This window comes from Magallana gigas, chromosome 7 (genome assembly GCF_963853765.1).
Source record: "Magallana gigas chromosome 7, xbMagGiga1.1, whole genome shotgun sequence".
Lineage (NCBI taxonomy): Eukaryota > Metazoa > Mollusca > Bivalvia > Ostreida > Ostreidae > Magallana > Magallana gigas.
This window is the reverse complement of record NC_088859.1, coordinates 5,076,129-5,180,302: the sequence shown is the minus strand read 5'-3', so window position 1 is coordinate 5,180,302 and position 104,174 is coordinate 5,076,129. Positions and strand designations below refer to the sequence as shown.

Below are 104,174 nucleotides of genomic sequence, written 5' to 3'. Positions count from 1 at the left end.
TAACATACATAAAAGTAAGATATGATATGAAAAACTATCAGTACTTAAATATTATCCGAACACTTATTCTTCCGTTCAGAATTTTATATGAAAGTACAATTTATTTAAATAATACAATTAATTAAATGCTAGTATCACAAACAACAGTAATTTTCAATTCTTCTCTTCATTCACTTTTAGTACATGGACTTCAACATAAAACTCTAAATTATCGACGCCTACTACAAAAAAAAAAAAGAAATTCATTTTTCAATATTTACTTGTAATTTTTCAGCTCTATTGTGTGATTTCTATTTTTGTTGTATACATTTTATTTGTATTGTAAAATTTTAAATTATGTATTAGATATCTTCCATTTGTATAATAAATTTTTTAATTTGTATTGAATATTTTTTTGACTGTATTGCATCGCAAATATTCGAATGATCGGTGTAATCTTATTCTTCCTGGTATTCGAACTGTAATAATCTTAGAATTCATAAAACACCAATGTTATTATTAAAGCGGCATGGTCACAATATAAGCCAAGTTCGACATTTTTGTTTTTATTATTTACAATTCTCTGGGAATGAACTTCAGTCTAATGATCAATGAAATTTGAGAGTCAGTCGTAAAGTTATAAGTAATATAAGATACAGGGCTTACAATTCTTTCTCATTTAAACAAAGATCTTGTCCTGTTTTTGATTATATAGGTTCAATATACCAGTATGTATGAGTTTGCTTTAACGGACAACACTTTAGATCGAATCCTTTGGTGACGTCAGCAAACGTGAGCTACATTAAGATACAAAAAACAAATGAATTTACAGAAGAGTATAACAGCAAAGTTGTGAATTTTTCTTCAAAATTTAAACTTTAAAGTTGGTTTTTACAACATTAATTTTGGAATTTCCAATTTTTATTTTTAGATTTTCTAACTCAAAAGTTGCTTTTCTCAGCTCTAAAGTTGGAACTCAAAATCTTAATCTTGGGATTTCCCACAAAACAATTTATATTTACAAGTTTAAAGTTGATATTTTTTAAAATTAAAAACTGGAATATCCAACTTTAATCTTGGAATTTCTTGCTATAAAGTTGGATTTTCCGACTTGAAACTTGGAAATACCAATTTTTGTCTTGGAAGTTGTGATATCTAAGTTTTGATTAATTCGTGAGAATATCACAATATTTACATTATATCACAGAAAGGGTGTACCATAAAGTTATAGTTATATCTGTCTGAGCTAGGAGATTTCATATAAGGAAGATAAAGCCGTAAATATGTATTCAGTATCAAATCAAATTTTGAAAAAATAAAAAAAAAATAAGGGGGGTGTCGTTAATTAAATATTATAAGGAAGCAGACAAACAGACATTCATAATCAAAATAAATGCCTTGCAATCTGTAACCTGTGTATTTTGATTGTGCCAAAGCTGAAAATATCTCTTTCAAAGTTATTAAAAAAAAACTTGGAATTTTCAAGATTAAAGCTGGGAATTCCATCTGGGAGGCTTAAAATTCCATGATTAAAGCAGGGAAGATTTTAGTTGAAATTTTCTTAATTAAAGTTGGCATAATCAAAACTGACGATCAAAGTTGAAACTTCCTATTATAGGATATTAAAACTGGAAAATCTAATTTTTAGTTCGAAATTTCAACTTTAAAGTGGCACTGATACACCTTCGTATAAATTAGTTTTTAATAGGAATGAAATACTTCACAAAAGTACAAACTAAAATGGATTTAAACAATACAAATGGAATTTATTTAATACAAATGGATTTATAAACACATATCGTACAATTTATCTATACTACTATGTTAAAATAATAGACTCGAATTTTTGGGCTTTAATACCGAGAAATTGGAAGAGTACTGTCTTTTGTTTTATATATTTTAAACATCATTGGTACTTGGAGATTACCAATTTATTGTTATTTTTTCCTCAATCAAGCTTTGCCAATTAATAATCAGCGAAAATTCATTTTAAAAATCCGGAAATTATCTGGATTTTTTTTAGATTTTACAATCTTGCAAAATTTTAATGCGCATTACATTCACGCTAAATCACGGGAGGCTCTTTAGTTTATGTTTCCACAATATCACATTTGCATGGATAAACTCAGAAACGATATTACAAGTACGTGTAAATTTTCATTGTTTGTCTTATATTCTGTTCATCAAAGGAATACGGGAGATAACTCTAACTCAGTGCATTTAATATGAAATATCCCGAGAGTTCCGAATGTCAACATGGTGTGTAAAGTAAAAAAAACCTTGGTGAAAAAGTGTTGAATTTTTCATTAAAATGAATTAAATTTTTAGATGAAAATTTGTCTGTTATTTTCAATGCAGCCTCATTAATTTTCTCCAAAATCATTTTGGAGCGATTCAGCAATTTTTGTTTTGCTACATTACGGGTATGTGCACAGGGGCATCGTATCCGCTCTACACTATATGACATATATATAATAATACACAAGGGAAGAATCGAAAGTAGGACACGATTTGTAAACAATGTCAAAAAACAACTCACTTCACAAAAGTTACGCAAATCCTCGCACACAATGTTGCAAATGTTGTCAAAAAACACGTTCACACTCAAATATTCCTAATAAACTCGGTAAAAAGCGTTTTTATCCCATTAAAACCGCTGTCTGCTGCAGAAACCCAATCTCTTCGCCCAAGAAAAGACAACTCTGTACTTTCTCTCTCTATATGTTCAGTAATGATAGTGAAATTTCGGCCGCGGCGGTAACCTGTAAAATGTCTGGGGAAATTTTCGTCGTATGTTACTACCGTAAAAAAATTTCTACAAAAGATTAAATGATAGGAAATATATTAATTTGTTTTTAAACAATTGCATATTAAATTACGCTAATTAAAGTACATGCCAAATATATCGGAACGAATGTTAACAGAAATGTAAATTTAATATACTAGGCTAGTAATTTGATATTGACAATTAAAACAATGCTGAAATTCTTAGGCAACGACAATAGTAATTTTGAAGGTTTAATGGGTTGCAAAGACAAAAAATTAATTATGAATATTTTAATTATTGAAAAAAAAAATCATATAATTTTTTTTATGTGAACACCAATGTAGTTTTTCATTAACATTTTAGAGAAGAAAAAAAATATTTAAAATTTCCCCAGACATTTTACAGTTTACCGCCGAAATCTCTACTATCATTACTGAACATATAGAGAGAGAAAGTACAGAGTTGTCTTTTCTTGGGCGAAGAGATTGGGTTTCTGCAGCAGACAGCGGTTTTAATGGGATAAAAACGCTTTTTACCGAGTTTATTAGGAATATTTGAGTGTGAACGTGTTTTTTGACAACATTTGCAACATTAAGTGCGAGGATTTGTGTAACTTTTGTGAAGTAAGTTGTTTTTTGACATTGTTTACAAATCGTGTCCTACTTTCGATTCTTCCCTTGTGTATTATTATATATATGTCATATAGTGTAGAGCGGATACGATGTCCCTGTGGTATGTGGGAGGCCTCTGTACTATGGTGATGCCCTGTTCCGAGACACAGTTAGATTATTATAACTAAGCAAGTGTAGCGAAATAAATAGCATTTTTGTAGTCTGAAAGCTTGGTTATGTAAATGTCAACAATACGGTGTGTTGATGTATCTATTTCGTAAATGTCTGATATCATATGCAATGTCAACCGGTGCACGCACGGGTCAAAATCTAGTTTTAAATAATAAAAATACAAACAAATTTGACCCAAATCGTGACAATGCCCCTTTAAACAATACATATGAAAATGTTTACAATACAACTGAAAAAGATCGTAAATAGCAAGTTTGATATGCCATATGTAAAATATCTATAATAGGACATATCACAAACTTAATTCATATAGATTTATGCGATATAATCAAATAAAAAACAAACTTTAAAATTCTGGAGTTATTCTATGCCAATTTAAATATGTGTCAAAATTTAATATTATTAATATGAAGAATTTTAAGATTACGTACCCTTTTGTTTAAATGTCTAAGTATACAACAGATGATACCAATAACTATTCCAATGAACAGCACTGCTGAAATGACGCCAGCTGCTATGTAAGTAGGGTTCACTAAAAGAACAAGACACGTTATGATAGGTGCAATGATCAGTACTTGCATGGATTTACAAGTTTTTTTTCTTTTTACAATTTTGTTATGAAAGTTGTCAGTCATCAAGACATCTGTGTTTATATATGTTTCGTTAAATATGTATTTGAATGGCATGTATGCGACAATAATATTATTATTATAAGAAATTTTCATAATAAAAGGTAGCGGCACTACTTGATGATGAGTCCGCTTTGGTTGGCTTATAACGAAAACATTTTACCTACTAGTATTTACCTTACACTTGTATTTAATACACAATACTGAAGATTCCTTATTTTACACGAATGCTTAATTCCGCGATTCTACTGTCCATTAAGTCGCCAAAAATTAAGGTGTAAAATTCCTTTGCCATTAATTTTACCATATATTTTTTATTAAAAATTTCATATTGATTTTCATGAAAGTCAATATCAATAGATTCAAATGAAACAAAGTTGAAGTAATGAAGCGCTGCTAGATTTTTCAAAAATTGATAATGTGTCTAATCATGATATGAAGAAAACTAGACATAGTTAATAGAAAACGCAAAATTTTATCATCGCAGCACAAAATTGAAAATAATAACTGTATATGAAAATAATATGTAGTTATATACATTGCTTATTCATATTACAAAACATAATGAAGCGCTGCTTTTTAGTTCAGAATAGCACTTTGTTGTATAGGTTTGTATCAAAAATTGCTTGAATTAGCAAAAGTTATCTTTAGACTATTGAAGGTTTTACAAACATTTTTTTACATACAGTACATGATAAATTGCCACAGTTTCTAATTAATCAGAAAGGTTTCTGTTTTTAAATTTGGCTAAGATAATAGTACATGTAAATTGATCCATGTCGTTTAGAAATGCTATAAATGTAAACCAGTCGTGAGAGCATTTTGTTATAACACAAAAAGGGGCTCAAAGGAATGACCTTCAAGTAATTTGTTTCATCTCCATATAGGGATATATTGTCTTGAATAAGATGATATATTGTTATTTTTTGATTTTGTTGTCCCATATCTGTTCTCTCAGATAAGAAAACCCTGATTCAATTAATTCTAAGCATTTGAAAGGTTATAAGTTTCAAACGACGATAACGAAGTCTAGAGTTTGCAATTGTCTTGGTCACGTTTTTCACAATTATAATCCATTGCATTTGTGAACGAGCTAAAAATAGAGAGAGAGGGCAAAATTTCATTCAGAATTCTCTGGTCTAAAACATCGAACATGTACTGTTCATGTACTGAACTAGTACATAAAATTTAGTAATATTTTTTAAAATAATAATCTATTAGGGAGAGGGGAATATTATACAAATATTGACTGAGATTGAGGGCAACATTGATTATATTAGTCCCCGAGGGACGAAATATTGCCCGACGCGAAGCGGAGGGCAATATTTTCGTCCCAAGGGGGCTAATATAATCAATGTTGGCCGAAAACACAGTCAACATTTGTTTTGTTATATGAATAAACAAACCAAAATTTAAGAAAGTAATTAAAAACAGATCGTCGTTATATTTTCAGCTTTAGAATTGTTTTGATTACTAATACATAATTTGAAATCTATCTTTAAATATTACACAACATGATTCATATGGTGTTTCTCGGAATTCTTGTCGGAAAAGTCTAAAAATTCGGCATCGGGCGACATAACACTCCAGGGCTTTCCTGTCACCTCGGGGCAAATATTCTGGTATTGTCGCCCGAGAAGACATGTAATATATGTTATATAACATTTTTAAACAAATCAAACTCAGGTTTTCATCATATTTATTTAATTCACAAGAGTATTTAATGGCACATGCTCATATTTAGTCAATGTACAATGTACAACGTCAAGTAATACGCTGATGATTTGGTGATTCTTAATCAATAATAATGATAGTGTACATTGACACTGCTGTTGTTGATATGCATAATGGGGGCTGGCTGAATCTTTGCAGGGCGGTTTTCTTTTTCCTGATACAGGTTGAGGTTTGTTGTTCTTGTTTCATGTGTGACGAATGTTTCCAGAAGCCTTCGTTCCTGTGAATCTGTGATTTCAAGAAAATCCATATCTGTTTGAAGATAACATTATCCCAATTTACATATACCACAGAAAAATAAAATATCGAAGATAAACGATTTGTGGTTCAGCTCTTTACCTTGAAAGTGGGATTCAGCTATATCGTCATCTTGCAGAAGTGACATGGTAGAAGAAGAGTTGCTACCTGTGCGTAAAGTGGCGGCGCTGTTTTCAGCTGTTAAATTGAAAATAGTTGCTTTATAAGAGAATTGTTGTGTCATTAATGCATTTTATAAAAAAAAATTCCTTAATAAATAAACTCAATACAAGTATTAAAACTACATACCATGAATAGAATCTCCAGTTATTGCCTTTGAAATTGACATTGCCATGTCTAGCTTTTTCTTATCATCAACATGAGCTGAATAACTTCGGATACTACTTTCAGACTGATGGCCAGATATGGACATGATATGTCGAGCTTCGAATCCCGATCTGTCTAATTCTGTGATAGACGTTGCGCGCAGACAGTGGTTCGTATATATCTTTGAAAGTCCGGCTTTTTTGGAAAGATTCTTCATTTTGTCCCCAAGCGTATTTTTTCCGACAGCTATTTTATCATACTTCAGTTCATTTCCTTTACTTGGTCTCTGCCAAAGCACATCAAGATCTTGATTCAGCTTATTGATATAGGACAGAAACGATCCATAAGGACAAAGAATACTGTCTTTAAGTTCGTACATTCTCCCACCTTGACTCTGGTTTTCGTCATTTCTGTGGTTTTTCGTCGCATGATCCCTTGCCATATACACAAATCGTCTACCTTCAGCATCCGTACCAGTGGAAAAGTCGCTAATCCGTAGTTCTCTAAGATTCTCCCTTCCCCTATTGCAGAAATACAGCATATAATCAACAAACACTTTGTTTTGAAGTCCTTCGGCTTCCTTTAAGTCGAATGAAGAATACAGTTTTTGAAGATCTGGTCTACTTATGGGATCCTTGTGCACGACAGCGCCTTTGCCTTCCTTTTTTATTTTCGTACACATGGCAAGAAATACGTTGTTTGCCTCTTTGAAATCGGGATCGTTTACTATGTCAAGCTTTCTTTTTTTTAGGAAATGCTTCTGAAGTCCATACCTTATTGATATCATGCTTCTCTTTGCGTACGTTTCCCCGTCTGAATTTCTCAATCCAGCGTAAAATGACTTCAAGAATTCTTGCAACTCTGGCTTGGGTGTTGTATACAATTCCATTACATTCGTTCCGGATTCATTACAAAATGTTTTCAAAACACTCACGCTTGAGTTTATCACTTTTGTCGTATTTGCCGAATTTTTTTCATCAATTAAGCTATCGAGTTCCTCTGAATTTAGATGAACAAACCGCAGACGTTGGCCTGACATGTTTGAAATTCGCGGATCTGTTTACGTTTGCTTGGCAACTGGCTTGTTGAATTTCGAACCCGACGTAATTAATATGCAGAATTCTTGCACGCGATGGTGGTATTACAGTTTCGGGAGGGCAATATAACTACTTCCTGTGAAATATAACTGTTTCCGGGAGGGCAATATAACTGTTTCCGGTGTGATTCAGCAATTTTCAGGGCATAGTAATAAAATTATCTCATTTGTGACATAACGAGAAAACTTATTCAAAAATGTTATATTATACAAATATTGACTGAGATTGAGGGCAACATTGATTATATTAGTCCCCGAGGGACGAAATATTGCCCGACGCGAAGCGGAGGGCAATATTTTCGTCCCAAGGGGGCTAATATAATCAATGTTGGCCGAAAACACAGTCAACATTTGTTTTGTTATATGAATAAACAAACCAAAATTTAAGAAAGTAATTAAAAACAGATCGTCGTTATATTTTCAGCTTTAGAATTGTTTTGATTACTAATACATAATTTGAAATCTATCTTTAAATATTACACAACATGATTCATATGGTGTTTCTCGGAATTCTTGTCGGAAAAGTCTAAAAATTCATATGATATAAACAAGCGTAATTCAAATACAGACTAGAAACTAATTGCCATGCAAGATAAGTTGATTTTAGAATAAATGATAATCGATAAACTCAACTCCCGTCAGTACTTCAGTACTTTGATTGTAAATACGAACACTCTTTTTCAAATTTTAATTCATATTTGAACAAATATAACATTTGTGAACCTACGTGAATCACGATCGCTTCAAGTCGCAGAACGGTTTTAAAAGAAGTTTAAAAATGTTATAAGAATGTACAGACAGATGGACAGAAAGATTGACAGACGGTTATACAACAAAATAAAATCAGAAAAGCTCAATTGAACTGTCAGATCTAGATTTTCCGGTTGGAAAATAAACAATATTTTATATTCCAGTGAATTTGTTTAATTAAGTGTAGAAGCTTATATACCTGAATCTGAACCGCTGGAACTGATATCTACAAAATTCAATTTTACAATTTCACACACCCTATTAAAATATATACTTGTGAATAGCTAAACTATTTATAATGTTCTCAAACAAAATTTCCTCGTCGGATTACGCCTCTAAATTTAAATAACATTTAATTGTTGTGTTTAAAATACTTCGTATCATGATTCTTGATATTTAGGAAAAATTTCAGAGAAAATAGCAATAATAAATTTATTCTTTAAATGTCCAACTATCCTAAGTTCAGTTTTCTATATATTTTAAAATATTTACAAGCAAAAATAAGTACTATCATGTTTATTTAAATTCAAATTGAAAAATGTAATTATGAATACTTTGTGACAAATTCGATTAAACAAATTGTTGGCAAAAATAGAAAACTTGCGAGTTTTTTTTGTCGTGTTGGAATCTTTACAACAAGGTTCCGCAGCAGTGACGGTGGGTAAATCTGTGCTAGTCTGAGGTGGTGTGGTATGGTCTGATTGAGCATCAGAAGTATCTGCAATAAGAAATCAAATGAAACTTTTCCAAACACTAAATAAATTTCAAACATTATTTCATAACTTTAAGATTGTAAACATTTATGTGTAACTCTAAAGACAATTAAATGTTTTTCAGTCTTCTGTTCATGAGTAATTGATTTTTGTAGAATTCTGGTTGATCGTTCACAACATTAACTTGAACGACATCATGATTTTTTCAAAACACTACCAATCACTCTCTTAACGTAGCTCGCGGGTTTGCTGACGTCACAATAGGAATCGACGTAAAGAATTGACCGTCATAGTAAACTCATGCATGCTTTTTTAAAAATGACAAATGAGATATTTAGAAGCATAAAAGGGATTATTTCATAAAGCTTAAATGCAGTTTATTACTTTTTATACAAACATTTAATAATGTCAGGTGCTGAAAATTTAAAGATGTCACATACATTGTCACATTTTGTTCTATAAAGTAAGTGTGTGCGTTGGAACTCTTCCTTTTAAAATCATGTTTTAAAATAGACAAGTAAATTAATTAAAATCTTATCTGCATTAAAATCGGGTTCTTTTTTTTTACAATTATGACTTCCGTAATTTTAACTGCCTATCAATTTTTAAAAAAAATGCTTTTGGCTTATACGATTACAAACTTAATATGTCAGTAGTTGCCTGGCATTTTTGTTTTGGCATTGATTGACTCAGAATTTCATAAAAATAATAGCAATTTTCTGTATCTTTACAGCCTTACATTAATTGCATTTGTGCATTTGATAACATTCACAATAATGTCTAATTAGTATTTACAAGTTCTAAAATGTGTTAATCAGCTAGTCTTGTCAATAAATGCACTTCAATTTTTGGGTTCTCAGACGTAAGGAAATGATGACGTCGGGCTAACGTCGTAATGAAAATAATAAGGTTTTGAGAAATCTTTTAAATCTTTAAAGTTGTTTTGCAAAAAATTGGCCGAGAACACATACTGATTATTTTTTATGAATCGATTCATAATTATCTCCTCTGTTATTGTGTTCAGTATAATTAATTTCGTCTGAATCGTTTAAAAGTTTGGAGTATGGTTTTGTAATGCGTTTTTCGAGTAAGATGTGCATTTCACTATATATTTCATTGAAATGGCGTTGCTTGATTTTATCAATGACACTGTATTTGAAACACGATAACATTATTACCGCGCAGACGAATCTCAAATAAATTTTAGAAATAAAACTCTGAAACCTATGGATCACGTGGACAAATTTTCAAGGTAGGTTTTCTCACAAGCAGGTAAACCTGCGAGCTACCTTAAGTGCCGATCTTCGGACTACTCTCTGAACGTCAATTTTTAGCAAACATGTTTTGTAATTAGTGCCACTGAGCTTTATAACTTTAGAGTATATAAGATAATAAAGTTGTAACAAAAATGACGAGTCATGTTGCCGCATTTTTCATTTTAAAAAAATTGTATTTCTAGTTCGCATTTTAAAGATGAACTTGTAAATCAGGACGAGTACTGAAATTAAATTTCAACATTCAAAGATCGCTTTAATATGCAGTTTGTTGGTTCATAATGCTTGCATCCTCAGCTAGTGTAGATTCTAATGTGTTCAAACTGTTACCACTGGAGCAAAAAGGGATTCAACATAGAAATATAAACACTTGAAACTTTGGCTCAGGTGAGCTAAAACGGGTGTTTACTTTAAAGTAAACGTTTCGCGTAGGTAATCTAGCGATAAAAGACGGGAAATCTTACAATAGAGCCAACTTCGCATGGAAGATATCTTCCTGGGGAAAAACTGCCATGTAACCATTTTTAATAGGAAATTGCTAAGTGGAGAGGCACTATTTATTACCGGTCACAGCACTCAGTCCTGGTGACTTGAATGACAAATTTGACACCTGATTCAAATGCATTTTCTTACCGTAAAACATACTGGGGAAAAGAGTTACATGATGTCAAGATAACAAGAACTTATCTGAATATGAGTATCTACAAAACCTACATGTATATTTTGTTATGTGTGGACTGTAACTGGTTTTAAAAAGGAGTCTTTTAGTTTGTTTAGTTTTTGATTTGTTTGTTTCACTTTCTCTTTTGTAGAGGATAGACTGTTTTATCGGTGGATGAAAAAAGTGACATAAAAATTTTCTTACTTTCAATTGAAACATTTAGTACTACTGTCATGTTTAAAGAGGATTCAGATGTAATATCTTGTGTGGAGTCCTCAGTTTGTACATTAGGGAAACTGGTCGTCGAAAATGTGGAGTCTTCAGTTGTCTGAGCAGTAGTTGTTGTGAGGTCCTCAGTTGTTCGAGCATTGTTTAATGTTGTGGAGTCCTCGGTGATAGGTGCTGTGGCGTCCTCAGTTTTCTTAGCAGTTGTTACTGTGGAGTCCTCAGTTTTTTGAGCAGTTGTTACTGTGGAGTCCTTAGTTTTTTGAGCAGTTGTTACTGTGGAGTCCTCAGTTGTCAGAGCGGTAGATGCTATATAGTTTTGAGTTGTTTGAGTGGCATGTTTTGTGGAGTCTCCAGTTGTCAAAACGTTAAGTGTTGCGGAGTGTTCATTTGTTTGAAGAGTATGCTTTTTGGAGTCTTCTGTTGTCAGAACAGTATGTTTAATGAATTTTCTAGTTGTTTGAGTAGTAGATGTTGTGGAGTCTTCAGTTGTTCGAGCGGTAGATGCGATGGAGTCCTCATTTGTCCTGGCGGTAGAAGTTGTGGAGTCCTCATTTTTTTTAGTGGTAGGTTTTGTGGAGTCCTCAGTTGCCAAAGTGGTAGGTTTTGTGGAGTTCTCATTTGTTTTATCGGAAGGTTTTGTGGAGTTCTCATTTTTTTTAGTGGTAGGTTTTGTGGAGTCCTCAGTTGCCAAAGTGGTAGGTTTTGTGGAGTTCTCATTTGTTTGATCGGTAGGTTTTGTGGAGTCCTCAGTTGTTTGAGCGGTAGATGCTATGGAATCTTCAGTTGCTTGAGCAGTAGGTTTTGTGGAGTTCTCATTTGTTTTATTGGAAGGTTTTGTGGAGTCCTCAGTTGTTTGATCGGTAGATGCTATGGAATCTTCAGTTGCTTGAGCAGTTGGTTTTGTGGTGTCCTCAGTTATCAAAGCGGTAGAGGTGGTGGAGTCCTTAGTTGTATAAGGGGTAGATGCTGTGGAATCTGAAGTTGTCTGAGCGGAAGATGTTGTTGAGTCCTTAGTTGTCCAGACGGTAGATGTACTGGAGTCCTCAGTTGTCCGGGCAGTAAATGTGGAGTACATAGTCGAGATGGTTGGTGAAACAGAGGATGAATCAGATGACACAGCTTTAAGCGTTGTGGAGTCCTCTGTTTGTGTGCTTGGCCCAGCGGTCGGTATATTTGTAGTTTTGCCCCCCTTTACTGGACATGTCGGCAGACTATTGGGATTTTGTGACGACATTGTTAGTGTGGATGCCCCGCAAGAAAGAGTAACCTCTCCTGTAGGATTCGTTCCTTTGAAATAAAAACAACTTTGTTGAAATCAAATCACATATCGCTTTGCTTCATAAATCATTATTTGAGCAATCTTGTATAACTGTGTGAGCTAATGTGTGCAATAAAAAAAAAGTAATATAATTGTTTTAATTCACAGTAATTTCTTGAATTTTTTCTGCAGTTAGAATGGTTGTTCAGGCACGTAGCTTCAAGGGGGGGGGGGGGGGGGGGGGGGGGAGGGGGCCAGTTGAGGGGGCCTGCCCCCCCCCCCCCTTACTTTTTTGCACAACAAAGATTTTTCTTAAAATTTACATACAAAAAAGCATACTTTTCTGTGACCATGTAAGAAATGAATTGAAATAAGGAAATAAAGAGTGAAATAGAAGTGAAAAGTATATCTAACCCCCCCCCCCCCCCCTGATTAGGATTTCCAGGATTTTGAAAGTAACATTTTCCCTTTTTTTTTGTTGTTGCTTGTCCAGGTTTTTTGGATAAGTCTGTCCCCCCCCCCCCCCCCCCACACACACACTTTAAAAACGATGCTACATATCTGTTGTTTTATTCATAATTTACCTTTGACTTGAGTTAAAAATTTCCCGCCAGTTTTTCCAAGATTGTTTTCAAATAGTATTGTCATGAAATGACCAGAACTGGTGTAGATCACTTGCGGTAAAAAGTCATTATTTTTGGAACAATCAAACGTGGACAAAGAACTGCTGTCTGTAACCGTGAATGACTGGTTGCAATTTCCTGCATGCTCCAAATCTGTGTGAAAATATAAAAAAAATTTGACAGGAAATATTTTTGAGGTTTTTTTTAAAAGTAAATATCATCATTTACATCATTCTGCTTCTAATTGAATCTTATGTGAATAAAGTTTGATAGCTGGGAATTTAGCAAATGACATATGAAGAAATCAAAGTGTGTTACTGTAGGTCGATGGCGGTGAGTTCCACTGTTGTGTCACATGACATCTCGATAGAGCAGGTACATGATGTTTTTGTTGCTGTCATTTCTGCCGGATACCCAGTGTTCCAGAAAAAGGCGGGAGAATCAGATGTCCTCAGGTCGGTACACGGGTCTACAGCCTGGTCTACACAGAATTATGCTTTTGAGAATAAATTTTATTCTTTAATCTTTGAAGTGCAATTACATAATCATGAATTGATAATTTCTTCACAGAATTTAAAGCCCTATCACATGCCCATCATAACAATATCAGAAATAATACAAGTGGAAACGCCAAACGTTCAGAAGTCAAATTATACAACAATGTCCCTAAACCAACAGTAAATTTAATTCTATACGTACTACGGCATTTCACTAAATAATTTGATATTCTATAATATCCAAAGAGCTTATATTTCGTCTTTTTATTCATTATAATTTGATACATGGTCAAATCAATAAATTGTACACACTACTTTTTTTTTAAATCAAAATGTCCTTTTCATTTTTCAAAATTCGGTTACCTTTGTAAGTTAACAGGTATTTTTAACTAATCAATCAAGAAATAAATTTAAAAGAACCTGAGATACAATAGTAGTCCATTTTCATGTAATGCGTCCTCTCAATGTAAACAGAACTGTTGCAGTGTGAGGGTATGCCGATCCATGAAACAGGTATCTGACAGGAAGATTTGCCGTTACATGTTTGGTAATAGTTCCGATATGGTCCAGAATTATACAAGACAGAACAGTCTTTGACATCATACTGACAACAAGAAGGGTCAATGGGTCCAATTTGCTGCTGGGGGCATCCGGTAGATTTATTTTTAGCTAGAGCATAGACCGCCATTACGACTATTTTCTCATCTCCTGGACATGATGGTTGTAGATAATTTACCAATCCAAGGATTCCATAGCAAGCTGTATGGGATTTTGACTCCAATGTTGATTCTTCAGGAGAAAAAGAGCAAGATTAAGGATGACGTTTTCTCAGGACAAAAAAAACGTTGCAACATTTTTTTTCTTCAAATTACAAATAAAATAATTTAATTAGTCAGTTAGCTTAGATTTTCTTAGATCACGTAAATTCAACAAGTTCACCGAGGCTTACAACTGTCAATGTAACATGCAGTTATCATCAGATTTTCCTACGGTTTACTTTGGCTATGTGATTATAGAAATACAACGAAGAATCAGCAAACGAAATCAACCTCTAACCAACTATCAATTCATTAAAACACAGTCAGTCGAAAGTTTCTATGACATTATCAAGTCACCAATACACAAGGAACAGAAACATGTTTCAGAACTGAGTGGTCCTGGTAACGATGACGTTGCTTCCCAGTTCTAAGTGGTTAAACTAGGCATTTTTTCTGCTCATCATGAAATGTATGCAGAATTTGCATGCAAAACAAAATTTAGAACGTCATATTTATTTCTTTTTATCGTTTGACAACAGCTTTAGTCAGTTTTGGGCAGAAAGCCAGTTCAAGAAAACGTTTACATTTTAATTCTCAAATGTACAAGATGGCCGCACATCCCCCGAGTAGAAACAAATAAAGCACCGACACAACTTCATCCGAATTTGCTCTTTTTTGCTACAATTCTTTTTTTTGTTGGAGTCTAATGCCATAAAATGATAAAGATCATATGTAATATCAAAAATAATTCTTTTTGTAAATGAATTTTACATACACTCAAGCTTAATAGAAAGGAATAATTCTACTTTCTTTTTAGATTAAGAATCACCAATAGTCCAAAAAATAATTATAAAGTACAATAATAAGAAATAAAGTTTGTAAGATGAGGTACTGTCATAAAAAAGCCTAAAAAATATGGTGAATATATTACTGTTCTATGAAACCGATAATCTTTGAATAAGAATTTACAAATGAATGTTTAGAACTACATGTATGATTATTTTCAATGGTGCCTAGTTACATAACTCTATATAGATAAAACGGAACATACCTGTATCATTTGGCATAGAAAATGCCAGAATTACGAAGAATATATAATTCTTGTTGTCCATCACCTTTTAATTACCTGCTTGTACATAATCTCAAATTTATAAAATGACCTGACAGTGAAAACCAAACATAACATACAATAAAAGGGAGATTTAACAGGTACATGTAGAATCAATATCCATACACAGTAGATCGGTGTAAATTTTCCAATTATGATTAAAACTTTTAATATTTTTAGACATGACGGGATCAAAACAGGTCCCAAAATGTTTTGTAGTTATTTTTGGACGATTCTTCGTATAGTCCTCCAGCGGCCGTTAAGGAGGCTCGGTAGTCAACAAATTAACCATCAGATTTTCGCTAAACTGTTAAAGTATATGTATTTATCATCATTCAATGAAGAAAACTCCATGTATTCAAGCTTGGTTTTAATATTTTGCTGCATTTTTATTCAGAGCTTTTCTTTTTAAGGAGATGAATATGGTGTAAAAATTGTCACGATCCCGCCTTCTTAATTGTTTTTATTTATTTATTTTTTTACTTATTTATTTTATTTTTGGACAGCTAGTCATATGCGCTCCACAATTTAATATTGTAAATGAAGAACAATATCTATTTCAGAAATATACAGCAATTTAAAGAGTCCCCTGGAGTATGAACTTTGTTGGTCACGTGTTGAAATACCGTAAAGCCCGAAGGAATTCGCCGAATATTTGATTACGTACCAACAATTAAAGACAAAAATAGTGCGGTAAATATGACATCTATATCTTAATGCATTTCTTTAAAGAAATTCTACAAATAGAATAAGGTAAGACCGATTGATCAAAGAAGATGTGTGAATAAGGCGTGTTAACCGCCTATTTGAGGATAGATAAGATACTATAAAATTAAAATATGAACAAATTTCATTCTAAATTATTGAAAACAATGTATATTTACCATAACAACGATTTATAACCTTTAAATATGTTAAATATTTGGAATAGGTTGATTTAAACTGGCGTATGTGTGTTAAATCCTCCAATTACTGTCATTTTTAGATCTTCAATGCCTTTTCTTTTATAGAGTGGGTCTTGGCTCCATATTTTTCTAATAGTCTATATAAGGTTAAAAGGAAATCAAACCGATTTCTATGAACAAAAACGTGGAGAGATGACCCACTATACTTTAAAAATGTCATTTTGTATCCCAACAATTGAACGTTTTAGAGAAATACTACAAGTCCGTAAATTCGTGGTTGAAGTTACATTTAGCATTTAAACAGCATTTAACACGGACGTTAGTTGTGACTGAAAGGCTCAGTGATTATAGCACTAGACATTAGGTAACATTATAGAGCTAGGGTTTTTGGGTTGTATGTTCGATACCACCAAAACTTTAAATTTTATTTTTTTTTTCTTATCGTTTGTTAAAATATTCAAAACTAATTAAAGTTAGAAATTGTGCTTTTGTAAACTTGTAATATTACATCATCTAGTATACTTAGTTGGAAAAAAATTAATTTGAAATTGTTTTTTACGACAAAACCAATTGGGCATTTGCGCTATCTTGTTCCGCCATCTTCTTTATTTAGCCAAGCAAATCTTATCCCCAAGCCCAATTCCCTTTGAATTACGCAAGACAGTGACAGTGACTTTTGGTATAACCTACGGATGGTAAGTAGGAAAAGGAACTAGTTTGTTTATTAAACATGAATAAAAAACAATTTCACATGTATATTATTACACTACCATAAAAGAATAAAGTTTTTGGCTATATAATTGAAGTCGACCATGGCAGGCACTGGCATTGTTCTCATCATTTAATGAAATACAAAGTCTACTTATGACCATTTATTTATTACCAAATTAAGAATTGAAGATTGCAAAAGAGATACTAACATAATCATCAATTTTAATCAGCATGCAAATCTCAGCATTTTGAATACTATTTCAATACTACATGATTATCTAATCAAACTCTATGAAAGAACAAAATTCATAAACATGCATAAGGATAAAACACATGTTGATATTTATGTACAAAACTTAATCAGTCTAGATACATACAAAACGTGCAGCCGTCTGCTGAGAAGCATCTAAAAAAATAGTATGGCTAAGTTAAGGATAGAGAACAATGTAATTAATTTGACAATTGATTACTGCAAGATAGTCACTAGTTACTACTTCATTCACTGGGTAATGCAACCAACTCTTCTCCTTCTGAGGTAACATAAGTCATATCTGACCTTAAAGTAGATCTAATAAATATTACAGAGTGTCTTTTTGGTGTTGAAATCATTTGATGTCATGATAGATTTGATGAATTTTTTTCCCATACTTCACAGCTCTTAAGGAATTATGTAGAAAATAAAACACTTTCTTGACATTCTATATTTAAGGTACATCACTACACCGAGACTTATACTTTTTAAGACACTACGTCACAAGATGGCTATTTAAATGTTTTGTTAAACTGTTTGCATCAATCAATTCAGATGTATATTGTCATAGCTCAGTGGTTAAAGTATCAGGCTTGTGAACCGTAGGTCATGAGTTCGAATCCACCTGGGGCTTTTGTTTATGTTTACTGAATGAAATTTTTGAAAATATCATTTTTTAACTAAAATTGGACATTCTTTCCCCTATTTGACATATATACTGCTTATCCATCATGCTTTCTATCATAATCAAGTAATTTTCTGCTGATTTGAGAAACTTTTTCAATGTGTAGTGAGGCACCTTAACCAGGATAAAGTAATCCCGATATCTACTGGGTATATTCAATTTGACATCATTTTAAAGAGGTCAAGAACTTGTTTAATGCCGCTTTTGAAGAGGCTGTATCCATTTTTGTTATAATTTTTTTGTTAAAAATGGGCAAAATTTCTAGATTTGTTCCTTATTTCCTTCATATTTCATAAAAAATAACAGTTTAAAACTTGTTTTTATCTTAATTACAAAAAATTTAAGCCCCAATACACCATATCAAAGAAATCTATTGTTATGAAACATTATCGAAAAAAATTTGGGTCTTGAATTTCATAAATCTGTAGGCACATTTCATTTACTAGATCTTGACCTTAAATGTGAATAATATAAAAATCAATTGTTTTAGGGATTGGAGGGTGGGGAAAGGAGTAATAAATGCTGTAATGTCCAGAATGAGAGTCATCAGAAACTGTATCAAATTAAATCTTTGAATGCTACATAAGGGGGGGGGGGGGCATTAGAGCTCCTTTTGATCCTCATTGTCTGATGCAACATCAGAGTTGTCTGATGCTGAATCATGTGAGGTTTCAGAATCCGAGTCTGTGTCGGCGGCGGTGTCAGACTGCTTCAGGCTTTGTAATACCTCCAGGCCCTGAGCGCCGTGGGTTTTCAGATGCTGTTTTCTGTTTTGGTTCTGAACGAAGGCCTTGCCGCAGATCTGGCAGCTGAATGGTTTCTGGCCGGTATGGATCATCATGTGGGTGTTAAGGTACTGAAGCTGGTTGAATGCCTTCCCACACTCGTCGCAACCAAAAGGTTTATCTCCAGAGTGGATCATCATATGCCGTTTCAAGTTATGGTGGGTGCTGAACTTTTTCCCACACACCTTACAGATTGGGGTGCCACCTTTTTCATGCCGTGTCTCATGCCTCTTCAGCAGATACTCACTTTTAAATGTTTCTGGACAGTACTTACACTGCTCGTGAAACATCTGCTCATGTTTCTTCATGTGTGATTGTAAACTTCTCTCCTCTCCAAAGCCACGAAAACAAATTTTGCAACTGTAAAGCGTCTTATCATGTCTCTTTATGTGGACTCTTAAGTTGGACATCTGAACAAATGACTTTCCACAGATGTCACAGACGTGTGGCCTTTCTCCAGTATGCAAAAGCAAGTGTGTTTTCAAAGAGGAACTCTGAATGAATCGTTTACCACATTGTTCACATTCAAACATCCTTTCACCAGTATGAATACGCATGTGGGTCTTTAGAACTGTATTATCACGGTATGATTTTCCGCAAACTTCACAAACAAAATTTCTAACTTCACTATGATACCTTTTATGGCGCCGAAGATTTCTCAACTTTCCAAACTTCTTATTACAATGAGGACATGTGTATATTTCTGAATTTTCCTCTTTTACCTCTTCATTTCCGTTTAAGTTTTCTTTTTTCACCTTCTCAGTGACTTTACTTTGCCTTTTCTTTATAGCCTTTTCATTTCCATTTGAATTTTGTTCTTTATTATTTGCTTTAACTTCATTTTGTTTAATAGGTTTCCTTTTTCCAACTTTCTTGAGCTTTGATGATGTTGTAGCCTTGTCTCTACATGAAGACTGTTTCCTTTTCCCCATTTTTCTCCACTATAATCTTGCCCTTTACAATCTTTCTTGGATATCTTAGACTGTGTTTTCTGGTGTTTGACTTCTTGTTTTATAGCCTCCCCACAATGAAGTTTGTCTCTCAACCTGCAAAAATTTATCATTTTATTTTAAACTAAGAGATATATCATTTAAAAAAGTTAAGAATATACCAATCATCAAAGGAAAATAAAATGAAATGAAAACTTTCTCATTGAAATGATCCAGAATGGTAATAAACAATGTCTGCTGCGTTTTCACTAACTGAAAATAATAAGGTTTGCAGTTCACAGCAGGGCAATACGCAGCGTAAAATCTTGTAGGTATATGTGTTGTGATTATTCTATGGGGTAAACTTCACTGTATCAAAACGTGCCTTTTTTGCCCCTGCTACATAATAATCAGATTATATCCAAATCCATAACAATCACTGGATTTAGCTACGTAGCTTGAATAAACCTTCCTAGTGTTATTTAATATACCTCTGTGAATATTTTCTGTGTAAAATTAAAACAAATAAACATGTTATTTTATCTAAGTGTGAAAGTTTTCATGTTACCTGCTCATGGTGAATAGTCATAGAAACTATTCACCAGGGGCATTCGTTTTCCCTCGCTTTTAAACTTGGAATACCTCTGGTGTAATCCGAGTCACTAGGTTAAACAAAGTCAGATAACTCTAATTTGTTTATCATCAAGAAATTTTGCATCACAAACAATCAAAGTTTTCTTCAGTATAATAAAATATCTATTTACTGACTATTAAGACAAAGTTTATTGTCTCCCTCAACAGCAAATATTTCCCTTGGCTTTGCATCAGGATATAGTTGCTGTCTTGGGAGACAATAAACTTGCTATCGTCCTCATAGACGATGTGTATGAACGGAGGAAATTCGAGTTGAAATCTGCACATTGTTCAAAGAAAATTTTGTGGACCCGCGTGAAAAAGTTCTACATATCCCAATAATCCTTAGCGTTGCATAGCAACATGGTGGAACAGGAAGCGTTTCTAAGGAAAATTCTTACCTCAAAATCGCATACATCTGTTCCATTTAACAACTTAAAAAATCCTTTAAAAACAACAGATATGATCACGTAAAAAAATTGTACCTATCTTAACTTTTGCTGACATATGACGTTATTTCCTTCCCTGAATTTATCCGACAATTTACGTGAATTGTCGAGTACAAAATAAAGTTAAGTATGACGTTACAATTATCTCCCGCTATAATTTCCCGCGATACATTTGGAGGTGGATCAAGCATTTGTACTGGGTGTAACTTGTAATAAGTACTCAGTGTTAACGGCGACACTTCAGCTGATTAGTTTTGTTTTGATTTTTTTTTTTTGCTTGGTAAAACACATGCAAGTTGCAATCTTAATTTACTGTCGTATTGATCCAATCATATATGCATATGTTAGATACGTTAGATAGGTGACAAAAAATTATTTCTAAAACAGTCTAATTATTATTAGAACTGCATGCAGCCACGGACGTCATTTTGTAATAAATAAATAAAGCCAAAAAAAAAGAGAAAAAAATAAACTCTTAAGATATCTGCATGTATTTGTTAGTTGCATATGTGGTCAAACCTTTAGATAATATTGGATATCACATACTAAACAAGGGGTGGGGGGGGGCACATGTCTACAATGCATACATAAGTAAAAAATAAAATAAAAACAAAATTGGATGTTACAGAGGAAAATAATTTAAACACACTGTCAGATAACAATTAGGAACACAAAAAAAAAAGAAATATGAAAACATGCACGCAACCTATTGTTTACTGATTTTAATTACCATTAGGCCTATTAAAAAGTAATATGATTGTATTTACATAAAAAAAAAAACTAAAACAGCTTTGTATTTATCAAAATATTTAATAAGTATGTTAAACATTTAATCTATGCTTAGTGGTAGTTTGTTTAGTGTATTAGCATATGCTGGGACAATTGGAATAAATGTTTGATAACTTCGGGTTCCTTGCGGTGGTAAAAGATTTCGAGACAGAGCCAAAGGTTTTATAGGCAATGCAAGTCCACCGTGGCACGGGTTGAATTAGATATGTGTGGTTCCTTCTGCGCTCGCCCCAACCATCACACCGTAAAACATATTAACAAATCTTATAAACTATGAATAATGAAAAATTACTGAAGCAATAGGTGTGTTTTATTGTATATCCGACTTGGGCGAGTGGTCCCAACCTGATAAAAACTGCTGTTTACATGTTAGGCCTACATGTTAACATGTTTGTAATTAATTTCAAATTGCCTATTTACTTGATGGTGATAAAAAGTGCTATCAAGTTTCCAAGATTCATTACTTACCGCAAATGCAACCTTGTATAGATCTTTTATATCTAAACGCTTCTACCGACGCCGATGTCGCGAGTGCGACGCCAAATCAAAGCGGAAGTCGTCGGGTCTTCATATTAAAAAGAAAAAACAATTCGAAAAAGCAATCTTTTTCCGAAAAAGTGGTGATAGTTTTACAAAAGAACTTACGACTTACGACCAAATTAATGAATGCTATTAGAATCATTCATGATCTAATTAATTTTTATTCTATTGGCTGTAAAATATATAATTATGATTATCAACATAGTTGTAAATAAAATGGTTTTAAATAAATGTTGTTCATTAAAGACTATATTCAATGAGACTAAAATATTTACGACTCTGTCGTAAGTTCTTTTGTAAAACACAGTCCAGTTCTCTATATGTATGAGAAGAGAGAAGTTTATTACCTATCTACAGAGTATATAAATACACTTATATACTTTTATTTATATAAAGAAAGGTACATTGTATAAATATCTAAAAGTTATCCTTTAGTAAATTTACTGCAGTAACTGTATTTTCCCCACCACAGTTATAAAAAAATACTTCGTTTAGTGATTTATTCTACTGAAAAATTGAGATCAAAATACAACAATTTTATTCCTAATTATATTACAAAAGACGTAATTGATACAACATGACCATCACAATCCATCAGTTCTGCAATGATTGTATAATTGTGAAAGAACTAGGTTCAAGTACATTTTAAGTCATATGTTGACCTATTTTAAGTGATTTTTAAAAATACCACAAATAATGGAAATTAAGCATTTACTCACACAATGATACAAAAAAAAATCTCAGGCTATTAATAGTTACCTGATTAGACTTTTACAATGTTATTGTGTTATCATTAAAATTGCATTATACATGTACCGTATTTTTCTTATAACTTAGCAGTAGACTGAATTTTACAATCGTTTATTGAATAGCAGTTGATACAGAATAAATGTGTATAACTTGGTACTTTATACAAACACGTTTTAAAGATTGTATATTTGTATTTCTATAAGATTTGAACAAGTTTGAATTTTAGGGCATATAATGAAAGAAGCTGTACATTTTTCTTTACAATCATATTTAACACAAGCAAGAAGTATATCACATATATTGGTGACGGCGGAGCCTGGGTACATAGACAGACTCTAGAAGCCCTCAGTTGCCTTTGATTGTATTCAAGATATTCATGCAACGAGACTTTTACATATTCTTACAACAAATCATTATTTAACAAGTTTCTACATATTTCTTATAGCCCGCCATATTAAATTAGCATAATGACATCACCTACCAAACTTGCCTAAACTCTAGGCTGCTGGTAGAATTGGTGACCTCATTTGAAATTGAAAGTAATCGCTACCATTTGGAATATTTGTAAACATTGGTGACCGAATTTGCCGTTAGTAACAATCTGGTGAACTCTGAACGCACCTATTATATGTTACTATATTTAATTCAACTGGTTGGCTATTCAGGCCATGCACACAGGCACGTAGCATCGGGGTGGGGGTTGGGGGGTTGGGGGGGGGGGGGCAGCCACTTTTTTATGCAGCAAAGATTTTTCTTAAATTTACATACAAAAAATTGAATTAACATTGTGCCATGTTGTAAATTTTGTATTTACTGCCACCCGGTAAATTCAAAATTTACAACATGACAATGGAGTTGCGCCCCCCCCCCCCCCCCACTTTTCTGTAACCATGAAAATATTGAATTAAAAAAAAACACAGAATGAAATTGAAGTGTTGAAGTGAAAAGTGTACCTCCCCCCCCCCCCCATATGAGAAAGAGAGACAGACAGACAGATAGACAGACAGGGAGTTTTGTACGCAGTTATAAATGTTAATTACTGAATAGCTTTAAGGTAGAAAATTGGACAACAGCACTCACTCATTATTTTTTTTAACAAACAGGATCTAGCCCATTGCAAAATTCTAAAACGTTTGTCAGGTGTAATACACAATTACGTGTTATGCAGATGAACCGGATAAGTACTAATTACAACCATATTTCATGTCTAATTTTGATGAATTTGTTGATTAAGCTGACCATGTGTTCACAATTCTGCCGAGAGTTGTTCCCTGGTGACAGAATAACTACGCAACATCATCCAGTCTCCGTGTGACAGTGGGAGGGGGTATATAAACACAGCCCAGGAGCCGCGCGGATTAATCGTTGATCCGACAGTCTAGGGGAAGCTGTAAAGAGAAAACATGGAACTTCTAGTCAAATGTGTCGTTCTTTGTAGTCTGTTCATAGCAGGTAAGACATCTGCCAAAAATTTTAAAACCTTTTAATAAATTGCATTCATAATTTATTGCCGTCGCATAGGCTCATGTGTTCTTATCTTTTGGACAATATGCTCCTCATATAAAGGTCTTGAAGAAAAAGAAACACTCATTAGTAAGTTTGTGTCTCCTTTTGGTCGGGTCTTGCAATATTTAAGATTGATCGGAATTATTTCCTTTAACAGTCAGTAACAATTCCGCACCCCCTCATCTCTTGGAAAGCTGACTTCTTATGGAGATTTTAATTATCTTTTTTTTTTCATTTGGAAGTTTCTTGGAACACCTCACTCAATTTTCAAATGCAATCATCCAGATCTTATATTATTTGCTTTACAAATATCCATAGATTTTTATTTTAACAGCCGCTTTTTTTTAGCCGAACAAGTCAGAGAGAGAGAGAGAGAGAGAGAGAGAGAGAGAGGGGGGGGGGATTCAAATATAAAAACCTGTAAACAAATTTTCATTCTGGTATGTAAATAAATATTGTTTAAACCCTGAAATATTTCATCTTTGTAAGCCAAGGGTTTCTGATTCGCGCTGCTCCTGCAGATCACACACCCTTGGCTAGCGAAGGTATTTATGAATAACTAATAATGAAGCAAAAAATCTTGGGACAGATTTTAGCTGCATTTTTGTTGTTGTTATTTTGATTCTATCAATATACATGTGTATTATTTTGATGTCTTATTGTCTAGTCTGAAGTAATTTATACATATATTGGATAATACCTGGCTTCAGCTACATGTTGTATCTACATCGCAGATCTCTGCATAATTTCTCAGCATGAAGTATTTTAACTTTTTACTCCCTTATTTCAAATGTATGCATAAAACATGAATTAAAGAGTAATGACGTATATTTTTTTAAAATAAAAAAATCAATTTATCTTGAGAATATTTCACATGTATGGACAGATATTAAGATTATTTTTGGTCCCTAAATTCACTAAAATTTGTCATCCAAACACTGAATTATTAAACATTCAGTGATTGATGTGTGCATTAAAACTAGAGAATTGAGATAGTACCCTAGCTAATTCACATCATATTAGGTGCAAATGATGTCTTTCATGTATATTGTACATACCGGGGTGGATAATTTGATCTGAGTTTGTCTGACAAATATCTTACATTTAGTGTTCAATGCATATTTGTGATTGTGAATGCAGATCAGTACTTAATTAGTTGTTGATTGTTTTAAAGCTTGGGATGAGTTTGAGTTTTGTTTCCTTTTGTAGCGATGAGCATAACTTGTAATCGGGATATTGAATGTAAAACAAATACATCCCTTCGGTGCCCCAGTGGTCAAGAAGCAGCGTGCTCCCAGGGACAGTGTCTTTGTAAAGAGGGATCATGTAAGTACTTAAACAACACGTGCATGAGTACAACTGCATAGCTGTGTTCTTCTGGTGGAATCTCTTGGAAAATTCAGATTTTAAAATTCACGGGCTTTGAAACCTCTACTTGTATAAATTATGTACTAGCTAGTTATTTTTTATAATTAAAATTCATTCCAGAGCAAAGACGTTCATTTCTGCAAGAATTTTATAACAGACCAAGAGATCATATTGAATTTCTGACGATATAATCATTATCGCCCGAGCTGATTTTTCTGCGTAGAATAATGACCGGGGGGGGGGGGGGGTCATAAATGACCCCCGGTCATTATTTTACGGGGGTCATTATTCTTCATGACACAGGCGCAAAACATAAGCACGTCGTAGTTATCTGCAAAGCTGACTGCTCATTTCTCAATGGTGGGGTCTGTAGCCATGTTTTGCTGTACCGTGTAGGCGTGTACCCTGGGTGATCTTCCGAGTCTGTACATACATGTTTACCGGTATGATTTACCGTGACTTGTCATTGCAGGGTCTGTACATACGTGTTTACCGGTATGATTTACCGTGACTTGTCATTGTAGGGTCTGTACATACATGTTTACCGGTATGATTTACCGTGACTTGTCATTGTAGGGTCTGTACATACATGTTTACCGGTATGATTTACCGTGACTTGTCATTGCAGGGTCTGTACATACATGTTTACCGGTATGATTTACCGTGACTTGTCATTGTAGGGTCTGTACATACATGTTTACCGGTATGATTTACCGTGACTTGTCATTGTAGGGTCTGTACATACATGTTTACCGGTTTGATTTACCGTGACTTGTCATTGTAGGGTCTGTACATACATGTTTACCGGTATGATTTACCGTGACTTGTCATTGTAGGGTGTGTTTTTGACCGTAACTGCAAGGACGACTGTAACCCTGACCAGACCTACTACTGCCGGTTCGTGCGCTGTTATTGTCTGTAACAGGTGACACACAGGTGTATCAGATGACGGGTACCTGCTATTGTCCGCAACCAACGGACTTTTTCCTCAATAAAGGTTTAAAATTCCTATTTTTTATTCTTTTCTTTTAAGAAAAGGGGGAGGGGGTCTTTACTGCTCAATCTCGTATCATTGAATAACAGAACGTGGCGTCGCAGAAACAGTCGCCCACCGTATTATATCCGTGGAAATCTGGCGCGCAGAATTCATTTTCAAGGAAAAGGGGCAAATGTAGAAGTGGAGGATCAAACTGCAGGAACATTTATTTTTCTAAAGGTATTAATAAGAATTGATTAATATTAAAATTGATATAAAAAAGGTACATTAATTAAACAAATGGAGAGGCGACCCCGCCCCCTCTTTTACAATAGAGAAATTGTGTGTGTATCTTTCAGCAATATACTGAATAACTGGTAGTTATGTTTGTTTAATATAACATGCACACTTCTACTTAAAGAAATATAGGTACATTTTTAAAATAGGTAAAGAGTAAAGTGATAAAATGATTAAATCAGTTGTTCAGTCAGGTGTGATGTTCGATTTCGCAGCAGAAACAGCAAACAAAGTGTATGCAGATTTATAACAGATAAAAAAATCCAAGGTCTTGAAATTACAGTCTTCGAACATATTGCTTATATACATATATTATATGCTTTATTTTTTTTAATTTTAGATTATCTCTAAACGAAATGTGATATCTATTGTAATTATAAAATCTATATGTGGCACGCCATAGTATTATAGTCCCTGGGATCTACTCCTAAACATCGTAAGCAACAAACATAACATTAAATAATAAAATTTATTTTTTTTATTACTTTACCTGACTGTTTGTGCTCTGAGTTTGGGGGGGGGGGGTAAATGTAAAAATGACAGTCGAAGACCTGTTAGCTTCGCCGCTTCTAGATCAGTGTGTGTTTGTACTGTTTGAACTCTTATGAAAATGAATATAAAAGAAGAAAATAATTTAGTTAACATGTATCCAACTGAACGCGTTAAGAAATAAAACTAAAAAAAAATACCATATTAACAATTTACCTGAACAAATTTGAAACGGGGCTAAACCCCTAACAGGTATAAAACATTGATAAAATGATGGCTCTTCTGTTTGTATATAGTTACAGTTCAACTATGACACAAACTTTATGGATTTAAAATAGCTGGTAAGTGCTTTTAGAATAATGTGACCTGTAATCAAAATACAGCGGAAGCATAAAAACATGCAGTGCATGCGTATACAATCAAAGTTTAATATTTTAAAGGAAAAATAAAACCGAATCCCATCACTAGTGAACCATGATGTAGATAAATATACTGTGTGAAAAGTAGCTCTATCTAGATGGTAGACAAAGGAGGGACTTGTTACCGACTCAGATATAAATCTACGCCGCACTTAAAAGGGAAATTGTCATGTATCAAAATTTTAATCTATCAAAATCAACCAGTTTTGTTTGAATCCGTTCGTTCAAGTACAATTTGCGTGTCAATGCTCATTTTCTGATCAACTTTCAGGACAATGCGTAACTATGGTGGCATAGATCTGCCACCACTTGTCAGATAATTATCTCGACTTGTCAGATAATTATGTCGACTTGTCAGATGATTATGTCGACTTGTCAGATATTTATGTCAACTTGTCAGATCTTTATGTTGACATGTCAGAAAATGACCATATTGACTCAATATGTTGTTGATAAAGCGTGTTAGTGCCACTAACTGCCATTTACTTGGCATCATAATATCATATAAGTCGACATAAATATCTGACAAGTTTACATAATCATCTGAAAGTTCGAAATAAAGATCAGACAAGTTAACATAATTATTTGACAAGTCGACATTACGATCTGACAAGGTAACGTAATTATCTGACAGAAAAAATAATATGGCCACTAGTTTAAAGAAAATTATCATTCATATTATAAGTCGACTTGTCAGATAATGATGTTGACTTGTCAGATGTTATTTCGTCTTGTCAAGTAATTGTGTCGACTTGTCAGATAATTATGTCGACTTAAAAGATGATTATGTCGACTTGTCAGATCCTTATGTCGACTTGTCAGAAAATATTATTTCAACTGGATGGCACAAATATGGCGTGAAAAGGTTATAGTGTTAAATTATTAAACACGCGAATAAGTGACAAGTCGACATAAAGAACTGACAAGTCAACATAATTATCTGACAAGTCGACATAAGTATCTGACAAGTGGTGGCAGATCTATGCCACCATACGTAACAAATAAATTATACCGACATTGTCCCATTGAAACCATTTGTGTTTGTGCGGGAAGAAAATCTTACTTTTGTAGAGTTATAACAGTCTTGGTGTATTCATAATCACTTTTTATACAATATATATGATTGTTTATATAAAGAACCTGATATCAACAATAACAACACATGAACAAATTGAATACACAAAAGAAATCTCAATAAAACTACGCAAAAACATCGTGATCCTGCAAAATGTTTGTAGAAATATCATTTAAATGGTGGCTCATTTACATGTAATTCTGAAGTGTATATTTTATTTTATTTTAACCAACAATCTGCTCAGGTGTAATTGATGTTAACGTATTTTAAAGTCGTTCGCTTTGTTTGAGAGATTCAGCATCACAGCGCATCCGTAGACTACTGCCTCCAATTATTATTCTTTGTATCAAGGTGTTTATCATGACACACACTCACACTCTTTCCTGGTCGTAGACAAAACTGAACAAAGAACAAACTTGAGACAAACCCTTCAAATTGTTAAAAATAGTTAATTAGGAAACCTAGCATTGTTAATTATACGCACCAACTCGTGCGTGTCCGTTTCCCTCAAAATCTACAAATCTAGAAACGGCGACCGCAAATGACCCAAGAGGCGCACTCCCTCAACAAGGCGGCCCCATACGAGATGATCGGGCTTGCGTTACATTGTGTACAGTAAATAGGTCTGGTCTCGCTGTAACTTGTAAACACGTGTAACTCTATGTAACAACATGCTCATTTTACACTAATAAACCACATGACACTAAACTGAACACAAGCCATAACGTACCATACCCCATATATTGTAAAATTTTGTAAAATTCAGTTCATAATTTTACCTTTCATTACATGTACCTTAAAAAGACTTCGGGGTCCTGAGACATATTAATTTCAATCTATTTCACCAGACATGTCTACCACCCCCCCCCCCCCCCCCCCCTCCGCAACCCGATCCCCGCACATCTACATAAAAGGACCTTTGTGTATGCCATCTCAATACCAGCCCCGGGTTACCATGGTCATCCACTGTATATTGATGCTGTATTATGTCGTAAATCACAAAGAAACAAAACACCCCTTCTTATATTTCTTGCTTTCATTCGCTAGAGAGAAAAAAAAAATCAATGATTATCGAAGTTAATCCGCAACACGGCGATGAAAGCTCGGTGCGATGAACTGAGGCTTGGGATTTACCGGTCGTTAAAAGAGCTGAGAGAAGGAAGGGGGGTTTCATATTACTGTATTGACCAGGAAGATTATTAACGGGGATCTCCCAACGGCGTGTCCTTGGCTCTTCATGTCTCGGTCACTGATTAACTGTGTCACGCACATGGACAACCTTTTAAGCATTCACACAATTTTATTTTGTGTTTTTATTTTTAATAAGGAGATTCTCATATCAATTAACATGTTAAAATATCACTGAAAATTCAAACAAATATAGAAATGCTTAAATAATCCTGCGACTCCTGTCAAGTTGTAAGTAACACAAGAAAATTTTGGCACCTTTGAAAATATCACTATCCCTTTATAAGTAGAACGTATGCACAGTGTTTTTCTTGCCTGACGAATGGGAGGATGTCTTGCTACTGGACTGCTTTGTGTCTTTCTTGCTCGCTCCTCCACGACTCGACCCACTGGAAGACTCGGCTTTCTGGGGACTAGATTTCTGAACTTGGTTCAACTGAATTGAGGGTGCAGAGTCTGCTCGTGTATACCTCCGCGGTGGAAGTGTCGGCGGAACTTCCGGTGGTGTTTCCGGTTTATGCAGCTCGTGGTCGCCGACAGAGCGGAGGTTCTCGGCGCCTTTGTGTAGACCGAGTTTGGCGAGATCGGCAGGGCGGTACCGGCTGCTCTGGTTCCCCGGTTCACCCCTCTCCAGACGCTGTAATCTAGACCGGAAGTCATCTAACTTCTCATAGGCGGGCTCTTCAAAAAAGCTTTCTTCGTCTGAATCGTAGTGAAATTTCTCCTTTGGCGGCATTTTGCCGTCGCGTAGATACTGATACAGCTCGTCCACGTCGTTCATTAGGATGTCCTCGCGGCTTTTCGACCGCTTCACTTGACTGTGCCCGTTAACATTTTCCTTAGGTGAAAACATGTTGACCATTTTATGAGATTTGTTCTTGGCCATGGCAGCTTCGGGCACCGTGAGGATGAGGTGAATGGTGTTGTTGTAGTTGGCCACCATTCTGTTCACTTTTGTAATGATATCTCTAATAGTCTGGTTCTCTAAAATCTCCGAGGAATTCGCGGCTGGCAAGACTTTCATCAGAATCTCAGTAGGTACAGGGGTTATACGGAACATTCCGCGGTCCAGGGGGCACAGAAAGGCCACCTCGTCCGTGTAAACCCAGTCCAGGCGGATAGTCCCCGTAAACCGATTACTGTCCACTTTGGGCCACACCCCCTGCACTAACTTGACGGTGAGGGGGAGGCGGAAGCGCCCGATGATGTCTTTAATGGTCATCACACCCGCCACATCCTGACTCCCCGCGATCAGAGTGAATAATCCTCTCTGTTCGTGATCAAAAAACAAAATCACATTTTTTGAATCACGACATTTTAACACTTTCCGACGTTCCCCCGTCGGTGCTTTCACTGTGATGTCCCCCATGAGGGTCAGGGACTCCCCCGCGGGAACTATCTTTGACTTATCGTACGTCATTTGACCGTCCTCCCCTGCCATGAACGCCTTGATGTTCTGTCTCACCAGGCAGCGGTTCGGTTTCACTTTGGCCAGAGTCAGGACACTGTCGATAGGCCGAGCTGACCGCCCGTCCTCCGACAACAGTTCGAACCATCCTTGATATGTGATCGGGATCGACAGTCTCTGTTCCAGCGGCTGAAGCCGTACCCGACCGTCCCGACCGTCAATCCGTTGGACACTATGTGACAACACTTTAATGTTTGTTTTGATAGAATGAATCAATACCTCTTGTTGTAGGCTCCTGAACGGAATCTTAGACACTCCCAGGTTCATAAATTGTCCCTTCACTATTTTCCCCAGGGTGGGGACATCCACCTGCATGAGTACGTCTCTCAGGGTGAGGGCCTGGCTGTCCCAGACGGCCACAGGGAGCGAGCCCATGTCTTTCGCCATTCTGTGTACCGTGTTTACGTTCCCGCAATTAGCATACCGGTAGAGCAAGTCCGGATAGGACTGAAATAGCGTGGCACTCATGTGGAAAGAGAGGCGGTCTAGCTTACTCTGACTGTAATCCTGTTAACGTTCACTGCGCAGAATAAACAGTCCCGTTATGGAGAAAATTGATCGTGGCTGTACGCGCTCAACCGGCTGGAAAGCTGAAGAACCGGAGACGGGCCAGGCTTAATTATTACTCCAGTAAAAACGTGTATTGACAGAGCCAGGGGCCGTAACACACCGTCACACAGCGAGGATGAGTTACTTACTGTATAGGGGCTGGCATAGGTCTGTCTGAGATACCCAACGGCGGACGGTTTTCTTCAAATCTTATTTTGGATTTGGACGTCCGCCATTCTCACGGGGTTATACAGCCTCCTACTCAGTCTATTGTCTGTACAATTTACCCACACCAGTTTTATTCGTGGGGGTGACTAAGTCCCCCATAGTGGTAAATATTTGGTTTGTGAATGAACAAAACTGTGTCAAATTGCCAATACCTTTGTTTAGGGATGACATCATCTTATTGTTCTACAGACCCGATTCCATTCCTGTCTTTGTTGTTTATGACAAAGAACTTGGTCTTAATACACCTACGTTTCTTGTTGACCAAAAAAACCCCAAGGCCGGTCATTTAAAACATTCATATTCATACCTATTGTGTCCATTTTTAAGTTTGAATCTGTCTGAACGATTTAACTTTTCTCATTCAGTAGCAAGACAAGATTCTTTGCTTTGTTGTGGAGGGTAATTTTTGTTGGAGTCAACGATTTTTTGACAAAGATAGCCCTCAATACCCCATTCTACTGAACTGTCATTAAATAAGATTGGATTACGGGTTCTATTTGTATCATTAGAGGAGCCAGTGACCTGTTTTTATAATATAATCCCAAAGTTCTGTCCCGTTGTCAAACCATTTAATTAATTCATATCGCTCGTGCATTTGTGCTTCAGAAATTAAGAGATGAATTAATTAATTTAAAAAAAATTAGTATGCAATTCCAGAAGAAATGTAATCAGTATACTTCACTGTGTTCATGGCATAATATCTGTGTTATGCTGGGAGAAGTGAAGTTGGGCCTCTTTTGCAGATTTAGCAACTTTTTTTTTTTTAGTTCTAAAACCTTGTCACATAGTTTAGTGTATTAAATCGTGAAACGGATGATTTATTCACTGAACTGTCAACATATATGAATATTTTTATTTGGAAAGAACATGATCTTTTTCTGAAACATGTTTATAATCCTTTAGACATTCTTGTGGAAAATATTCGAACAACAAAACATACTGTGTAGAAGTCATAGAAATTGACTTTTCACTTTTAAAACCCCTTTGAACAAAGTAATACTGATGACTCAATCTATTTAACGTGACCCAGTTAAACCTGGAATTATGACAGCTTATGTGTCGCCGATAGCTAACCAAAATCTACCTGATTTTGGGCTCTTTGGCCAATGAGAGACGATGACTAAAACAATAGAACCTGGAACGAATTGGGATGAAGTTTTGAAACACCTCATACAATTTTTTGGATGTTATTGAGGGATGGCGAGGGTGTAATTTTGATGTTTTAGATTCGCTCTTTTTTGTTTATCGGGAGCGGATTCCGAACTTCTATCTGGTCAATGAGGAGGAGGGATTCCGAACTTCTTCCTGCATGGTCAGTGAGGAGGAGGGAATCGGAACATTGTCGTCGATTGAGAGATTCAATAAAAGCTAAATAGACAGATGGACGGAGAGACAAAACGACGAAGAGGCTTAAGAAGGCTGGATACCCCCCCCCCTCCCCCCACCACCACCACCACCACCAATTTTTAAAAAATTTTAATTAGACTTTATTGATCTCTTAAAAAGAAAAGCTCAGTATAAAGATAAAGGAAAATATTCAAAATTGAAAGCTAAAAATATCAATTTTTTTTTTTTTTACTAAATTATAGTTTAGAACATAAGACGTCATATCTAAAAATTAAGGTAAATTTGATGGCTATTTTCTTAATCCAGAAAATAGATTCGAGCGTAATTCAATGCCTTTATTCGTAACATTGTTACACTGTCAAAAATAGATTACTTTTTTGTTTGCTATGTTTAGAAAATTGGGTTATTTGATTGGTCATAAAAACTTTTTGTATATTGAAATGTATGGAATGTTTTTATATCTAAATTAAGACCGAATAGGCATTGGAGCTCATCACGAGTAAATCAGATAACATTATGGTGAATTCAATAATGAAGATGTAAACAGAAAAGAGATGTTATCATTGTTATCATTACGATCATGTTCTTTGGAGCTTTACAAAGAGAATTTATAATTTGAAAATAAAAAAAAAAATGCCGAGAGAGAGAGAGAGAGAGAGAGAGAGAGAGAGAGAGAGAGAGAGAGAGACGATTACTCCTCAATCTCTATCAATTTAGTTTTCGTTTCCTATAATCTTAAAGCTACGATATATACTGTCGAATTGGCGAGATTTAACGGTTACCCCCTGTTACTTTGAATTCTTAAAGAATACATTAACACTTTAAGTTGAAAGATACATACTTGTATACCGAAACGAAAAAAATACCACAAGTACGCGTTTATAGTGTATTCTCTTTAACACCCTCCCCCTGTTCAAAACAGATCTGATGCGGTTAATCAGACTTGGTTCATTTTACAACATAATTGCGTCTTGCGTTATTGACCACACGAGTATATCGGCACAGCGAGGGGCTTAGATCAATTAAAGTACTGAAAGTCCTGAGGGCGAGCAGACATGATAATTTCCCATTACCCTGCCCTTCGTGATTTTATAAATACGTAATTGTCTAATAATATAAATAATGGTAATTCATCTACCCGGCATTCCTCGCGACTTCATTTGACTGAGGTTAAGTCAACAAAACAAGCCTTGTACCTGACCCCTCGCCCACCTGTATACCTGTGTACCATACACCTGACCCGCGGACCGGTGAAAGTTTGGCTGAACTTTTACAATAACGCAAACCTGCGTCTTAAATGAGCTGTATTACACGAACATACACCGCTTACATGCACAGTTAAATTCTAAAACAAACAGATAATTGTCTCTTTATTTACACAACCTTGATCAACTTCGGTACATTATGTCAGCTTATGGCAAAGACTTTTCAATTAAACAAACTTCCGAAGAACGCGGTGTTGATTTGAAGATTGTTTAGAACTATTCATTTCGTGAAACAATATTGAATTTAGAGAGATATAAGCTACATATTGTTGCCTGCGTGTACCTGCACAAAACGGGAACAAAAATAGCGATGACGTCATGTATACATTTCCTGGTATTGCTGAGACACTCTTATCATAAACAACAAAATAACAGCATTTTTTTTAAAAATCTATTTTATTAAAATAACCAGAAATTGAATTTACTAAATTAATATTGTAAATTCAGATTTATTTTATTATAAGACTAGAGTTGTTTCATTGAAAAAAATAAATGCTTTTTATGAGAAAATAAATATTATACATATAAACTACATGAATGCACACAATGTATACTACATTTTGTTTGGCGTAGTTAGCAATCATATCAGAAATAGCTGAACTTTTATGCAAGATCAGTCTGGGCTATCCTTGCTTTACTCTACTTTTACTCCACCCCCTAAACACAAGCAGGATCTTTACATTCATTACTTTGATCTCAGCACAGCCCAGACTTAACCTGCCATAACCTAGCTGTTTTTTAAGAGTATAAATACACCGAATGGCACCAAACTACTACATCTAAAAACTGCACTAATTAACACAAATCAATCCACAGTGTGTAACAAAAGTTGAGTCACTGCAGTTAAACTTCAAAACACGGCAGATTGATTAACCTTTTAACGTAACTTTCAAATGTAATAGACATGACCCACATAATATCAGGTTTATTAGGGACCGAAACAGCTAGAACGTCAAGAATTACAATATCAGTAGATGAAAAAAGACAATTTTGAGTCAGATTAAAATAAATTATCATCAGTGTTCATAGCACAGTTTCTGAAGTACACCATTTTTTTAAAAGAGAAAAACTGATCAAAAATATAAGTACATGTAAATCTTTAAATAAAAAAGCCAAAGACATATACAACAGTGAAAGTATATTTACTTGTAAATCAACTTCATTAAAAAAATAATAGCCATAAAAAAATTGCATAGAAATATTAAATCACAACCTGTCTCAATAGCAGTTCAAATGAAGCACAAACAAACAGGTGTAAAAGACGTAAAAGCAGTGCGCATGCCGAGCAATGATGAGTGTACTGAAATTGATATGCCCAGAACTCTAACAAAAGAGGATAGTTAATTAAAATTCATGTAAAGCATCTTACTTAATTAACAAAATTAGAGAAATTTTAATTATCAGCATTTTCTTTAATCACCTATATTTAACTTTCATTACCTTTTTGAAATACTTTAGACGGGTTATTTTTGCCCTTTTTGCAAACTACTTCAATACTAATCAGTCCTCAATATACACTTAGTTGCAATAATATTTTTTGGCATAAAAAATTGAAACCTATATGTTTGTGCAATGTTAACTTGGTAAACTTAATAAACCATATCAATATTTCAACAAATGTTTCAACAGTTTTGTTCAAATCTTATCTTATTGATTGTATGGAACAACAGTTTACAACACAAGAAACATAATGAGAATACAATAGACATAGTTCTGGAGAGATGTTAATGTTGTAAAAGGATAAGTGACCTTCACACATTGACCTTAGATTGACCCTAGCAGACATATTTTGTTGATGTGAAAGTCGTCTACTAAAAACATATCACAAACGCTTAAAACAACATCAAGGAATGTTTAAATGTCCGTCAGCGAATATAAATCATCTGAAAAGAATATGGCATATCTTAAGATCATTTAAATGTCCTTTGTTTTTTGGAATTTGGCATTTGATATATAAATGTACATTCATATACATTACAATAATCTCTCATAAGAAATCATTGATATGATGTTCATTGAACACATAACGGTTTTTTGTTCATTCAGTACTAGAATAATGCAGTTTTAAGTAAACAATTTATAATAATGTGATGCATTTTTTGAGTGTACATGTATTACTAGAATATCAGCTGAAAGCTTAAAGGCCTGTTTTTATCACTAGATATCACCAATCAAACTTTGAGCAGGGTAAACATACCACACAATGAAAAAGCAGGTTACTGTAAATGCTAGGTTCGTTAGGAGATGTTAAGATAACAAGTATCCCTACAACTGGTAGGCGGTGAACATTGACTCTAATCGGAACAAGATATATTTATGGTTGGTCATTAGGAAAAACATTGGCATTAAAAATATTCTTCATTGATTAGATGAAAAAAAAACCAAACAGAATAAAGAGAAAACTTTGCACCATCAAACGCTATGTGCAGCTTCTAAATCTATTACTTGGACCTTATTCCTGGAATTAGTTTTTCATTGCAGTTGTACAGGAAAATATACATTCTGTACAACTTTTGTCTTTTACATGTAAATCACCCAGGGATATAGGACAATCAGAAGGAGACTATTTCTGCTACGGTACAGCTTCGTTGTACATGTATCAAAAATAATAATAACATGTACTTATCAAAAACTCAAGAGTAATCCATATCTTGAAGCTAACAATACACACCAGTGTACTTAAAACAGACATTGGTTTATCATAACAAAAAAGATGTGTTAAATCCAACAAGATGATAATATTGCACACAACAGTTCCTTACAGAATTCCCTCCTGTTACCCTGTTTATTGTAAATTGTGTCTAGACCCTGGTCCAAGAGGAGGAAAAGCTGAGTCAAATTCCTAAGTTTACAAGTAGTCAGAGCCAGATCTACCCTGGGGATGTATTGCAGGCAGGGGACAGCCCTTTACTGGGGTCAGGGGTCATCCCACTACTGGGCCTTGGCTTTCTTTGATCGTTCCTTCTGTACAAATGGCTTCACACTGTCTGGTTTATGCGAGCTGTGTAAATAAATAAACAAATGTATGTCAAAGACTAGATAAAAATTGACCTTTGCCTTTGCTTAATAATTGATGGAAAGAAAATATTTTCATTTATTTAAGGAAACAACGAAATAAATCTGCAGAGTTAGATAAAAAGACATGACTGAATAACAAGAACCATATTTAAACTGCTTAAAACCTTATAAGATCAAGGGTGATGAGAGAGAGAGACTTACTGGTAGGGGGAAGTAGGTACCCCCACTAGTAGTACAGGTGTTCCATTCAGGTAGAGTCTCCACACACTCTGAAATCAGCAAACACAAAACTTATATTCTCATTTTTATATGGATTGATTGTTGCTTCAAAAGTCATAAAAGTAATATATAATACAATAAATAACTTCATCTGCATCTACTTATAGTAAGAAGTCATACCTTGTGAAATCCTCGCACATCTAGATCCCACAAATGGTAGCACTAAAACACAGAAACAGGAAATTCCTGTAGTTTAAATGAGTGATCACACAGGATAACACTGTTAGAGAATTCTTCACAATTTGTATTTATTGATCTTACATATATATATATATATATATATATATATATATATATATATATATATATATATATATATATATATATATATATATATATATATGTATGTACGTAACACAATAAAGTTATAGTACTCATTCTTTATTCAATCTACCGGTATATCTAAATCTATAATATTTTGAATTAATGCTTAAAAATAAATTAAACAAATTTGTGGATTTCCATTTTTTAATAATGGATACAATGATCAGGTCTTATAATTTGTTAATGATTAAAATTCACAGGCAGGTGCCCTATAAATTCATGAATATCAGGCAACCATGTATAATAAAAATTCCACATCTCTCTCTCTCTCTCTCTCTCTCTCTCTCTCTCACCTTGGCGAGTTCTTTCCAGGTGGTTAAATCTGTGGGATGTGGCATCTGTATGTACATGACATGTACAGTATCCTAGACAAAATATAAATCTGTTTTAAAATGAGTAACAAGTCTTTAGAAAACTAAAACAGAAGAACTGTCCACCGGCATTTATTTTGGTGGTATATAGAGGTTGTTGATGAGCATCACAGACTACTGTCTCTTTTATGACTGTTATCTAAGCATCACAGCCTCAGTGCCTGCTGATTTATACTATAAGAACTTTTAATTTTAGAAAGTAAATAGTTCAGAATTAACATTCAACTATAAAAAGTCCTTAAAATAAACAATAGACAAAATACAACGTACTGCACTCATGGACAGGTACTAGAGTAATGTATATGTTTACTTCATGTATATACCTTGTTGTCAGGAACAAGCCCGCTATCACACGGATCCTTGCTGTGATCATGTATATGTACTATAGTTATATATATATAATGTACTATATGTACTATAGTTATATATATAATGTACTATATGTACTATGGTTATATATATAATGAACTATATGTACTATAGTTATATATATAATGTACTATATGTACTAGAATCATATATATAATGTACTATATGTACTATAGTTATATATATAATGTACTATATGTACTGTATATATATATAATGTACTATTATATTATAGTTATATATATAATGTACTATATGTACTATAGTTATACATATAATGTACTATATGTACTGTATATATAGATATATAATGTACCATATGTACCTTGTTGTCGGGGACCAGCCCGCTATCACACGGGTCCTTGCTGTGGTCCACTACTACCCCTGACTTCAGGATCTCATTTATCATCACCTCGTATTTGTCAGCTGTCATCCTGGAAAATATTCAGATTACATTTTTATATTCAAATTTGCATCAAGATTATTATACAAATGAGTTATTTATGCATTTGTTCATCTGTCATTTGTAATACGGAATATAACATATACATGTACATTAAAACACATAAATGTTTTTAGTTTTAAAATTGAAAATTTATGAATCTATAAAGACAGATGTAAATTTATGACCAAAAATAAAATTAAACACAGGTGACTTATATATCAAAACTTACAAAGGTATTGGTTTTACTAAAGGAATACTGTAAATTCCTTATAATACGCGAGTACTTAAGTCTGCGATCCTGCTGGTTTGTATCAAAATGCGAGAATATGAAATCGCGAACGTTGTATTTTTCTCCTTATTTCTTATAGTTTTCAACTCTCAGAAAATAATGGCGAGATTTTTAAATCTGCGAAGGATGCTTCTTGCGATTTTACGTGGATATGCCTATTATTTCCTCGCGTTTAATTTAGAATCTACAGTAAGGAATCATTCTTTAAGTATTATGAGGAGATAATTATCACCTCATAATATTCAAAGAATGATTCCTTATTATATGTACTTATATTGGTATATAAGACAAACACACTGAAAAATGTAAATATTAAGTCTATATCAATTCATGGAGGAGTTTACATTACAAAGGAAGAAGTTCAGTTTCACTTGTCTAGGTCCTTCAGAGCGACGTTAGATTCGTTAACAATGGAGTGTTTTTTTTAAGTAGACTTCCTGGAAGTACGGATTCATGTTGAGTCCTTTAGATCCAAAGTGATAGGTGCGGGAGATGTCCGGAATGATACACTCCCGGTTCTTCCTGACCGTGGGGAGACGCATCCACATGTCCCAGTCCCACTGCTGTCAATCACAGAAACACACAGGTGTTAATTAAAGGTAAGTCATCACATGACTAATTACAAGGTAAACGGAAGTAAAACTACGTCAAGACTGACATCATATCATTGTGAAATATCAAACAGTATTTTAGATTTAATAAAGGAAAATGAAATTTAAGTAAAAATAAGTTTTTAGCATAGTTTTGATAAGGGTTAGGGCTTAAACTTATGAAAGATAATTTGTCTGTTAAAAATCAGTTTGTCCTTACTTTGTCAGAAGAAGGCCACTGTTTCTCCAGTTCGTCCTTAAAGAGTTTCTTCTTCAGCAGCCAGCCCAGCCCCGGCATGGTCTCCACCCGGTACAGCTTACGTGGGTCCTTACATGAGTGGGAGTAACCCTAAAACAAGGAACCATGCCAAATCTTAACAAAAATTTGACCTTAAGGATACAAAAATTTGACCTTGAGCATATAAAAAGGTTCATGTCTTTAAAGAAGTAAATTGGGGTTGAAGCACAGAATGAGGCTGATACTTTTTTGAGGTGAAAAATGTTATGTTGACAGTCTTTACTTAAGTGGGAATCTCTTGTTAACCAAAACAAATAGGTCAACATTACCAACAATGATGTGACCTTTATAAATATACATAATAGGATAGTTATTTTTTATCAACTATTATCAATTAAATTTTTAATAAGAAAATTTGATTCTAATAACAACCGTGAAATTATCATTTCATCCAGTTTACTCAACTGTTCATTCCAAGCAAAGATACACCATAAACTGATGTTGGAATGCGTTCAGTGTACTTACCTGGTCACACAGCATAGACTGATGTTGGGATGCATTCAGTTTATTTACCTGCTCAACCACCATAGACTGATGTTGGAATGTTTTCGGTCTTACTCACCTGCTCAACCACCATAAACTGATGTTGGAATGTGTTCAGTTTTACTTACCTGCTCAACCACCATAAACTGATGTTGGAATGTGTTCAGTTTTACTTACCTGCTCAACCACCATAAACTGATGTTGGAATGTGTTCAGTTTTACTTACCTGCTCAACCACCATAAACTGATGTTGGAATGTGTTCAGTTTTACTTACCTGCTCAACCACCATAAACTGATGTTGGAATGTGTTCGGTTTACTTACCTGCTCAACCACCATAAACTGATGTTGGAATGTGTTCGGTTTACTTACCTGCTCAAACACCATCAACTGATGTTGGAATGTGTTCGGTTTACTTACCTGCTCAAACACCATCAACTGATGTTGGGATGTGTTCAGTTTACTCACTTGGTCACACAGCATAAACTGATGTTGGAATGTGTTCAGTTTTATTTACCTGGTCGTTCCAAGCAGAGATACAGTACAAACTGCTGTCCTTCTCCATCAGGTGCAGGGTCTGACTGAAGTAACTGAAACAAGCAGAACACTGGTAGTTTACGGAGGAATGAATTACATTTGTACATATTTGATGACATTTACATGAATATAGCATCAACATTAAAAGACAGAGTTTTACTTTTCTTTGTTCCTCTGAAATAAATATAACTGGCTTTACAGTTCATAGCAGACATAATTGACCTACTTGAAAAAGTCTGGTGACACATCTAGATCTTCCTCAATGACAACGGTATACAAAGCCTCCTGGAGAGAAATTTGAAATGACATGTATTTCCATTTAAACTAAACTTATTTTTGCAACATTGATAAACAAACTTAAACAATTTATATAACTATCCTTTGTAAGCATGAATGTTGACACAAAGGAGTCAACAATAAGGGAGGAAGCCGGGGTATCCAAAGAGTACCTATGTATTGTGGCTGTGACCCCTAAACCATTTTACACACAATCACTGATGATCATATAGGATTGTTTGAAAAAAGAGTTTCTCCTTGATACAAAAGTTGTATCTACAGCATAAATGTACATATTTCTAAAAACCATGGTATAAAGTAGAAAATAGAAAGTCAAGGACTTACTGGGTGAAGGTCAAAGGTGGCAGTAAGGCTGGCCTTGTAGTGCTGGCTGACTCTGGCGTTCTTCTTCCCCTGGGATGTGTGCTGTATTCCCCTCAATCCGAGCAGTCTGGTCACCTCCAGGGGCTCCTGACACAGGAAAATTACACACACAATTATATTCCCATAAGCTTGTCAGTAAACATAGTGTTAACTGTGTGTGTTATGCAGTCTATTGTAACAACAATTTTTAGGGATGTACAGACCTGGAAGAATCCATCGATGAACACCGTGATCATGTCGGCTCGGACTCCTGACGTACCTAACAGTCTGACCAGCATCCTGGGGATGTAAAATAACAGCAGGGTATCACACAGCAAACAAATAGATATGATATAAAAAGAAGATAATATCAATGCTCATTATATCACTTCAATGGTCAATGAAAAGAAACATAATGATAGGTGGACAGCCATGACTACAGAAGCAGATCCTGTGGAGTAGGTAAAGGTATCAGGGTTAGGAACACTCCCTTAAAGTACAAGTATTCAATGTACTAGGGTGAGAGAGTTAAAGGTGGTTTAAATTTAGGACTTATAATTCACCAATAGAGATACTGGGGACTTAAGGTAAGGTTTGCGGCTTGCATTTTTTAGAGGTTGTACCAAAGTTACATACCATTTTGTTCACTATACTAAAGTCTTTTTTCTCATGAAATTCAAATGAATTTTTCTCGTCCCGTTTTATAACTACAAAAGGTCAAATTTCATGATTTCCAATTTTCATTTTGATGAAATGTAAACAATTTCGTGAAAATATGTACATTTTATGTGTGACTATTATGGGGGTTATTTATGCTTAAAATGTTCGAAAATAATATCACTATTAATATTATGATTCACTTTTATTAATTTCTGATGAACTATCTAAAAATAGAATAAAATGCAACAAAAATGAAATCAATTATGACGTCATATAAGTTTTGACGTCATAACTAAAATAAAGGGTAGTTGGTGTTACGTCACAATGAAAATGTGTGAGTTATCTCCCTGTAACCGCAAACCTTACCTTAATGAGATACTGTAGACTTTTATCTCATCCATAGAGATACTATAGACTTTTAACTCACCTGAAGAAATATTGTTCATGGACTTATAACTCACCTATAGAGATACTGGGGATATATCTTACCTATTGAGATACTGCAGATGGTTGTTGGTTATCACATAAGACAGACAGATGGATGGATGGATGGATGGACAGACAGACAGACAGACAGACAGACAGACAGACAGACAAAATACTGCATCATTTACAGTAACTCACCTAAATAGGTACTGCGAACGGTTGCTGGCTATCACAGTTATTGCCACATTCTTCAGATTGTCCACCTCTAACTGTTCTCAAATTAAAAGATTTGAGAAAATTTAGAATGTTTGCTGGCTTGATACTTGATACACATTAAAAATATCTATCATATAACAGATAGAATGTATCTTGGACCCCACCAATTCGTAATATAGTTCGTTGGACTCTGCAATTTATTTCAAACACAATTTGATATATTTACATTATCCGGTGTCTTTGTCTGTGATAACACTACGTATCGATTTTGTACTATATAACCCATAATACAAATGACGCCAAATTGAGGCGCCGGCGGGGTTTGCATATTTATATTTAAAGATTTAATCGTACAATGGCCTAAAATTATATAAATATAAGAAATAAGGAATCATTCTTTGAATATTATGAGGTGATAATTTCGGTCGGGGCGTGATCAAATCTATAATAAAGCCCTTTGGGCTTTATTGGATTTGATCACGCCCCGACCAAAATTATCACATCATAATACTCAAAACATGATTCCTTATTCCTTATATATTACCAAAAAATGTGTTCTTTGCATATAAGTTTTTTCAACTTTTTATACCAAACTTACTTAAGACCTGACAACACACAAGGTAGGAAATGACAGAAGCGCTGGCTTGAAAAAGTGTGTAACAGTGTGTATAGTTATTCTTTATAATGCCTGAATTGTGAAAAATGGGTTACCAACATCAATCTGATTAAAATCAGATCCTCAATCTGTTCCTTGTTTTTCTACTGTCACAAAACAAGGATCTGAAGAAATACTGCTTGAGGTTCCCTCCTGGTGAACTTTAATTTAAGAATATTCATGAGTTATCTTAGCTAATCAGAGCAAGTGAAAGAAATAGTAATATCGGTTACCAAAAAAAGTGGAGTCATAGGAAGAAGTGACGGCACATGTTCTCGAATTGCTCGTGTCAGAGAGATAGAGGTAGAGCATAAGTTGATATTACACACCCTAAGGAAATCCGAAGATTGTATTAGCATGATTTCCAAAACATGTGTCCTAGTAATATCATTTAAAAAAACAAGTGGCCTACTCCAAAAAACTTAAACTCCTTCAGCATCTAAAACCTATGGCTCAGATTCAGCATTTAAACTTATGGAGTGTCTCACTATCACAAGATGCATCATCTATTCAAAGGCGCCAGCTCCAAAAACTTTTACCAGCTCCAAAAACCTTAACCTCATCCAGCATCTGAAACTATATTTTTACTTGCAGAAGTGCTAATTTATACAATAAAATGCTTTCTTTTGTGATCCATGCGGGATATGAAGGTGGCAACATTGCAGAAAAAATACATAATCCACATTATGAAAAAAAATTTATGCAATGATTGCTATCTTCATATATATATTCTTTCAACAAATTTCTAAATTTATTGTAAAAGGTAAGTAAAATTAACTTAATTACTGTTAATGTACATCAGTACATTACCGGTAGCTTAAAGAAACAGCCAAATCATCTCCTACAGGAATTTAAGTCTGACATCATCACGATTATTTCATACAGTCCCTGATTTATCTTAAGTCACTGTATCTTTCCATCAATCAATAAACAGGTGTGTAGATTTCAGTCGTGTCAGTTTCTACAGAGCTATGAATTACAATAAGTTTCCGTAAGAAATAAAGAGAATCATACTCGGTGGATGAAAATATAAATCTTATATACAGTATATATATATTCATATTCCTGACAAAAAAATACATGTATATAATGGCTTTAAAGCAACAATATAAAGATATATAATACAAATAAACATTGAATTATATATAAAATAATATATTTTCATTGAACGCTTAAATCTAAAGTATTGTGAATAATATAGGATGACTGACTTGAAAATGTCTATGTACAAAGTTTGTTTTGTTAATGGCTAAAATTTTATTACTGGTATGGTGTTGACTGAATCATATCCTGAATTCTCCTCTGTGTAGCAGTTTGTATGTTGTTCCATTGATATTGTGTGAGTGACTGTTGGTATGAGTATAGAGCAGCCTGGAGGTTCCCTGTGATCTGTTGACAGATCCCCAGGATCTCCCAGGAGATATCTCTGTATAGATCAAATACATACAGTCCCTGATCATGGTGGACTAGGACCTGTAGCTCATCTAGAGCTGCTTGTGATAATGTTGTATCAATGTGTCTGTAACACAAGAACTCCAGGAAGTGTAACATTACAAACACTGGGATATATAATATAGGCCACTTGTTCTGTAGAGCAAACTGTTGTTCTGGTATTAGTTCACTGATATAACAGATTCTGTTGTTAAGTTTAATATCCCGTGCTCCAGCCTGTCTCGTCTTTGTAGACCAGGACTGTCCCCCTACAGCCTCAGTATACCTCTCTCTGTCTACACGTCTCCTATACATCAGATATGGCTGTGCTAACTTGACCTTTGTCATCTCTATAACATATAAAGCTTCCCTGTATCTGAGTGTCATGTAATCATACATGGCAATGTACAACATATCAGAAACATACCCAAACTTGGCTGCTAATTTTAGCATGTGACAGGATATTTTGTCTGCAATATACACCCGTTTGTTGACACCTGTGTTTATGTGCATGTTGTGTAATAAAAAAGCAGTTTTCAGAAGGATAGAGGCTCTAAGCGTCTGTAACATGACAATTTGGTACTGTGTCAGGGGTGAATCTACCAACTGTTCTATTGTGTGTATGGTTTATAGCAGTTTACCTGATCCTTCATCAGTAAAACTACCAATTGTGTTGAGAAGTTCTATATCATAGTCAACTTCAGACATAATTAAACTCTCATCTGTACAAACAAAAGCTCTAGGGTTGTTTAGGACATCAATGATGTATGACCTGATAGAGGAACTCTGTAACAGACAGGCCAGACCTTTCTTGTACAATTCATGTAACTGTAGGAACAATCTGTTTTGTGCTGAGCCATGGACCTTTGTCAGAAACAGGTTGTTTTGTGGGATGAAAAAGTTTGGACAGATCCCCTCATATACGCATTTAAGGAGGAGTTTAAAACAGACCCAGAAACCGGCCAAGAGATTTTGTGGACACCAGTGAGGTAGTGTGTTTTGTTGAATTGCCCAGAAAACTGTTGTCTTCATGTGATAGGAACACAGCAGTTTAATGGTTTCTTCTGATTGTTGATTTATAACTTCTTTTAAGAACAGCTTTAACAATCCATAAGTCAAAAACTGACTGTGGTTCATTGCTGATACACATTTATACTCTGCTTGTGAAAAAGAAATTCTCCATTCTTCATTTTCATGGGGTCCAAATGGGTGTCCTATTGCTACAAAGTGACATCCATTTCTGACAATGTCATTGACAACTTCAGGATCAGGCCATGCATGACATCTGTCTTTCCATGAGGAGGCAGATGGAGGCAAAAAGTCACAAGCAAAACAGTGAGCAGTGTCATATTCTAGTCTCCCTGCTATATTACCACTACCACAGGGTCCATGTACAGTAGAATTAGGATATGCTTTTGAACAAGTTAACTGTCTGTATATAGAACTAGATATATAGACTCTGTCATTCATTCTGACACAAGCTGATTGGACTTCTCTGTATCTTGATGTTGTCAGTAACTGAAGTAGAGTGAATCCTGGTGGACTCTCAGAACTGTCAGAGAGAATCAAGGTTGTATTGGCTGTGTTGTAATACTCAGACTGAGACATGTCCATGATCACTCGGTGGTTGTTTGGCCAGTACATCCAGTCCACATCTGATCCCTCTAGTCTGAATCCTTCCCTCATACTTCCACTCATCATCTCAATGGTCCCATCATAAGGTGTCACTCGTCTCTCCACCATCTCCATGATGTCCCGTGTCTCCCTCCTAATGGCCACCTCTTGTGGGGTCCCCAGTATCTCACACAGAACCACGAACACTGACTCTGACATGTGCTGGAGTCCCTCACACCTGTCAGAATTAGATGTGTGTATTGTGTTGAGAAATTGTCAATTTGTAAATCATATTTTTCATACCTTCAGACAGAAAATGTTCCAATAATGTAGTGCTTACATTTTAAAATGAAAATTATAAGAATATTTGAGTGAACTTACATTTCTACTGGGAAAGACTCCATTTTAGAGGTGAAATTTTATGCTATTTTTAGCTGCAGGAATTTTATGTTATTGTACTTTCACTTTGTTTCAGCTGTGTGTTTTATTGTCTTTGATAAGTTAACATATTTGATTGCTGGTTTTAAATTAATTTCTAATTAAGAAGTTTGCTTAAAAGAGAGAGACAGAGATGAATGAAGAGGGAGCTACAGAAATTCAAAATAAAGAAATCCGTTTAGAATGTGTATAGCTAAAATCATATTAAATGCCAAGGTACATAAATGTGTTTATTGTCAAAGTGATACCGTATATAAAATCAATAAATAGTGAAATAAGAAATCTGTCCTGACAGAACAAGACCTACAGATAACAACAAATGCTGCGTTGATTGGTTGGATGGTTGTAGGAAGAAATTAGGTAACCATCTAGATGTTATATACTGGTATATATCATCCAATTTTAAATGACATGGTCCATTTTTTTTAATCCTACATGCAGACTTAAACAAATCAAAGTACTGAAGTACTGAAAGATGGGCTCTTTTGGTGTGTCTTTACGCATATTGTGTAGTAAAAACTGAAAATCTCAATCTTTCTCTCTCTCTTTCTCTCTCTCATGCTTTTAATGTCGGCAAAGCGTCAAAGAGTGACCAAATTTTGTAAGTGGCTATAAACAAAAATATGTCTGTCTAGTAGAAAAAAAGTTCAACAATTGCTGCCTTGAATTGTGCAACAAGCGTTTTATATTCAATCCCCATTTCTTCAACGCGCAGCAAAGTAGTTCATAACAATTCATGCGCATTATATGTGTCCAAATGCATAGTCTTGTTTTTAAAACACGTTATTAATGAAAAAAAAAACTAAAAAAGATAGACAATTCTCTTGAAATTAAAAAAAAAGAAACAAAATGCCAACACTTTTGACAAAACATGGCTTTTTGTGTAACTATTTGGTATAGCGGAAGCTTTTACTTTGACGCTGTTTGGTTTTTTGTTTACTTTTGAAGTTGTGCTATTTATTGTAACATTGGCAATTTGCCTGCCTATAGCCAGGACTGTGTTTTCAGCAGAGCCCGGCTAAAAATGAGTCATTCAGTCATTTAAAGTCAGCCCCAATTATTATTTCTGTCACTTTTCCTAATTTTTAACAAATATGCACATTACTGTCAGAGAATAGCTCAATGAGAATTAAATTCAGGATGCATGATGGTCTATCAACCCAAATTTCTTATGAAGATACAGTTCTGCAGCTAGTCAAAGAAATACAAATGAAATCGATGTCAGGGAAAAAAATCAAGATTTCTTCATCATCATCTATATTCAAAGAAATTCACATGAACAAAAACAAAAATCCGATGGGGATAATTTTGGGAATGTTGACAACCTTAATCATTTGGATTAGTCAATAGGAACACCTTGTATAATTTTTTTAACATTTTCATCCAGGTATCTTCAATCATGTTACTTGCCATGCAAAATCCAAGTAAAATTTTTATCTTTAACTATGTATGAAATTTGACAAGCCCAATTTCAATGAAGAAACCGATAGATTTTTTCACAGTGAATCGAATGAACACAGCTTGAATTCTAAGGTATTTTTGAATTTGAAATATATTGTGAAAATGTGTTACATAAATATCTTGGACCAAGTATAGTACTCTTATTCCAAGAAAAACTCAATATAAAGTTAACTAAAATAATTTTTTCATGTGCAAGTTTTTTAACTTCAAAACACATATCAAGGTTTCTTGAAACACCAACATTTTATGTGATGAATAGATAAAGAATCTTTTTTGTAATATGATTACACAAAAAGAGTCCAATATCAGCATTCAATTATTTTGAATAAATTTTATTTTCTTTTTTCAGAGAAACAGGAAATATTGTTTAGGTTGCGAACATATTATTTCAGAGCTTTAAATTTGGTCTCAGTAAAACACGGTTATAACGAAGCGCCAGGGATGGACGATTTTGCTTTGTTATAAGCGTAATTCGTTATATTCGTCAAGTTTACAACATGTACTATAATCACTAGAAATGAAAATAACTTCGCTGTAAGCGCCAATTCATTATAAGCGTTTTCATTATAATCGCGTTTAACTGTATTATTAAATGCATGCCAAATGTATTAAAAAAGGGTTCTTTATCGATCCATCAAATAAATAAATATATTGGTGTGTCAACGACTCCTTTTTTAAGCAATTGTACAAAAAAATTCTTTGAATGCAAAGACTTTATTAATTGCCATTGTTCAGCAAACAATATGAAAAATAGGATCTAGAAGTAGTTTGTATATATTTTATTCTAATATAAGAAATGATGTTTACCAATGATTATGATAAATCATGCAGTACTTACGGTTGCAAAAAATAGTACAAGTGAATGCAATTCTAGTTTACTTTTATGGTGAAGTCAAGATTTGGTATTTAGTCATTATCTAATAATAGCAAAGTTTTCTTTTCCCTGATGAGAATATCAACATACTGTTGTGGCTTCTTACATCATTTAATGTAAAGCATGTGCTTGAAATCTTATCAATCATCAGTCTTTAAAAAAGCTGTTTCTTCAAGTCAATCAATGATTTTAAAGGGACTTGGACACGATTTGAGCTTTTGGTTTTCCAATTTTAATGTTTAGAATGGTTAATAAAGGTATTTTTAATCCTTTGTCAAAATGTGAAAGTCAAATATTGAGTAATAAGCAAGATATAGAGTTTGAAATTCTTTGTTATGTAAACAAAACTCGAGTCTTGCTATTGTTTACATAATAGTTTTATTGGTATAAGTTTCTATTACTGGTAAATCTTGTTTTCTTTTGTTGATAATATTAATTTGGAACATATTGAATCAGTTAACCTTGTTTTGCCAATGAGTCAATTTGTCAAAGAAATGGTAATTCCTTACTTTTCATTTTTTGTAAACAAATATAAGACTCGAGCTTTGTTTACTTAACAACAGCTGAAGCCTGAGGCCCGGTCTACCTCTGCATCTCTCTTATAACTTGAATATGAACATTCAAATTTTGGTCATCCATTGAAAATTAGCATGTAAATCATTTAATACAAAAAAATGGAAAATAAAACTTTGATCTAAAATCATGTCTAGATCCCTTTAAAATAGACACGATTTTTGGACCACAATGGCTTCTAAAAAAGCCATTTACCAAAAGATTTTGTTAAAAAAAATCAATAGGTTTTCAAATTAACGAAGTAGGTGTAAGACAGAGTTAAAACAGGTATACATCTAAGAAAAGCAGTAAAATTATAATTAGATATGCAAATTTCTAATACTTGGTAAATATACTTATTATACAACTCAAACACTAGTGTAACCTGCATAAAAACTAACTAAAAAGCAAACTAAGCATACATGATAAGTGTAGCTTAGTGAACTTTGTTTTATAAATCAAGACAAACGCAATTTCCATGTTTAAGCCTTCAATGGTACATAGGTTGACCTTGTATGTCGGAGAGGATTTAAATAGACAATGCCATCCATTTATTTGATATATTGCACCATAAAATACTGTTTAAATAAAGAGGTAAATATAATACTAGATTCCCACTTTCATGCCATATGATACAAACACCCTGGTTGACAAATCTATCTCTTCTTAAAAGTTTTCTATAACTTTAGACTTTGATCTGGGGTGATGGAAGTCGATAAGCCCTTTTGCGATTTATTGAGCTTTAATACTTTTTGAAATCACACTTAATTTAAATATTAATTTAAATATTACTAGTTTTTGCTTGCCTTATTATTTTCTATCCCAATGATTTATATTGAAAATCTGAAGAATTATTTTAAAAATTGGTGTTGCCTTGATATATTTTCCTAAACTTTTCCATAACTGCTGAGGACTAGGTGACATTTCCTACCTTAGGTGGATGGAATGTGAGCGGGGTGGGGTTGTCGCAGTCACACACTTAACCGCACCCCTCGACCTTATCACAGAACTCCTGTCGCTTACTGTCAGTGGTAGACCAAGGACACTTAGATTCTGTATCATATAAATCAAAAATCAAAAGGCATTCATTGTATGTCATATATCATAGAAAACACCAGTCCATTTAGTTTTAAAAATGTTAAGCTCTGATTGGTTAAAATGTCTACATTAATTTTTAATATCAGCAGGTTGTACCTTATATCGTAAAATGCTTTAGAAACCAAAACAGTTATATTATTCTAACTTAGGGTGTGCCTGGCTACTGGATTGATTATCCATATTTACTTCATAAGCATTCAATAACAATCCTAACTGAGTGACCAGGGCTGGTGGAGCATTACCACCGATGCTGCATAACATCATAACATTAAGAGGGCCAGGTGGTCATGTACATTTTTAGACTATCATAATCTCCTAATAAGAAGGGCTCTGTATAAAAATAGATGACATTATCAATTAAATCTAAAATATTTGGAATTTTTCTTTACTATGTTGAAAGTTTATAACTAAACAACTCACTTCTGAAAATTGATGGAAAAATTGATGGTTAGTTTGTTGACCACCCAGCCTCCTTACAATAACAAAATCATTCTGTTGTAAAGAGGTTTGTGATTGGTCCTTACCTTGCAGGGGCACCAGTTTAAGAACCTCCTCCACCGAGATTCTCTCGCCCCAATCCCCCATCTTGTCGGCTTTACTGTGTCGCTCACTGACAACTTGACCTACAAACATCAAAACACACTATAAAAATATTGTCAATCATTCTTTCAACATCAAATTAATATCCTACTAAAATTTTGCCGTTCTTGAATTATAAACTTTTCTTGGCAGTATCAGCAGAACCAGTTTGTTTCAAACCGACATTAATGTCCGTAGCATACATTACCTTTCTATTCAAATTCATTAACCACATCATACAGTGGTATCAATTGAAGGTTTTTTTTAAAGGTAAAACCTCTGTTAACGATATACAACGGCTGTCCAGAAAGTTTGTGGGCAATAACGTTTTTCTCCTTTTAAAGAGGTTTGTTCCTCTGTTTTGGGGTAGCCATTTTGGGTCACCTCTATTCTAGAAATTATGCTTTAGTTAATATATTGATTCTACTCAAAAATTCAAATTTTATAATGCCAATTAAGGTATCCAATGTACCATTGACCAAAAAATGATGCCTGGTAAGGTACATATTCTATGAACTAGATTGATAGGTAAGGGTATGTAGATTCTAAAAATAGATTTTTTCCCCCGGCAAATCACTATGAGGAAGTATCTCTTGCGCTGCAAATCAAGCACGGTATAATACTACTTTTCTTTGACGAAAACATTTGTTGTGTAATCATTAATAATATTTATCAAATGAAAATTGCCAACATATTTTAATAAAAATAAATTGATTACCTTTATTAAAGTGAGCTATTCTGATCACATTTTGTCCGTCTGTCCGTCCGTCTGTCCGTCTGTAAACTTTTTACATTTTGAACTTCTTCTCTAAAACCGCTTGACCAATTTCAACCAAATTTTACACACAGCATTATTATGGGAAGGCAAATATAAATGGCAGAAATGAAAGACCGATCTTTATTCAAAGCGGAGAAAACCTCGAAACTGTAGAAAAAGGGGGTGCGTTTTTAAAAATCTTCTTATCAAGAACTACTGAGTGAAATTCAACGTAATTTAGCATACATCATCCTTATGGGAAGGAAAATAAAAATTGCAAAAATTAAGGGCTAATTCTGTTTCAAATTTGAGTAATTTACGAAAATAATGATAAGACAGAGAGAATGGGGGTCAATCAGTTTAACTTCGGGCTCGATATTTCATACATCGAAAACAAGTTTAGAGGACCAGTCTATGTTAGAATAGCAGCCATCTTAAAGTTTAACGAAGATGAATTTAATTTGGTTGTTGTGCAACAGTTAACGTGCGAAGGGAATATTTGAAACATCCAAAATATATGTGTGTGGTTTATGTGAAGTAAATTAAGGTTAAATATTTCAATGCGTTGACATTTTCATTCGTGACGATGGTTTTAGTTTGTTTTGATTTCTGTTTAGCATGTTTAGTTTCTTTTTATTTTAACTTGAGAGAAAACATCGTCTTTATTTTAGAATTTCAAATTTTTACGTGTAGACCGGTAAACCAGACAGCTGATCGTATGCGTGTACCTGCAAAAAACCTGATGCACTAACAACATATTATAGAATGCTATTCATTATGTTGGTATAGGTAATTCGGTACGATCTCTACGTAATGGTTGATTAATGCACCATGTTTTATTAAGATGCTCAGCAATTTCAATCTCAACGGAGATTATTCTCGCTGGTAGAAATATTTTATTGTATATATGATGAAAAATAAATTGAGTTTTTTCTTTGTTATTGTTTTAGTGCATTTTTCTCTTCTTTTAATTGTTTACAAACTTCTATTTTCTAACCTGAGAGTCAAACTTCGAGTTATAAGCAAGATGCAGAGCTTTGCATACAATGCTGCTATATGTTTATGCAGAAAGCTGAGGTCATGCTTTAGTTCGTTTATATTTTAAATGCAGCTATGCTGAATAGGAAATACCAAGTTTAAAAATCTGAAGTTGAATGTAACATTGTCGTCGATTGAAAGATTCAATAAAAGCTAAATAGACAGATGGAGGGAGAGATAAATCGACAAAGAGCCTTAACTTAAGTAGGCTGAATGCCCCCCCCCCCCCAAACCACTTTTTTTTTAAAAATTTTAATTAGACTTTATTAATCTCGTAAAAAGAAAAGCTCAGAATATAGAAGGAAAATATTCAAAATTCTAAAGCTAAAATATATCAAAGTTTTCTTAACTAAAATTATACTTTAAAACACAAGACTTCATATCTAAAAATTAAAGTAAATTTGATGGCTATTTTCTTTATTCCCTAGCCTCCTTAGAAAATAGATTCGAGCCTAACTCAATGCCTAATCGTTACATTGTTACACTGTCAAAAATAGATTACTTTTTTGTTTGCTATGTTTAGAAAATATGAGTTATTTGATGGGTTATAAAAACTTTTGAATATTGGAATTTATGGAATGTTTGTATATCTAAATTAAGACCGAAAGCAATTGGAGCTCATCACGAGTAAATCAGATAACATTATGATGAATTCAATATAAAAGATGTAAAAACAAATGATATGTTATCATTACGATCATGTTCTTAGAAGCTTTACACAGAGAATTTATAATTTGAAAATTAACAAAACTGCAACGTTAGAGAGAGAGAGAGAGAGAGAGAGAGAGAGAGAGAGAGAGAGACGATTTCTCCTCAATCTCTCTCAATTTAGTTTTCGTTTCCTCTGATCTAAAAGCTAGAATATATACTGTCGAATTGGCGAGATTTAACAGTTCCCTTGTTACTTTGAATTTTTAAAGAATACAATAACACTTCAAGTTGAAAGATACATACTTGTATATAGAAACGAAAAAAAACCACCACAAGTACGCGTTTATAGTGTATTCTCTTTAACCCCCCCCCCCCCGTTCAAAACAGATCTGATGCGGTTAATCAGACTTGGTTCATTTTACAACATAATTGCGTCTTGCGTTATTGACCACGCCAGTATATCGGCACAGCGAGGTGCTTAGATCAATTAAAGTACTGAAAGTCCTGAGGGCGAGCAGACATGATACTTCCCCATTACCCTGCCCTTCGTGATTTTATAAATACGTAATTGTCTAATAATATAAATAATGGTAATTCATCTACCCGGCATTCCTCGCGACTTCATTTGACTGAGGTTAATTCAACAAAACAAGCCTTGTACCTGACCCCTCGCCCACCTGTATACCTGTGTACCATACACCTGATCCGAGGATCGGTGAAAGTTTGGCTGAACTTTTACAATAACGCAAACCTGCGTCTTAAATGAGCTGTATTACACGAACATACAGCGCTTACATGCACAGTTAAATTCTAAAACAAACAGATAATTGTCTCTTTATTTACACAACCCTGATCAACTTCGGTACATTATGTCAGCTTATGGCAAAGACTTTTCAATTAAACAAACTTCCGAAGAACGCGGTGTTGATTTGAAGATTGTTTAGAACTATTAATTTCGTGAAACAATATTGAATTTAAAGAGATATAAGATACTTATTGTTGCATGCATGTACCTGCACAAAACGGGAACAAAAATAGCGATGACGTCGTGTACACATTTCCTGGTATTCCTGAGACACTCTTATCATAAACAACAAAATAAAACAGCAAATGTTTTTATATATATTTTATTAAAATAACCAGATGGAATTTACTAAATTAATATTGTAAATTCAGATCTATTTTATTATAAGAATAGAGTTGTTTCATTGAAAAAAATAAATGCTTTTTATGAGAAAATAAATATTATACAGATAAAATTACATGAATGCACACAATGTACACTGCATTTTGTTTGGCGTAGTTAGCAATCATCTCAGAAATAGCTGAGTGTTGATGCAAGATCAGTCTGGGCTATCCTACTTTACTACAATTTTACCCCAGCCCCTACACACAAGCAGAATCTTTACATTCATTACTTAGATCTCAGCAAAGCCCAGACTAATCTGTCATAACCTAGCTGTTTTTTAAGAGTATAAATACACCAAATGTCACCAAACCATTACATCTAAAAATTGCACTAATTACATCTAACACAAATCAATCCACAGTGTGTAGCAAAGGTTGAGTCACTGCAGTTAAACTTCAAAACATGGCAGATGATTAACCTTTTAACGTAACTTTCAAATTTAATAGACATGATCCACATAATATCAGGTTTTTTAAGGGTCCAAGATATCAAGAATTACACTATCAGTAGATGAAAAACGACAATATTGAGTCAGATTAAAATAAATTATCATCAGTGTTCACAGTTCACAGTTTCTGAAGTACACCAGTTTTTTAAAAGAGAAAAAACTGAATATAAGTACATGTAAATCTTTAAATAAAAAAGCCAAAGAAATATACAACAGTGAAAGTATATTTACTTGTATATCAACTTCGTTAAAAAAAAATAATAGCCATAAAAAACAATTGCATAGAAATATTGAATCACAACCTGTTTCAATAGCAGTTCAAATGACGCACAAACAAGCAGGTGTAAAAGACGTAAAAGCAGTGCACATGCCGAGCATTGACGAGTGTACTGAAATTGATATGCCCAGAACTCTAACAAAAGAGGATAGTTAATTAAAATTCATGTAAAGCATCTTACTTAATTAACAAAATTAGAGAAACTTTAATTATCAGCATTTTCTTTCATCACCTATATTTAACTTTCATTACCTTTTTGAAATACTGTAGACAGGGTTATTTTGCCCTTTTTTGCAAACTACTTCTTCAATACTAATCAGTCCTCAATATACACTAAGTTGCAATTATAATTTTTGGCATAAAAAATTGAAACCTATATGTTTGTGCAATGTTAACTTGGTAAAATTAATAAAACATATCAATATTTCAACAAATGTTTCAACAGTTTTGTTCAAATCTTATCTTATTGATTGTATGGAAAAACAGTTTACAACACAAGAAACATAATGAGAATACAATAGACATAGTTCTGGAGAGATGTTAATGTTGTAAAAGGATAAGTGACCTTCACACATTGACCTTAGATTGACCCTAGCAGACATATTTTGTTGATGTGAAAGTCGTCTACTAAAAACATATCACAAACGCTTAAAACAACATCAAGGAATGTTTAAATGTCCGTCAGCGAATATAAATCATCTGAAAAGAACATGGCATATCTTAAGATCGTTTAAATGTCCTTTGTTTTTTTGGAATTTGGCATTTGATATATAAATATACATTCATTTACATTACAATAATCTCTCATAAGACGATGTTCCTTGAACACAGAACGGTTTATTGTTCATTCAATATAATGCAGTTTCATAAGTAAACAATATATTACAATTTTGAGTGTACATGTATTACTAGAATATCAGCTGAAAGCTTAAAGGCCTGTTTTTCATCACTAGATATCACCAATCAAACTTTGAGCAGGGTAAACATACCACGCAATGAAAAAGCAGGTTACTGTAAATGCTATGTTTGTTAGGAGATGTTAAGATAACAAGTATCTCTACAGCTGGTAGGCGGTGAACATGGACTCTAATCGGAACAAGATATATTAATGGTTGGTCATTAGGAAAAACATTGCATTAAAAATATTCTTCATTGATTAGATGAAAAAAACACCAAACAGAATAAAGAGAAAACTTTGCACAATCAAACGCTGTGTGCAGCTTATAAATCTTTTACTTGGACCTTATTCATGGAATTAGGTTTTCATTGCAGATGTACAGAAAAATATACATTCAGTACAACTTTTGTCTTTAACATGTAAATCACCCAGGGATATAGGACAATCAGAAGGAGACTATTTCTGCTACGGTACAGCTTCGTTGTACATGTATCAAAAATAATAATAACATGTACTTATCAAAAACTCAAGAGTATTATTATAGATTCTTGACATGTGTGCAGTAAATCCACATCTTAAAGCTAACAATACACACCAGTGTACTTAAAACATACATTGGTTTATCATAACAATAAAGGTGTTGTTAAATCCAACATGATGATAATATTGCACACAACAGTTCCTTACAGAATTCCCTCCTGTTACCCTGTTTATTGTAAATTGTGTCTAGATCTTGGTCCAAGAGGAGGAAAAGCTGAGTCAAATTCCTAAGTTTACAAGTAGTCAGAGCCAGATCTACCCTGGGGATGTATTGCAGGCAGGGGACAGCCCTTTACTGGGGTCAGGGGTCATCCCACTACTGGGCCTTGGCTTTCTTTGATGGTTCCTCCAGTACAAATGGCTTCACACTGTCTGGTTTATGCGAGCTGTGTAAATAAATAAACAAATGTATGTCAAAGACTAGATAAAAATTGATTGGCCTTTGCTAATAATTGATGGAAAGAAAATATTTTCATTTATTTAAGGAAACAACGAAATAAATCTGCAGAGTTAGATACAAAGACATGACTGAATAACAAGAACCATATTTAAACTGCTTAAAACCTTATAACATCAAGGGTGATGAGAGAGAGAGAGAGAGACTTACTGGTAGGGGGAGGCAGGTACCCCCACTAGTATTACAGGTGTTCCATTCAGGTAGAGTCTCCACATACTCTGAAATCAGCAAACACAAAACTTATATTCTCATTTTTATATGGATTGATTGTTGCTTCAAAAGTCATAAAAGTAATATATAATACAATAAACAACTTCATCTGCATCTACTTATAGTAAGAAGTCATACCTTGTGAAATCCTCGCACATCTAGATCCCACAAATGGTAGCACTAAAACACAGAAACAGGAAGTTCATGTAGTTTAAATGAGTTCTCACACAGAATAACACTGTTAGAGAAATCTTAACAATGTGTATTGATCTCTCGATCTCTCTCTCTCTCTCTCTCTCTCTCTCTCTCTCACCTTGGCGAGTTGTTTCCAGGTGGTAAAATCTGTGGGATGTGGCATCTGTATGTACATGACATGTACAGTATCCTAGACAAAATATAAATGTTTTAAAATGAGTAACAGTCTTTAGAAAACTAAAACAGAAGAACTGTCCACCGGCATTTATTTTGGTGGGATATAGAGGTTGTTGATGAGCATCACAGACTGACTGTCTCTTTTATGACTGTTATCTAAGCATCACAGCCTCAGTGCCTGCTGATTTATACTATAAGTACTTTTAACTATAGAAAGTAAATAGTTCAGAATTAACATTCAACTATAAAAAGTCCTTAAAATAAACAATAGACAAAATACAACGTACTGCACTCATGGACAGGTACTAGAGTAATGTATATGTTTACTTCATGTATATACCTTGTTGTCAGGGACAGGCCCGCTATCACACGGATCCTTGCTGTGATCATGTATATGTACTATAATTATATATATAATGTACTATATGTACTATAGTTATATATATAATGTACTATATGTACTATAGTTATATATATAATGTACTATATGTACTATATGTACTATAGTTATATATATAATGTACTATATGTACTATATATATATATATATATTTAATGTACTATATGTACTATAGTTTTATATATATATATATATATATATATATATATATATATATATATATATATATATATATATATATATATATATATATATATATATATATATAATGTACTATATGTACAAGAATTATATATATAATGTACTATATGTACTGTATATATATATATATATATATATATATATATATATATATATATATATATATATATATATATATATATATATATATATATATATATATATATATATATATATATATATATATATATATATATATATATATATATAATGTACCATATGTACCTTGTTGTCGGGGACCAGCCCGCTATCACACGGGTCCTTGCTGTGGTCCACTACTACCCCTGACTTCAGAATCTCATTTATCATCACCTCGTATTTGTCAGCTGTAATCCTGGAAAATATTCAGATTACATTTTTATATTCAAATTTGCATCAAGATAATTATACAAACTAGTAGACTAATTGTTCTCGAACAATTAGAGGTCTTTCCACCTCATTATTTTTTATGTTTGAAATAAGATTGCTTCAATAGAATAAATTATTTTTTCTGCGTTACATCATTATAAAAGGGTCAAACGATTAAGTTTGCAATTTTATATTGCTTAACCTTGACCTTTGACCTTTATGTCATTTTCATCGGACAAGGGAGACGCTTCAATACCAAGTGGTCCGATGTATCTATGATTATTGATTCAAAAGTTTTTTGTGTTTTTTATTGAATGTTCGAAACTTTCAAGGGCAATAACTGCTAGAAAGGGACTTTGGACCCTGTCGGTATGAATAGATTGAAGGAGCGTCTAAGTGTACTGAATACATTAGTAAAAGTTTCAAGTCTCTATCTCCAACGGTTAATTAGGAGTAGCAATAACAAGCATTTTGTACAATAGGGGCAATAACTCTGTAATTGTTACATGGTAAGGGTCAAAGGGTTATATTTTGAAATGTCTTAAGATGTCCTACTACATCCATGAAAAAGTGTTTCTTTACCATCCTAAACAAAATACATCTGAAAACTCATTAATTAAGAGATTTCCAAATGACCTTGACCTTTGACCTTTATATCATTTTGTTCATCCAAGGTAGACGCTTCCATCCCAAGTGGTCCGAAGTCTGTATGATAAGTAATAAAAAAGTTGGAAGTGATTTTATAGAAATGTAAATACTTTCAGGGGCAATAACTACTTGAAGGGGGGCTAAGATCCTTTCGGTATGAATAGATTGAAAAACCCTCTAAGTGTACTAAAGACATTGGTAAAAGTTCCAAGTTTCTATCTCTTATGGTTTCAGAGGAGTAGCGATAACAAGCTTTTCGTACAAAAGGGGCAATAACTCTGTAACTATTTAAAAGAAGGAGCCAAGGGGATATATCTTAAGATGTCTTAAGATGTTCTATTACATCCATAAACATTTTTTTCTTTACTACACTAAACAAAAGAGATCTAAAAACTCATTAATTAAGAGATTTTCAGATGACCTTGACCTTTGACCTTTATGTCATTTTGTTTGGCCAAGGAAGACGCTTCCATCCCAAGTGGTCCGAAGTCTCTATGATAAATAATAAAAAAGTTGGAAGGGATTTTATGGAAATTCAAATACTTTCAGGGGCAATAACTGATAGAAGGGGGCCTCGGATCATTTCGGTGTTAGTAGATTGAAGAACCCTCTAAGTGTACTGAAGACATTGGTAAAAGTTCCAAATCTCTATCTCTAATGGTTTCAGAGGAGTAGCGATAACAAGCTTTTCGTACACAAGGGCAATAACTTGGTAAGTTCTGGGAGTTATCAAGCAAAGGGTCATTTGGTACCATAACTTTTAATGGCCAATAACATAAAGAAAAAATTGTTTCAATATCTCTTGAAATAAAAAAGCTGTCCCTGGAAAAAAAGAGAAGAAAAAAAATAAAAAACATAAGGAATACAAAAGGTCTTTCACCTGAAAGGTGGAAAGACCTAATGAGTTATTTATGCATTTGTTCATCTGACATTTGTAATACGGAATATAACATATACATGTACATCAAAACACATAAATGTTTTTAGTTTTAAAATTGAAAATATATGAATCTATAAAAACAGATGTAAATTTATGACCAAAAATAAAATTAAACACAGGTGACTTATATATAAAAACTTACAAAGGTATTGATTTTACTAAAGAAATACTGTAAATTCCTTATATTACGCGAGTACTTAAGTCTGCGATCCTGCTGCTACTCCAAAAAACTTAAACTCCAAAAAACTTAAACTCCTTCAGCATCTAAAACCTATGGCCCAGATTCAGCATTTAAACCTGTGGAGTCCATCAGTATCACAAGATGCATCATCTATTCAAAGGACGCCAGCTCCAAAAACTTTTACCAGCTCCAAAAACCTTAACCTCATCCAGCATCTGAAACTATATTTTTACCTGCAGAAATGCTAATTTAAACAATAAAATGCTTTCTTTTGTGATTCATGCGGGATATGAAGGTGGCAACATTGCAGAAAAAATACATAATCCACATTATGGGTTATGTAAGTTTTTTATGCAATGATTGCTATCTTTATATATATTTATGTTTATATCTACATTTTCTTTCAACAAATTTATAAATTTATTGTAAAAGGTAAGTAAAGTTAACTTAATTACTGTTAATGTACATCAGTACATAAGCTTAAAGAAACAGCCAAATCATCTCCTACAGGAATTTGAGTCTGACATCATCATGATTATTTCATACAGTCCGTGATTTTTCTTAGGTTGCTGTATGTTTCCATCAATCAATAAACAGGTTTGTAGACTTCAGCCCTGTCAGTTTCTACAGAACTATGAATTACAGTAAGTTTTCGTAAGAAATAGAGGGAATCATACTCGGTGGATGAAATAATAATTTTTATATATATTCATATTCCTGACAAAAAACATACATGTATATAATGGCTTTAAAGCAACGATATAAAGATATATAAAAGAAATAAACATTGAATTATATATAAAATATGTATTCATTGAACGCTTAAATCTAAGTTATTGTGAATATAGGATGAATGACTTGGAATGTCTAAGTACAAAGTTTGTTTTGTTAATGGCTATAATTTCATTACTGGTATGGTGTTGACTGAATCATATCCTGAATTCTCCTCTGTGTAGCACCTTGTATTTTGTTCCATTGATATTGTGTGAGTGACCGTTGGTAAGAGTATAGAGCAGCCTGGAGGTTCCCTGTCATCTGTTGACAGATCCCCAGGATCTCCCAGTAGATGTCTCTGCATAGATAATGTACATACCGTCCCTGATTATGGTGGACTAGGACTTGTAGCTCATCTAGAGCTGCTTGTGATAATGTTGTATCAATGTGTCTGTAACACAAGAACTCTAGGAAGTGTAACATTACAAACACTGGGATATATAATGTAGGCCACCTATTCTTAATAGCAGACTGTTGTTCTGGTATTAGTTCACTGATATAAAAGACTGTGTAGTTGTCAAGTTTGATATCCCATGCTACAGCCTGTCTCATCTTTAAAGACCAGGACTGTCCCCCTAGAGCCTCAATATACCTCTCTCTGTCTACACGTCTCCTATACATCAGATATGGCTGTGCTAACTTTACCTTTGTCATCTCTATAACAGATAAAGCTTCCCTGTATCTGAGTGTCTTGTAATAATACATGGCATTATACATCATGTCAGAAATACACCCAAACTTGGCTGCTAATTTCAGCATGTGACAGGACATTTTATCTGCAATATACATCTGTTTGTTAACACCTGTATTAGTGTACATGTTGTGTAATATAAATGCAGTGGTCTGAAGGACAGAGGCTGTAAGTCTCTGTAACATGACAACTTGACAGTGTGTAAGGCGTGAATCTACCCACTGCTCTATCAAGTGTATGGTTTTTATACACTGGTGTTTATCTGATACAATATTAGTCCCAGTATTCATTTTGTTGAAAAGTTCTACATCAAAATCAAGTTCAGACATAAACACCAAACTTTCATCTGTACAAACAAAAGCTCTAGGATTGTACAGGACATCAATGATGTAGGACCTGATAGAGGAACTCTGTAACAGACAGGCTAGACCTTTCTTGTACAATTCATGTAACTGTAGGAACAGTCTGGTTTGTGCTGAGCCATTGATCTTTGTCAGAAACAGGTTGTTTTGTGGGATGAAAAAGTTAGGACAGATTCCCTCGTACACCCATTTAAGGAGGAGTTTAAAGCAGACCCAGAAACCGGCTAGGAAATTTTGTGGACACCAGTGAGGTAGTGTGTTTTGTTGAATTGCCCAGAAAATTGTTGTCTTCATGTGATAGAAACACAGCAGTTTATTGGTTTCTTCTGATTGTTGATTGATAACTTCTTTTAGGAACAGCTTTAACAATCCATAAGTCAAAAACTGGCTGTGGTTCATTGCTGATACACATTTATACTCTGCTCGTGAAAAAGAAATTCTCCATTCTTCATATTCAAGGGGTCCAAATGGGTGTCCTATTGCTACAAAGTGACACCCATTTTTGACAATGTCATTGACAACTTCAGGATCAGGCCATGTGTGACATCTGTTTATCCATGAGGAGGCAGACAGAGGCCAAAAGTCAGAAACAAAACAGTGAGCAGTGTCATATTCTACTCTCCCTGCTATATTACCACTACCACAGGGGCCATGTACAGTAGAATTAGGTATTGCTATAGAACAAGTTAACTGTCTGTACATAGAACTAGATATATAGACTCTGTCATTCATTCTGACACATGCTGATTGAATGTCTCTGGTTGTTGGTGTCAGTAACTGAAGTAGAGTGAATCCTGGTGGACTCTCAGAACTGTCAGAGAGAATCAAGGTTGTATTGCCTGTGTTGTAATACTCAGACTGAGACATGTCCATGATCACTCGTTGGTTGTTTTGCCAGTACATTACGTCCACATCTGATTCATACAGCCTGAACCCTTCTCTCTGACTTCCACTCAACATCTCAATGTTCTCATCATAAGTAATCAATCGTCTCTTCATCATATCTGTGATATCCTCTGTTTCCCTCCTGAGGGTCACCTGTTGTGAGGTCCCCAGTATCTCACACAGTCCCACAAACACTGACTCTGACATGTGCTGGAGTCCCTCATATCTGTTAGAATTAGATGTGTGTATTGTTTAGAACAATTGTCAATTTGTAATTAATATTGTTCATACATTTAGATAGAAAATGTACCAATAATGTTGTGTTTACATTTTAAAATGAAAATTATAAGAATATTTGAATGAACTTACATTTCAACTGGGAAAGACTCCATTTTAAAGGTGAACTCTACACCTGTAGAACTTTTATGCTATTTTTAGCTGCAGGAATTTTATTTTATCATACTTTCATTTTGTTTTGCTGTGTGTTTTATTGTCTTTGATAAGTCTACATATTTGATTGCTGGTTTCAAAGTGATACCGTATATAAGATCAATGAATAGTGAAATAAGAAAACCTGGCCTGACAGAATATCACTGATAACAACAAATGATTGGTTGGATGGTTGTACCAGGAAGATATTAGATACACAAGTAGATGTTATATATCATCCAATTTTAAATGTCCAATTTTTATAATGCTTTATATACAGTTTACATGTAACAAAAAATGAGTCATTGATCGAGTCATTTAAAGTCAGTCCCAAGTTAATATTTCTGTCACTTTTCCCGATTTTTAACAAAAATGCACATTGCTGTAAAAGAATAACTCAATGGGAAGTATATTCAGGATGATGGTCTATCAACCCAAATTTCCTATGAAGATGCAATTCTACAGCTAGTCAGAGAAATACAAATGAAATTGATGAAAGGGAAAAAAATCAAGATTTCTTCATTGACACCTCATCTATTTTCAAAGAAATTCACCTGAACAAAAACAAAAATCTCATGGGAATAATATTGACAACTTAATCATTTGGAAGTCAATAGGAACACCTTGTATAATTTTTTTTAACATTTTTGTCCATGTATCTTCATGTCACCTGCCATGTAAAATCCCAGTAAAATTTGTATCTTTAGCTATGCATGATATTTGACAAGCCCCATTTCAATAGAGAAACCAATGGATTTTTTCATAGTGAATCGAATGAACACTGCTTGAATTCTAAGGAATTTTTGAATTTGAAATAATTTATGAAAATGTGTTACATAAATATCTTGGACCGAGCATAGTACGGTACTCTTATTCCAAGAAAAACTAACTATAAAGTTAACTAAAATATTTTTTTTATATGCAAGTTTGGGTTTTTTTCTTCAAAACACATATCACGGTTTCTTGAAACACCAAAATTTTATGTGATGGATAGTTAAAGAATCTTTTTTTTAATATGATTTCACAAAAAAAGAGTCCGATATCAGCATTCAATTACTTCTAATGAATTTTATTTTCTTTTTTCAGAGAAACGGGAAATATTGTTTTGGCTGCAAACGTATTATTCTAGAGCTTAAAATATTTGGTCTCAGTTGATGTAGAATATAATTATCATATTAAACGCATGCCAAATGTATTAAAAAGGGGTTTTTTTTTTATAGACGTATCAAATAAATAAATATATTGGTGTGTCAAAGACTCCTTCCTTAAGCAATTGTATAAAAAATTCTTTGAATGCAAATACTTTATCAATTGCCATTGTTCATAAACTTAGGTTTATTTGCTAATTATGAAAAATAAGGATTAGAAGTAGTTTGTATATATTCTTTTTTAATATAAGAAATGATGTTTACCGATACATGATTATGACAAATCATGCAGTACTTACCAGTACTGGTGCAAAAATAGTACAAATTGAATGCAATTCAAGTTTACTTTTATGGCGAAGTCAAAATTTTGTTTTCAGTCATTATTTGATAATAGAAAAAGTTTTCTTTTCCCGATGAGAATATCATCATACCGTAGTGGCTTCTTATATCATTTAATATAAAGCATGTTCTGTATAAAGCGTGTGAAAAATTATCAATCATCAGTCTTTAAAAAAGATGTTTCTTCAAGTCACTCTTGATTTTAAAATGGACAAGAATTTTGGACCACAATGGCTTCTAAAAAAGCTATCTACAAAAAGAAAAACACAGATTTTGAAAAAAAAATAGATTTTCACATTAACGAAGTATGTCTGAGACAGAGTTAAAAACTGGTAAACATCTAAGAAAACCAGTAGAGTTATAATTACATGTATATATGCAAATTTCTAATGCTTAGTAAATATACTTATTATAAAACTCAACCACTAGTGTAACCTGCATAAAAACTCAATAAAAAGCAAACTAAGCACACATGATGATAAGTGTAGCTTTATGAACTTTGTATAATAAATCAAGACAAACGCAATAGCCATGTATAAGCCTTCAGTGGTACAGAGGCTGACCTTGTATGTCAGAGAGAATTTAAATAGGCAATGCCTGCTATCCCATCCCTTAATTTTATATATTGCATAATAAAATATTGTTTAAATAAAGAAGTTGTAAATATAATTTGAATTTCCCACTCTCATGCAATATGATACAAATACCCTGGTTGACAAATCTAGCTCTTCTTGGAACTTTTATATAACTTTAGACTTTAATATGGGGTGATGGAAGTCGATACGCTCTTTATGATTCGTTGAGCTTGAATACTTTTCGAAATCACAAATATTAATTTAAATATTACTAATTTTAGCTCGCCTTATTATTTTCTACCCCAATTACTTATACTGAAAATCTGAAGAATTATTTTACAAATCGGTGTGGCCTTGATTTATTTTCTTAAAATTGTCCATGTTTATCTTTTTTTAACTGATAATGACTAGGTGATATTTTCTACCTTAGGTGGATGGAATGTGAGCGGGGCGGAGTCGTCACAGTCACACACTCGGCCGTACCCCTCGACCTTATAACAGAACTCCTGTCGCTTACTGTCATTGGTAGACCAAGGACACTTAGAATCTGTATCATATAAATCATAAATCAAAGGGTAACCATCATATGTCTATATATCATAGAAAACACCAGTCTATTTAGTTTTTAAAATGTTAAGCTCTGATTAGTTGAAATGTCTGCATTTTAATATCAGCAGGTTGTACCTAATATCTTGGAATGCTACAGACACCAAAACAGTTATATTATTTTAACTTGTGTGTGCCTTGCTACAGGATTGATTAACCATATTTATTTCAAAAGCATTCAATAATAATCCTAACGAAGTGATCATGGCTGGTGGAGCTTTACCACTGATGCTGCATAACATCATAATATTAAGAGGGACAGATATTCATGACAATTTTTAGACTATTATAATCTCCAAATAAGAAGAGCTCTGTATAAAAATATATCACATATTCAATTAAATCTAAAATATTTGGAATATTTAATAGTCAATAACCAAACAATTCATTTCTGAAAATTGAAGGAAATATTGACGGTTAGTTTGTTGACCACCCAGCCTCCTTCAAATAAAGAATAATTCTGTTGTAAAGAGGTTTGTGTTTGGTCCTTACCTTGCAGGGGCACCAGTTTAAGGACCTCCTCCACCGTGATTCTCTTGCCCCAATCCCCCATCTTGTCGGCTTTACTGTGTCGCTCACTGACAACTTGACCTACAAACATCAAAACACACCATACAGAAATTGTCAATTATTCTTTCAACATCAAATTAATATCCTACTAAAATTTTGCCTTTCTTGAATTATAAACTTCTCTTGCCAGTATCAGCAGAACCAGTTTGTTTCAAACCAACATTAATGTGCGTATCATACGTTACCTTTCTATTCAAATTCATTAACTGCACATCATACAGTGGTATAAATTGAAGGTTTTTTTAAAAACCTCTGTTAACCATATACAACGGCTGTCCAGAAAGTTTGTGGACAATAACGTTTTTCTCCTTTTAAGGAGGTTTGTTCCTGTGTTTTGGGGAAGCCATTTTGGGTCACCTCTATTCTAGAAATTATGCATAATATATTGAATCTACTCATAAATTCAAATTTTATTATGCCAATTAAGGTATCCAATGTACAATTGACCAAAAAATGATGCCTGGTAAGGTATTTATTCTATGTACTAGATTGATAGGTAAGAGTTAGTAGTTTCTAAAAATAATTTTTCCCCCGCCAAATCAATATGGGTAGGTACATGTAACTCTAGCGCTGGAAATCACGCACGGTAAAATACTATTTTTCTTTGACGAAAACATGTGTAATCATTAATAATATTTATCAAATGAAAATTGCCAACATATTTTAATAAAAATAAAGTTTTAAAATAAATTGATTACCTTTATTAATATCTTTTTTAGCTCACCTGAGGTTGACTGAGCTCAAAACGGTGACGTCATGTACACATTTCCTGGCATTGCTGAGACACTCTTATCATAAACAACAAAATAAAACACTAATTGTTTTTATATCTATTTTATTAAAATAACCAGAAATTGAATTTACTAAATTATTGTAAATACAGATCTATTTTATTATAAGACTAGAGGTGTTTCATTGAAAAAAAAAAAAATTATGATAAAATAAATATTATACAGATAAGATTACATGCATGCACACAATGTACACCACATTTTGTTTGGCGTAGTTAGCAATCATATCAGAAATAGCTGAATTTCGATGCAAGATCAGTCTGGGCTATCCTAACTTTACTTCAATTTTACCCCAGCCCCTACACACAAGCAGAATCTTTACATTCATTACTTAGATCTCAGCACAGCCCAGACTTATCTGCCATAACCTAGCTGTTTTTAAGAATACAAATACACCAAATGGCACAAAACTACAACATCTAAAAACTGCACAAAAAACCACTGTAACAAAAGCTGAGTCACTGCAGTTAAACTTCAAATCATGGCAGATAATTAACCTCTGAACTTAATTTTGAAATGTAATAGACATGATCCAAATAATATCAGGTTTTTAAGGGTCCGAAACAGGTAGAAAATCAATAATTACAATATCAGTAGATGAAAAAACACAATATAGAGTCAGACTAAAATAAATTATCATCAGTGTTCATAGCATAGTTTCTGAAGCACACCAGTTTTCTTTAGAGAAAAAAAATGATCAAAAATATAAGTACATGTAAATCTTAAAGTAAAAAAGCCAAAGACATATATAACAGTGAAAGTATATTTACTTGTATATCAACTTCATTAAAAAAAATAATAGCCATAAAAAAATTGCATAGAAATATTGAATCACAACCTGTTTCAATAGCAGTTCAAATGAAGCACAAACAAGCAGGTGTAAAAGACGTAAAAGCAGTGCCGATGCCGAGCATTGATGAGTATACTAAAATTAATCGACTAGAGCATTCATCAAAAATACAGTAGAATTTTCCTTTTGAATGCTCAGAACTCTAACAAAAGAGGATAGTGAATTAAAATTCATGTTAGGCATTTAATTTAATTAACAAAATTAGAGAAATTTTAATTACCAGTACATCCTTACTTTAATCATCTATATCTAACTTTCATTACCTTTTTGAAATACTGTAAACAGGGTTATTTTTGCCCTTTTTTGCAAACTACTTCAATACAAATCAGTCCTAAATATACACTAAGTTTTTTGCATAGAAAATTGGAAAGTTGGCCCTTATTACTGGTCGAATGAAAATCGCCATGGTAACACTAACAAAGGTATTAAATAGTGAACATTCTGTTAACAGAGAATATCACAGTGGACAAATATCACATTTCAAAACATATATGTTTGTGCAATGTTAACTTGGTAAACTTAATAAAACATATATTTTCAACAAAAGTTTCAACAGCTTTGTTTCAATCCTATTTTTTTGATTGTATGAAACAACAATTTACAACACAAAAAACATACCGTAATGAGAGTAAAATAGACTTAGTTCTGGAGAGATGTAAATATTGTAGAAGGACATGTGACCTTCATACAATGACCTTAGATTGACCCTAACAGACACAGATTATGTTAATGTGAAAGTCTGAAAACATATCACAAATGCTTAAAACAACATCAAGGAATGTTTAAATGTCTGTCAACAAATGAAAATCATCTGAAAAGAATATGGCATATCTTAAGATTGTTTAAATGTCCTTTGTTTTTTTGGAATTTGGAATTTGATATATAAATATACATTCATATACAATAATCTCTCATAAGAAATCATTGATATGATGTTCCTTGAACACAGAACGGTTTTTTGTTCATTCAGTACTAGAATATTGCAGTTTTAATTAAACAATTTATAATAATGTAATGAATTTTTTTTAGTGTACATGTATTACTAAAATATCAGCTGAAAGCTTAGAGGCCTGTTTTTCATCACTAGATATCACCATTCAAACTTTGAGCAGGGTATTAAACATACCACACAATGAAAAAGCAGGTTACTGTAAATGCTAGGTTCGTTAGGAGATGTTAAGATAACAAGTGTCCCTACAGCTGGTAGGCGGTGAACATTGACTCTAATCGGAACAAGATATATTAACGGTTGGTCATTAGGAAAAACATTGGCATTAAAAATATTCTTCATTGATTAGATGAAAAAAACCAAACAGAAAAAAAAGAAAATTTTGCACCATCAAACGCTGCGTACAGCTTATAAATCTTTTACTTGGACCTTATTCATGGAATTAGTTTTTCATTGCAGTTGTACAGGAAAATATACATTCAGTACAACTTTTGTCTTTTACATGTAAATCACCCAGGGATAAAGGACAATCAGAAGGAGACTATTTCTGCTACGGTACAGCTACGTTGTACATGTATCAAAAATAATAATAACATGTACTTATCAAAAACTCAAGAGTATTATTATAGATTCTTGACACGTGTGCAGTATATCCACATCTTAAAGCTAACAATACACACCAGTGTACTTAAAACAGACATTGGTTTATCATAACAATAAAGATGTTGTTAACTCCAACAAGATGATAATATTGCACACAACAGTTCCTTACAGGCTTCCCTCCTGTTACCCTGTTTATTGTAAATTGTGTCTAGATCCTGGTCCAAGAGGAGGAAAAGCCAAGTCAAATACCTAAGTTTACAAGAAGTCAGAGCCAGATCTACCCTGGGGATGTATTGCGGGCAGGGGGCAGCCCTTTACTGGGGTCAGGGGTCATCCCACTACTGTGCCTTGGCTTTCTTTGATGGTTCCTCCAGTACAAATGGCTTCACACTGTCTGGTTTATGCGAGCTGTGTAAATAAATAAACAAATGTAGGTCAAAGACTAGATAAAAATTGATTGGCCTTTGCTTAATAATTGATGGAAAGAAAATATTTTCAGTTATTTACGGAAGCAACGAAATAAATCTGCAGAGTTAGATAAAAAGACATGACTGAATAACACGAAACCTTATAAACCAGATCAAGGGTAACGAGAGAGAGAGAGAGAGAGAGAGAAGAGAGAGAGAGAGAGAGAGAGAGAGAGAGAGACTTACTGGTAGGGTGAGGCAGGTACCCCCACTAGTATTACAGGTGTTCCATTCAGGTAGAGTCTCCACATACTCTGAAATCAGCAAACACAAAACTTATATTCTCATTCTTATATGGATTGATTGTTGCTTCAAAAGTCATAAAAGTAATATATAATACAATAAATAACTTCATCTGCATCTACTTATAGTAAGAAGTCATACCTTGTGAAATCCTCGCACATCTAGATCCCACAAATGGTAGCACTAAAACACAGAAACAGGAAATTCCTGTAGTTTAAATGAGTGATCACACAGGATAACACTGTTAGAGAATTCTTAACAATTTGTATTTATTGATCTTACATATATATATATATATATGTATGTACGTAACATAATAAAGTTATAGTACTCATTCTTTATTCAATCTACCGGTATATCTAAATCTATAATATTTTGAATTAATGCTTAAAAATAAATTAAACAAATTTGTGGATTTCCATTTTTTAATAATGGATACAATGAACAGGTCTTATAATTTGTGAATGATTAAAATTCACAGGCAGGTGTCCCTATAAATTCATGAATATCAGGCAACCATGTATAATAAAAATTCCGCAAATCTCTCTCTCTCTCTCTCTCTCTCTCTCTCTCTCTCTCTCTCTCTCTCTCTCTCACCTTGGCGAGTTGTTTCCAGGTGGTAAAATCTGTGGGATGTTGCATCTGTATGTACATGACATGTACAGCATCCTAGACAAAATATAAATATGTTTTAAAATGAGTAACAGTCTTTAGAAAACTAAAACAGAAGAACTGTCCACCGGCATTTATTTTGGTGGGATATAGAGGTTGTTGATGAGCATCACATACTGACTGTCTAATTGTATGACTGTTATCTAAGCATCACAGCCTCAGTGCCTGCTGATTTATACTATAAGAACTTTTAATTATAGAAAGTAAATAGTTCAGAATTAACATTCAACTATAAAAAGTCCTTAAAATAGTCAATAGACAAAATTCAACGTACTGCACTCATGGACAGGAACTAGAGTAATGTATATGTTTACTTCATGTATATACCTTGTTGTCAGGGACAGGCCCTCTATCACACGGGTCCTTGCTGTGATCATGTATATGTACTAGAGTTATATATATAATATTCTATATGTACTAGAATTATATATATAATGTACTATATGTACTATAGTTATATATATATAATGTACTATGTGTACTATAGTTATATAATGTACTATATGTACTAGAATTATATATATAATATACTATATGTACTAGAGTAATATACATAATATACTATATGTACTAGAGTTATATATATATAAAATGAACTAATATATGTACTATAGATATATATATAATGCACCATATGTACCTTGTTGTCGGGGACCAGCCCGCTATCACATGGGTCCTTGCTGTGGTCCACTACTACCCCTGACTTCAGGATCTCATTTATCATCACCTCGTATTTGTCAGCTGTCATCCTGGAAAATATTCAGATTACATTTTTATATTCCAATTTGCATCAAGATAATTATAAAAATGAGTTATTTATGCATTTGTTCATCTGACATTTGTAATACGGAATATATCATATATCATATACATGTACATTAAAACACATTTACTTTAACAAGTTTTTAGTTTTAAAACTGAAAATTTATGAATCTATAAAGACAGATGTAAATTTATGACCAAAAATAAAAACAAACACAGGTGACTTATATATAAAAACTTACGAAGGTATTGATTTTACTAAAGGAATACTGTAAATTCCTTATATTACGCGAGTACTTAATTCTGCGGTCCTGCTGGTTTGTATCAAAATGCGAGAATATAAAATCATGAACATGGAAGTTTTCTCCTTATTTCTTATAGTTTTCAACTCTCAGAAAATAATGAAGAGATTTTTAAATCTGCGGAGGATGCCTCTCGCGATTTTACGTGGATAGGCCTTTTACTTCATCGCGTTTAATTTAGAATCTACAGTAAGGAATCATTCTTTAAGTATTATGAGGAGATAATTATCACCTCATAATATTCAAAGAATGATTCCTTATTACATGTACTTATATTGGTATATAATTTTCAGCAACTGTATGATTAAATATTAGAGTATTGGCATATTTATGTGATTTTCATTTCTTTTAATCATAAGAGCCCCACTTGCGCCCTGACAATACGTCATTTGAATTTATTGGACTATACAATACAAAATTGATTTCTAGTGTTATCAAAGACAAACACACTGAAAAATGTAAATATTTAGTCTTACATAAGAAAATTCAAATATATCAATTCATGGAGGAGTTTATCAATTACAAAGAAAGAAGTTCAGTTTCACCTCTCTAGGTCCTTCAGAGCGACGTTAGATTCGTTAACAATGGAGTGTTTTTTAAAGTAGACTTCTTGGAAGTACGGATTCATGTTGAGTCCTTTAGATCCGAAGTGATAGGTGCGGGAGACGTCCGGAATGATACACTCCCGGTTCTTCCTGACCGTGGGGAGACGCATCCACATGTCCCAGTCCCACTGCTGTCAATCACAGAAACACACAGGTGTTAATTAAAGGTAAGTCATCAGGTGACTAATTACAAGGTAAAAGGAAGTAAAAGTAAAACTACGTCAAGACTGACATCATATCATTGTGAAATATCAAACAGTATTTTAGATTTAATAAAGGAAAATGAAATTTAAGTAAAAATGTATTTTTAGCATAGTTTTGATAAGGGTTAGGGCTTAAACTTATGAAAGAAATTTGTCCGTTAAAAATCAGTTTGTCCTTACTTTGTCAGAAGAAGGCCACTGTCTCTCCAGTTCGTCCTTGAAGAGTTTCTTCTTCAGCAGCCAGCCCAGCCCCGGCATGGTCTCCACCCGGTACAGCTTACGTGGGTCCTTACATGAGTGGGAGTAACCCTGAAACAAGGAACCAGGCCAAATCTTAACAAAAATTTGACCTTAAGCATACAAAAATTTGACCTTGAGCATAAAAAAAGGTTCATGTCTTTAAAGAAGTAAAGTGGGGTTTAAGCACAGAATGAGGCTGATACTTTTTTGAGTTGAAAAATGTTATGTTGACAGTCTTTACTTAAGTGGGAATCTCTTGTTAACCAAAACAAATAAGGTCAACATTACCAACAATGATGTGACCTTTATAAATATACATAATAGGGTAGTTATTTTTTATCAACTATTAACAATTTAATTTTTAATAAGAAAATTTGATTATAATAACAACCGTGAAATTATCATTTCATCCAGTTTACTCAACTGGTCATTCCAAGCAAAGATACAACATAAACTGATGTTGGAATGTGTTCGGATTTACTCACCTGGTCGTTCCAAGCAGAGATGCAGTACAAACTACTGTCCTTCTCCATCAGGTGCAGGGTCTGACTGAAGTAACTGAAACAAGCAGAACACTAGTAGTTTATGGAGGGATGAATTCCATTTGTACATATTTGATGACATTTACATGAATATAGCATCAACATTTAAAGACAGAATTTTACTTTTTTTTGTTCCTCTGAAATAAATATAACTGGCTTTGCAGTTCATAGCAGACATAATTGACCTACTTGAAAAAGTCTGGTGACACATCTAGATCTTCCTCAATGACAATGGTATACAAAGCCTCCTGGGGAGAAATTTTGAAATTACATTTATTTGTATTTAAACTAAACTTATATTTACAACATTCATAAACAAGTTAAACAATTCATATAACTATCTTTTGTTGGCATGAATGTTGACACAAAGGAGTCAACGATAAAGGGAGGAAGCTGGGGTATCCAAAGAGTAGTTACGTATTGCAGCTGTGACCCCCAAACCATTTTACACACTGATGATCATATGATATTGTTTGACAAAATAGTTTTTCCTCGATACAAAATTTGTATCTACCGTATAAATGTTCATATTTCTAAAAACCATAGTAGAGAAAGTAAGTCAAGGACTTACTGGGTAAAGGTCAAAGGTGGCAGTGAGGCTGGCCTTGTAGTGCTGGCTGACCCTGGCGTTTTTCTTCCCCTGGGGGGTGTGCTGTATCCCCCTCAACCCGAGCAGTCTGGTCACCTCCAGGGGCTCCTGACACAGGAAAATTACACACACAATTATATTCCCATAAGCTTGTCAGTAAACATAGTGTGTGTGTGTTATGCAGTCTATTGTAACAACAACTTTAAGGGATGTACAGACCTGGAAGAATCCATCGATGAACACCGTGATCATGTCGGGTCGGACTCCTGACGTACAGCCTGACCAGCATCCTGGGGAGGTACAATAACAGCAAAGTATCACACAGCGAACAAATATGATATAAAAAGAATTTAATATTAATGCTCATTATATCACATAATGATATGTGGACAGCCATGACTACAGAAGCATTAAATCCTGTGGAGGAGGTAAAGGTATCAGGGTTAGGAACATTCCCTTAAAGTACAAGTATACAAGGCACTAGGGTGAGACAGTTAAAGGTGGCTTAATTTTTGGACTTATAACTAACCTATAGAGATACTGTGGACTTATTACTCATCTACTGAGATACTGTGCCCTTTTAACTCATCTATAGAGATACTGTGGACTTATAACTCACCTATAGAGATACTGGGGACTTAATGTTACTCATGTGTAGAGATACTGTGGACTTATAACTCACCTTTAGAGATACATGTACTGTGGACTTATAACTCAACTGTAGAGATACTGAGGACTTATTACTTATCTATAGAGATACTGGGGACTTACATCTTACCTGTTGAGATACAGCATACAGATGTTAGTTATCACATAAACTTGATAGACAGACAGACAGACAAAGTACTACATCATTTACAGTAAGTAAACTCACCTATATAGGTACTGTGGACGGTTGCTGGCTATCACAGTTATTGCCACATTCTTCAGATTGTCCACCTCTAACTGTTCTCAAATTATAAGATTTTAGAAAATTTAGAATGTATGATGGCTTGATACTTTGATACACATTAAAAATATCTATCATATAACAGATAAAATGTATCTTGGCCCACACCAATTCGTAATATAGTTCAATTCTGCAATTATTTCAAACACAATTTAATATATTACCAAAAAATGTATTCTTTGCATATATGGAAATATTTATGGATAAGTTTTTTCAACTTTTCAACTTTTTATACCAAACTCACTTAAGACCTGAAAACACACAAGGTAGGAAATGACAGAAGCACGGGCTTGAAAAAGCATGCAACAGTGTGTATAGTTATTCTTTATGATGCCTGAATTGTGAAAAATGGGTGACTAATCTCAATCTGATTAAAATCACATCCTCAATCTGCTCAAACGGTTACAAACAAAAATGGAGTCATATGATGAAGTGATGGCACATGTTCTCAAATTGCTCGGTATCAGAGAGATAGAGACAGAGCATAAGTTCATATTACACACCCTAAGGAAATCCAAAGATTGTATTAGCACAATTTCCATTACACATACCTGTGTAATATAGCATTTAAAAACACCTGTGGCCTACTCCAAAAATCATAAACTTTTTCAGCATCTAAAACCTATGGATCAGATTCAGCATCTATGCCTGATCATCATCAGTATCACAAAATGCATCATCTATTCAAACCAATAATAACTAAGATTTGTCTATCATAAAGCGCCAGCTCCAAAAACTTTTACCACCTCATCCAGTGTCCCAAACCTATGACTTAGATTTAGCATTCAAGCCTTTCAAGCGCATAAGTATTAAAAGATGCACCATCAATGCAAGTTTGGTGAAGAAAGGAGAAGTAATAACTTAGATACAGAACCTGATCCAAAAACTTTAACCAGGTCTGGAAGCCCACATCGTCACCAGGGGTATAGCATAAGCTTCCCTCCACTTCATCTTGAACTAAAAAACAGTTTTCCTCGCAAAGTTTCCAGCACAATATTTTTACCTGCAGAAGTGCTAATTTAAACAATAAAATGTTTTTTTTTCTGATTCATGCGGAATATGAAGGTGGCCACATTGCAGAAAAAAATACATAACACACATTACGAGTCATGTAAATTTTTTATGCAATGATCGCTATCTTCATATATATATGTTTATATTTACATTTTCTTTCAACAAATTTATAAATTTATTGTAAACAGTAAGTAAAATTAACTTAATTACTGTAAAGTACATCGGTACCATACATTAGCTTAAAGAAACAGCCAAATCATCCCTTACAGGAATTTGAGTCTGACATCATCAGGATTATTTCATAGAGTCCGTGATTTGTCTTAAGAGATCACTGTATGTTTCCATCAATCAATAAACAGGTGTGTAGACTTCAACCCTGTCAGTTTCTACAGAGCTATGAATTACAATAAGTTTCCGTAAGAAATAAAGGAAATCATACTCGGTGGATGAAAATATAAATTTTATATATATAATATATTCATATTCCTGACAAAGAACATACATGTATATAATGGCTTTAAAGCAACAATATAAAGATAGATAAAACAAATAAACATTGAATTATATATAAGATAATATATTTTCATTGAACACTTAAATCTAAGGTATTGTGAATATAGGATGACTGACTTGGAATGTCTTAGTACAAAGTTTGTTTTGTTAATGGCTATAATTTCATTACTGGTGTGGTGTTGACTGAATCATATCCTGTATTCTCCTCTGTGTAGCACCTTGTATGTTGTTCCATGGATACTGCGTGAGTGACCGTTGGTATGAGTATAAAGCAGCCTGGAGGTTCCCTGTGATCTGTTGACAGATCCCCAGGATCTCCCAAGAGATGTCTCTGTAACGAACAGGTACATACAGTCCCTGATCATGGTGGACTAGGACCTGTAGCTCATCTAGAGCTGCTTGTGATAATATTGTATCAATGTGTCTGTAACACAAGAACTCTAGGAAGTGTAATATTACAAACACTGGGATATATAATGTAGGCTCTGTATTCTGTAGAGCAGACTGTTGTTCTGGTATTAGTTATATAACAGATTGTGTTGTGAAGTAGGATATCCCTTGCTACAGCTTGTCTCATCTTTGTAGACCAGGACTGTCCCCCTACAGCCTCAGTATACCTCTCTCTGTCTACATGTCTCCAATACAGCAGATATGGCTGTGCTAACTTGAACTTTGTAATCTCTATAATAGATAAAGCTTCCCTGTATCTGAGTGTCTTGTTATAATACATGGCAATGTACAACATGTCAGAGACACACCCAAACTTGGCTGCTAATTTCAGCATTTGACAGGATATTTTGTCTGCAATTTACATCTGTTTGTTGACACCTGTATTAGTGCACATGTTGTGTAACATAACTGCAGTGTGCTAAAAGAACAGAGGCTGTAAGTCTCTGTAACATGAAAACTTGACAGTGTGTAAGGCGTGAATCTACCCAATGTTCTATTGTGTGTATGCCTTTTATATATAGGTGTTTACCTGATCCTACATAAGTAGAAGTACGCATTGTGTTGAAAAGTTCTATATCATAGTCAACTTCAGACATAAATAAACTCTCATCTGTACAAACAAAAGCTCTAGGGTTGTACAGGACATCAATGATGTAGGACCTGATAGATGAACTCTGTAACAGACAGGCCAGACCTTTCTTGTACAATTCATGTAACTGTAGGAACAATCTGTTTTGTGCTGAGCTGTGGACCTTTGTCAAAAACAGGTTGTTTTTGGGGATGAAAAAGTTAGGACAGATCCCCTCATACACCCATTGAAGGAGGAGTTTAAAGCAAACCCAGAGACAAGCCAAGAGATTTTGTGGACACCAATGAGGTAGTGTGTTTTGTTGAATTGCCCAGAAAACTGTTGTCTTCATATGATAGGAACACAGCAGTTCATTGGTTTCTTCTGATTGTTGATTTATAACTTCTTTTAAGAACAGCTTTAACAATCCATATGTCAAAAACTGACAGTGGTTCATTGCTGACACACATTTATACTCTGCTCGTGAAAAAGAAAATCTCCATTCTTCCTTTTCATGGGGTCCAAATGGATGTCCTATTGCTACAAAGTGGCATCCATTTCTGACAATGTCATTGACAATTTCAGAATCAGGCCATGCATGGCATCTGTCTTTCCATGAGGAGGCAGATGGAGGCCAAAAGTCACAAACAAAACAGTGAGCAGTGTCATATTCTCTCCCTGCTATATAACCACTACCACAGGGTCCATGTACAGTAGAATTAGGATATGCTTTTGAACAAGTTAACTCTCTGTATATAGAACTAGATATATAGACTCTGTCATTCATTCTGACACAAGCTGATTGGACTTCTCTGTATCTTGATGTTGTCAGTAACTGAAGTAGAGTGAATCCTGGTGGACTCTCAGAACTGTCAGAGAGAATCAAGGTTGTATTGGCTGTGTTGTAATACTCAGACTGAGACATGTCCATGATCACTCGGTGGTTGTTTGGCCAGTACATTACGTCCAAATCTGATCCCTCCAGTCTGAATCCTTCCCTCATACTTCCACTCGTCATCTCAATGACTCCATCATAAGTATAAAATCGTCTCTTCATCATATCTATGATGTCCTGTGTCTCCCTCCTGAGGGCCACCTGTTGTGAGGTCCCCAGTATCTCACACAGTCCCACAAACACTGACTCTGACAGGTGCTGGAGTCCCTCATATCTGTTAGAATTAGATGTGTGTATTGTTTTGAGCAATTATCAATTTGTAAATCATATTTTTCATACCTTCAGATAGAAAATGTTCCAATAATGTAGTGCTTACATTTTATATGAAAATTATAAGAATATTTGCGTGAACTTACATTTCAACTGGGAAAGACTCCATTTTAAAGGTGAACTCTACACCTGTGGAAATTTTATGCTATTTTTAGCTGCAGGAATTTTATTTTATTGTACTTTCACTTTGTTTCAGCTGTGTGTTTTATTGTCTTTCATAAGTTTACATATTTGATTGCTGGTTTTAAATTAATTTCTAATTAAGAAGTTTGCTTAAAAGAGAGAGACAGAGATGAATGAATAGGGAGCTACAGATATTTAAAATTAAGAAATCCGTTTAGAATGTGTATTAAATGCTAAGGTACATAAATGTGTTTACTGTCAAAGTGATACCATATATAAAATCAATGAATAGTGAAATAAAAAATCTGGCCTGACAGAACAAGACCTACAGATATCACTGATAACAACCAATGATTGGTTGGATGGTTGTAGGAAGAAATTAGGTATACAAGTGGATGTTATATATCATCCAATTTTAAATGACATGGTCCATTTTTTTCTTAATGCTACATGCAGATTTAAACAAATCAAAGTACTGAAGTACTGAAAGCTGGGCTCTTTTGGTGTGTCTTTAAGCATATTAGTGTAGTAAAAACTGAAAATCTCTCTCTCTCTCTCTCTCTCTCTCTCTCTCTCTCTCTCTCTCTCTCTCTCTCTCATGCTTTTAATGTCGACAAAGCGTCAGAGAGTGACCAAATTTTGTAAGCGGCTATAAACAAAAATATGTCTGTCTAGTAAAAAAAAGTTCAACAGTTGCTGCCTTGAATTTTGACACAAGCGTTATATATTCAATCCCCATTTCTTCAACGCGCAGCAAAGTAGTTCATAACAATTCATGCGCATTATATGTGTCCAAAATGCATAGTCTTGTTTTTTAAAGCACATTAATAATAAGAAAACTAAAAAATATAGACAATTCTCTCGAATTTAAAAAAAAAACAAAAACAAAATGCCAGCACTTTTGACAAAGCGTGGCTCTTTGTGTAACTATTTGGTATAGCGGAAGCTTTTACTTTGACGCTGTTTGGTTTTTTTGTTTACTTTTGAAGTTGTGCTATTTATAGTAACATTGGCAATTTGCCTGCCTAGAGCCAGGACTCTGCTTACAGCAGAGCCCGGCTAAAAACAGGTAGACATCTAAGAAAAGCAGTAGAATTATTATACCGGCATATGCAAATTCCTAATACATGTACTTAGTAAATATACTTATTATACAACTCAAACACAAGTGTATCCTGCATAAAAACTCAATAAAAAGCAAACTAAGCATACGTGATAAGTGTAGCTCAATGAACTTTGTTTATGAATCAAGACAAACGCAATTTCCATGTATAAGCCTTCAATGGTACAGAGGTTGACCTTGTAGGTCGGAGTGGATTTAAATAGACAATGCCTGATATCCCATCCATTTATTTGATATATTGCATAATAAAATACTGTTTAAATAAAGAGGTAAATATAATACTAGATTCCCACTTTCATGCCATATGATACAAACACCCAGGTTGACAAATCTAGCTCTTCTTGGAACTTTTCTATAACTTTAGACTTTGATATGGGGTGATAGAAGTCGATACGCTCTTATGCAATTCGTTGAGCCTTAATACTTTTGAAATCGCACTTAAATCAAATATTAAATAAATTTAAATATTACTAGTTTTAGCTTGCCTTATTATTTTCTATCCCAATGATTTATATTGAAAATCTGAAGAATTATTTTACAAATTGGTGTGGCCTTGATATATTTTCCTAAACTTTTCCATATTAATCTTTTTTTACCTGCTGATGACTAGATGATATTTCCTACCTTAGGTGGATGGAATGTGAGTGGGGCGGGGTCGTCACAGTCACACACTCGGCCGTACCCCTCGACCTTATCACAGAACTCCTGTCGCTTGCTGTCAGTGGTAGACCAAGGACACTTAGAATATGTGTCATATAAATTATAAATCAAATGGTATCCATTATATGTCGATATATATCATAGAAAATTTAAATTTAGTTTTTAAAATGTTAAGCTTTTATTGGTTGAAATGTCTACATTAATTTTTAATATCAGCAGGTTGTACCTAATATCTTGGAATGCTTCCGACACCAAAACAGTTATATCATTTTAACTTAGTGTGTGTTGTTGCTACAGGATTGATTAACCAAATATACTTAATAAGCATTCAATAATTATCCTAACTAAGTGACCATGGCTGGTGGAGCATTACCACCGATGCTGCATAACATCATAACATTAAGAGGGACAGATGGTCATGTACATTTTTAGACTATCATAATCTCCTAATAAGAAGGGCTCTGTATAAAAATAGATCACATTATCAATTAAATCTAAAATATTTGGAATTTTCCTTTACTATGTTGATAGTTTATACCTAAACAACTCACTTCTGAAAATTGATGGTTAGTTTGTTGACCACCCAGCTTCATTAAAAAATCATTCTGTTGTAAAGAGGTTTGTGATTGGTCCTTACCTTGCAGGGGCACCAGTTTAAGGACCTCCTCCACCGTGATTCTCTCGCCCCAATCCCCCATCTTGTCGGCTTTACTGTGTCGCTCACAGACAACTTGACCTACAAACATCAAAACACACTATAAAAATATTGTCAATCATTCTTTCAACATCAAATTAATATCCTACTAAAATTTTGCCTTTCTTGAATTATAAACTTCTCTTGCCAGTATCAGCAGAACCAGTTTGTTTCAAACCAACATTAATGTGCGTATCATACATTACCTTTTTATTCACATTCATTATTTCATACAGTGGTAAAATTAAAGGGTTTTTTTTTAAGGTAAAACCTCTGTTAACGATATACAACGGCTGTCCAGAAAGTTTGTGGACAATAACGTTTTTCTCCTTTCAAAGAGGTTTATTCCTCTGTTTTGGGGTAGCCATTTTGTGTCACCTCTCTTCTAGAAATTATGCTCAATATATTGATTCTACTCAAAAATTCAAGTTTTATAATGCCAATTAAGGTATCCAATGTACCATTGACCAAAAAATGATGCCTGGTACGGTACATATTCTATGTACTAGATTGATAGGTATGGGTATGTAGTTTCTAAAAATAGATTTTTTCCAGCCAAATCACTATGGGGAAGTAACTCTTGCGCTGCAAATCACGCACGGTAAAATACTACTTTTCTTTGACGAAAACATCATTGATAATATTTATCAAATGAAAATTGCCAACATATTTTAATAAAAATAAAGTTTTGAGATAAATTGATTACCTTCATTAATATCTTTTTAGCTCACCAGAGCTGAAAGCTCAAGTGAGCCATTCTGATCACATTTTGTCCGTCGTCCGTCTGTCCGTCTGTCCGTCTGTAAACTTTTTACATTTTGAACTTCTTCTCTAAAACCGCTTGGCCAATTTCAACCAAATTTTACACACAGCATTATTATGGGAAGGCAAATATAAATTGCAGAAATGAAAGACCGATCTTTATTCAAAGCGGAGAAAACCTCGAAACTGTAGAAAAGGGGGTGCGTTTTTAAAAATCTTCTTATCAAGAACTACTGAGTGAAATTCAACGTAATTTAGCATAAATCATCCTTATGGGAAGGAAAATAAAAATTGCAAAAAGAGAAAACATCGTCTTTATTTTAGAATTTCAAATTTTTACGTTTAGACCGGTAAACCAGACAGCTGATTGTATACGTGTACCTGCGCAAAACCTGATGCACTAACAACATATCATAGAATGCTATTCATTATGTTGGTATAGGTAATTCGGTACGATCTCTACGTAATGGTTGATTAATGCAACATGTTTTATTAAGATGCTCAGCAATTTCAATCTCAACGGAGATTATTCTCGCTGCTAGAAATATTTTATTATATATATGATGAAAAATAAATTGAGTTTTTTCTTTGTTATTGTTTAAGTGCATTATACTCTTGTTTTAATTGTTTACAAACTTCTATTTACTAACCTGAGAGTCAAACTTCGAGTTATAAGCAAGATGCAGAGCTTTGCATACAATGCTACTGTATGTTTGTGCACAAAGCTGAGGTCATGCTTTAGTTAGTTTATATTTTAAATGCAGCTATGCTGAATAGGAAATACCAAGTTTAAAAATCTTAAGTTGAATGTAACATTGTCGTCGATTGAGAGATTCAATAAAAGCTAAATAGACAGATGGACGGAGAGACAAATCGACGAAGAGCCTTAACTTAAGTAGGCTGGATGCCCCCCCCCCCCCGAACCAATTTTTAAAAAAAATTTAATTAGACTTTATTAATCGCGTAAAAAGAAAAGCTCAGAATAAAGAAGTAAAATATTCAAAATTCTAAAGCTAAAATATATCAATGTTTTTTTTAACTAAAATTATAATTTAAAATACGAGACGTCATATCTAAAAATTAAGGTAAGTTTGATGGCTATTTTCTTTATCCACTAGCCTCCTTCGAAAATAGATTCGAGCGTAATTCAATGCCTAATCGTTACATTGTTAAACTGTCCTAAATAGATTACTTTTTTGTTTGCTATGTTTAGAAAATTTAGTTATTTGATTGGTTATAAAAACTTTTCGTATATTGAAATGTATGGAATGTTTGTATATCTAAATTTAGACCGAAAAGCCATTCGATCTCATCACGAGTAAATCAGATAACTTTATGGTGAATTCAATAATGAAGATAAAAACAGATATGAGATGTTATCATTACGGTCATGTTCTTAGGAGCTTTACACAGAGAATTTATAAGTTGAAAATTAAGAAACGTTAGAGAGAGAGAGAGAGAGAGAGAGAGAGAGAGAGAGAGAGAGAGAGAGAGAGAGAGAGAGACGAACGATTACTCTTCAATCTCTCTCAATTTAGTTTTTGTTTCCTATCATCTTAAAGCTAGAATATATACTGTCGAATTGGCGAGATTTAACGGTTACCTTGTTACTTTGAATTCTTAAAGAATACATTACCACTTTAAGTTGAAAAATACATACTTGTATATCGAAACGTAAAAAAAATTACCACAAGCACGCATTTATAGTGTATTCTCTTTAACCCAACCCCCCCCCCCCCCCCCCGTTCAAAACAGATTTGATGCGGTTAATCAGACTTGGTTCATTTTACAACATAATTGCGTCTTGCGTCATTGACCACGCCAGTATATCGGCACAGCGAGGAGCGTAGATCAATTAAAGTACTGAAAGTCCTGAGGGCGAGCAGACATGATATTTCCCCATTGCCCTGCCCTTCGTAATTTTATAAATACGTCATTGTCTAGTAATATAAATAATGGTAATTCATCTACCCGGCATTCCTCGCGACTTCATTTGACTGAGGTTAAGTCAACAAGACAAGCCTTGTACCTGACCCCTCGCCCACCTATATACCTGTGTACCGTACACCTGAACCTGTGTCTTATATGAGCTGTATTACACGAACATATAGCGCTTACATGCACAGTTAAATTCTAAAACAAACAGATAATTGTCTCTTTATTTACTCAACCCTGATCAACTTCGGTACATTATGTCAGCTTATGGCAAAGACTTTTCAATTAAACAAACTTCCGAAGAACGCGGTGTTCACTTGAAGATTGTTTAGAACTATTAATTTCGTGAAACAATATTGAATTTAGAGAGATATAAGCTACTTATTGTTGCCTGCGTGTACCTGCACAAAACGGGAACAAAAATAGCGATGACGTCATGTATACATTTCCTGGTATTGCTGAGACACTCTTATCATAAACAACAAAATAAAACAGCAAATGTTTTTATATCTATTTTATTAAAATAACCAGAAATTGAATTTACTTAATCAATATTGTAAATTCAGATCTATTTTATTATAAGACTAGAGTTGTTTTATTGAAAAAAATAAATGCTCTTTATGAGAAAATAAATATTATACAGATAAAATTACATGAATGCACACAATGTACACCACATTTTGTTTGGCGTAGTTAGCAATCATATCAGAAATAGCTGAAATTTTATGCAAGATCAGTTTGGGTATCCTTGCTTTACTCTACTTTTACCCCACCCCCTAAACACAAGCAGGATCTTTACATTCATTACTTTGATCTCAGCACAGCCCAGACTTAACCTGCCATAACCTAGCTGTTTTTTAAGAGTATAAATACACCAAATGGCACCAAACTACTACATCTAAAATTAACACAAATCAATCCACAGTGTGTAACAAAGGTTGAGTCACTGCAGTTAAACTTCAAAACATGGCAGATAATTAACCTCTGAACTTAATTTTCAAATGTACAATGTAATAGACATGATTCACATAATATCAGGTTTTTAAGGGTCCGAAACCGCTAGAACGTCAAGAATTACAATATCAGTAGATGAAAAAAGACAATCTTGAGTCAGATTAAAATAAATTATCATCAGTGTTCATAGCACAGTTTCTGAAGTACACCATTTTTTTAAAAGAGAAAAACTGATCAAAAATATAAGTACATGTAAATCTTTAAATAAAAAAGCCAAAGACATATACAACAGTGAAAGTATATTTACTTGTATATCAACTTCATTAAAAAACAATTATAGCCATACAAAAAAACAATTGCATAGAAATATTGAATCACAACCTGTTTCAATAGCAGTTCAAATGAAGCACAAACAAGCAGGTGTAAAAGACGTAAAAGCAGTGCCGATGCCGAGCATTAATGAGTATACTAAAATTAATCGACTAGAGCATTCATAAAAAATACAGTATAATTTTCCTTTTGAATGCCCAGAACTCTAACAAAAGAGGATAGTGAATTAAAATTCATGTTAAGCATTTTATTTAATTAACAAAATTAGAGAAATTTTAATTACCAGTACATCCTTACTTTAATCATCTATATCTAACTTTCATTACCTTTTTGAAATACTGTAAACAGGGTTATTTTTGCCCTTTTTTGCAAACTACTTCAATACAAATCAGTCCTAAATATACACTAAGTTGCAATAATTTTTCTTTTTTTGCATAGAAAATTGGAAAGTTGGCCCTTATTACTGGTCGAATGAAAATCGCCATGGTAACACTAACAACGGTATTAAATAGTGAAAATTCTGTTAACAGAGAATATCACAGTGGACAACTATCACATTTCAAAACCTATATGTTTGTGCAATGTTAACTTGGTAAACTTAATAAAACATATATTTTCAACAAAAGTTTCAACAGCTTTGTTTCAATCCTATTTTTTTTATTGTATGAAACAACAATTTACAACACAAAAAACATACCGTAATGAGAGTAAAATAGACTTAGTTCTGGAGAGATGTAAATATTGTAGAGGGACATGTGACCTTCATACAATGACCTTAGATTGACCCTAATAGACACAGATTATGTTGATGTGAAAGTCTGAAAACATATCACAGATCCTTAAAACAACATCAAGGAATGTTTAAATGTCTGTCAACAAAAAAAATTTATCTGAAAAGGATATGGCATATCTTAAGATTGTTTAAATGTCCTTTGTTTTTTGGAATTTGGCATTTGATATATAAAAATACATTCATATACATTACAACAATCTCTCATAAGAAATCATTGATATGATGTTCCTTGAACACAGAACGGTTTTTTGTTCATTCAGTACTAGAATAATGCAGTTTTAAATAAACAATTTATAATAATGTAATGAATTTTTTGAGTGTACGTATTACTAGAATTTCAGCTGAAGGCCTAAAGGCCGGTTTTTAATCACTAGATATCACCAATCAAACTTTGAGCAGGGTAAACATACCACACAATGAAAAAGCAGGTTACTGTAAATGCTAGGTTCGTTAGGAGATGTTAAGATAACAAGTATCCCTACAGCTGGTAGGCGGTGAGCACTGACTCTAATCGGAACAAGATATATTTATGGTTGGTCATTAGGAAAAACATTGGCATTAAAAATATTCTTCATTGATTAGATGAAAAAAAACAAACAGAATAAAGAGAAAACTTTGCACCATCAAACGCTATGTGCAGCTTATAAATCTTTTACTTGGACCTTATTCATGGAATTAGTTTTTCATTGCAGTTGTACAGGAAAATAAACATTCTGTACAACTTTTGTCTTTTACATGTAAATCACCCAGGGATATAGGACAATCAGAAGGAGACTATTTCTGCTACAGTACAGCTACGTTGTACATGTATCAAAAATAATAATAACATGTACTTATCAAAAACTCAAGAGTATTATTTTTTATTCTTGACATGTGTGCAGTATATCCACATCTTAAAGCTAACAATACACACCAGTGTACTTAAAACATACATTGGTTTATCATAACAATAAAGATGTTGTTTAATCCAACAAGATGATAATATTGCACACAACAGTTCCTTACAGGGTTCACTCCTGTTACCCTGTTTATTGTAAATTGTGTCTAGATCCTGGTCCAAGAGGAGGAAAAGCCGAGTCAAATTCCTAAGTTTACAAGTGGTCAGAGCCAGATCTACCCTGGCGATGGATTGAGGGGAGGAAACAGCCCTTTACTGGGGCCAGGGGTCATTCCACTACTGGGCCTTGGCTTTCTTTGATGGTTCCTCCAGTACAAATGGCTTCACACTGTCTGGTTTATGCGAGCTGTGTAAATAAATAACTAAATGTATGCCAAAAACTACATGAAAATTTATTGGTCTTTGCTTTGACTTTCAGTTATTAAGAAACAATTAAAAAAATCTGCAGAGTTGGATGAAAATACATGACTGCATAACAAGAATGGCATTTTAACTGCTAAAATCTTATTAATAAGATCAGAGAGAGAGAGAGAGAGAGAGAGAGAGAGAGAGAGAGAGAGAGAGAGAGAGAGAGAGAGAGAGAGAGAGAGACTTACTGGTAGGGGGAGGCAGGTACCCCCACTAATATTACAGGTGTCCCATTCAGGTATAGTCTCCACATACTCTGAAATCAGCAAACGCCAAACTTATATTCTCAAGGACTGGTTGATGCTTCAATAGTCATAAAAGTAATATATAATACAATAAATAACTTTATCTGTATCTGCTTTTAGTAAGAAGTCATACCTTGTGAAATCCTCGCACATCTAGATCCCACAAATGGTAGCACTAACATAGAAACAGAAAATTCATGTAGTTTAAATGAGTGATCACACAGAATAACACTGTTAGAGAAATCTTAACAATTTGTGTTTATTGATCTTACATACATGTATGTACTGTAACATAATAAAGTTACAGTACTCATTCTTTATTCAATCTACCGGTATATCTAAATCTATAATATTTTGAATTAATGCTTAAAAATAAATTAAACAAATTTGTGGATTTCCATTTTTTTTATAATGGATACAAAGATCAAGTCTCATAATTTGTTAATGATTAAAATTCATAGGCAGGTGTACCTTATAAACTCATGAATATCAGGCAACCATATATAATAACAATTCCACAAATCTCTCTCTCTCTCTCTCTCTCTCTCTCTCTCTCTCTCTCTCTCTCTCTCTCTCACCTTGGCGAGCTGTTTCCAGGTGGTAAAATCTGTGGGATGTGGCATTTGTATGTACATGACATGTACAGTATCCTAGACAAAATATAAATATGTTTAAAAATGAGTACAGTCTTTAGATAATTGAATAATGATCTACACCAAAAAACCAAAAACAATGAACTGTCCACCAGCATTTATTTTGGTGAGATTAAGAGGTCATTGATGTGCATCACATACCTTCTCATTGCACAGGGACAAAGCCCGTTTTAACATTAATTTCAATGTAACTATGGTTACATTGAAATCAATGTTAAAACGGGCTTGGCTCCTGTGTCTCATTGTATGATGTTATCCAATCATCAAAGCCTCAGTGCCAGCTGATTTATACTATGAGTACTTATAATTTTAGAAAGTAAATAGTTCAGAATTATCATTCAACTATAAAAAGTCCTTAAAATGAACAATAAACAAAATACAACGTACTGCACTCATGGACAGGTACTAGAGTAATGTATATGTTTACTTCATGTAAATACCTTGTTGTCAGGGACAGGCCCGCTATCACACGGATCCTTGCTGTGATCATGTATATGTACTATAGTTATATATATATAATGTACTATATGTACTATAGTTATATATATAATGTACTATATGTACTATGGTTATATATATAATGTACTATATGTACTATAGTTATATATATAATGTACTATATGTACTATAGTTATATATATAATGTACTATATGTACTGTATATATATATAATGTACTATTATATTATAGTTATATATATAATGTACTATATGTACTATAGTTATACATATAATGTACTATATGTACTGTATATATAGATATATAATGTACCATATGTACCTTGTTGTCGGGGACCAGCCCGCTATCACACGGGTCATTGCTGTGGTCCACTACTACCCCTGACTTCAGGATCTCATTTATCATCACCTCGTATTTGTCAGCTGTAATCCTGGAAAATATTCAGATTACATTTTTATATTCAAATTTGCATCAAGATTATTATACAAATGAGTTATTTATGCATTTGTTCATCTGTCATTTGTAATACGGAATATAACATATACATGTACATTAAAACACATAAATGTTTTTAGTTTTAAAATAGAAAATTTATGAATCTATAAAGACAGATGTAAGTTTATGACCAAAAATAAAATTAAACACAGGTGACTTATATATAAAAACTTACAAAGGTATTGATTTTACTAAAGGAATACTGTAAATTCCTTATAATACGCGAGTACTTAAGTCTGCGATCCTGCTGGTTTGTATCAAAATGCGAGAATATAAAATCGCGAACGTTGTATTTTTCTCCTTATTTCAGATAGTTTTCAACTCTCAGAAAATAATGGCGAGATTTTTAAATCTGCGAAGGATGCTTCTTGCGATTTTACGTGGATATGCCTATTATTTCCTCGCGTTTAATTTAGAATCTACAGTAAGGAATCATTCTTTAAGTATTATGAGGAGATAATTATCACCTCATAATATTCAAAGAATGATTCCTTATTATATGTACTTATATTGGTATATAAGACAAACACACTGAAAAATGTAAATATTAAGTCTATATCAATTCATGGAGGAGTTTACATTACAAAGGAAGAAGCTCAGTTTCACCTGTCTAGGTCCTTCAGAGCGACGTTAGATTCGTTAACAATGGAGTGTTTTTTGAAGTAGACTTCCTGCAAGTACGGATTCATGTTGAGTCCTTTAGATCCAAAGTGATAGGTGCGGGAGACGTCCGGAATGATACACTCCCGGTTCTTCCTGACCGTGGGGAGACGCATCCACATGTCCCAGTACCACTGCTGTCAATCACAGAAACACACAGGTGTTAATTAAAGGTAAGTCATCACATGACTAATTACAAGGTAAAAGGAAGTAAAAGTAAAACTACGTCAAGACTGACATCATATCATTGTGAAATATCAAACAGTATTTTAGATTTAATAAAGGAAAATGAAATTTAAGTAAAAATAAGTTTTTAGCATAGTTTTGATAAGGGTTAGGGCTTAAACTTATGAAAGATAATTTGTCTGTTAAAAATCAGTTTGTCCTTACTTTGTCAGAAGAAGGCCACTGTTTCTCCAGTTCGTCCTTAAAGAGTTTCTTCTTCAGCAGCCAGCCCAGCCCCGGCATGGTCTCCACCCGGTACAGCTTACGTGGGTCCTTACATGAGTGGGAGTAACCCTAAAACAAGGAACCAGGCCAAATCTTAACAAAAATTTGACCTTAAGGATACAAAAATTTGACCTTGAGCATATAAAAAGGTTCATGTCTTTAAAGAAGTAAATTGGGGTTGAAGCACAGAATGAGGCTGATACTTTTTTGAGGTGAAAAATGTTATGTTGACAGTCTTTACTTAAGTGGGAATCTCTTGTTAACCAAAACAAATAGGTCAACATTACCAACAATGATGTGACCTTTATAAATATACATAATAGGATAGTTATTTTTTATCAGCTATTATCAATTAAATTTTTAATAAGAAAATTTGATTCTAATAACAACCGTGAAATTATCATTTCATCCAGTTTAGTCAACTGGTCATTCCAAGCAAAGATACACCATAAACTGATGTTGGAATGCGTTCAGTGTACTTACCTGGTCACACAGCATAGACTGATGATGGGATGCATTCAGTTTATTTACCTGCTCAACCACCATAGACTGATGTTGGAATGTTTTCGGTCTTACTCACCTGCTCAACCACCATAAACTGATGTTGGAATGTGTTCAGTTTTACTTACCTGCTCAACCACCATAAACTGATGTTGGAATGTGTTCAGTTTTACTTACCTGCTCAACCACCATAGACTGATGTTGGAATGTTTTCGGTCTTACTCACCTGCTCAACCACCATAAACTGATGTTGGAATGTGTTCAGTTTTACTTACCTGCTCAACCACCATAAACTGATGTTGGAATGTGTTCAGTTTTACTTACCTGCTCAACCACCATAAACTGATGTTGGAATGTGTTCAGTTTTACTTACCTGCTCAACCACCATAAACTGATGTTGGAATGTGTTCAGTTTTACTTACCTGCTCAACCACCATAAACTGATGTTGGAATGTGTTCAGTTTTACTTACCTGCTCAACCACCATAAACTGATGTTGGAATGTGTTCGGTTTACTTACCTGCTCAACCACCATAAACTGATGTTGGAATGTGTTCGGTTTACTTACCTTCTCAAACACCATCAACTGATGTTGGAATGTGTTCGGCTTACTTACCTGCTCAAACAACATCAACTGATGTTGGGATGTGTTCAGTTTACTCACTTGGTCACACAGCATAAACTGATGTTGGAATGTTTTCAGTTTTATTTACCTGGTCGTTCCAAGCAGAGATACAGTACAAACTGCTGTCCTTCTCCATCAGGTGCAGGGTCTGACTAAAGTAACTGAAACAAGCAGAACACTGGTAGTTTACGGAGGGATGAATTACATTTGTACATATTTGATGACATTTACATGAATATAGCATCAACATTAAAAGACAGAGTTTTACTTTTCTTTGTTCCTCTGAAATAAATATAACTGGCTTTACAGTTCATAGCAGACATAATTGACCTACTTGAAAAAGTCTGGTGACACATCTAGATCTTCCTCAATGACAACGGTATACAAAGCCTCCTGGAGAGAAATTTGAAATTACATGTATTTCCATTTAAACTAAACTTATTTTTGCAACATTGATAAACAAACTTAAACAATTTATATAACTATCCTTTGTAAGCATGAATGTTGACACAAAAGAGTCAACAATAAGGGAGGAAGCCGGGGTATCCAAAGAGTACCTATGTATTGTGGCTGTGACCCCTAAACCATTTTACACACAATCACTGATGATCATATAGGATTGTTTGAAAAAAGAGTTTCTCCTTGATACAAAAGTTGAATCTACAACATAAATGTACATATTTCTAAAAACCATGGTATAAAGTAGAAAATAGAAAGTCAAGGACTTACTGGGTGAAGGTCAAAGGTGGCAGTAAGGCTGGCCTTGTAGTGCTGGCGTTCTTCTTCCCCTGGGATGTGTGCTGTATCCCCCTCAATCCGAGCAGTCTGGTCACCTCCAGGGGCTCCTGACACAGGAAAATTACACACACAATTATATTCCCATAAGCTTGTCAGTAAACATAGTGTTAACTGTGTGTGTTATGCAGTCTATTGTAACAACAATTTTTAGGGATGTACAGACCTGGAAGAATCCATCGATGAACACCGTGATCATGTCGGCTCGGACTCCTGACGTACCTAACAGTCTGACCAGCATCCTGGGAATGTACAATAACAGCAGTATATCACACAGCAAACAAATATGATATAAAACGAAGATAATATCAATGCTCATTATATCACTTCAATGGTCAATGAAAAGAAACATAATGATAGGTGGACAGCCATGACTACAGAAGCATTAAATCCTGTGGAGGAGTTAAAGGTATCAGGGTTAGGAACACTCCCTTAAAGTACAAGTATACAAGGCACTAGGGTGAGACAGTTAAAGGTGGTTTAAATTTAGGACTTAGAATTCACCAATAGAGATACTGGTGACTTAATGTTACTCACGTGTAGAGATACTGTAGTCTTTAATCTCATCTATAGAGATACTGTGGACTTCTAACTCATCCATAGAGACACTGGGACAAAAGTATTACTCATCCATAGAGACACTGTGGATTTATAACTCACATATAGAGATACTATAGACTTTTAACTCACCTGAAGAGATACTGTAAATGGACTCACCTATAGAGATTCTGGGGACTTATATCTTACCTATTGAGATACTGAAGATGGTTGTTGGTTATCACATAAGACAGACAGATGGACAGACAGACGGATGGATGGACGGATGGATGGGCAGACAGACAGACAAAGTACTGCATCATTTACAGTACCTTACCTGTAAAGGTACTGCGGACCTTTGCTTGCTATCACAGTTATTGCCACATTCTTCAGATTGTCCACCTCTAACTGTTCTCAAATTAAAAGATTTGAGAAAATTTAGAATGTTTGCTGGCTTGATACTTTGATATACATTAAAAATATATATCATATAACAGATAAAATGTATCTTGGCCCACACCAATTTGTAATAGAGTTCGTTGGACTCTGCAATTTATTTTAAACACAATTTTATATATTACCAAAAATGTGTTCTTTGCATATATGGAAATATATGTGTATAAGTTTTTTCAACTTTTTATACCAAACTCACTTAAGACCTGACAACACACAAGGTAGGAATTGGCAGAAGCGCTGGCTTGAAAAAGCATGTAACATTGTGTATAATTATTCTTTATAATGCCTCAATTGGGAAAAATGGGTGACGAACATCAATCTGATTAAAATCAGATCCTCAATCTGCTCCTTGTTTTTCTACTATCACAAAACAAGAATCTGAGGAAATACTGCTTGAGGTTCCCTCCTAGTGAACTTTAATTTAAGAATATTCATGAGTTATCTTAAAGCTATACACGCTATAATTTGCGTCAATTTTGAATAAAGGGGAAAATGTATGTGTTTGATTACTAATAAAAGTTACCTTTATTCTGTTAATTATAATGCTCAATTCGATCACGTAACAAATATATCAAATATTAAACAATAAAAAATATTTATTTTCCTGCCAGGAAAGTAATGCCTCCTCGTGAATATCAATCTATCACGTGATATCGACAGCTAAATTTAGCCTATCATACCAAAACTGGTGAAGGGTCAACATCTTCATAATTGTGATAGTTTCACAAAGGAAAGGATATTTTCAGTAAAGCATAAATTTGTCCGATATACGAGTACAAACAAAAGAAAAAAATACAAGCCTGTGAGTAGATATGAATACTTCCTTTAAAAAAATGACGTAGACCTGTGTTTTTCCCATATGTGCTATTTATAGATCCTATAAGTGTTAATGCAGAAGTAAGGGTATCGTGAATGGCAAGCGTATTTTACTCATTATACATGTATGTATTTCAAATTAACAACTGTTAAGCATATCAAAAATCAAGTTGGATATTTAATTAGGCAAACAATAACGACCACCAAGTTCTCCGCGGACATGCGCAATGAGGTCGGTTTGCTCTTCCTTCATCAATATTCATGAAAAGGTATATTTTCCTGGCAGGAAAATAAACAATTAAAAATCAATATCTTTGTAACGAGATGGAATTCACCCTTGTAATTTACAGATTAAGGATAACTTTTATAAATAGACAAACACATGCATTTTCACTGTCATTCAAAATTGACGCAAATTATAGCGTGTATAGCTTTAACCAATCAAAGCAAGTAAAAGAAACAGTAATTTCAGTTACAAACAAAAGTGGAGTCATAGGATGACGTGATGGCACATGTCCTCGAATTGCTCGGTATCAGAGAGATAGAGGCAGAGCATAAGTTGATATTACACACCCTAAGGAAATCCAAAGATTGTATTAGCATAATTTCCAAAACATGAGCCCAAGTAATATCATTTAAAAAAACATGTGGCCTATATACTCCAAAAAACTTAAACTCCTTCAGCATCTAAAACCTATGGCTCAGATTCAGCATTTAAACCTGTGGAGTGCATCAGTATCACTAGATGCATCATTATTCAAAGGGCGCCAGCTCCGAAAACTTTTACCAGGATATGAAGGTGGCAACATTGCACAAAAAATACATAATCCACATTATGGGTTATGTAAATTTTTTATGCAATGATTGCTATCTTCACAAACACACACAATATATATATATATATATATATATATATATATATATATATATATATATATATATATATATATATATATATATATATTTCCTTTTCTTTCAACAAATTTATAAATTTATTGTAAAAGGTATGTAAAATTAACTTAATTACTGTTAATGTACATCAGTACATTAGCTTAAAGAAACAGCCAAATCATCTCCTACAGGAATTATTTGGGTTTGACATCATCATGATTATTTCATACAGTCTGTGATTTTTCTTAGGAGGTCACTGTATGTTTCCATCAATCAAAAAACAGGTGTGTAGATTTCAGCCCTGTCAGTTTCTACAGAGCTATGAATTACAATAAGTTTCCGTAAGAAATAAAGGGAATCATACTCGGTTGATGAAAATATAATTTTTATATATATTCATATTCCTGACAAAGAACATATATGTATATAATGGCTATAAAGCAACAATATAAAGATATATAATACAAATAAACATTGAATTATACATAAAATAATATATTTTCATTGAACGCTTAAATCTAAGGTATTATGAATATAGGATGACTGACTTGGAATGTCTTAGTACAAAGTTTGTTTTGTTAATGGCTATAATTTCATTACTGGTATGGTGTTGACTGAATTATATCATGAATTCTCCTCTGTGTAGCAGTTTGTATTTTGTTGAATGGATATTGTGTGAGTGACTGTTGGTATGAGTATAGAGAATCCTGGAGGTTCCCTGTGATCTGCTGACAGATCCCCAGGATCTCCCAAGAGATGTCTCTGTAACGAACAGGTACATACAGTCCCTGATCATGGTGGACTAGGACCTGTAGCTCATCTAGAGCTGCTTGTGATAATGTTGTATCAATGTGTCTGTAACACAAGAACTCTAGGAAGTGTAACATTACAAACACTGGGATATATAATGTAGGCATTCTGTTCTGTAGAGCAGACTGTTGTTCTGGTATTAGTTCACTGATATAACAGATTGTGTTGTCAAGTGGGATATCCCATGCTACAGCCTGTCTCATCTTTGTAGACAAGGACTGTCCCCCTACAGCCTCAGTATACCTCTCTCGTTCTACATGTCTCCTATATATCAGATATGGCTGTGCTAACTTGACCTTTGTCATCTCTATAACAGATAAAGCTTCCCTGTATCTGAGTGTTTTGTAATAATACATGGCAATGTACAACATGTCAGAAACACACCCAATCCTGGCTGCTAATTTCAGCATGTGACAGGACAGTTTGTCTGCAATATACATCTGTTTGTTAACACCTGTATTAGTGTACATGTTGTGTAATATAAAAGCTGTGATCTGAAGGATAGAGGCTGTAAGTGTCTGTAACGTGACAACTTGACAGTGTGTAAGATGTGAATCTATCCACTCCTCTATTGTGTGTATGGCTTTTATACATTGGTGTTTACCTGATCCTACATTAGTAAAACTACCAATTGTGTTGAAAAGTTCTATATCATAGTCAACTTCAGACATAATTAAACTCTCATCTGTACAAACAAAAGCTCTAGGATTGTACAGGACATCAATGATGTAGGACCTGATAGAGGAACTCTGTAACAGACAGGCCAGACCTTTCTTGTACAATTCATGTAACTGTAGGAACAATCTGTTTTGTGCTGAGCCATGGACCTTTGTCAGAAACAGGTTGTTTTGTGGGATGAAAAAGTTTGGACAAACTCCCTCATACACCCATTTAAGGAGAAGTTTGAAGCAGACCCAGAAACCGACCAGGAGATTTTGTGGACACCAGTGAGGTAGTGTGTTTTGTTGAATCGCCCAGAAAATAGTTGTCTTCATGTGATAGGAACACAACAGTTTATTGGTTTCTTCTGATTGCTGATTTATAACGTCTTTTAGGAACAGCTTTAACAATCCGTAAGTCAAAAACTGACTGTGGTTCATTGTTGATATACATTTATACTCTGCTCGTGAAAAAGAAATTCTCCATTCTTCATATTCATGGGGTCCAAATGGGTGTCCTATTGCTACAAAGTGGCATCCATTTCTGACAATGTCAGTGACAACTTCAGGATCAGGCCATGAGTGACATCTGTCTATCCATGCGGAGGCAGACAAAGGCCAAAAGTCACAAACAAAAAGAAGGCAGTGTCATATTCTCTCCTTCCTATTTCTACTGTTCCTATAACACCACTACCACAAGGTCCATGTACTGTAGAATTAGCCATTGCTACTGAACAAGTTAACTGTCTGTATATAGAACTAGATATATAGACTCTGTCATTCATTATGACACCTGATGATTGGACTTCTCTGAACCTTGCTGGTGTCAGTAACTGAAGTAAAGTGAATCCTGGTGGACTCTCAGAACTGTCAGAGAGAATCAAGGTTGTATTGGCTGTGTTGTAATACTTAGACTGAGACATGTTCATGATCACTCGGTGGTTGTTTGGCCATAGCATTAAGTCAATATCTGATCCCTCCAGTCTGAACCCTTCTCTTGTGCTTCCACTCAATATCCATATGATCCCTTCATTTGTTGTCACTCGTCTCTCCACCATCTCAATTATGTCCTCTTTCTCCCTCCTAATGCCGACCTGTTGTGAGGTCCCTATAATTTGGCACAGTCCCACAAACACTGACTCTGACATATGCTGCATTCCCTCACACCTGTTAGAATTAGATGTGTTTATTGTTTTGAACAAATGTCAATTTGTAAATAATATTTTTCATACCTTCAGATAGAAAATGTACCAATAATGTAGTGCTTGCGTTTAAAATGAAAAATAAAAGAATAGTTGAATGAACTTACATTTCCACTTGGAAAGACTCCATTTTAAGAGGCGAACTTTACACCTGTGGAAATTTTATGCTATTTTTAGCTGCAGGAATTTTATTTTATTGTACTTTCATTTTGTTTCAGCTGTGTGTTTTATTGTCTTTTATAAGTTTACATGTTTGATTGTTGATTTAAAATTAATTTCTTTTAATTATTTGTCAAAAGAAGTTTGCTTAAAAGAGAGAGACATAGATGAATGAAGAGAGGGCCACAGAAATTTAAAATTAAGAAATCCGTCTAGAATGTGTATAGCTAAAATCATATTAAATCCCAAGGTACATTAATGTGTTAATTGTCAAAAAGTTACCACATATAAAATCAATGAATAGTGAAATAAGAAGTCTGGCCTGACAGAACAAGACCTACAGATATCACTGATAACAACAAATGATTGGTTGGATGGTTGAAGGAAAAAATTAAGTACACAAGTAGATGATATATATCATCCATTTTTAAATGTCCAATTTTTATAATGCTTTATATACAGTTTACATGCAATCTTAAACAAAAGATGAGTCATTGATCCAGTCATTTAAAGTCAGTCCCAAGTTATTACATGTATTTCTGTCACTTTTCCTGATTTTTAACAAATATGCACATTGCTGTAAAAGAATAGATCAACGGGAATTATATTCAGGATGATGATCTATCAACCCAAATTTCCTATGAAGATGCAATTCTACAGCTAGTCAGAGAAATACAAATGAAATTGGTGAAAGGGAAAAAATCAAGATTTCTTCATTGACACCTCATCTATTTTCAAAGAAATTCACATTAACAAAAACAAAAATCTCATGGGAATAATATTGGGAAATGTAGACAATTTAATCATTTGGAAGTCAATAGGAACACCTTGTATAATTTTTTTAACATTTTTGTCCACATATCTTCATGTCAGTTGAAATGTAAAATTCCAGTAGAATTTTTGATCTTTAGCTATGTATGATATTTGACAAGCCCCATTTCAATAGAGAAACCAATGGATTTTTTCATAGTGAATCGAATGAACACTGCTTGAATTCTAAGGAATTTTTGAATTTGAAATAATTTATGAAAATGTGTTACATCAATATCTTGGACCGAGCATAGTACGGTACTCTTATTCCAAGAAAAACTAACTATAAAGTTAACTAAAATAGTTTTTTTATATGCAAGTTTGGGTTGTTTTACTTCAAAACACATATCACGGTTTCTTGAAACACCAAAATTTTATGTGATGGATAGTTAAAGAATCTTTTTTTTAATATGATTACACAAAAAAGAGTCCGATATCAGCATTCAATTATTTTTAATGAATTTTATTTTCTTTTTTCAGAGAAACAGGAAATATTGTTTTGGCTGCAAACGTATTATTCTAGAGCTTAAAATATTTGGTCTCAGTTGATGTAGAATATAATCATCATTAAATGCATGCCAACTGTATTAAAAAAGGTTCTTTATAGATGTATCAAATAAATAAATATATTGTTGCGTCAAAGACTCCTTCCTTAAGCAACTGTAAAAAAAAAATCTTTGAATGCGCAGAATTTATCAATTGCCATTGTTCAGCTAACATAGGTGTATATTCCAAAATTGGCTAATTATGAAAAATAAGAACTAGAAGTAGTTTGTATATATTCTTTTTTAATATACCGATACATGATTATGACAAATCATGCAGTACTTACCAGTACTGGTGCAAAAATAGTACAAATTGAATGCAATTCAAGTTTACTTTAATGGCGAAGTCAAGATTTTGTATTCAGTCATAACTTGATAATAGAAAAGTTTTCTTTTCCCTGATGAGGATATCAACATACCGTAGTGGCTTCTTATATCATTTAATATAAAACATGTGCTGTATAAAGCGTGTGAAATATTATCAATCATCAGTCTTAAAAAAGATGTTTCTTCAAGTCACTCACTGATTTTAAAATGGACAAGAATTTTGGACCACAATGGCTTCTAAAAAAGCTATCTACAAAAAGAAAAAAAGAGATGTTGAAAAAAAATAGATTTTCAAATTAACGAAGTATGTCTGAGACAGAGTTAAAAACTGGTAAACATCTAAGAAAACCAGTAGAATTATAATTACATGTATATATGCAAATTTCTAATGCTTGGTAAATATACTTACATCTGTATTATACAACTCAAACACAAGTGTAACCTGCATAAAAACTCAATAAAAAGCAAACTAAGCATATGTGATAAGTGTACATGTAGCTTAATGAACTTTGTTTAATAAATCAAGACAAATGCAATAGCCATGTATAAGCCTTCATTGGTACAGAGGTTGACCTTGTAGGTCGGAGAGGATTGAAATAGGCAATGCCTGCTATCCCATCCATTATTTTTTATATATTGCATAATAAAATATTGTTTAAATAAAGAAGTTGTAAATATAATATCCCATTCAAATTCATTAACTGCACATCATACAGTGGTATAAATTGAAGGTTTTTTTAAACCTCTGTTAACGATATACAACGGCTGTCCAGAATGTTTGTGGACAATAACATTGTTCTCCTTTTAAAGAGGTTTGTTCCTCTGTTTTGGGGTAGCCATTTTGGGTCACCTCTATTCTAGAAATTATGCATAATATATTGATTTTACTCATAAATTCAAATTTTATTATGCCAATTAAGGTATCCAATGTACAATTGACCAAAAATTGATGCCTGGTAAGGTAAATATTCTATGTACTAGATTGATAGGTAAGAGTTAGTAGTTTCTAAAAATAATTTTTCCCCCCGCCAAATCAATATGGGAAGGTAACTCTAGCGCTGCAAATCACGCACGGTAAAATGCTATTTTTCTTTAACGAAAACATGTGTAATCATTAATGATATTTATCAAATGAAAATTGCCAACATATTTTAATAAAAATAAAGTTTTAAAATAAATTGATTACCTTTATTAATATCTTTTTTAGCTCACCTGAGGTTGACTGAGCTCAAAACGGTGACGTCATTTACACATTTCCTGGTATTGCTGAGACACTCTTATCATAAGCAACAAAATAAAACACTAATTGTTTTTATATCTATTTTATTAAAATAACCAGAAATTGAATTTACTAAATTATTGTAAATTCAGATCTATTTTATTATAAGACTAGAGTTGTTTCATTGAAAAAAAATGAATGGTTTTTTTTATGAGAAAATAAATATTATACAGATAAAATTACATGCATGCACACAATGTACACCACATTTTGTTCGGCGTAGTTAGCAATCATATCAGAAATAGCTTAATTTTGATGCAAGACCAGTCTGGGCTATCCTAACTTTACTTCAATTTTACCCCAGCCCCTACACACAAGCAGAATCTTTACATTCATTACTTAAATCTCAGCACAGCCCAGACTTAATCTGCCATAACCTAGCTGTTTTTAAGAATACAAACACACCAAATGGCACCAAACTACTACATCTAAAAATTGCACTAATTAACACAAATCAATCCACAGTGTGTAACAAAGGTTGAGTCACTGCAGTTAAACTTCAAAACATGGCGGATGATTAACTTTTTAACGTAACTTTCAAATGTAATAGACATGACCCACATAATATCAGGTTTATTAGGGTCCGAAACAGCTAGAACGTCAAGAATTACAATATCAGTAGATAAAAAAGACAATATTGAGTCAGATTAAAAAAAAATTATCATCAGTGTTCATAGCACAGTTTCTGAAGTACACCATTTTTTTAAAGAGAAAAAATGATCAAAAATATAAGTACATGTAAATCTTTATATAAAAAAGCCAAAGACATATATAACAGTGAAAGTATATTTACTTGTATATCAACTTCGTTAAAAAACAATAATAGCCATAAAAAAACAATTGCATAGAAATATTTAATCACAACCTGTTTCAATAGCAGTTCAAATGAAGCACAAACAAGCAGGTGTAAAATACGTAAAAGC

The 104,174-nt window shown here is 33.8% G+C and overlaps 9 protein-coding genes, 2 long non-coding RNA genes and 1 pseudogene across 11 annotated transcripts; 1 reads left to right on the top strand and 11 right to left on the bottom strand.

The window, feature by feature from the left end:
• Positions 1–8,571: 8,571 nt before the first annotated feature.
• On the bottom strand, positions 8,572–13,224 carry LOC136270348 (uncharacterized). The gene is made up of 4 exons (XM_066067792.1): positions 13,041–13,224; positions 11,175–12,485; positions 8,877–9,040; positions 8,572–8,580 (listed from the first exon to the last, which is right to left on the bottom strand). The coding sequence occupies exons 1-4, from the start codon at positions 13,102–13,104 to the stop codon at positions 8,572–8,574; spliced, it is 1,548 nt and encodes a 515-aa protein (XP_065923864.1). The 5' UTR covers positions 13,105–13,224.
• Positions 13,225–13,403: 179 nt separating this feature from the next.
• LOC136269823 (uncharacterized) lies at positions 13,404–15,566 on the bottom strand. Its single transcript, XR_010707359.1, has 3 exons — positions 15,386–15,566; positions 13,997–14,365; positions 13,404–13,560 (listed from the first exon to the last, which is right to left on the bottom strand). It is a non-coding gene; the product is annotated as an uncharacterized lncRNA (long non-coding RNA).
• A 614-nt stretch (positions 15,567–16,180) lies between these two features.
• On the top strand, positions 16,181–26,751 carry LOC117684848 (uncharacterized). The gene is made up of 4 exons (XR_010707992.1): positions 16,181–16,195; positions 24,103–24,320; positions 25,584–25,700; positions 26,579–26,751. It is a non-coding gene; the product is annotated as an uncharacterized lncRNA (long non-coding RNA).
• LOC105326141 (zinc finger protein OZF) lies at positions 17,649–22,141 on the bottom strand. The gene is made up of 2 exons (XM_011426003.4): positions 22,047–22,141; positions 17,649–19,824 (listed from the first exon to the last, which is right to left on the bottom strand). The coding sequence occupies exon 2, from the start codon at positions 19,708–19,710 to the stop codon at positions 18,595–18,597; it is 1,116 nt and encodes a 371-aa protein (XP_011424305.3). The 5' UTR covers positions 19,711–19,824; positions 22,047–22,141; the 3' UTR covers positions 17,649–18,594.
• A 3,545-nt stretch (positions 26,752–30,296) lies between the features above and the next one.
• LOC105326142 (uncharacterized) lies at positions 30,297–32,495 on the bottom strand. The gene has a single exon (XM_011426004.4). It carries the CDS (start codon positions 32,120–32,122, stop codon positions 30,467–30,469), a length of 1,656 nt encoding a protein of 551 aa, XP_011424306.1. The 5' UTR covers positions 32,123–32,495; the 3' UTR covers positions 30,297–30,466.
• Positions 32,496–36,981: 4,486 nt separating this feature from the next.
• Positions 36,982–84,001, bottom strand: LOC117684850 (protein O-linked-mannose beta-1,2-N-acetylglucosaminyltransferase 1-like; annotated as a pseudogene).
• On the bottom strand, positions 45,561–48,117 carry LOC136269676 (uncharacterized). Its single transcript, XM_066067532.1, has 2 exons — positions 48,068–48,117; positions 45,561–47,924 (listed from the first exon to the last, which is right to left on the bottom strand). The coding sequence occupies exons 1-2, from the start codon at positions 48,088–48,090 to the stop codon at positions 46,700–46,702; spliced, it is 1,248 nt and encodes a 415-aa protein (XP_065923604.1). The 5' UTR covers positions 48,091–48,117; the 3' UTR covers positions 45,561–46,699.
• Positions 56,246–60,499, bottom strand: LOC136270291 (protein O-linked-mannose beta-1,2-N-acetylglucosaminyltransferase 1-like). The gene is made up of 5 exons (XM_066067536.1): positions 60,391–60,499; positions 59,467–59,538; positions 59,292–59,333; positions 59,094–59,161; positions 56,246–58,872 (listed from the first exon to the last, which is right to left on the bottom strand). The coding sequence occupies exons 1-5, from the start codon at positions 60,472–60,474 to the stop codon at positions 58,803–58,805; spliced, it is 336 nt and encodes a 111-aa protein (XP_065923608.1). The 5' UTR covers positions 60,475–60,499; the 3' UTR covers positions 56,246–58,802.
• On the bottom strand, positions 62,766–65,508 carry LOC136270289 (uncharacterized). The gene is made up of 2 exons (XM_066067528.1): positions 65,364–65,508; positions 62,766–65,220 (listed from the first exon to the last, which is right to left on the bottom strand). The coding sequence occupies exons 1-2, from the start codon at positions 65,384–65,386 to the stop codon at positions 63,189–63,191; spliced, it is 2,055 nt and encodes a 684-aa protein (XP_065923600.1). The 5' UTR covers positions 65,387–65,508; the 3' UTR covers positions 62,766–63,188.
• Positions 69,567–76,748, bottom strand: LOC117684849 (protein O-linked-mannose beta-1,2-N-acetylglucosaminyltransferase 1-like). Its single transcript, XM_066067533.1, has 11 exons — positions 76,699–76,748; positions 76,462–76,587; positions 76,080–76,138; positions 75,834–75,906; positions 75,289–75,417; positions 74,846–75,036; positions 73,877–73,985; positions 73,162–73,233; positions 72,706–72,747; positions 72,508–72,575; positions 69,567–72,262 (listed from the first exon to the last, which is right to left on the bottom strand). Exons 1-11 carry the CDS (start codon positions 76,729–76,731, stop codon positions 72,193–72,195), a joined length of 972 nt encoding a protein of 323 aa, XP_065923605.1. The 5' UTR covers positions 76,732–76,748; the 3' UTR covers positions 69,567–72,192.
• On the bottom strand, positions 79,033–81,442 carry LOC136269735 (cyclic GMP-AMP synthase-like). Its single transcript, XM_066067531.1, has 2 exons — positions 81,285–81,442; positions 79,033–81,142 (listed from the first exon to the last, which is right to left on the bottom strand). The coding sequence occupies exons 1-2, from the start codon at positions 81,305–81,307 to the stop codon at positions 79,789–79,791; spliced, it is 1,377 nt and encodes a 458-aa protein (XP_065923603.1). The 5' UTR covers positions 81,308–81,442; the 3' UTR covers positions 79,033–79,788.
• A 3,125-nt stretch (positions 84,002–87,126) lies between the features above and the next one.
• Positions 87,127–94,359, bottom strand: LOC136270290 (protein O-linked-mannose beta-1,2-N-acetylglucosaminyltransferase 1-like). The gene is made up of 9 exons (XM_066067534.1): positions 94,300–94,359; positions 94,054–94,126; positions 92,781–92,909; positions 92,337–92,527; positions 91,557–91,665; positions 90,702–90,773; positions 90,257–90,298; positions 90,067–90,134; positions 87,127–89,816 (listed from the first exon to the last, which is right to left on the bottom strand). The coding sequence occupies exons 2-9, from the start codon at positions 94,099–94,101 to the stop codon at positions 89,747–89,749; spliced, it is 729 nt and encodes a 242-aa protein (XP_065923606.1). The 5' UTR covers positions 94,102–94,126; positions 94,300–94,359; the 3' UTR covers positions 87,127–89,746.
• Positions 94,360–104,174: the final 9,815 nt, after the last annotated feature.

Excerpts from the sequence above, each read along its gene's own strand:
- LOC136270348 (XM_066067792.1), bottom strand. The coding sequence starts at position 13,104 with ATGACAATACTATTTGAAAACAATCTTGGAAAAACTGGCGGGAAATTT. Across the intron at positions 12,486-13,040 it reads ATTTTTAACTCAAGTCAAAG|GAACGAATCCTACAGGAGAG; the intron begins GTAAATTATGAA and ends TTTATTTCAAAG. Across the intron at positions 9,041-11,174 it reads ACTAAATGTTTCAATTGAAA|ATACTTCTGATGCTCAATCA; the intron begins GTAAGAAAATTT and ends TTCTTATTGCAG.
- LOC105326141 (XM_011426003.4), bottom strand. The coding sequence starts at position 19,710 with ATGGGGAAAAGGAAACAGTCTTCATGTAGAGACAAGGCTACAACATCA.
- LOC105326142 (XM_011426004.4), bottom strand. The coding sequence starts at position 32,122 with ATGAGTGCCACGCTATTTCAGTCCTATCCGGACTTGCTCTACCGGTAT.
- LOC136269676 (XM_066067532.1), bottom strand. The coding sequence starts at position 48,090 with ATGGAGTCTTTCCCAGTAGAAAT. Across the intron at positions 47,925-48,067 it reads GAGTCTTTCCCAGTAGAAAT|GTGTGAGGGACTCCAGCACA; the intron begins GTAAGTTCACTC and ends TAATTCTGACAG.
- LOC136270291 (XM_066067536.1), bottom strand. The coding sequence starts at position 60,474 with ATGATAAATGAGATTCTGAAGTCAGGGGTAGTAGTGGACCACAGCAAG. Across the intron at positions 59,539-60,390 it reads GGCTGGTCCCCGACAACAAG|GATACTGTACATGTCATGTA; the intron begins GTACATATGGTA and ends TATTTTGTCTAG. Across the intron at positions 59,162-59,291 it reads ATGTGCGAGGATTTCACAAG|AGTATGTGGAGACTCTACCT; the intron begins GTATGACTTCTT and ends TGCTGATTTCAG.
- LOC136270289 (XM_066067528.1), bottom strand. The coding sequence starts at position 65,386 with ATGGAGTCTTTCCCAGTTGAAAT. Across the intron at positions 65,221-65,363 it reads GAGTCTTTCCCAGTTGAAAT|ATATGAGGGACTCCAGCACA; the intron begins GTAAGTTCATTC and ends TAATTCTAACAG.
- LOC117684849 (XM_066067533.1), bottom strand. The coding sequence starts at position 76,731 with ATGATCACGGTGTTCATCGATGGATTCTTCCAG. Across the intron at positions 75,418-75,833 it reads TCTCTGCTTGGAACGACCAG|GGTTACTCCCACTCATGTAA; the intron begins GTGAGTAAATCC and ends TCCTTGTTTCAG. Across the intron at positions 72,576-72,705 it reads ATGTGCGAGGATTTCACAAG|AGTATGTGGAGACTCTACCT; the intron begins GTATGACTTCTT and ends TGCTGATTTCAG.
- LOC136269735 (XM_066067531.1), bottom strand. The coding sequence starts at position 81,307 with ATGGAGTCTTTCCCAGTTGAAAT. Across the intron at positions 81,143-81,284 it reads GAGTCTTTCCCAGTTGAAAT|ATATGAGGGACTCCAGCACC; the intron begins GTAAGTTCACGC and ends TAATTCTAACAG.
- LOC136270290 (XM_066067534.1), bottom strand. The coding sequence starts at position 94,101 with ATGGAGAAGGACAGCAGTTTGTACTGTATCTCTGCTTGGAACGACCAG. Across the intron at positions 90,774-91,556 it reads GGCTGGTCCCCGACAACAAG|GATACTGTACATGTCATGTA; the intron begins GTACATATGGTA and ends TATTTTGTCTAG. Across the intron at positions 89,817-90,066 it reads GTACCTGCCTCCCCCTACCA|CTCGCATAAACCAGACAGTG; the intron begins GTAAGTCTCTCT and ends TTATTTACACAG.